Source organism: Melospiza melodia, chromosome 10 (genome assembly GCF_035770615.1).
Source record: "Melospiza melodia melodia isolate bMelMel2 chromosome 10, bMelMel2.pri, whole genome shotgun sequence".
Taxonomy (NCBI): Eukaryota; Metazoa; Chordata; class Aves; order Passeriformes; family Passerellidae; genus Melospiza; species Melospiza melodia.
The window spans coordinates 24,857,430-25,000,270 of record NC_086203.1 but is presented as its reverse complement, the minus strand read 5'-3'; the positions used below and the strand labels follow the sequence as shown (position 1 = coordinate 25,000,270).

Below are 142,841 nucleotides of genomic sequence, written 5' to 3'. Positions count from 1 at the left end.
ACATCCAGGTCTCCTCTGCAAGTCCACTGAAGGTCCTGGCACATCCCACATATTCTCCTGGGGCAAGTGGCTTCAGCAGCCACTCAAGAAGCCCCTCTGAGGAATATGAAACGTGTCTCTTCAGGCCTCTCTGTTTCTGCCTCCTCAAGAATGACACATGGCATTTACATTTTGGACAAGCCCCTTTTTCTCTCATGCTGCCTCCAAATGTAACTGAAGATTAAAAGTCCTTCTTTTGTGCTCCAACACACAAGGAACAATTTTTATCCACAGTGTGATGGTACAATACATCTCAGATATTAGCCAGCCCAAAAGATTATGTCTTAATGGTGGAGACCTGCAAAAAATATGCACAAGTTTCAGGTCATTTTCAAAGGAAAAAATATTAGAGATATGATTTATGTTTTTAAAGAAAACTGTACGTCTGTTCCCTGGCAAAAGAAGAATCTGATCAGAAAGGAAATGGGAAGTGACTCCCAGGGTTCACACAGGACCAAACCCAAAATTGCCTATGCAACCCAGCAGAGACTTCACCTTTCTCCTGAACTCCATTTAAATCAGAGTATGGATGTTCTCTTTGAACCTCCCAAGTTTCTCTCAGCCCAGGAAAGGGTGATATATTTGAGACACAGTTTATTCAGAGAAGCCCTAGAGATTGTGAGCCTTGGAAACAGCACAGCAGAAAAAGGACCAGACCTTTGGAGACAGCCAAGTGTGGAATAACCCCATGGAACAGCACTGCCAGGCACCAGGGAGTCTGACAGGGAAGAAAGAGTTTGGCAAGGGGCAAAAGTAGGCGAGTAATGAATATACAGGTCTGGTAGGAAGGAAAGGAGCAGATTGAACTGAGAGGGTTCAGTGTATAGTGGGTAAAAGGAGAGCTTTGGGGAGAGCTCAACACATTTGGAAGGATTGCCAGAGTGAGTGACCCCGTAAAGCAGCTGGCATCCTTGGTAGGATCCAGTGGTGATGCTGTTTGAAAAGCAAGGAGCAGTGGCCAAGTTTCAGAGGCGTGGGTTCACAGAGTGCCTGCACCTGCAGCCTGCTATATTACACACTCTGCACACACCCTGCAAGCACATCAGCACATTAAATGCAGACCTTAGGTGGACTCTTGGCTCGTGCACTTGCAGGGAAATGCTCGGCACTACTTTAAAGACATTGCAATGTGTTGTAAGTACACAGCCTTGCTTTCATCATGCCTTCAGCCACATCTTTTTCATAAAGAGCTCATTTCATTACTTGACTGACATCTAACACAATCCTTGTGGCAGAAGGGGTGCAGGTTGTAAATGACTGTACTGACCATAATGACCTTGCTCCATTACCCCTCATTTGCACAGCCCTTCCTCTCACAGCTGTGATATTACCAGGCTGGGACTTCACAATCTCAATTTTCGCTCTGAGCATGCCAAGATGGTTTTTCAATCCTGTGCTTTAATCAGGTTACGTCCTTTAACATGAGTGGAACTATGGCTTTAAAATCCTGGCCCAGTACACTTTAGAATTAAAGGACCACCTTACCACTATTTCTCTAAAATAGGTTCACTCTGAACTGGGACAGATGTTGGAGATCTCACTTCTAGAAAGCACATCTGAGCATCTGTGTTCTTCTACCAGATACTGTTAGTCCTTTGTATCCTTGCTTACTTTGTTTGCTCTTTCCAGCATGCATTCCCTACTGCATTAAAGCTGTGATGCTGGTTACAATTGCTTCATCATTTGTCTATTAAATTAAAAGATCATCAAGGCATTAAAGTGTTACTTAGTAGCTGCTGTTTACACAGATTGGTCATTAAAGATTCCAAGCCCCATTTAGCTCAGAGCTTACAAAGCAACTCATTAAGCTAAGATTGCAAGGCCCCCATTCAGCAAAACAGCTACCATGTGCTCGCCTACAATGAAATTCAGTGAGTTTTAGGCTCATCATTTTGACTTTTGCCATTCTGTTCATTGGACATTGCAACTGCTCCTAGTGATTATCTGAAATTATACCTTTTCCAATGCCACAAAAAATCCTTTAAATATCATCAGAGTGTTGAAGGCTATTTTAGAAACCAAAGTCCCTCCAGCTGTACCGTGAAAATTTGGTTATGTTATTTGTATGTACAAGCTTTATACTTGAGAGTGGAGCTCAGAGCAAGGTCTGTTGCTGTTGGAGAGGAGGCAGCCAAGAGACAATGACTGGGAGACACCTTGACCAAGGTGACTCAAGTGTTAACTTTCTGCAAGGCTGAAAAAATTAAACCCAGTCCCAGAACACCTGCATCACTCATTTATTATGTTATTCAATGGAGCTTTTTGTGTCGGCCTCTTTGTTTCCCTGTCTCCATTGATGCTATCATAGATTAATTGGCACCACTGCAAATGTTCACAGCTGTCCACAAGATGTTGGTGAGTGCATCGTGTCAGTCAAGCATGCTATCACCAAGGAGATGATTTCAGTCTTCAGGAAGACAGTTCTGTAATGTGACCTAATAAAATGAAATCTTTCAGCAAGAGTTAGGAGAGTATCTATCAGTCTTCAAGTTAAACCAAAAAAGCTAAGCTTGTGCTGATGCTTTATCGTTTTAACGGTTAGGCATTGAAATTTTAATAAAGTGGTCAGGAGACAAATCATGTTAGATGATATAAGCAAGATTCCAATTTAACTTGAGATGTACAACTCATGTCTCCAATCTGGCCAGAAAGGAGATGAGTTTGCCTGTTTTATCTATGTGTGCACACACAGAGGTGTGATTCCTAAGGATTATAAAGTTGCATTTTGGCTTGCTGGTGAGGTGATGATTATTCACTTAAAAATTTCAGCCCAAGTGACACCATGTAGTGCTTGAGTTCACTGCTGTGCTTTTGTACCTTGTACAGACTGAAGCTGTTGCCTACAGTCACTCAAGATTCAGACCTTTAGTGTATTTATATTTATTTACTGACTCAGTAAAATTACAACTCAAACTAGGGCTGCCCCTACTCATAGGCAAGTGCTGGGAGGGGCAGCAGACAATGCCACCCACCTGTAGCCCCTCAGTGCCCTTTGCTAACCAACTCTAGAAAGCAAGACTGAAAGCAGATAAAGGTGCTCTCAATCTGTGATTAACATGAATTATTTCCTCTGGGAGGAGAGATTTAGGGAAGGAGCTGATGGGTGTGGTGGCTCTTTTTGGTTGGAAGGTGCCCTGTGGCACACTAAGTGGGAGTGAAGGAGGTTCTCCTACATTCCCAGGAGAAAGTTCACCCTAGGCTGCCTCACATCCATTTTTGCATGAAGACAGAAGATTCTGCATGGGCCTCTTCACCCAAGGTAATGAATTTGTATGTATATTGTAACCTAAAATGTTGGTGGAATTGGAATACTCAGCTTTATTTTGTTTTTTTAATGAGTGTTTGCAGAAAGTCTTGGTCTGTGCTTTCTGAAAAATTGTGTTTCTGTCTTTTTGCTATTGGTCTTTTATAACAAAGGCAGTATAATGCATCCTGTCTAATGTTATATTGACTTACCATGCCAGACTGACTGCTAAGTGCAGCTAGAATGGAGTCATTACACCCTCTGTTTAAGTAGTAACCTTCACTTAGGTCTACAGAGACTTGTTTTTCAGGTGACAGAATAATTCACCTAAGAACACTAACCAGATTTATTTTGATTTAGTTCTACTATCAGAAAGAACTTATTTACCCAGAGCAAACTTATTTACCACCTATGAGATTTTTACTTTTTGAAGTCCAGCCTAAAATGCTTTTAAAGCATTTGTTCTGTGAGACCCCTGCTTAAAAGTGTATTACAGGGTGATTGTTGTAGTATTTCTCTTGAATGATGAGCATTATTTGAAATGGCAGTGCACCTATGTCTAGTGCTGGTATGCTCTCAGCATTTCTAATTTTTAGGGAAATAAAGTAATAGAAAACCTAGCAGTATGTGTATATTGGGGATGTATGAAAGGGGAAAAGGAAATTGGTTCATCAAAACCATTTTGCATTACAAGTCTGAAGAATGACTCCTTCAAAACAGTGGTTTCCTGAGGGCCATAAATCTTTCTGCTTTGGCAGCCTGTCTTAATTGTTCCTAGCTCTGAGCTGTTCATTCAAAATATGTGCTCTTAATGACATTCAGTTGTGATTTTTAGCCCTCAAAAGAGAGAGGTGTGCACTTGTGTCAGCAGCCTGTGCTCAGCAGAGATGGCCACAGGTGTTCCTTTGGTGGCACCACAATTGACAAGCCAGGGCTGTGTGACTGCCCACCCGAGCAAGCTGTGCTCAGGCACGGTGATACCAGAAGCTGGGTGTGTGCTGGGGTTAGAGGTTTGTGGGACAGCTTGCAGAGGTGGTCTTCAAAAGAAATTAGATGATCTGGAAGTATGCCCTTCCCATTAGAACTGTGACTGTGGCAAAAGCAATTGAATCCCAATAACTCGTGTAGATGTTTCTGTGCTTTGCAGGGAGATGTTTTGATGGCTCAACTAGAGAAGCAGCAGAACTTGTGCTACAGAAGGCCCTTGGGAGCAGGACTGCAGGGCTATGTTTGTACCACAGCAGGCAGCACAGTTGTCCCAAAAATGTGTGAAAGTATTTCAGGAATTGCACAATTTCTCGGTTGTAAGGAAAAAGTTATCCCTGCCTGCTTGGGCTCTCCTCTCCGGCAGTTATGGTGCCAATGGTGCGTGTGGAGGGGTAGCCCTTTGCTTCTCTTTTAAAGTGATTGTTTTGCCCTGTGGGTAGGGAAGCAGCTGAACATCTCACCAAGGCTGGGGACACACAGGTCCCATCCCTTGGGTGATGTTCTTCCCTGTGCTGTTCTTCTGCTCCTGCAGCTGCCTGCTCTGCCCAGGCAGAAGGTCTGGAAGGGCCACTTGGATCATGTCAACTTCCCTTTGTTCATGCATTTCCATCCTTTTAGGCTCTTTTGAGAGAGAGCAATCTGCTGTCCTATTTTTCAATGTGTGAGAAATGCTGAAATCGGGTATAGGTTCTGTAATTCACAATTCGAGTCAGGAGTTTGTTATGGTGTAACAGTTAAGGCAATGGGCTTGGCAGGAGTTAAAGGAAAATTAAAATGAACAGAACCAAATAAAGATATTTCACTATTCCAGCTTTAGGCTGCAAACTACATATAGTTTACAAATACAAATATATGAGGTGAGAGAAGAATGCTCCTCAGCACAGCTGGTGAATAATTATCAGTTGGGAGTGTTTTAATTTCCACAGTAATACCAGGGACACTGGTTCACTAGAGTGGACATAAATCTCCTGGCAGAACAATGGTTTTGTGTCTTGTCTTCTGCAGTAGAAATGAAATAGAACAAATGGCTTAATACACACTGAACAAGCATATTTCAAGTTCAGGCATTTGTACAGCTATCACATGTAATTATTGCTTGTGTTATTGACTTTTTTTGAAGGTCTTTTAGTGAGAGTTAACAGTCCTCTAGTATTGACCTACTTAAAAATCTTTGGTGTAGATTCTGCTGCCATGCAGCAGCTGGTGTGCCATCTGAAATTCTACCTGCTTTCTTCACAGACCCTATAGACTAATAGCAGAAAGGTCCCTAATTCTCAATTACATTGGCACTGCTTCTCGTGGCTTAAAGAGAAAGGGGTGAGGAAGGCAGGGTATTTGGTGTTCTGAGCCTGTCTTCCTTTATCATTGAAAGCAGGGGAGTTTGAGTCCCCACCCCCTTGGGACTTCATTAATACTTCTCCCAGGTGAACTTAGCCCCACACAAAAGGGTTCTTTGTATTTTGTCTAACCAGCTCTTTGTTCGGGCAGATATCCAGGGCAGTAGGGAAAAAGTCAATATTCTCTATTGAATCAGTGGCTTTTTCCTGCTATGTTTCAAAAGAGCATTTCAGGGACAAATTGGTTATAATTGGCCATAGAAATAAATTCATGGATGCATGTGTGTGTATTTATATATGTATCTAACAACAAGGAAAAAATACACCATTTACATTGAAAAATTTTCCTTGAAGAGGAAAACTAGACATTAAGGTCATTGTTTCATTTTTAAAAGATACAACAAAAACCTCTCAAAGCACACCAAAAAAGCCTCAAGGGCTTTGCTGAGATGGATATAGGCCTTGCACAGCTGAGCAGTTGCAATTCTTATTTACAGTACATGGTAAGATGAAAATAGCCAGAAGTTGCCCTCGTGCCCCCTGACCTGACACCAGCATTTTTGCTACGTGCGTGTAGCTATGGATGAAGGGAGAAGTGCAGAACTCTCCTAATCCAGGCTCATTTTCCAGAGGATAGACATTAATGGTGTGTTTGGGAACATCTGTACCTGTGAAGGGCTGCTGTCAGAATTCAGTGCTTGCTCTGCAGGATGCCTGGGACTGCCCACAGCAGCTCTGTGTGCAGCAGGAGCTTTCCTGCTCCCCACAACCACTGTGGGGAGGCTATGTTTAAAGCCTCAAGTGGCTGAATTCTGTCCCTCCTTCTTCTTGCTGATAATTAATGTCCTGAAGAGCCTTGTACTGGTAGTAACTTCTGGAGAGAGACTGAAAACAGGCAACTTTAAATGAGCTTCTCTTAAGGCTTGGAGGCACAGGTACTCTGCCACACAAAGTTGTCGGATGCCATTGTGTCTCCTGTCACCATGAGATCTGAGCACTGTGGGTTCAGTAGAGTTGTTCTCCCAATACAGAAAGTACAGAAATGCCCCTGCCCTCATTCTAAAAGTGTGGCATTCAAGTGTGGGAGATGCATCCAGTTTCATCAAAATATTTCAATGCCTAATTATGGGCAGAAAAATAATATGGTTTGGGCTGGAAGGGATTTTAAAGATTGTCTTAAAGATTATTAAAGGGATCTAAGATTATCTTATCAGTTTCAACTCCCTTACACTGGACAGGGACATCTTCCACTGGAGCAGGTCTCTCAAAATCCTGTACGGCTTGGCCTTGGGCACTTCCAGGGATGGGATCCACAGCTTCTGGGGCAACCTGAATGTCATTGTATGTCAACCAGGCTGTCATTGTCTGCAGGGCAATCTGTAGGACTGTGAATGCAGCAGTTTAATTATGAGACTAGCATCCTAACTGCCAGACCAGATTTCTTTCCCTAAACCAATTTATAAGTGATTGTTTCACCATATGAGTGTTGCAGTGAGGTTCTTCTTCCTCAATGCAGAATCATTTCTAAATAAATTTCTTTTCCCGTGGTAAACTTGTCATCTGAAGTCATGAAAGTGGAAGGAAGAAAAAAGTGGAATTGCTAGGCTAATTTTAATTTCTGAGTCTGAATAGACTGAGCTCGTCTATAGTTGAGGATGGGAAACTTTAAAAATATTTTTTCCTTCCCCCCCATGGAGAGAACGTGCAACAACCTTTGTAGACAACCATCACACTTTCCTGTGCTAATCCAGCACTGAACTGAGACTCATTGGTGGCATGTCCTTTTCTAAAGATAGAAGAGGAGGAAAAACAAATTTTAAAAAGACCCAAACAAATTGCTTTTACATCATCTCACCAGAATGTAAACTAAAGTGGATCTTTGATGTTACATGCACAGATGTTGTAGCTGACATGTCTCATGGCAGGCACCAAGCAAGAAGTGACAGAACGGCAGGAAGCTGAGGAGACCACAAACATCCAACGCTACAGGGATGGCCTGGAGCAGCAACCTACACAAACACAACAGTCTCACTTCATTGTTAATTAAAGCAGTGCTTCCCAGGGTACAACAGAAAGTTGGTGCTGTACTTGAGATTCTGATTTACTGTGTGTACTGATTTCAGCTGTGGTTGTTGACACTAAAGAAAGATTTGGGAACAGAAATCAATGTGTGGGCACCTGCCAAAAGAGAGATTCATTCATTGTAGACTGTCTGCATGCATAAGTTGTGATATCTGGATGCTTGTTAAAGAGTTAACATATGGCAGCTGTTTGCCCATGGATTAAACCATATTTTATCAGCTAGACAGATACTCCTATTTCATAAATTATTATGCTTCCGTTCTTGGAGTATCAGTGAGCAGGGAGGACGTCCTCCTCTTGTCACACAAATAAACTTGTGCAAAAATTATTTTAAAGGATATTTAAACTTAGTCACAGACTTCTGACTCCACGTATTTTTTGCTCATGGGGTTTAAATCAGTTTAGTTATTTCTCATCAGTTGCATTCATATTTCAGGTCTGGGACTTGAAAGTGTTATAGAATCAACTGCATTGTAAAGAGGTCACAGTAGGAAACTACACAGAAATGTAAAGGGTGGTGTTGCGTGAGAAATAAACTGAGAATGTCTGTATTGAGTAAAATGCACCAAAAAGAGCTAACAAACCAACAATACCCAACACCATTCCTATATGGGCTAGTAGAGCTTGGATTTTCTCTTGCTGCCACATGACTGCATGTGTTTGCACAGTCATCCCATGAAAATATGTTTCACCTTCACGTTGTTAATTTAATTCCCCTTTTGAATCCTGAGTGGCTTTGGGAGCAGCAATTTGTACCATGTTAGCAGCAGTGATCCATCCTCTGAGTGGCTTCTGGGGGCAATGCTTGAGCTCACCATCTTAAAATTCCCTATTGCACTCACTGATGCAGCAAACACCAGTTGAAAAGCCTAGCTGGAGCAAATTAATTCAAAATGCAATAATAATGCTCACAGGCAATTTTTATTATTTTCCTGTTCTCTCCATTGCCTCTTTGCTTCCCTGTGTACTGCTGTGATGAGATGCATAAAGAAAATCCAGTGTTGGAACCGTGCAAGGAGAAGTTGTTCTATTTGATGTATGTAGTAGGGTTCTGTTGAGAGCATCCATAACACTCCTGTCATTGTCCTGATTCTGCTCCCTTAGCTTTTGATGGGTTTGGTGTTGAAAATGGATTGTTGTGATTTCTCTGGACATTTTATTTAAAGTTCAAGATGGTAGGAGAAAGCCCAATGTATTTGGATCTAAATATTATGAAAATGTGCATAAAAAGATCTGTGCAATCTGTCACGAAATGTAGCACAATAGCTGTTAAATGTTACCAGTTTATCACCAATATTAGTATCCCTGTGTGAGAGAATATGTTTTATATCTGTACTGCTGGGAGTTTTCCCAGTGGGGAGTTGGAAGGGACGTGCTTGGGACAATGCACTGTTTCTAATCAGCTATGCAAGTGTTGGTGAATGGCAGCAGATTTATCATCTGAAATTATTCTCTTCAAGTAGTTTTTATGGTAATACCAGGAAACTAGTCTCCTTTTTTTAAGTGATTTATTGAAATCATCTGGCTATACTCTACCTAATAAAACGTACTCTACGGCTGCTGAACTTCCTGCAGGAAAGAAGAATTAATCAGATATGCACAGATGCTATAAAGAGGAATGGAAGTGCTATCAGTTGCTGTAGCATAATGGAAAATATGTAGGATCCAGGCTCAGTGGGTGTAAGAGGGTTAATCGCAGGGCAGGTCACCGGAGCCATATCCATTTTCCCCAGCTGAAGATGGTGTGTTAGTGTTGCAGTTTCTCCTGTGCTCAGGAAAACCAAACAGGAGCACTGGTGAAAATATTTTGGGAGTTATTTTACTTCCCTTTCAGTCAGCAAAAGCAATCTCTGAGAGCTGTTCTGGGTGGAAACAATTCCACGTGAGACCTGAACACAAACAGCCCATTCTCTGCTGTTTGCACAGGGCCTCCTGCAAATAAAAACTTGGTCATCAGTGGGCTCATCAGCCATGTGCAGGTTGGGCCATCTGTGATGGTGGTGAGAGCTCTCTTTCTAGAGCCACTCAAATAATTTAGGTCTTTATTAGGAGAAAACCTTGCTTCTTGTTTGCCCTGCATATGCTGTTGCAGTTGTCTCATGCTGTAATATTTAACAGCTCACTAATCATGCACTAAGTGACGTGGCTAATACAGACCCTGTGTGCTTATCCAAGGGCAAATCTTTACTGTTTTGATTTTAGAGAGGGTTTTTTTTCTCTGAAATTTTCCTCTGCCTCTTGCACAAAAGAGATCTGGTTAAAAATGCCTTAATTTTCCCTAAGAGAACTTATTTTAAATTAGTAAGTAGGAAAGTCAGTAAAATAAATTTGTAAATGTTTTTATGCAGATTATTTTTATTTACCCCCTGAAGAGAGATGGGAACCAACTATTTGTTTTTCCAAGAGCCAGCAAGTTAATTTTAAAGAAATGTGGGCTTGGTCAATCTGAACATTCTCCTCTCCCTGTTACCTGGTGGATCAAGTGAAAATTCTTGCAAGAAGGAAAGAAATCAACAATAAGACCAAAATGATGAAGACTGTGAGGCCATGAGGAGACCAGGCTGCAAGGCAGACTGATAGGGGAAAATGTAGTGTCTGGCAGCAAGATAACAGGACTTGTGGTGTCTGTGGCTAGATTGATTTTGATGAATGGCCAGCTTAGTTTTCTTGCCTCTGTGACTCACTTCTTAGTTATCTGAGAAGCCTGAGGTCCCAGGTAAACTGAGCTTGCTTTTATACACTCAACAGTTTTCTCTCTCCCACTGTGAATTCATGGCTGGAAAGAGCTTAAATTATCTCTGTCCAAGCTAAAGCTTTGGTTTGTAAGACTTGTTTTATATCAAAAATATGTTTTTCTTGTTTGAAAGAAAATAATTTCCAGAAGTCTTTTGGAGAAAAAAGAAACGTTTCTCACCATGCATTGTTTGAAATATGATTGATATACTGTGTCCTAATTCTACACTAGAATCTTTATGTCAGTCCTTTTATCATGGATTGAGAACACATGAATTCTGGAGACATCCTTGTAGATCTCATGATGCAGTTGACTCTTGTAGCAGGTAGGATTATACAGGATTTGAGCTGTTAAGTGCCTGATCTGGGAAGTGGCATTGGCAGAAGAGGAAAGCTGATCCCTCAGGCAGGAAAGATATCCTTTCATATCTCTATTTATTGAAGGTGGGTCTGACTTTAAACATGAAGAAATCTAGTGAGCCCTCAGGATGAGGATGTGAAATTACTTGTAGCTGAGCCTTTTCTTTCCCCAGTTTTTGTTCATTAGTTCCAGTTTTTGCCTGAAAAGCTCCTGTTATACTACTGCAGAGTTCAGTGTGGGTGGCTTCAGAAAGCAATGGTCCCAAGTCAGACAGGGATGTGGGGAAGCAGCAGTAGTAAATCTGAGATCCTAGGTATAACTGCTGTCCTTGGTATTATTTTAAGGGTTGTTGAATAACATAAACCCAACAAAAATGTGTCATGCAACCAAGGAATATCCTGCAACATGCTTTCAAGCATTGAATCCAACACTTGAAAACTGTTGGTGTCTCCTTGTTTCTCTTGGGAATTTACAACAAAGTGTTCTCCACTGGAATACCTCAAATAAGTTGGTGAATGGAATTGCTCTGAGGAGGCAGCCACCATCCTTGGGGTGAGCTGCCCTGCAGAGTGCTGGAGCTGCTGCCTGGGGCACAGTGACCAGAAGGTGCCTTCATGGGCTGGTCCCCATGCAGCTGGATCTGCTCCAGTCCCCTCCTCTCCTCCAAGGGAAAGGACTTTCAGAGGATGCCATGTACGTGGCAAGATCTGCTGGCAGTGAGCAAATCCCATCCCCCTGCTGCCCTGGGAGCCTGTGTGACACCAAGGTGGTGAAGAATCACCTTTGCTTCCTTTCCCCTTTTCCTTTTCACCACCCTGACCTTCACCTCTGCCCCAGCTTTACCTCATGAGCTTGTTTTGTTCTCCTTGACATTTTCCCAAGTACATTTTAATTGATTCTGCGCCTTCTCTTCTTCAGTCTCCTGGCTACTGTTCATCTATTCTTCATGTACAAACAGAAATAAACAGTGGAAAAGTGGTACAACTCCAGGTCAGTGCTCACTTAATGCCTTCACTTCATCTTCAAAGGCTTCAGCTGTCTGGACAAGGAGCTGCTAGTCATGCTTACCTTGAGATGCCTTTGGCACCAAGGCAAGCATTTTTGTCCACTGGCCAGAATATTCTAGGTTTTCACCCTTGGGTTCAAAGGCAGAGATGTCACCTCCAGAGCCACTCACCATTTGGAAGTTATTTAAAGTGAATAATTTTCCCTCTGTGCAAGATCTTTGTTGCTAGAATGAAATAATCAGCTTTGTCTGGGTTTCTTGTGTTTTCCAAGAAGAGGGTAGTTGTCTGGGTGTTGTACGCACATTTGGTGGGAGGCCATCCTCTTTGTTGTTTCAAAGGGGTAATTGCAATCATAGCTTATAAATCATTGGGGAGGTATAGGACTGTCCCCTCCTAATGCAGCATTTTTCATATGAGTGATGATTATTTGCTGATGATGGTGCAGTTGTATCTGGTCTGAACTTCCCATGTGGATTTCATATTGCTCTGATCCTGGATTTGCCTCTCTGAGGCTGCCAGGGAAGCATGTGTGAGCTGACCCCTAGCAGAGGCCCTGCAATTGTTGTTTCTTACTCCTTAATCCCATTCCCAAACTGTGGTGTTGTTAAGGCAAAGTTTACCACCTGAACTACCTCAGCAGGACAGAGGACAGCTGTGCTGGAGTGAAATTTATCCTGGGGAAGGATATTTCAGTCCATTTGTTTAAGTGACAGTGACATTGTGAGGGGAGTCACGAGGTTGTAGACAAAATACAGTGGCTTAGGAGCTGTATTAATAGACCCATAATTTCTAATGATACTTTAGAATTAGACACGCTATCACTCAAGTATGAACTTGAGATGTGGGAGCAAGCTGGCAGAGGTTGGTTCTTGTTGTGCAGTATCTGCAACTGTTAGAGTACCACAAAAGGGGTTGACTGCAAAGCTAAGTGATGGTTGCTTACACAAAGGAGGTAGCAGCAAGGGAAAAGCTGAAGTTTTGTTTGCAATGCTTCCTCCCTTTACAAACAGAGGAAGCAGTGGCTTTGGAGTTAAAAAGCTCAGCGCAACAACAATGCTACCTACACTTTTGGCTGGGAAAATAATTAATTTATTGCTCCCTGTGAAATCTGCAGAGAAGAAACCTTGAGCCAGGTCTTGTTAAACTCACCAGCTCCAGGACTGGGGAAGTTCTCCCTCTGGCTCTGGGCTCCCACTGAGTAGTTCCCACCTCTGCCCATTAGCCCCATGTTCCCATCCCATGTTCCTAATCTATTTGGCTGTGAAGGTCTCTGGCTAAAATTATTCTGAATTTCACTGAATAATTTTTTTTAAAAGGATGAAAGAAATCCTGGAGTATATTGGTTAGAATACCCACCTGGAAGTGGTGATACTGGGATTCAGGCCAGTAGAAATTACATGGTATTGTTTAAAAGCAGAATAAATATGTAGTTTAGGCTGTAGGTTAGATCCTATTTTGATATCAAGGTAACCAAATACTTTGGTACATTTATGTATCTAAATAGATGTTTATCTATCTAAATCTGGTATGGTCCTAGTGAGATCCTTCCAAAGGATACAGGACGCTTGAAACACCAGCTGTATATGGGCATTCTTAGATGTTTTCCTTACCTTTGCACATCTGTATTTTTCTTAAAGTTATGTATAATTCGGGAAGGAAACATTTCAATGGGGAAAGCATTTCAACCTTACCTATATTAAACAAAAAACTACAACAAAAAAAAAAACCTGCTACAGTGCAGAACATTTTTGCATGTTTCCAGATGTCAGGAAGAGAGGAAGGGAGTATACACCCTAAAAAACACCTGCATTTGTTAGCAAGAATGCAATGTTCAAACAATTCTGGTCGTTTTGTTGCACACCCAACTATCCTGACTCTTCAGAAATTGCTGCAAATTTAAGTGAGCTGGTAATTGTCCTCCAAGCATCCCTCAGAGCTCCAAGGAGCACTGGACAGGCCTTGCTGCTCATACACAGCCCGTGCCTCTCACCATGATGCCCTGAGCTTTGCTGCTGTTGTGGTGCATCTGAACAGTCAGCAAGTACTGGAAACAGATAAATCTCTCCTTAAAATACATACCAAGTATGAGAGAAATGGAGCTGGGCAAGCAATTTGTCATCTGTTGTTGTAGCTTTTCATATTCACTGAGTTAGAGGACAGAAAAAAGGAAAGGTGTGTTGGGATACATCAAGATCATGGTTATGTTGTAACCATAGCTCATTAACTAATTCTCATCTATCAAGTAATGTTGTTCTTCACAAAATCACACTCTTTTTACCCTTTTTCTGTCTCCAATTTTGCCCCTTTACCAAGGGGGATCCTTGCTTTTGTGCCCTGCACACCTCCTGCCAGTGCCCAGCTCTGTTATCTCAGTTTTCTGGTTTGGGGTGAGGGTTTCTCTAAAGATGGGCTCCCACAGTCAGACATGGGTACCTCATCTCCTACTCCCCTGCCTTGGGGTGATATTCTTGTGGCTGGATTAGAAAATTCACAGTGTACCTAATGATGCCTAAAAGAGAGCTTTTGGGACACACTGCATCTTTCAAATTTGGTTTATTTTCACACGTGACTGGAAGGGAACCAAGTTCCTCTCAAAAAACTAGAGCAAACAAAATCCCACTTAACTTCCTAGGAAAGATTTAGCTCCTTGACTTTAAGCAGAAAAAAAGGAAAGTTTTATATAAATACATCCTGAACTTCACTCAAATTTGTTTACCATTAAAACTTATCTCTAAGCTTGCAATTGCAGAATTTGATGTTGTAAGCATGGTAGAGCCACAGAGCACATACTTAAAAGCAATTTACAGTACTGAGAATCTAATAAAGGTAGCTGACAAGATAATTGCCAAATTATAGGAATGCACTGCCACCACTCGCACACAAACGCTCTTTAATTATTTTTTGGCATCCAAGGAAAGAAAGAGGAATGCTGAGTTAACAGGCAACATGTAATCCATCTGTGTTTGTTTTGGTGCATCCTGGATTTATGGAAGACCCCAAAATGAGATGTTGTCTGGGGTACAATGACCTTTGTGTGCAGGAGAAAAATTGCCACTTGTTAGACCAACAGTGTAAAACAAGAGAGTTGCTTGTCTTTGGATTATGACCTGGTCACCAAAAGCATGTGGGAAAAATGTGTTCAGATAAAGGCTACAAAATTGTTAACACTTTGAATTTCGTTTAGATTACAGAGCTTTATACAACCAGCAGTCTCTGTGTTATTGAAAACCTTATCAGCTGCCATTCAGTGAATGCACTCACTAATAAAGTGCTTCGTGGAATTTGTGCATGTGTTTGTGCCTGGTGTTTGTCCAGCCACATCTTGGGGATTTCCTTCTCAGGCATCCATCTGATCCTAATCCCAGCCAACAATGGCCATTTTATTCCATTATAGTCTATCACACAGTAATTAAAGAAATTATTTCCATGCTATTGTTGCTATTGTATGTGTGTACATCACAGATGAAAATAGGAAAAATATTTCTTGTTAAGACAGTCATCTGTGGCATTATTCAGCCACTTGTCTATTATGATTTCTTGATCCATTTAGAAAATTACATCAAATTACAATGATATGGAACTCTCTAATAGCATCATTGTCTGATTTCATTCTTTCAGTTTTCTTTTAATTAAGTCAGGAGTCTATTCTATGAGGGGTAAATGATCTTCATTTATAATACCCCATTCAAAGCCTGCTGCTTCAGATAGTAGAAACAAAAGGCCTAATGAAAACTGACATAAACTAGAATAGGAAATCTTGGTCAGGCATTTCTTATGGATAAGAGAGATAAACAGATAATTCTTGTGAAATACAGCTCACTGGCAGCACAGAATACCAGGATTATGTGAGCATGCACCTCTTGTTGATTGCATTCAGCATCCCCAAATAACTCTGGAAGTAAATGATTTGGAGGTTTGGCTCTGCAGAAGCCCTGGATGGGCTGGGGGTCAGTGTCAGGGTTCAGCAGTGTCACTCTGCTGTGCTGGGGAAGGAAATGCAGCAGCAGCAGTGGGGAGGTGTGGAGAGGAGCCTGGGGCAGAGGGAGTTAATGTTGTGGCTGTGCCATGGCCTCACCCAGAGCACGTTCTCCTTATCTGTGAGCAAAGGCTGAGAGCCTGAGCACATGGGGCTGGAGATGCCTGGCACAGCCTTGCTGGATGTTTTCTCACACCAGACACAACCAACTTCTCTGGGAGAATATGAGAGGGAATCCTCTCCAATAGGTGCACAGAGCAGGGAAGTGATGACAGGAAATAGATATCAGCTCACCGAGAGCTGGTTGGAAATCCTTTCCTTTCAGAATCCAAAAGCTTGGACTGTTTCACAGCCTGAATCTATTAGTCTAGATTTCCAAACGGAATCTTCCAAGAAAAATAAAGGCTTGTCCTGAGGTGTCTTGGGAAGCCCTGATTTTGTCTTGTAGGGATGGAAACATGCTTGGAAAAAAATTTGGGTGGGGATTATTGCTCAATACCAGTCAAAAGGCTGCACCTCTTCTTTTTTTTTTTTTTTTTTTTTTTTTTTTTTTTTTTTTTTCCACCTTCAGGGTTTTTTGTTTGGTTTTTGGGGTTTTTTTTCCCCTCTTCAGAACTTCTTGTTTTTTCCAGCAGCAAAAAGAAATCGCTCCTTTAGTCACCAGGGTGATGCTCTTTAGACACATGAAGAATTTGAGATGGACAAAAAGAATGGCAGGATTTCATGTAGTTGCAATGCCTGGAAGAAAATTAAAACCTGATCAGAGGATTTGTGTTCACCACCCCAGCAGTTGGGAACTCCTGGAGCCAGCATAGCCTTGAATCAGGTCTGCTACCAACCTGCTCTGCCTGGGACAAGCTCCCAGCAGCTGCCCTCACTGGGCATGCAGATCCAGGGCTTTTGGCCACCTGAGTGCAGGTATTCCTACCCCACAGAAATTGTCTGACTTGGTGTGGGTGCAGCAGCACTGCAGTGAAACAACAGGATCAGCTCGGAGTGCTCAGGGGACAAGGTGCACCCCAGCCTTGTCCCAGGTGAGGTTAGCACAACCAAGAGACCCCATACAAGGAAGCTCTCAATGACAATGTAATTGTTTTGGCTAGAAATATTTCTTTTTGGAGCTTTGGATCTTCCAGGCAGGTCTTGTATTTGTTGTGTGAGTAAGGGCTGTGGTTACAGCTGTGGACATCACATCTGTTCTCCTCAGTTTCTCATGCTCAGCTGTGTCTCTGATCTGACCTCCCTGGTTCAAGCACATGGTGCAATTCCAAGTTCATTGGCTACCAGCTTGCCGTTCCTGGACAGGAATTTTGAGACTAGCTTCCTACTTGCTTCTGCTATTTCCTACTCAAATCCAATTTTCACTGCCAGTGTTGGCATGAACGGGAAATTTTCCTCCGCGTGTTTGTCAAAATCAGAGCAAAGCCTACAGCTCTCAAAGCAGCACACATCTTTTGGAGGGATGGTAAAGGGATATTTTTAAAAATCTAAAAAAAAAATCTAATTTTCAAAAACCAAAAATCTCCAGCACAGAATAGCGCATCCTTACTTTAACTTTTGGTGATCAAAAGTGCATGTCTGAGGTGTATAAGCTGGTTTTCCAACAGTATTGATCCTTTATGGTACTTAAACATGTGCATTCCACAGGCACCAACACATAATGAATAATAAAACTGCAGAAGCTCAGAAGCTTTACCAGAACATGGGTGCTGAAGTGGTCTTGTCTTCTGTGATCAATCTTTCAGAAGATTGACCTGTATGCGGTTGACAAGGAAAGCTAAAAGCATGTTATCACCCTTATAAAGAACTCAGTCCTATTCATTTTCTTTATTTCTCTGCATTTTTAGTCAAAAACTGGGGAAGACAAACATCCTCAGCTTCAGAAATCTCTGAGGGATGGGAAAATACAAAAAATACTTCATTTACTTTAAGAATCTCTTATTTCTCCCCACACAAGATTTCTACTTTCAGATATCCTCCAAGTATATTTTCATTCATGCTTTGAATAATCTATACTTGTAGCCAAATTTTGTTTGAATATTTCTTTCTATTTTTAAATAAGAAATAGGGTAAAGTCAACAGTATATTTGCACTCAGGAATTTTGTCTATTGCTAGTTTTAAACAACTTTCCAATTATAAATTATTCCTCATTATGTTTTTCTTATCTAATGGCATCTCTAAATTAGGATTCACCTCTGTGCAGTTAAAAATGTAAAAACAGTTTAATAAGACCTAAACAGGTGCTTAAAACTAAGGGTGTAAGCAAAGGTTTCTCTCAGATGTAAACAGCTGGAAGTTCAGGCTGCTGTTGTTTTCTGAAGGGCCTTGTCTGAGTCACTTTATTCCAGCACTGCAGTGGTCCTGTAAAGTCCCTTGTGCACGTAAAGCTAACCTTGGATAAGTGGTTGTGGCATCTGGGCTTGGGTTTGGAGAATACATTTTGTAAATGTAAATATTGTCTCTCATTAGTATGCTCCAATATTTGCTTACGTTGTTGTTTGTGTGAATTTCCTAGCAGAGAGATTTGCTAACAAATTGTCGCTGGAGATCAGCAAAACTGAAGCCAACTCATTTGCAGAATAGGAAAATAAAAGTACACAGGGTACTACAGACAGCAGCCAGTCAGTTTTTAGTGACAGCATTTGCATTTCAGCACATTTGTGATTAAAAACCCATCACAGGGGCACAGTAAGAGCTGGGCAAGGGTCTCTCCTTGTCTTCAAGAAAAGAGCAAGTATGAAGATTTCCTTACTCTCAACATTCCTTTTTCTATCTACCATTCATGATACTTTCAGTAGTTGCACTGCTAGCAGGTAGTGTAGTAACTGATAAAAGCTGTTTCTTAACTGTTTCTAGTTTGCCGTAACTAATTGACATAAATATTTATGCTGTAGTTATCAGTAAAATATATTTTTCTGTAAGCACCAAGAACAAACCAATCCTTTAATTATGATCTAGAACAGCTGGTGGCATTCACAGAAACATTTCCTTTTTACAGATAACTCAGGGAACAGGGAACACTGCTATTTTCACTTGGACCCTTTCAAAGAAACAGGAAAATAGGAAGGGAGTTTTAATATTGTATTCTACATGAACATTAACTCCCACGTTGTTTTCTGTCCAAGATTATAAACAATGTTCATTTGAGAGGCTGTAGATTTATTCCTATTTTAAATACTGTAGGGAGTGATTAAAGATACTGAGCATTAATCTTGTGAGGATACATCAGAGGCACTTCCAGCTTGTGCCCTGCAAGCTAAACCCTGTCTGTAACCTTTCTGCTGCTCCCAGATCATCTGCTAAAATTTTCATCAAATACTCAGCCCCGTTTGATGTCTGCCTATGTGGTACCTGTCAAGAGCTGGAGAGACAGATTGGTGCTGGATAACTACTGTTTGGACCCAAAAGGCATTTAATATCTGTTACAATCCCTAGAAACTGCTCAGGGATTCTTTACCAGCACTTAATGAATGTGCTTTAGTGATGAAAACAAAATAAAGCCAGAGTGAGCTCAGCTCTTCCTAATGGTTTGTAAATCCTTAACACAAGATGGATTCTGCTCTTAACTTCATCCAGCAGTTCATAAGTTGATATGAGAATGAGGATGATGGGAAGATATGGCTGAAGGTCAGCTGTTGTCTCATGGTTTTTGAGAGCAGCAGACTCAAATTCAAAGCATCTGTTGCAAAACTAAATGAATTCTAGTTGAAATTTATTTCTACAAAAGTTGTCCGTTGGGACATTCCTACAGTAAGTTGAATATTTATTTCTGCTGTGAGACATAATTGAATCTGCTGTGTGTTTTTGATTTCTGAACGTCTGGGGGCAAAATCTCAGTTGCTCTAAATGGGTAAAGCTGTTCTCCCTGCTTTTGTTATGGAAAATTCCGCTTGAGATAGCGAGCTGTGGGAAAGTTGTTTTGTTTTGGATTTTTTAGTAAGAAGATGCCTTTGGATAGGTTCATTTTTGGGTGGGTTTTGGGTCTTTTGGAGATAGATAGGGTCAAACTACCAGTAGAATACTTGCAGAAATGTTGTTCTCCCGTGTCTGGTAAAAAGCCTAAGTTAAATAGTTTCCTAAATTAAAAAAAAAATGGACCATTCTAGTAAAAGTTTTTGTTTTGCTCAAGTTTTTATTTCCTATGAGCACAATCATATATCATTAACAACCTAAATATTTTCATTCAAAATGGTGCCTAGTTGGGAGTATGGTTCTCATAGTTGGGAGTATGAAACTTCATCCTTTCATCCCTCACTGTGGGCCAGGTTCCAAGGCTGATCTGACATCTGTTATGGGGAGGAACATAAACTCTTCCTCTGGCTGTTTTCCAATGACAGAGATTTGGGGCTTGGGAGGTCTTTTGAGGGTTTTTTGGAGTTTTGTGTTCTTGGATTTGTGGGTTTGTTGGTTGGTTGATTTTTTTAGTGAGAAAATATTTTATTTTTAACATCTCTAGCTTTGATGTGTTTTTAAACGGATTCCACAGCAAGGATTTTTTGCTCAGTAATCATTTTGCCCTTGTGAGAGATTTATATATGATCTCCCAAACCATCTCCCCAAAGCTTCTCCAGAGTCATTTATTGCATGTTGAAGAAGGTTTTTCTGGAAAGAGGGGCATGCAGGCAGAGTAGGCACACATCCCTTTATATACCCCATTGCTGATGTCCCATGCTCTGTGGATCTCAACATGAGAATTGAGATACCTTTATAATGTTATCATTTTAGTACAGATGTTTGAGAGGTTTTTTTCAGTGTTTTCAGCTGTTGTTTCTTAGCTCTTTGTCTAGCTACTTTGTGCATGAAATAATTCATGTGGTTTGGACATCTATACAGGAGAAAGCTCTAAGTTCAACTTTTAAACTGTTTAGTTTGTGTATGAGAAATTTTTTCCCACTAGCTTTACTTTGGACTATTAGCCATAGCTGTATCTGGGCCAAGATTTTTCATGAAGCATCAAGAATTTACTGAGTACATATGTTCATTCTGTTTTTTCCCCTTGAGACTACCTTTCTCCTGCAATCCAGCCTGGAAAAGAAACTTACCACTGAAAGAGCCTTGACACTCTGCAAAGCACTTCCTCTCCTTCATGAACTCCTCCTCTTTAGGTTTTTCAGGGAACCGCTGGGGCAGTGTACAAAACTGCAAATAAAATGCAAGTTTACAGTTCTACCACTCATGGATAAAAATCACAATTTAAATAAGTGTAAATATTGGACATGTGGCAGAAGACAGAACAGATTAGCACTTAGCTGATATGCAGAATTCTTTCCTGCATTGTTAGAGTTGATATCATGTGCTGGTCTGTGGTTTAGGAGCTTGAAAAGAAATTTCTAATCACAGAGGGTCAAAACTGGTAACAGGGTGCTCAAACCTCTTGCTTTGAGCTGTGGACCTGTTTCATGTTGATTTTAATTTTTTTTTAATGAGACAGAATCAACAAGTTTCAACTTCCAGCAAAAGATGGGTGACCCAGGAGGAGTAGTCCTCAGCTCCCTGATTTTTATGACTTCATCCTCCAAAATCTTGTCCTTTCCCACTAAGTTTCCCAGGAAATGCAGACCCAGTTTTATTATTTACACTATTTAAGATTGCCCAGCTTGAAGCAGATTTTCCAGTAAGGGTGAAGGGCTCCAGCTGCTTGGGTCTTTTAAGCAGCCTTAAACTTGACAACCAAAAATCATGTAAGCAATTTACCTATCACACCTGAAACTCTGGGCTGTTGTTCAGTTATATTCAATAACTAAAGATCCTCACCAGATCCTTGTTTCTGTTGAAGCTGTGCATGCCTTCAGCAGAGGGACAGAAACTCTGCTAATAATCCTGCATTGCAATTTTTCTGGGTGCTCACACTGTGGGGTTTGCACAGCTCTTGGTTGTCATCTCCTCTCTCTTTCCTAAGTAAAAACTGTGCAAGTTTCTCTGCCTGTTTTATGTTAGTGATAGCAGAAAGGATGTTGCTGGAGAATGTGGACGTGAAGAAAAAGTTTCCATGTGTTTGGATTTTATCTTAGTTGGCTAGAGTGAACTAGAGCTGGTAGAAGTGAACTTTACCTTTAGAATATCACTTTTTCTGTAGCTGTCTGTTTTCTCTTTGCTCTGAATCTGCAGGGGCTCTTGTGTTTTGGTTCCCAGTCTCTGAGTGTGACTGACCAAGGACTGAGAAAAGAATCACCAGAGTAGTTTTACCTTCTCCTCTGTCTGATTGCCAGGCAGGACACAGGTGTTTTCAGGTTCTCCTACTTGTTGATCTCAGGACATCAGTTTGTAGTTTATAGCCTGAGGCAAATTCTCCTCATGTGCATGATTGCAAATGCTACATAAGCATTATGTGTGATAGAATGTAAAATGTGATGGATGAAGTTGAATAAGTAACTGCACTTTGCAGAGTTCATATTCGGTATTCAGCTTGCAGCAAGAATATGAAATTGAATTGTTTAGCCCACTATTTTTTGAGGACTATCACTAACAGTGATAAAAATGACAAGATGACAAGACCACATGTGCACTTAAGCCAGAAAAAAATAAAAGCATGGAATAATTCAATCTGTAGATTTAATTTTCATGCTCTCGCAGTCTCTAAGGACGTGCATGACTGACAACTTTAATAACAAAAATCTGGATTTGAGGGTCTTCCTCCAGTGACCCAGCAAACCTTTGCCAAGTCATGCTGGCTGCCTGATGCACAGCCTGAATGTCAGCTGGAGAAAGAGAAACACCTGGGATTCACGAGCTGAAAAATACACTCAGAAAGGAAATGCAAGATGAAGTGGAAGAAGGTCATGGGCAAAGAGCAAAGACTGGAGTAGCTAAAACTGATGGTATGGACATTGCTGGGGATGAGACTGCTCCTGCTTCATGGATCATAGGGATGTCCAGCCTTGGTTTTGTCACTGGCAGCACTATGCTGCTGTGATATCACTAGTTTGAGAGTGGAACTTTAAACACCCATCATGGGGCAATGCTCTGGGCAATGGGCAGTTCTCTTCCTCTGAAAAGAGCATCAGCTACACCTGGGTGTAAGAGAGGTGAAGGATGCACCAGGGAGCAGTGGGCTGCAAGGGAGGGCTCTGCTGCCAACTGGGAATGCCACAGAGCTCATGTGCAGATGTGTGCTCCCATTTAATGTGATTTCCAGCAAATCTTTAATCGAGCTCATGACCAGCCTTCTTATGTCACTTTTATCTGGATCTCTCTTGTCTCACCCCATAAAAAGTGGCTTTTATGAAGATGTGGAGTAGCCTACTGCACAAATGACACATCACCTCCTGAAATCTAATAGAGCTGTCATCCTTGTGCTGCTGTTGTATCTGTTAGAGCCATCAGCTGAACATCTGTCCCTCTGTATTTTATACATTACAAACCACTTTGCCAACTGCCTCCACCCAGCTAGGTTGCCGGAAATGCTGCATTTTAAATGCTTTTAGAGTGGGAGGAAAGAGGGAGTGTTTTTTTCATTTTTCAGTCAGCTGCATCTGATAAAAGAACACTTTGTAGTGCTGGGTAACCCCAAACATTTAAAAGCTGGTTTGCAAGCCATGCTGCAGTGTTATAAAAAGGACTGGAGCTCTTCAAAACTCATTCGATTGGAATCACCCTGGACCCAAATTTGGCAAGAAAACCAGCTAATTTCAGTGCTGAAATCTGTAACAAACTGGAAGTAATTCTCCATTAGCATGGAGTTCATATAAATCAAGGCTTCTGCTTCCAAAACTGAATTACCCACAACAGCATAAGCTATTGTTGCTTTTAGGAGCAGACATCCAAACCCCAGCATGTCCAGTTCCAGGTGTTCAATGCTGTAATGGGGGCCAAGATTTTTTGAGATATTTGAATAAGTTAAACAACATGTTGAGCTTTCCTGAAAAAAACTGGTCTCCTTTTGGAAGGGATTTCAACCCTTTCAAAAAAAAATCTGTTTTTTTCTGATTCTGAATATTTTTAGAAATAGTCTCGATTTCTATAGAAATATTCTAATCTTCTGGCAGGATCTTTGTATTTGGCTTGATGATGCCTACGGGGAAGAGCTGCAAAGAGCTCATGAGCCTGGACCAGCAGCAGAAGGCTGCAGAAAGCAGTGATGAAATGGAGGGAGCAGGAGCAGACTGCAGGGCATGGCCAGAGGAGCTTCCTTGGCAAGTCCCTCTTCCCACACACAGTTGGGTAACACAATTTCATCACATGCACCTCAAACAGAATTTGATCTCCTTGTAAAGAGTGAGGAGCTGAGCAGATTGCTATTAAAATCAACCAGATTTCATGGAATTAACTGTAGGGTGGCAAACATGAAATAGCCAACTGCTATTTCTTTTTTACTCTTGCTTTAATGCTTTTTTGCCTAAACAGCAGCAGGTGTTCTGAGCTGCCCTGTCAGCGTTTCCATATGGGTCAGAAACTAAATCAGCTAACAAATATGGATGCAGAGTAATTAATTACTCCTCTTCAGTACTTTTCTCTTCGCTGATATTGCGTTTATTTTCATTTTGGGCTGTGTGGCAGTTCCCAAGGCAGTGTCTGACTTTGTTTGCAACTTGATGTAGTAAAAAGAACATAATTTGCTATCCCCAATTCTAAATATTGCTATTGTGCTATGGGGTTTTTTTTTTACCTGACACTCTTTTGCTTAGCCAATACTGAAGAGTCAAACCATACATAAAGATGATGTAGGTTTAATGCATTGTGATTGGGATTGATATGGAATATGGTGTTTTTGAGAGTTCATCTTGAGGGAAAAGTCACAGTACAGCCAATGTATTAGCTGTGATGTTTCTTAATATCTTGAGAAGCTCACCCTGTTGCACCTGCCAAGACAGGCTGTCTCCTGGAAGAGCTCAGGCAGTTTATCTCAATAGATACTTGGATACAGCATAAAAGACACTTGCTGGCTGTGTACCTGCATTTAAAATGGGTTAAGACTAAACTGTGTGTGTCTGCAGCCTGAGTATGTGCTGCTGATAAACTCATAATCAAAGAAGTGAAACCCTTTTGAAGATCAAAGGCACTGTTGTTATGTGTATCTGATTACAAGCAATGCTCTACGGTGTCTTGTAGCAGCAAATACAATCAGTGGCACAAACAGGACTGGTTGGGATGGAGACATGGGGATTTAGGACTCTTCTGTGGTCTTGGGCACTCTGACCCAGTGTTAGGAGCAAAATACACATAATTGCTGCCACATACTTCCAGTTTCTCCTACAAACTGAGTTTTCAGTCAGCTGAAGGGACTTGGGAGGAGCAGAGAAACTGTCAGATGTATTTTGCCATGGAAAGATATCCTGGCTTTTAGACACAAAGGAAAGCTGTACTTTCTCCCCTGTTTCTCTTTTTCCATATCAGACATGTCCAAGAATGAGAGGGAAAAAAATCACACTTAACTATGGCATGTCTCATCCTTGTATTTTCCGGTGTTATGAATTCGTGTTGCATGGTTTAGGCTTTGTTCTAGCCCTAACATACTTTCTAGTGTGGTAATAATAATATAACCATAGCCTTGTCTGTCTCCTGAGGTTTGAGGGGAATTTCTGTAGACTCAGGCCACACAGCTCAAGAAGTCCCTGAGACTAAAGTAGCCACGTGCCAAGATCAGTGCTGATGGGGTGTGGAGGAGTTTGATTAATATGCTGAAATTCAAGCTGTATCTGCCAGAGGCTGGTACTGAAATACCAAAAAAAAAAAAAAAAAAAAAAAAAGAAAATCTAACAAGATAGATGTTTGAGAAATGCTGTAGATGCCTCACGTTGTCAGGGGCACAGGGAGAAGAAACTTTGCCTTGTTGTACTTTTGCACAGGCCAGATATTATTTTGTTAGTAGATATCAAGGAGCATGTGAGAAAGGATAAATGGAATATGTGCAGACAGGGATTTCCACCAAAGGCACCTCAGTGGCAGCCCCAGAGCAGGTTTTCCAGTCTGAAGCAGATCACACGCACTGTCACTAATCCTTCCCTCCCATCCTCCATTCTAGCCAAAATTTCTGTGCCTGGCAGCACTTGCAGGAGTTGTGGTGTGAAGGGGTCTGTGCAGTGATTCTGTCTCATCTAGGGTACAAAGTGATCGTGTTCTCTTCCTCTCACCTCCTCTCCCTTCCATACATCCCAGCAATGCATTTCCCAGAGCACTTCTGTCCCATAGATAAGGCATGGTGTCACTCTTGTTTGTCTGTTTGTCACTCTTGTTTCTGCCTGAAAATCTGAAGAGGAAGGAAAGGAATATTTCATTATAAGTGATTTCTAAATGAAGAATTTTAGAACAAGAAAGTCAAAAGTGTATCTTGAGGAGGAGGGAGGTTCAGTAAGGCACTGTATGTTGGAAATCCCTGCTGCTGTTAATAAGAAATGCTGCATAGATTCATAGCACAGCCGAGGTTAAAAGGAATCTTGAAAGATCATCTGGTCCAACCTTGTCATGAAGAAAAAATGTGATTAAGAAAATGTCGTGGTCTTGCTATTTTCAGGCATGTTGGATTGTGCCTTGCTTTTGCCAAGGTCAGATGGCGTCACTCTGATAAAGCAGAGTGGGAAATGAGGCTGGTAGGCCATTTCTATTAGTTTTCACATGCTCTATGTAACCAAAAACTGAAGCACAATCCGTTGGCACAAGATTGTCTGTGTATCCTTAGTTCAGTCAAAGAACTTTTATGAATACTTGATATTTAGTCTCAACCATGGTTCACATCTGAAGTAATTTGAAGGTTTATTTTGATTAGAATCTGAATAGTCATTTTTGATTAGCAGTCTGCATAGATCAGAAATGATACTGCAAATCTGGAGCCCTGCTGATTGCCAAAGGTAACACATTCTCTGTGCTTACTCAGGTTTTCGGTGCTGAACTTTTTTGAAGTTGAGCTGAACCATGGAATATTTGTTTGCTTTGCAACTGTTGTCTAGCCATCTGCTTTAGGTTTTGCTTGATTTCAAGAAGGCTTGGATTGTTTTGGCTTTTTGTTTTTTATTAAAGATGTTGGATACATTAATCCTCTGAAAAATCAAAACACCCTCAAGATTAATTACAGATATGGGTCAGCTATTTGTTGCAGTCTACCCATATGAAACAGGTGTTTGGGTTGGCAAGTCATCCAGGGGCAAGGAAAGGACTTCATAGAAGGTTTTTTTTTTCCTTTGAGTTTATGGTGAAACTGAGCTTTACACATTCTCCAGGAGTCAATTACTTCAAACGTCATGTTCTGCAAACAATCCTTACTGGAACAGTTTCATAGAATCAGAGAAAAACTGAGGTTGGATAGAAAATGTACAGGTCATTTAGACCAATCCCTACTCAAAGCAAGGCCATCTGCCTTTGTCTTTATCATAGCCATCCATGAGGTAACTGGAGAAAGCAATTAGATGCACCTATCCTCAGCTTGTTCCTTGAATGCTGAAAAAATGCCATTCTTGTTCTGTCCTGTGCTCCAGTCCTTGCCTGACTTGGTTACAGCATTTTCATGTCTTTCTTGTCTGAAATACTTCCTATGGGAACACAGGGCAATCTCTTCCCCTTACTGGTGTCTGCACACGTAGCCTGAAAGGTTGGGCTGGGTTAGGGAGCAGTGCAGGCAAGGCTGGGGAGATGGAATGGGCAGGCAGAAAATTCCCAGCTGACACAGGCACCTGTGGCTGGCAGCTTTCAGGAGGAGCTGCTGAGCTCGCGGTGTTTTCCTGGGGGGAATTCTCCAGCAGCATATTTTGGTGTTGGAACCCAGGTTTGTTTTTTCCTTAGGTTTATTTGGCAAACGAATAGTGCTTCCAGCAGCCAACAGCACTTCAAATTTGATCCAGCAGGGAGCCCTCTCATCAGGTAGAAGGGATTCAGACTGCAGAGGTTAAACTCAAATGCTGGAGTCCCAGCTCAGCACCCCACTCGTAAGAGCTTGCTCACCATATGCTGACAGATGACTGTCTTTTCCTCAACAACTAAACTCTTGTTTAGCTTTATTTCAGATGTTTACTTTTTTGCTGGGATTTCAATAAAAGCCCCTTGTCCTGCAGCAGCAGCAAGTCATCCAGGACAAGAATGGGGTCTGTAAAACTGTCCTGGTTTTGTGCTTGTAAAGCCCTTTGAGAGAGACTACACTACCCATCCTGTGTTTTGCTTTTGGAAGGAAGTTAAACATACATTATTTAAGTTATTTGTGTTATTGTTAGATCATGGGGACAAAGGGGCTGACTGGTAACAAGCATAAAATAGTTGAAATGTATGCCCCTAAGATTCTTTTTCTAAAAAACTAAACAAAACAAACTTCCAAAACAGGAAAGGAAGAGGTGGGGGGAAGTGAGGATCAGTTATGTTTTGAGTTGCTTTGGTTTATGTGTTGCATTTTTTCTTTTTGAGCTCCTGTTAGCCTACTGCATCTTAGGCTATCTCTGGTCCCCAGAAATAAGGCCACTTATTCAGTTTCTTTAACAGAATAGTTGCCTTTGAAAATTAAATTCTAGATCACTGGTGTGTTGGTCCACTGAGGAGAAGTGTTTCCAGCACAGTACTGTGCACTTGCCTCTGTTTCCTGGTGGCTTTTCCCTCTGTTACTGCACAGTGATCAACCCCTTATCACAGAACAAATGCTACAGCAGCTCTGGATAGGAGCAGAAAGTGTATTTTTAATTTCTCTTTGCCTTTTCTGTTTCCAGCTTTAAATGGTGCTGAGTAGAGGAAAAAAATCAAGCCTTAAGGTTAGAGGAACAGCAGCTCTTGAGCCTGCAGTTCCTTTGGTGTGCTCAGTGTTGATTGTGCAGCTCCCACAGCATCCAGCCCCAGTGCTGTGCTGGATTCAGCCCTCCTCCCAGCTTCTGGAGAGGAGGGAGCCAAACCTGCCAGTCCTTCTCTCCTACTGGTGTTGACTAAATCATGTGAGAGGGATTAAGGAGAGCAGCGAAGCATTTTAACCCTGCTCTCTCTGCAAGAGCCCTGGGGAACCGGAGCGTTCTCTAACAACTGGGCATGTGCATCAAAGGGCATGAGAGGGGGAGAGAGGTGGAGTCTGACAAAGAGCCCCTAATCCAGTTAGCTCTTGATGCTGCTGATGGGGCCACAACATGGAACTAAGGAGTGTTTCCTAGAGGATTTCCTCCCTTTGGATTCTGAGCACTAAGGATCTTTTGGGTTCCAGGAAGGCAGCAGTGCCATAGCAGATTTGTGTGGTGCTTCCACAGGCGTTCCCACTCCTCCCTGGAGCTTTCTGAAATCACTCTGCCTTTTGATAGTGGCCCTGCTCCCCAGTTCAGTGCCTCCTCTTTGTGCAGGCACCATGGAGTCCAGGCTGGAGGGAGATAATACTTCCTGAAGTGCTCATTTATCCCAGCGGGAGAGAGGCGGCTCACAGCATCCACACGGGTTATTAAGCTGCGCTGAAAAGAAAGAGCAAACTGCAGAGTTGTATTAGTTTGTGTATTATCAGCATTTGTAAGGTACCTGTTGCCCTAGTAACGAGCAACAATGTATATAAGTTCAACCAGGCAAAATCACCCTCTGGTGCGGGAAATAAAAAATTCATGGCCTTTCCTCTGGAGCCACTCCTCCAGCGCCTGGGGAGGAGGGCTTAGGAGAGAAGAAACTGAGCTGGTTGTTATGATCATACAATCCCAGTTTCTGTTCATTCACTGCTCCTGGGAACCCTGCAGAGCTGCTAACAAGCTGTGTGTGTATTGAGAGCAACGCAGGGATATGCTGGAGGCAGGGGGACAGAGGGGTGGGCAGGTTCACATCATTTGGAGCCTGCTCAGTGCCTGCCAGAGCAGTGGGCTTGGGGATATCTGGAGCTGCCCTTTCCGTGTCCCTCCTGCTCTCATCTCCACAGGACTGGCTGGGGATCTCACCATGGGGCTTCTCCTGACCCCATTCACCCTGGGACTAGTTTGTCTTGGCATGAGAGGAGTGACAGACTGCTGTTTGTGTGACAAGTGCATGTGCTGCCCTGTCCTCACTTCTCAAGGCTTAGTATTTAATCATTTAATGGGAATCACAGCATTGCCAAACCTGAAAAGCTGCCACAGGTCTCACAGCAGCAGTTACTCTTCTGTGAGGGCTGGATGAGTGAATGAACATTTGCTGTTGCTGTTTGTGTCACAGGATTGTCTGAAGACCGTCGTGCTGGGCACTGGGAGCTCACCATGGCACCGTGTCCCACTCGTTGCCCCATCTCTGGAGCAAGGACCCCAGCTGAGCACATGGTCCTCTGGACTTTCAGATGCTTGACACTTGATATTTTCCTTATAGAAAAATAGGTTGTTCTGTATACACAGTGTAACAAGGTAAACATTGTGCTCAGTTCGACAACCAAGGAAAATACTGCAAGGATACCTTAAAGGCTGAGATGGGTTCAGAAGACAATGCTGACTTTGTGTCAATGTCAGGGGGAGAGTCATTGCGCAGGTCCTGGCAGTTGTAGGAGATAAAACAGCACTTTCTATTCCATGTGGGTCAGCTAGTATGGACTTGTTCCTAGCATTGATTCTGTATGCTGGCTAATGACAATACAGTTATTGTTCTTACACCTGTTTGCAAAGGGAAATGAATTGATGACAGAATTTTAGTGTCTCTCCATGAGGCAAATGGGTCAGGTTTCTTTATTTTTGTCATTTAGTGCAGTACATCCAGTCTTTCAAATCTGAGCTGCAACCCAAGATATATATATAGGCAATTCAGCCCCTTGTTTTATCATCATCTAAAAGACAATAAAGCAAGCCATTAAAATCTCCACCAGAGTGAAATAAGAGGTGAGATTCTGATAGCTGTAAACTAGGCAGCCAGCTAAGGGGAATCCAATTATTTTTGGCACTGCAGGGTTTTGCTGCAGGATCACATCACAACTGGTAGCCAGCAGCACAAAACTTACTTCACTTTGGCTTGATGCTTGTCACAATTGCTACACAAACAGTAAAACTTCATCATCTGTTACTGTTCCGTGTTCCTATCAATCTCTCTTTGTTGCATCAGAAGACATTTGTCTGCACTCTCTATCAGCCACCACAGTGATTGCCTCACTGTGACTTTGACTGTAATTTTAATTGTCTATAGATCCTGCGCTGATCTTTCTGACACCGAAAGATTTAAGAGTAGAATAAAGCTCCAGAATCGATGTTAACAAGTCTTTACTTGAGACCCTTATTTAATAAACTCTCATAGCCTCTAGGGGTGGTACACAAAACTGACCTTCACTGACTGTCTGTAAAACAGAAAATCAGTAAATACATTTCTTCAGGAAGTAATGGATGCTTCCTTATTGGGAATCACCGTGGCACCTGAGCCATGGCCACAGCTTTACCTGCCCCAAAGCATTACTGCTCTAACTCTTGAGCAGATGATTTATTGCCCTGCAAAGGGTGTAATAAATCCAAACTTCTTGCTCAACACACATTAAGATGTTTAGCAGAGGTAAAAGTAGCTGATTACTTGCAGTGCAGAGCCTCTTTCCATGTCTAGCAGAACTGACAGTGTCATTTTAAATGGTCCGAGTTATAGGAGTCTGAACCAAATGTTGTAAAAATACGGTATGGAGCAGCCAGGCTTTGATGAAGACATGGCTGGATAACCTAACAGGCATTCCTTGGTTTAACAACCCTGCAACAAAGTGGGGTTGTTGAGTTGCGTGAGTTGTGTGGCTTTGAGTTCAATATGAAGGTTTCTGCTTTAAAAATTAAAGGGAGACAAAAGTAATTGAGTTGGGATTCTGTTCTGGCAGACAACGTGCAGCAGGGACCGTGCCCCCAGTGAAAATGCCACGGAGACAAAGTGTCTGCTCCTACCCATCACATTGCTTTCCATGCCAGTGCCTGGCTCCAATCCATACACAAAACCCAGCCTGCTGGCTGCAGTGGTATTTGCAAAGGTGAAATCATGCAACTGTCACTGATAGGAAAAGTCGATAAACATTTTACAGATGATGGGTTTGGGCAGCAATTCTAAAGCGACTCTGCTCTGCCTCCTTTTGCCCTCTGGTTTGACTGCTGGGGATGCTGTGTGTACTTCATAGCAAATGGGTATTAAAGGTTTATTAAGCAATACAAGTCTGTTAAGAGGTGCAATCCACAAATCAGTATAAAATATTCCAGGCTATTGTAAGGCCTGGAAATTGAAGGATTTTGCATCAGTTGATTAACCAGTTAGGAAGCTGTGCCTCTCATTAAACTTTCATATGACATATTAAATGTACAGTTGTAAATGAAAGGTGACTAGGCCATTTATTGCAAAACAAATGGATTGATATGATTAAAAGGGGGCTGTGCTTTTGTGTGGGGATACTGTCAAGAGGAATAGGAAGAGCACTCGCAAAAATGAGAATGCCATGATGTGCTTTTACTTCAAAACAGAGTCCTGAATCTGCCCTGTTAGAAAAATCTATCACTGAGACTTGAGTGAAGTATTATCTAACCATCTGAGACACAGCCCTATAATTCATGGGTCATTGACACAGTAGAGAAGATCAGTTCTGGCTATTGTAGCAGCAGAGGGACTCTTAATCCATGGATTATTAACGTGGAAAATTGAAGGGGCTGTTACAGGCTTGTGGTTTATTAGACTATTGTGGATTTAGGGAGCTTTAATTTGAAGATTATGGACACAATGGAGTGCAACAGATCCCTTGACAATGTCAGTGGCAAGGCTTTTGTACAGGAGAAAGCTTCTGCTTGAATTCTGTCCTTCCCCATCCCACAGGATACTGCTTAGGAAAACACTTATGGGGCTGCAGTCACCTTTGAAGCTCATTTGATCAAAGTAACTCAGAAACACACTTCTCTGAAGATAATGTTCCCTCAGCTCTCCAATCTGGAAATTATTTGTTCTAGCAAGGCTTTTCTCACCAGCACTTGATTTACACCCCCTATTCCTGTTTTGTCTTGCAGAAATCTGATGCTACACTGTGTTTGTATAACATCATTAGGTCTGTGGGATGCTTTGCAGGACAAGTGAGCTGAATGTGTTACATTTTGGAGAAGGACTAAAGAATGAAACCTTGGACCTTCACTAGCAACAGCTTTGTGAAATCCCCTCCTGCCTCTGATCACCATCTCAAAAGCCTGGGTGAGCTTTTCTCTGCTCCCCATCCACCTTGAAGGACCAATGGGGATGTGAGGAGTTTGTGGGTATGGAGAGGCACAATGAGGCTTGAACACAACCATAGTTCCAAATACAACCAGCCTGCTCTGAAAGCACGCCAGGGAGGGTTTCTTCCCTGCCCGAGAATGTTGTATGTCTTCCTTTTACCTTTCTCTGTCCCAGAAAAAGGGCAGGAAAATGGAAAATGTTACAGAAAACTCTGTGGAAGGGTTGGGGGTGAGGGAGACTCAGAGCTGGCATTGGGGTAAGCTCTGTAAGTGCAGTGGTTCCACTACACAGCGTGGAACTGGAAACCTTCCTTCTCCATGCTCTGATTTATGTTTGGAGTACAAGAGGAGGAGCTGTGAGCAGGCCAGCACAGAGTGGCTGCTTGGATCCAGGCTCTGTGCCCCTGCTCAGCTCGAGGTGTCTGTGCCTCACAGGCTGCTTTGCATCCCTTCCATGGCTGTCTGCAGCTGGGGAGGGGATGAGGAGAGCAGGGAGGAAAGCCAAAACGCCCTCTGTGTGGGCAATGTTGGTTTGTTGTGCTCTTGTCCAGGTAAAGCACAATTTGTTCGTGGAGCTTGCTGCTGCTGGAAGCTGAGGAAAGCCAAAGCACGAATGGGATCAGAAGGAGCTGCACAAGCCCATGGTTGGTGGCTCACGAATGGCTTTTGAATGATGTCTCAGACACACAACATTGACACCAAGATTTCCAGCAGTAGGGAGGGACAACAGGAAGAACACCCATGCTTGCCCTCTTGTCCAGGTAATCTTCCAAAGTTCCTACTTCTTCTATTAGATTTCATTTTAAGGCCAGACAAAATCTTAAAAGCTTTCCCAGGAAGGAAGGAAGGCAGCTGCACAAAATAAACTACAGTGTGTGTGAACTGGGGAATGGGAAGCAAAAAGGAGGCAGGGAGCTCTGTCAGACCAAGACAGGTGAAATGAATGCTCCAGTTTCCTGGCCCAAAATCAGTAAGATAAAAAGCCTGTGCAGGACTTCAGAAGGCAACCCAAGAATTTCTAGGAACAGCCCTGGGCACGGGGACAGTCCTCACCCTCTGATGCTCCAGTGTGTACCCAAAGGCTTGGTATATACACAAAATCTCAGCAGTCATGCAGAGATTTGATTAAATTGTAAAATTGGTTGAGTGATTATTTTAATTGAAAAAAATATATATTTACTTGAAATAAACTCCTGTTTCTCAACTATGCTTATGTTACACAGATAGTTTAGTTTATATTTAATAAAAACTGTTTAGAATAGAAAATGTTAAATATTCCGCCTGGGAATAGTTATTTAGCACAAATAACTATTTCTTCAATATTAATTTCCACTTCAAGTATTTACATTTTCTTGCTTTCCCTTCTTGCCCTCTTCCATTCCTCTCCCCATCAAAATTTACTTACATTTCCCAGGGAATATATGTGGTTTAGAGTAATGCAAAACAAATGATGGATTGAGTGTATTTGCAATGCCCTTTGAAAACTGTCCCAGTGTTCAAATACTGCTCAATTTTATTCTTAAGTGTTCTGCAGCTTACTGCTGCAACATGTCATCTACACAGCCAGGAAGTTGTACAAGATACACAAGATTCAAGCCAACAGGAAAAAATCCAAGTGATCTTTTAGCTAGCTTTTGAAATGAGAAGAATTTTGTGACCCAGAAGTCCAGAAATTAATATTATCTGAGCAGTCAAACACAGATGGTCCACATGAAGTTTTCTGTGTAACTTTTAATTTGACATGTGAAACATTTTATATAATTTTTAAAAATATACTGTGATTTTGAGCCTTATGCTATTTAATAGAACACATATTGTTGCAAAGGAACAAAGACTTGAGAAGTGTTTGGTTCAAGAACATGGCAGGTTTATGCAACTTTTAGAATTTGTTAGGCAAAGATGCCTGATTTTTGACAAGCATTCCATGAAATGGGAGCAAACCTTTTAATGCTGATGTGCTGGACACCTGCAAGGAGCTCTGAAATGTTCAGTTACTCTGGCACACTAAACTCTCAAATAGTGGGAAATTTTCCTTTGATTTCAGCAGATGTCTCCCACAAGTACACAAGAAAATGTTTGTCCTTATATTATCAGCAGTTTTTATATTACAAAATAGCCAAAGGTCAGAATTTCATTTTCTCTCAGGCATGGTGCTGAATGAACAATAGCTGAATAACTGTGTTTGGATTCAGTCACTGATTGCACTCCCTCAAGATATTCTCACAATCACTTATTCTTCCATTTCTGCCCAATAAAGTGGCTGGAGTTTGGTAAACAGCTGGAGTCAAAGGGGTGTGGGAGGTAAAAATACAACTGAGGTAGGTGAGAGGTTCTGCTGGTGAGAACATGAAGGGAGGAAAGACACTGAGTTCCTGGAGCTCTGGGCATCACACTCCCTGTGAGAGCATTGGGAAACAATGCATATTTTGGTCATTTGGTTGCTAATGTTCAGAGCAGAACTGCATCCTAATTTCAAGTGTTTTGCTAGCAGATGAAGCTTTTCTACTGAAGCCTAGGAAACAGAATGGTTGTGTTTGTCATGTTCACAGGATACCTAGGGCTGCTGTGAAACTCCATGCTGTATGTGGTGGATAGGAGCTCCCATTGCCATGTGGAACACTGTGATTTTCCCCCAAGGGTGCAGGGGTATAACGCTGTCTGGGCAGCAACATGGAATTGCTCCTACTCAGGTTACTGCTCTCTTCTGTCTCGTGGCCTTCCTGTACAGCAAAGTCACACGGGGAGCCATCAGGAGGCTGCAGACACTGACTCAGAGCAAGCCTGGCCACTTCTCCTCCTCAGCTTTGCCAAGATAACCATCTCTGCTGGGAAGAGCCAAGGTGGGGATCTCTTTCTTTACTTGATCAAAGCAAACCAATTACCTCCTTTTAGAGCTTTATATATTAGGCTCACATAACATCTCTTTTCACTTAACTAGTTCGGCCATTCATTATCCATTCAAATGGAACCTGGCAGAGCTTCTTCTGTTCAAGTTTTTTGGATCAGTAGTTATATCTGTTATTGGTCCAGAAAACATCAGCTTTCATCTGACCTCTCCCTCTCATGGAGCTTTTCCTTCCAAACCAATTTTTTTGTTTAAATATTTAAACATTTATTTATTTAAGTAGCAAACCCATGCATCCTCTACTCTTATCAAATTTCACTAGACTGCATTTCTCTGGCTTTGCTTGTTGTCTTATGGCTCAGCAGATGATGTATTAATGACCTGTACAAAGCCCCAGCAGGATATATCCTAGGGAGAAAATGGACAATGTCTGAGTTTCTCAGTAGTCCTTCATTCGGAAATGTTACTCAGAAAGATGTTACAACTCTGATGAAACAAAACTCAGCTGCTTCTTTGCAGATACTACATCCACAGGGAAAGATCTTCCATCTTCATTTGCCTTGATTCAAAAGCTGCTGGTGTTTCCTATAGGAAGACTAAGCTCTGTGTTTATTAGTCCAATAAATGGCTGTCACTGAATGCTCCAACCAATCCTCCCAGCAATTACCATCAGCAGGGTTCCCATGCTGTGCATCAGTGACGGTTCGTGAACTTGCTTCAGTAACTTCCCATGAGTTAACACAGCTGAAGCAGACAAGTAAACTACAATCACTTGGTTTTGCTGGGGGATTTGGAAGCCTGGCTTCCTAAAGAGATTTCCAACATCACACTGTAAGTCTTTACACCTGAATATGTTGTTAAGTTCTGTCCAGATTTGACAGACAGCTAGGTACGTCAGCAACAGCAAGATAAGCCGCTGAGGAGAGATTAAATCCATGGCACTCAATCAGGAACAAAAGTTGACCTGTAATCTCAAGTAAATCTCAAAATCCCTCAGACTACTCATAGTAAAAGTATTCCTGCTATAGGAGGTGTTCTGACTTGGGTTTTGTGAGTTACTACCCAGAAACTAGCCCAGCCCTGAACCAGGGAGCCAAAGGCAACAAGGCTTTGCAGCTTCTGTTGCTCACAGTTTGGCTTCTTGTGAAACTCCTTCCTAATTTCACTGTCAGAGATGCGTGTCAACCTTTGGGCTTTTGTTTTAATTACTAAAGGTGGTTTCTTTCCATTAAATATTGTGCAACTGTGCTGAGAGGTGCATTTCCAGTACTTACTTTAGTAATAATTCTTGAGCATGGATGGGAAACTGAACCTGAGGGCAGGGAGCACAGGAAGCTTTATTGCATCAGAGAACATGAGAACATCTCCATGTGTGACCACAGTTTGTAGAAAATAAGAATATAAATGTGCCAAATGTATATAATGTGTGGAATGACTCCACAATCCCAGAACTCTGCCTGGGACATTTACATTTGTATCATAGTGGTCCTGTGATGAATGCAGACAGAACAGTGAGTTCCTGACAGGTCTCAGGTCTGTTGAGTGGTGGGGGCTGGTTTTCAGCTCTCTGTGTTTAGTAGACCCTCATGACCAACTGCACACCCTGTCACTGCTGAGGAAAGGTGCTGGAGCTGAGCCCTGCTTTCATGTGTGAAGCATTGCTCTCCTCCAAATCTGCAGCAGCATCTCCTGCTCAGTGGAAAAGGAGAGCAGTGATGCTGTCTAGGCTCTGGGTAGCGTCACCCATGTGAGGACAGTGGTTCTGATGATAAATATTTCATATGTCATTCATGTCTGATAAAGGTGAGCAGCAATACATTAAACCTTTCATATTCCTTCAGCTATCTCCTTTTTCAACGACTTGTTTGCTGGAGTGCCTCACTCTCCTGATCCTTCTTGGTGAGGAAGGAAATCACTTGTTTTGACGTTTTCTAAATAGGAAGAGCCAAGACACAGAAAACTTCATCTGTTGAAGCAAATTAGGTAGAAAGAGGAACACAGAGCAATTCTCAATTCCCCTGAGCATCAGGTATTAAAGAAATTTCTGTAAGTTTTCTATTTACATCTTTGCTAACCTAAATCCCTCTGAGTGTCTGGTACTAACTCATCTACCCATGGTTGCAGAAGGAATTTGATGTATACAGGAAACTAATCCTTTCCCAAAAACAAAACCAGTGTTTAGCTGCTGTCTTTTCCATCTCACTTGCTGCATTCTGGAGAGCTTGCCAGCTTGAACTGGACACTTTATTTAGGGAGGGAAACTCTCAAACTGCTTTGCATCAGGAACAATTTATCTATAGAAGTGTATATGTATAAATATACGTAGTGTGTATGTACAAAATACATTTACAGTACTAATAAAATAAGAAATGAGAGGTTCTGAGATTCCAAATTCTCATCCAAGGGAGAATTACACCTGTTGCCAGTGTCTTTAGAAAACTTTGTGAAAAGTGTGAGTGCTACATTGCACTGTATTCCCCACAAAATTTAAGGATGGTGAATGAACTCTAGTAAATTCTGAGTAGCTTTTTTCTTTTTTAACTTAATTTTCTCAGTAAACTCCCTCCTACCAGAAGCTCAGCTGGGACTGCTTACTTAAATTTATTTTGCTTAAAACAGGAACTGAGATTTAAAACCATTATTAATAAACAGTTTATTTTTTACTGGCATCCAACATAACTCATAAATTATTGTCCACTTAATTAAAGACACTCACCTTTCCAGCTGTTCCTCAAATTAGCTCAATCTAAAGCAAATAAATTCAGTGCTTTGCCAGTTCTGTCAGGGACTTTGGTGCAGGCACAAAAAGTGTCAGGGTTCCTTTCCTCACCACTCCAGGTGTTACTGGGCCCTGTTGGAGCTGATTTTCAGAGGCCCAGAGACATCCTTGAACTTCTGGGAACTCTGACTCTTCATCAGCAGATTGTCTAAGATGTGAACTTACATGCCTGGCCAACAGAGTGAGCTCACCTCTTGTCTTTATTTTTTTCTTATTTTCCTTGAATCCAAGAGTGGACCTATGAGAAATTAAAGTAACTTTATTTATGGCCACAGCGATCCTGGAAGAGCAAGTCTGCCATTGATGGAGCCAGCAACTTGCTCAATGACCCTTCAAGCTAACCCACATCCAAGATCATTTTCTATGAAATGGAGAGGGATGTTTCAGGCAGCTGGTTGGAGAGAGGAGTATGTCTGTGACTACTATCCATAGCAAAAAAAAATTTCTCATTTTCAGTCTTTTCTACAGCTGACTCTTTGTAAACCTCCTGAGCTCAAGAGTAACCAGATGAGTCCGTGGAAAACAATTCTACTGAGAGCTATGAAATACAAATAGAAAGATATCACCCTGACCCCAGAAATCACCCATGAAGTTTGTTAGAGAGGCTTCAGGAGAAATGAGATGGGAAACAGAAGATACATACAGGTAGCTGGAAATGTCTGGGTTGGTGAAATTCACCCCACTTTTGGAGTAACCTGCAAAAGAGGGGACAGTGTGTTAACCTTTGTTAATAGAGAGGTGTCAAGGGTGTGCATTCCTCTTCCCTGCATCTCACCCTTAACTGACTTTTGTTCCCAGTCCTGGTATGCTCCAGTGGCCTCTGATGTGATTCATAGAGGGGTGAGAGAGGGCCTGGGATGTCTGCAGATAGGAGACACCAAAATATAGCAATAATTACAGGTATTATTCTGAAATCACACAGAATTTCACCAGCCAACTCTCTCTGCCATCTACTCTGTCAGGCCCCAGAAAACTGCCTTGATCCTCAGTGTTTGTGTGGGAGGGCAGACAGCAAAGAGATCAAATGCTCCTTTTGCAATGTCTTTTCAAGCATCAAAGCCATCTCTGCTGACCAAGTAAGTGCACTTTAGTGACTATATCATCTGCCCAGTGACATTACCACTGGTTTGCAGTTAGATAACACTTCTCAGAAAGGGAAATTTAATCTATTTTTCTGAGTAACTGGAGCAAAACATACAAACAGGGAAATTTTGCAAGGCCAGAGTTTGTTTTTACTTATGACATCCTTTAAAACAAAGGTTAACCTTCTGTTCAGATAATTCCTTGTAGGGCTAAGGTTCAAAACTGAAAGTAGCAGCCCAGCAGAAATGTGTAGCAGGAGATGTGACTGGGAATTGTGTAGCAAGTTGCGGGCTATGATAAATCTGAATTCTTAAGAGAACACATGAGGACTGGCGTGCTGCTATTTTGGGTAAGTTTCTCACTTCATTAATTTTTTATATTACTTACTATTGCAGTTGAATGGTTTGTAGTTTATTCTTTGTTTAAAAAAAAAAAAAAAAGTTTTTTTTTTTTTTAGGTTGGAGAGAGATAGAAGAGAATGATGAATGCAGCCTGGGAGGCTGTACCAAACTCCTCCCTTCTCAGAGGTAGATGTCCTCTGAGCCACTTAAGCTGGTTTGGGATTTTTCCCCTTAGCAGCTCTGCCCAGGGTCTGTTCCCATGAAGCAGAACCACGAACTAAAGCCTGAGAATGTTGGAGCAGAGGCATTCTCTGCAGAATGGCCCCTTCATACACTGCAGCAAAACTGGAGCTGGTGCCCCTTGAGTGCTTTGGGTCCTGTGTTTGCGGATTTAACTTCATTTTCTGCTGCAGGCCTCCTGGTATGTAAGAGAGCAAATTCAAGCTTGTCGCTGTGTTCAGTGAGGCAGCAAACTTGTGGGGGGAAATTCCCCTCCTGTAGTTCATGGTGTTCTTCTAAACTATTTATAAATAGGTCTGCTGCAGCCAGTGTTTGCATTTGGAGAGCCTCACTGTTCTCATTTTCAAGGCTTCTCTCAGATCTGAAAGTAAAGGTCAGGTTGACTCCCCTTATTTGAAATAGAGAGGAAGAAAGTTAACCCTGTAAGCAGGTGGCTCTAATGCAGTAGTTCTCAGGAAAATGAGTACATCTTCCCCTCCCTTTGGCTCCATTTTAATTTCTCTGCCCTCTTCATTAGCTGATGATAATTCTAACTTCCTGCATCCTTTTAAAGAGATCCTCCTGCAAATTATCATGTGGGATTCATGATTTGCAGAGATCTGGTAAGCAGCACAAATCACACGCTTCTGGCCACACTTGCCAGAAGCCCTGGATAAGTTTTCAGCTGAGTTTATGCTTCACCTCCCTCCACTCTACAGAACAATAACACATGGGCCCATTTTCCCCAAAAAAACTTGTACCAAAACGCAAATATCCACTTCATGGAGGATTATTTTATGCAGATTGAGAGGTGTTTGGAGATGACAGGCATCTAATCTCATCTTAAGCCTTAAATTGCTGTAAATCCTGTATTGGTTTACTTTTAACTTCAACCAAATAAGATATTATCCTGCCTCAGAGTTAACACTTTCCAAGCTTGCCTCAGCTGAGTGTTGCACACCAAAGGCATTATTATCTGCCACCACTGGACAAGGCACAGCACAGAGCCACCAATTCATGAGTGACACAGCTAAAACACTAAACAGGATTATGTGGCTCATAAGGCAGGAACCACATGCATGTAACAACCATTTTGCTTCTGCATGGGGCCCTTGAAGGGCAGGTAAAATACTGAAACAGCCTGAGATGTGCTGTGTTTTGTGCATGGGCAAAGGATGTGAGGTCTCATCAGCTTCCAGATGTGGCTATCCGAAGGCTGCACTAAGAAGGGTGTCAGTGGATATTTACTTCAGTGAGGACCTCAGTGGAGGTCACAGCCAATGTCTGAATGATAAAAACAAGAATGAGGGTGTGAAAAAATTTACTTCTGAAATGCAAAACATTTATTGTTATTTCTTTTATGTTAGTGTTCAAGAGCACCTTACCCTCCTTTATCCCAGGAGCTGTCTTAGCAGTCTCCTTCAGAATAGATTATCTTTGACTCAAGTGGTACATTTATTTTGGGATGAATTGCTAATAAATAGAGTTTTCTAGGTGTTCTGACTGCAGGGAATGTAATTGGTAGGCAGGTACATTATGAACCTAACCAAAGAAGACTTACAAGACTAAATATTGTTTTATTGCCTATTTAAGACTTTGAAATGAAATGTTTGTATAAAAGAAGGTGCATTATCCCAAGACAGTGGTTTTATTTGTGCTATTATTTAACAGAGTGTTACAAACACCCAAGAGGCCTCTGTAAACTTTCTGACTGAGCTGTGAATTGAGGCCAAGGTGAATGTCATGGTTTGACCCTGGCCAAATGCCAGGCACTCACGAGAGTCCTTCCCTTACCTCCTTCTGCTAGTTGGGCAGAGGAGAGGGGGGAAAAAAAAGAAATGAAGGGTCAAGATGAGGACTGGGAGAAAAAACACTCTAGGAGAAAAGCAGGTTTAAATTGAAAGGTATATAGTAAATTTATTATTAACAGAGTCAGAGGAGGATAATGAGAAGTGAAATAAGTCCTTAAACCACCTTTTTTTCCCTCCAGCCCTTCCCTCCTTCCCAGCAACAGCACAGGAAGACAGAGCATGGGAGTTTTGGTCAGTTTGTCACTCAATATCTTTTTCTCTTCATTCAAGGAGAGTTTTTTTTTTTTCTGCCATGTCATGAGTCCCTCCCACGGGCAAACAGCCTTCCCAAAGCTGCTCTGGTGTGGGTCACTCATCCCTGGGGTGCAGTCCTTGAAGGGTAGACTGCTCTGGTTTGGAAGCAAGGACCCTCTCTCTGTCTCTGGCAGCAGGGGCCCTCTGTCTATTCAGGTCTCACACTGGATCACAAATTTCTCTGGCATCCACCCACTGTGGTGTGAGCAACTTGCCCATGGGCTGTGAGTGGATCTCTGCATCCCCCATGCGCTCCATGAATTCCAAGGGGCAGTTTGTTTAACCATGCCCCTCACCATGGCTTGCAGGGGCAGCCAGGCAGGCAGAGCTCACTGTGAGCTGCACTGAGATGGGTTTGGCCTTGGCATTGCATTGCCATGCTCCGTGCCAGGGATGGCCCTGGCAGTGGTGCTTCACCACTCCTGGAAAAAAAACTGCCCATGTGATGTTTTGATTTTCTTCTTAAATGTCATCACAGAGGCATTACCAACCTCTCTAACTGGGCCAGCAGCATGTCCATCTTCAGAGCCATCAGAGATGGGTTCTGTTGGACATGGTGGAAGCTTCCAGCAGCTTCTCACAGAATCTACCATCTAACCTGTGGCCCTCTCCCACTACCAAAAAATCAGGCAGTGCCAAATCAATGCAGTGAATTTCTCCCAGTGAGACACAGTCACTGGGTAAAGATGTTCCTCTTAAGGAGGTAACCTGGTCAAAATGGCTAGAAGTTATTCTGATCCATAACAGAGCTGCTCTTTATGCATTTTTGTGGATGTGTGAGGTTTTTACCCACTAGTAACATGTACAGGTGTAATTTATTTTAGCACAAAAGCACTAAATAATTAATTAATTACCACATTCTCCTTGGATGTGTTCAGCTGCTGCTTGTTGTGAACATCCCATAGACTCTGAGGGATTGTTTCTGTGCAGGCAGTGGCTGTTACCCTGGCAAGCAAGTGTTCACCTGCTGTTTAGAAATCTCGTTTTCTCTGCTGGTATGTGAAAAATTGCATGGCATTCTGGTCACAAAATTCCTTTTCTAGTTTTCCTGTGCTTTGCGCTTTCACAATTCTCTTTGGCACAGCAATTATTATTGTACCAGCTGCAATGCTTGCAAAAGGTAATCATAATGAAACCTTGCAGGCATCTTGTGAAATGCCAACACTGGTGAGTATGGGCCCCACCAGAGCTTTTATTATAGATTTTGCTAATTCATTTGGGCATGCACGTGAAGGCTTTGATGTTATTTACCTCACATGCTATATCTAAGTGAACTGCCATAATTATTTACCTATGAACTATATTTTTTTTATCTAGAAAAGTGTAGTTTGTGGCTGGTGCTTTGGGATGAACTTCTGCTCAGTGTGTTCTTTGAATGGCTTGACACCCCAGTTGAATGACACAGGTTTTAGTTTTGTACATCACAGAAAGAAAGCAAACTTATAAAACTCAGTTAATGAAAACTAGCTCTGCATTTCAACAACTGTTTTAATTATTACCAAATTATTTGTTTTACTATATTTGATTTCAAATTTAATTTTTTGTAACTCTGTTTCAAGTATAGAGACTGGTTATATTTATCTTTATATATTTTATAATTTATATTTTTATGTTTATATTTATATTATAGGTTTATATATATTTTTATTCACAGACACCTTAAAAATTGAATTTGCTTTTGTATTTCTTCCATTTATACTGATAAAATATCATACACTAAGTAATTCCTATACCCATTACATATGATTTGTCATCCTTACTTCCTCAGTCTATTTTCAACTTTAGGCCACTGCTAATCCATGACCTTAGTGTTTTTGTCTCCAGGTTTGAATTATATAAGTATTATGGAACAAGGATTGAAATTAACTACTCTTGACTGTATTGTACAATAACAGTCAGCTGATTAGCTTTTCTATTTCCACTAACTTGAATAATAGAGCAAATTTAATTACTTTAATTTTTTTTTAATTAATAATTATTTAATTTTTTTCCAATGTGGGAAGGCCTTTTATGAAATATTTCTAAAAGGAAAGTGGAAATTAAAGAAAATAGCGATGGTCTGTGTTTCTGGGTATCCAGAATTGCTGCCAAGCACACAGAAAGACAACTGAAGCAGGAATGTACCCTGCATTCTGCAGTGCCCACTGCAATGGCAATTGAATAAAATCTGCTGAGACAAAAAAGGAAAAACAAAAAGCACTTTGGTCACAGAGCTGAAATTGCAAAGCAGCAACTGTTAAAAGGAACCTTTTGTAGTGTGTCTCCTCAAACTCTGTCTCCTTCCACGAGACTCAAAAGCAGAACACCTGCAGAATGTCAGGTTTCCTTTAGGATGCAGGAGAGCAGCATCACAAGGCATGGCCATGTCTCCAACAGGCTGCGCAGTTTGCTGCTGCTCCTGTTCCAGCCAAGCTGGTTGATTCTCACTTGAAATGCTATCTCTAAGCTGCTTTTGTTCAATTGCTTACTCTCCTGAAAGGTTATAATCAAATGGCCATACTTCAGGAATAATTTGGCTCCCTTGTATGGTACTGGTTTCCAAGTGGCATGTAAATAAGGAGTCACATTTTCCAAAGAGAGAGCTGCCCCACCATCAGTGCTGTGAGAAATCTGCTTCGCAGCTCCATGGCTGAATTTAGGGGGAAGCATTGCTGACAGGCTGAGTCAGTGGCCCAAATTCTTCTCCCTTTATCCATATAACCACATGAAAATTGTTTCTCCTATCCACAGAATGTGCATGAATAATTTGCTTGGCATGGAACTGGAGCTAACTAGCACAATAAATGCTTTTGTAAGCTCCATATGTCCCTTGCCTTGGAGCTTTTCAGATGACACAAAACCCTGGTACTGTGACTAAAATGAGAAAAGCCTGGGCAATGACTTCAGAAGCAATTGGGAGTGACCTAAAGCTCATAACGGATTTTTGGCTTCAATGGTATTGACTCGGGTCCATCAGACTTACAAGTTACATCCAGACCTTATTGGGGTCCTGGAATGACCCCTGCAGTCTGCAGAGATGGGTTTTTGAACCCTGCAAGGGGGTCCAAATTTCCAAACTTCAGAAACACCAGACTCTTTAACTGTACTTTTTGAAATAAGTTCAAGAAATGAGTGCACACATGTTGCCTATCCCTCTCCTTCTCTTTGCACTCAACATTTTTGGTGTAGGAGAGTTCAGTAACGGAAGTGTAAACCTTCTGTTTACATCTCTAAACAAGATAAGGTACAAATTGCTGCAATACAAACTTCCTTGCTCTGGCCCTCCGCTGACCTCAGCTATAAATGACAAGGACCCCTCTTTCTCACAGTTGCAGGAGTCTCCAGTCTCTGGGGCAAAGTTTAAACCAGCAAATGTGCTTACAGAATCTTCTGTGTGAATTTTTCTGACTGCTGTGCTAGTCACACGCTGCTCAGGGCCAGGGGCTCATGCCTGTGACAGGAGGGACAGACACAGCTGGAACTACATTTGGAGGGTGCCCCAGACACCTCCAGCTGCTGGGTGAGCCTGGGTGCATTTGCACACATTTCCTGAAGTCAAGGAGCAAGCTACAAGCACTTTTGCTGAAGGGCTTGGATAGAGAAAGCCACATTGTACCACATCTTAGACCTACAGAAAACACCCGTGTCACTGTATCTCACGCTTCAAGACTTCTCCTGGAGGCTGAGTCAAATAAATTGGTTGCAAAATATCCAAGATTTTGCCAAGTAAACACAAGAATAATTAGATTTAAAAGCTACTCATGCATTGTCTTATTTTTGTAGATTTCAATGGGTGCAGAAAGAAGAGCTGCCAGTAACACAAAAGCTGTTCCAGGCACGGGAACCAAATTCCTCGGTGACCAGGACAGATGACACATGGCCTGAGGGAACGACACAACAAGAGGGATGGGGCATGAGAAAAATCTTATGGAGTGGGGCAGAAAAGGGAATTTCTTCACCTGACAGCTGTAACTATATTTCCATACCCTGAGAGATGTCACAGCCACTGGCAGTCACACACACACATCATTGAGACTATGGTGAGTATTCCTAATTGGAATTGTTAATTTGGGATTTCCACAGCCATGTCTGTCTGGGTGGTGGAAGTGGAAACTAAACCATCATGTGTGGTACCGACATCAGACTGTAGAGCAGTGCAAGGCTGGGCATTTGCACAAGGGTGAGAGTTACATTGATATTTGTGCGTCCCCTGGCAGGACTTGTGTCCCTCTCCTCCTGGAGCAGCTCAGCAGAGGAGCACAAGGACATCACCTCTGGCATGGGTCACCCAGCTGCAGATCCCTGGAAGATGGACTGGTGCTCAGGCAAGGCCCTGCAAGCTTTCCTTGTTCCTGCCCTGTCACCAGTGAACGCCCACCATTGGTGTGCCCTGGAGAGAGTGGAAAATGACTCAAAGAGGGTCAGGTCAGTAGTTCTTGTGTGTTTAAGCAATGCAGAAACTTCTCTTTTCCTTGTGCTGTGCAGTGGATTGCAGGAGAGTGACTCAGGGATATCTGCAAGAGGGAAGGGCCACGGGGATGGTTCTTGGTCACTGTTGTTAATGATGCTGCAGAGACGTGGTGACAATGGATCCCTCACAATGCTTTCAGCAGAAGCATGTCAGCTTCTGAAAAGTGCCAGCTCCTGGCCCAGAGGCCTGTTTTCTATACATAATGGTATCCAAAAAAAATTAATGCAATTAGATACTGCTGCCCTAAACCACATGGTTTTATATATGTACAACCAGGGCTGCAAAGTTCCATTCTCACTGCTCAGAGGAGTTAACTTATGCACAGAATCAAAAAGGATGATGTGTCTGTTTTAATGCACCCACTTCTACTTGTGTTTGGGGGAAGTTGCTCTTTTGGCTCTCCACGTGTTTCACAAGCTATGAGAGGTCTAGAAGTCTCAGCCATGGGGGAGCATCTCTCTGTCCTGCTGTAGAAGGAACACAAAATTTGTTGGTAGATGAAATGGCTCAGATTTGGACAATTCTCTGTTTTGGCTATGGGCTTTGTGCTGCAAAGAACCATATGCTGGAACCTCCTATGAAAACAGCAGGGAGAAAGAATGCTGCTGGTGTGTATGAGATTTCTCCTCCCTTCAACAAATGCTATTCTTAGCTGGCTGGCTGGTGTGGAGTAACGCATTAACTGAGTGTGATAAGGCAGGGGAATGCCGATTCTGGCCCCATTTTCAGCCCTGTGTTTGCTCTGCCATTAGACAATGGGGTCTTGGTCCCCTGGGAGGCCCTGACATGTCAAAACAATGTCAGTTAAGTCAACAAATATCCTTATGTTACAGTCATTTCCAAATCATGCTTTATCCTTTTAAAAATTCTGAATGGAAAGGTTAGGGATATTTAAGAATTAAGATAAAATATGGGGAGACAACATGGAAACAGCTGGCTTACAAGCATAAGCCTGATTCCCATCACCAGCATTTGTTAATGTTATTTATGTTGCAATGCATATAAGAAAGTTGAAAGGTCTGAAAAACACAACATGTATATCTCAGCATCCATGTGTAGGGTAGGAAATTACCCCCTTAGCAGAGCTGCCACACCTCCAGACATACAAGGTGTGCTGCCCACATGCACATCTCCTCAGGTCTGCCATGCACCTGCAGGTGATGAGGAGCTCCAGCAGGGCCACAGTTCCCAGGAAGGTCCAAATCCTTTAGATAATTTTTGGTAATATTTCTGCATGGGAAAGAAATGTCATGGCCTCACACTGGGTATATGGGAGCTCAATTCGTGGTGTCATTGAATTCAGATATTATGGGTAATAGTGCTATAATCCTTACTGCCAAATGATCACACCTGGATTTAGAAGCAAGTTGCATGTATTAAAGCAACATAAAGATTACTGACAGGCTGTTTATTCCTACTGGCATCCTTATGGCTCCTGTCCCAGCTTATCCCTCCTTGCATGCAAAAGACATACAAAAGGCTCAGTTGAAAAGTTTTGGGAATTTTGAGGGCTGCTCTTGTGTGCTTAGAGGTGACAAAATTAGCTGCTTAATTCATTGGCTGAAAACAGATTAAAAGTAACACCTACTTGTGCTATGAATAATTCATCAGTGAAAGAAAGTGCTGCAGGATAGTATTTGGGATGAAAACTGCACAACAGTAGTCTCACAAGTCAATTTGCTACCCATAAAGGAAGGGATTTCTGTTGGCTGTCCTCTCTTCAGGAAAAAAGTCTACTCCTCTTAACATTGTCTGCGTTTGGAAACAGCCTACATTTTAGGTAATTAAAACTGATGTTCCTGACAAACATTCGCCTCCAAAGAAATGGTCTATTGTAAACGTAAACTCTCAAGATCCTTCCAGGCATACCAGCAGACTGTCTCCTAAAAATTCTTCCCAAGCCATCTGGTGCCTTATCTTTGTAGCCAAGCCATACAATAACTTTAAAAGAGGATTGCTGCTCGCAGGGTTTAGTCTTAGGACTACAGATTCTCTTGGAAGTATCCCAGTTCACTCTGAACCCCTTAGACAGGCAGCCTTGGTTGTGTGAATTCTCCACTACTTTTAATCAAAACCCAAAATGTGCAGCTGTGGTTCTCTGGGGAGATCCCCTTTTCCTGTGGTTTGCAAAGGGAATGAAGGAGTTACAGAGAGAAGCTGGAGATTTCCAAACAGGGATTTACACTCCATTAATTCTCTCTCCAGCATCCCAGCCAGAGTGGCATGATATGAATGTGGTTAAGGCTGCAGCCAATTCACATCATTCTTGTAGCTCTCCTCGCACCTGTGAGGGGAAAGGATGGATTCCAGGTTTGCTCCTAGACAACCTTTGCCATCAAAAAAAAAAAAAAAAGGTATTTTGTGAGTAAGAAGGCATGAAGGCATAGAGCAGAGGTGGCTGTTGCAAACAGCTGGGAAGAAAAAGACAATTTTGTTTCAGCTTTGCAGATCACCCAAAGTTTGCTCTCCCTGTGTCCTGCTACTTTTGTGCCTGCTTTTTAACATCTCACTTAAACTCCATCTTCTAAGAAACTGAATTCTTAGCATTAAGTCCTCTATTTTGGTTGCAAAAGCAGAGCTGACAGTGAAGTTAAGCAGCAAAGCCAAGGCTGCAGGTATCTGACAACAAAGCAGTAGCTCAGGCACAAACCAGTGAGGGATCCTGTATTAGGTGTGCCCAGCTGCTCAGGCAGCGACAGCCATCGTGAGAAACAGCACAGGGTGTGCAGCTGAAAATAGAATTTGTTCACCACTCCTTCATCCAGGGCAAACACAGCATAGTTGGGGAGTGACCAAATGCCTTTTTGGATTTTTGTGCTGCGTTTATATGCTGAATCTTCCACACTAAGCATTTCTGGTCTCCTTCTTATCAATGCTGCTTTCAGAGGAGAGGAGGAAACTGGGTGCAAGGGTATAGGAACACCTTTAAGAAGAGAGCTGTTTCCTCAACGTATCCTGCAAGCTGGGGTCAATGGCTGTGGTCTGTTGCACATTCTGGCTGTGGTAATGATGTGGTACCAGCAGTGCTACAAAGTGATGGGCTGCCATTAGATTATCTTCCCTCTCCCTGTGCCCATCTGTTCTGGAAACCCTCAGCTATCTGAGAAGAATTTTAAAACATCCCAGTTTTGGTACTGCAACTAAGCAAGCACGGACATTTTTCTAAGTTAAAAACAAAATGGGTTTTTCAAGCTGTTGCATCTTGGTAAAGAAATAGTGGATGTTATATATGCTTGTCAGGTGGATATTAATGAGCAAGATGTGATGCTGTAAAATAGCTCCTGGAAATGACAGAGATTCATTCTGCACTTCTCTAAGTCAGTGGAAGTTTTGATGATGAGTTTTGACAGGCACTGGATTAGGCCTAAAACATTCCCAGCTTTTTGGCCATTGACAATTTTTTGACAGTTTTACAACCAGTAGAGACTTCCTACTACAATACAAATGCAACAACACTGTAAAGACTTCCCCCAGGGAGACGTCTTTGCTTTTAGCTGGGTACCTCGTTACACCCCAAGGGAAATCAAACAGTGTAGGGAAAAAGAACTTGATATCTGTAATGTTGCTTAGCTTTTTCCCTGCTCTACTGGATATTTGTATTTTGTTATCTCTGGAGACAATCTACTATTTGGGAAAAGAATGAAAACAACCCTCCTAAAATAGAATTTTACAGTTTAATGATCCCTGCACTGAAATATTGCATTATACACTTAGACTGCATACATGATGGAGAGGGAGGGTGGAACTAGCATGAGGTCAGAGCTCCATGACCCCATGTTCTTGGCCAAATCAATCATCTCAGTCTTCTTTTCATAAGGTGACGGTGACACCTCACAGAGCTGTTACGATAATTTGTTTATATAACAAAAGTACATGGCTTGAGGGATAAAGCTTTTTGTACCTGTATAATTTCCAACATTCCCAGGTTGCCTTTTGGTGTGGGATTACAGAACATCTGCTCTATTTAGTCCTCCTAGTATTACTGTTAATGTTTTGGCAAAGGCACCTGAAACATAGCATAGATGCATAAGTACATAATATCAAAAGTCATGCAGAGTGTATTCAAAAGATAAACAAATATAATGTTTAGCTTTATGTGGCTTAATTTGCACAAAAATGGAAAGATTCAGAATTGAGTGTTTCTTAGCTACTTTAGGACTTCTCCCAGGTTTATCTGTAGTAAAAAGGGAGATGGGATCTATAACTACTTGTTAGGCCAAAGAAACTGCCGAGCTGCAGCGAGACGCAGAAGCTGGGCTGTCCTGAGCACTTTCCACGTGGCAGATAAGAGGTGTAAGGAAAAGGAGCAGTGTGTGAACAGTCAGCAGCAATGCTGGGAGCAGGGGAGGGGCGAGCTGGAACCAGCAGTTTCAAGTGGAGAGCCTCAAGGGATCATTATGTCCATCCGCGCTGACCTGAAGATGAAAATCCCACACGTTTGCAGTGTCTATGTGGGCTGTGCTGTTCCTCCCACCCAGCCCCTAGCTCCTACTCATGTATCTGTTTTCCAGGGTCAGAGCTGTTTCTGAAGGCAAGCTGAAGGCCAGTTTCCCTGCATGAGTGGAGCAGTGGAACAGGCTTGTTTGTGCTCCCTCCTTCACCTTCTGTTCCCAAATGGTGATTCCCCATCAGGCAAAGAGCAGGGATGGTATCTGCAAGGACAAGGTAACACTGCATTTCCACTGTGCCCACCTTGCACCTGTGTGCAGAGATGGATGGCTCCCACAGAACACAGCTCCTGCTGCAATGCACTGGCTGGGAAGATGTTTGAGTTGCACAGTTTGACCCAGGACCAAGATGAAGGGTGTTTGGGTATTATTGCCCTGAGTAACCTTGAATTAGTCACCTCAATGTGCACATCTCAGTGTTCAGGGAAGTGGGATGGCACTGATGGCTCTGCAGCATCCTGGCACATCGTGTCACATCTCCCTCAGCCAATGGCCCTAAAATGGGGACCAGGATATGGGCCCACAGAGGGCAAGTTGTGACAGCAGTGCTGTGCTGGTATTGCTGGGAATGGCAGGAAGCACTTCCCAGCCTCCTGTGGTCAGAGGAGCAAACTCCTGAACAACCCAGTGATTCAGACCTTGATGGCAGCAGCAACCTACATGGGGTAAGAAGAGAACTCCAGGGAGGAAGCAGAAGCTTAAAGGACTACAGTCAATGAGTGTATTTAAATCCTTTTAACGAGGACCAAAAAGAGTTGGCTTGGCACAGATAAGTTTGACAATTAGGTATACCCAAGGACTTGCAAGTTTCGATCCCTCCAAACAAATGTGAAAGGCTTACAAAACCTAAAAATCCAGCTTTGACACAACTGCTGAAAATGTCTTTTAAAGAGAAGCCTCTATGAGAGTTTCCAAAACAAAAAGAAAGGCAGCCCAGAGTGGTATCCTTGTTACCAGCATCAGCAGATGAATGAGAGAGCAGGAGAGGGTGGTTAGCTGTTTGAAGGGAATGAAATCTTTCGCTTTCTGACCACACAGATTAGACAGAAGGAGAAGAGTTGGCTGTTTTCAGTTATCTTGTAGCATTGAGGAGCAACCATCAAAGGGAAACTGCCTTGTGGGATAATCGTTGGGCAAGCAAGAGGATGCAGCAGATAAAGGAAGATGATGCTTACCCAGAGAGGCTGAGCCACAAAGAACAAAGATTAGTACAGCCTCACCTATAGTGAAAATGAAATGGTAGCGAGGGAGAAAAGCAGTGCAAAAACCTCAGGAAATCTGGGTTCTTCTGCAAGTGTATTCTTGCAGCAGTGTGCACTGCCTTAATTTCTTACTGAAATTTTGCTGTTGTGATCAAGTTCTGATTTTGTGGTTTATAGAAGAGGCATTTGCAGCTCAAGTTCTGCAATATTTACACAGGCAAAATTCCCAGTGTTTTAAGGGGTAGGTATGGGCTCTTAAGTCTTACTTTTGATTGGGTGAGGACTTGGAGTCTGCACAATTACCATACCGTAAGTATTAATAGATCCTTCCTAATAGGAAAGTTATTTGAATTTAAGATTGCAGCTTAGTTTCTCTAAGCTCCACATAATCTATTTACTTAGAGTACAGCTTTCATTCTGCACTTACTAATCTCCAGCTGTAAAGATTCAAAATGCCACACAACATACAACTTGTGCATGTTGATGGAAATGGCTCCGGAAGTCATGGCATGCTGCATGGAATGCATAAATGTACGTTTAGTGACATTGCAAAGAGCCAGGATTTGGTCCTGAGAGGCTTCAGACCTCTCCCAACTCTGCCCCATAATGGAGTCGCATGAGTTGGATCCCCTTTTCTGAATGATAAATTTGTGTTTCTTGCCTTCCTTCAGGTTGGTGGTTTCAGATCAGTGGGTTGGGCTGTGAGGATGCTCGACAAAACAACTTTGCTCCATTCAGCTCAGAGCCAAAAAGAGTCCTACCTAACCAAGTCACAGATATGTGCTGTCACTTCTCAGCCATTACCAGCTCCTGAGCTCCATCAAACCTCACCCCAGAGCCAAATTAGTTTTCTACTGGTCACCTTGTAGAAAAGTAAGGAGAAAAACTCCAAAGCTCTGATAGGTCTTCCTGTGACAGTGAGCTGAACAGAAACAAGGCAGCTCTCACCGGTGCCTGATGGGACACAGGGGATGCTGAGGCTGAGAGTGGTGGGATGTGAGATGTTTGTGAAATGGGGATGCCCCGGGGCTCTCTGCAGCCCAGATAAACCAGACCTGTTTCCCAACACCATGCTGATCAGAGGCCTGAAGGCTGCACCCCTCTCTCCCAGACACAGGCAGGACAAGCTCCACGTATGCCTCCTCCCCTCCCCTCTGACTCAGCCCTAATGCTATGCTCAGCTTTTCACCTCCCCTTCCTCAGGCAACTCGGTTCACTTCTCCTCACTCCCTTTTTGCTGATCAGCTGCTCAGTATTGCTCCACATGCCCAAAAAGCAGAACAGGATGCCCCTGGCACTTCTGGGAAATGTGTCCACACCCACCTGAGTTTGGGATACAGCCTACCCTTCCTTCTCCCACAACTTCTGGAGCATTATCCCAAGCTCAAGCACCCTGTGTGTATCTCTCTCTGTGAAGACTGAAAGCTTTGGGGTACATGCGGACATTGTAGGAAGGTGGTCAGGGCTCAGGGTGCTCTGCAAGCACTGCAGCTCAGGGAGATATGGGTGAGTTATCTCTTGGTAAGTATCTGAAATTTTAATTAAGTCTGGTTTGTAAGAGTGGGTACAATGCCATGCAGGGAGGTTTTGTGCCATGACACCTTGCCCTAAGGATGTGCTGACTTGGTCTCCACAATACTGGAGATTTCTTCACTGTCGAGGCTCTGCCTCCCAGCCCTGCAACCCTGGCCAGCCAGTAGCAGGGTTGAAGATGCACGGCTTTGCAGGTGATGCTTTATTTACTCTGACTTTTACATTCATCATACAAAATTAATAATTGACTCCTAATAGTTGAGGTTTGTAGCACTTCACCAGTTGAAGACTCAGGAGGTACCATTTTACCCAGAAGTGGATTCTGAATTCATTTTTATTTTAAAGCTTTCCCTTTCTGTAGCAAATACCAACATTTCTGTGCCTTGTCCCAAAGTTGAGCGAAGAATGTAAAGAACTTTGACATTTTCCATGGAAGTGCAACTGAACTTCCAAACTTCTCATTTGCCTTGCTTATGTGTTTTAAAGGTTTAAAAACCTTTTAAACCAAGGCTGGGGTTTTGATTTGAGGAAGGGGTAGAAGACAACATTTAATTATATGCAGCTCTAAAGCATGTCTTAAATTTTTAGAGACCTTTCAAACTGTAAAACAAAACAAAATAAACTCAGTTTTGGATATAATCTTCCTTTTCCCTCAGGGTGCCTGAAAAGTGCACAACACAAATCTCATCCTGAACAAAAGTTGCTTGAATTGCCTCTTATCTGAGAAATGCCTAAGAAAACAACTGCTATAAGAAGTGCCGCACAGGGGATTCTTCAACTGCTGGTCCACTTCTTCAAGCTGCCTTGGGAAAAAAAAAAAAAGGGAAAACATTAATTACGTAAAAAAACCCATCTCTCCTCCCAGTGAGTGACAAAGGGACTCATCCCCCCCAGGTCCTGGCAGTGCAGGCAGCTCCGGTGCCGCCCTGCCTGGGCTACTTTGGGATTTTAAAGCTTTTTGGACGGAGCCGGCGGGGAGCGGGCGCCGATCCCGGGTGTACGAAGCCGTGGCTCGGACTCCCCCCGCCCGCTCCAGCGATGGTTTCCTTGACCAAAACCTGCGACTTCGGCTCTCGCCGGCAATGAAAAAAGAAAGTGTCATTGGAAGGTGGGGAGCAGAGGAGGGCGGGCTTGATCCATGGAGCCCGCCCCTTTTTAAACAGAGAGTCCCGGCAGCTCTCGTCCACCAGCCCGACGGGGGGAGAGGCGGAAAGCGAGGGAGAGCAGGCGGGCGGGCGGGCGGCTCCCCCGTCCTGTCCCGGCCCGTCGGTCCCGACCCCGGCCCGTCCGCCCCCGCGCACCATGCGCGGCCCCCGGCGCCCCGCGCGCCGCCGGCCCGCCCGCCCCTAACGCCGCCCGGCTCCTGCGCCTTCCCGCGGCAGCGCTCCGGGGGCCGGGAGGGGGCCGCGAGAAAGGAGAAGAGAGGGGGGAAAAAAATTAAAAGAGGAAAAGGGAGGAAAAAAGAGGAGAAGGAGCGGAGGCGGGGAAAGCTGCTCCTCCGAGGACACCGCGCAGCACCATGCAGCTGGCGCCGTTGGCGCTGGCACTCACCACGCTCTTCATCGACGGCTGGAGGACGGCAGCGAGGAGGCAGAAGCTGCACCCCAGGCAAGGTAAGGGGGTGCTCGGGGAGGGGCAAGGGGAGTGCTGCCGCCCCCCGGGGCCGCGGGGCTCGGCCACTTCACTCAGCGTCTGTCCCCTCGCAGCCCAGCTGCTGGAGAAGCTCAGCGAGTACGAGATCGTGACTCCTACCCGAGTGAATGAGTTCGGTGAGCCCTTCCCCACCGATGTCCACTTCAGGCGGCGCCGGCGGAGCACCAGTGCTGCCCCCGACGCCTGGACGGCGGCCGCCGCCGGCTCCCCGAAGGCACACTACAGGCTGTCCGCCTTCGGGCAGCAGTTCCTCTTCAACCTGACGGCCAGCTCGGCCTTCATCGCCCCGCTCTTCACCGTCAGCCTCCTGGGAGAGCCCGCCGCAGACCAACGGCGCCTCTACGCCGAGGCGGCCGACGCCGATGTGAAGCACTGCTTCTACCGGGGGCACGTCAACGCCCGCCCTCGGCTCACCGCCGTTATCAGCCTCTGCTCCGGGATGGTGAGACCCCCGCCCCGCTGAGGGCCAGGGGCGGAAGCGCGGAGGAGGAGGAGAAGGAGGAGCGGGGCGACGGAGGGTGGGCGGGCAGAGCGATGGCGCCCGCCCCTTCCCCTGACGGCGGAGGGCGGCTCCGGCCCACCCCGGCCGGGGCTTGCTCCCACGCCGCTCCTCATCCCTCGGGTTCGGGGTGCGCCGCTCCTGCTCTGCGGATTTTTTGGGGGAAAATGCCACCCATCGACACCTGGAGGGGCGGTCTGTGGGCCAGACCCGGGCACGGACCCTGCCTGCCCCCGAGGATGCCGTGTGAGGGACGGCTGCGGGCTTACCACCAGCGCTGGCCCCCGAGCCACCCAGCACCCGAGACCAGGGCATGTCCCGGTCCCTGGTACCCCAGCTGGGTGCCCTTCGGTGCAGGGATGTTGGCACCGGGATGTGCAGAAGCTCCTAAAAGGGGAGCTCTTCTGTCTGTCCTGGTACCTTTCAGTCCCACGGGATGCCAATTTCAGGGGCTCCCCGGAGGTTTCTGCTGGCTTCATTCAGTCCCGGGGTTCCTCTGGGTGCATGTGTTCACCTATGCTTGGGCACATGTGTATGTGGCTTCCCTCCCGTGGATACCAGTATGGGATGACTGCAGAATATTTTGTCTTGGGTATTTTTTAATTTACCCGCCAAATATGTGCATTCATAGTTGTATGCAACTAGGAGAGCATTGGTGTCTCCTTGTAAGGAGGGATTTCACTAGCTGGACACCTTCTTCTGGTCCTTATATGTGGGTTAAAAGCCTGTCTCAGGGAAATGTGCTGTGTGCATGTGAAGCCAGCACATGATGGGGCCTCCAGCACACAGCAGCACCATCACCCTTTGGGCAGGACTGGCTTGATGAACATCACTGGCATAAGGACAGGGTCTGGCAGACATGCCTCTCTCATGCTCCCTGCCTGTGGGTTGGTAATTATCCCTTTGTAAGCACCAGTGGGATGGCTGTGCAGCCCAGGGTGGGTGCAAGCAGTGTGACCAAAGCTGGAACTCCAGCCACTGCCCTCAGGAGTTACCACAGAACTAGGCACACCTCCCTCATTAGCTGCTTGCTTTGTGGGGTAGTGCTGCTAGGTGGCTTGTCATCGCACACAGCTGACCTCCTGTTCCTCTCTCTGGACCCTCTCAGCTAGGCACATTCAAGTCTGATGATGGGGACTATTTTGTAGAGCCACTCCTATCGCTTGAGGAGCAGGAGTATGAAGAAGAGCACAATAAACCACATCTTGTCTACCGACACCGGACACCTCCAACCAACTCTTCAGGGGACTGGCAGACTTGCAATACTCCAGGTACTCATTTTCTTACTGCCTTGGATGACTCGATGCTTGGAAGTCCTGTTTGCAGTTAAAAGGCAGTAGGTTTAGGGGGGAAAAAAGAGATGTGGAGTTGAGAGACCCCTCTAGAAATGGTGCTGTGAGTGCTGGGACTGGGCTCGTGGTGGTAGCGCTGTCCTGGAGAGATGTGGTGCCCCCGTGCTTTCTAGGAATTGGTTATGAGGAAGTTGCGGTCAGAAAAAAGTTTCCCTTTGATTCCTGAGGTAAAGCTGGCAAGAGAGCTTTTCATCTGTCTTGCCTTAAGTATCCTGTGAGCCCTTAAACTCGTTTTCTGTTCTATCCTACATGTAATTCCCAACCATCCTAATCTGATATACTCTCTGTCCGATACTCTGTCCTTTAAATGACATCTGTCTTAGTCTTGCTGTGCTCCTGGTCTTCTTTCCCCAAATCTGGCTGTGAGTTGTCACGTCTTACCTCTTTCTAGTGGAAATGAGGAGGTCCTAACACCAACCCTGACAGTTTTCAGTAATCACTTTTCCATGGTTCATTTTCAAAGGCTTTTTTTTCCTCATGGCTCTTCCTCCACCAGCACCATCTCCCTGACCTCCTCACTCTCTCTTTCTAGTCCTTGCACATATGAAAGAGCACAGACCTTTTTCTCTCGCCCTTCATGTGCCTTGATGAGCAATAACCTTGCTCCTACTGTCCCTATTATGTACAGTGGCCTCCTGCTGCTCTCTGCTTCCTTGACTTCCTGATGTTCACAACTAATCCTCCCCTTTGGCAGCAAATACCTCAGTTTTCTCTGATGAAGCTTATTCCTTCAGTCTCCTGTTTCACCTGCTATTTTGCCCTTGTCCTTTGGCCTGCAGCTCGATCTACGGGAACTTTAGAACCTAAACAGAGTAGACCTTGACTGAGTTCCCTTGTGGGCTGCAAGCTGCTCATATGCTGCAAAGTAGGTGGAGTTGCTCAGGAAGTAAAGGTACCACTGGAGGAGAAGTATGGTGCCCAAGTTAGGCTGCAGTTAGCACACGTTACTTGTTTGGCACCCATGACTGTGATCATGGCTGTGCTGTTGAGCTGTCAGTCTGTTCAGCTTGCACTGGTCATGCTGAGTCCAAAGATGCTCTGATACTCTGTGACCAGCCAGAGCAACATGTGCTTCTTCTGGAAGACGTGTGAATCCACTTCCACATGCAAACCTATGTGCCAGGGGTACAGTGGCACCTCTCACAAGGCTGTCATTGTTTGTTCTTCCAAGGGTTGCTGCTGGAATATGCCATTCTGGTTTCTCTCTTCCAGCTGTTTCTGCTCCCTTCTTTGAGATCAGATGCAGGAGACTCAGAACAGTTGGAAAGAAACACGGAATCTGGCACATTGCATCAGTAACCCTTGGAGGAACGGAGCAGCAGATCACAAGACTCATTGAATCAAAGGTAGCTGGGAGGGCTCTGAATTTTGCTTGTGAACTTGTCTCTGTGCTGCTGTAACTGACTGGTGTATTTCACCCCACTGTATCATAGTTCTCATTTAGAATATTATTCTTCTGTATTGTAGTTCACAAAAATAATACTCCATCTGTGATTTTGCTGTATCTCTTCCTCCTTTGTTCCACTATGCTTTGCTTCTTGCTTGTCTTTGTTTTCTTGCTCTTCTCAGTTGCTTCATGTAGTGGAGGGAGGAGTTCTCACCTCTCAAACACAAGCTTAAGTGTTCCAGATAGGCATGAGAGTCTTGTCTCCCTGTCCTTTTTCCCTCCATCTCTCCCTCTTTACCATCTCTTCTTTTTGTCATCATCCAAGCTTTTGAAAGGGAATGATGCTATGGCCATATGTGTTTGGTGAACAAGTCTTGGTTATTTCATTTAAGGAGCAAGTTCAGAGCAGCTTGGGCAATGATGAACCTTGGCATCCAACCTGAGGTTACATCTGGTGAGAGAAGGTGTCTCATGTATTTGCATCAGAGGTGAATGTGCAAAATCTAGCAGCACTCACTGTTTTAGACAAGGTGTATCTCTCACTCCTGCCAGAGAAGAATGGTTTTGTGAGAGTTTGGGAGTTAGTCATAATTGTAGGGTGTTGTGTAAATCCAATCTTTTGTCAGAAGAATGTGTGAAATGGCGCATTTGCTTTGCAGGCTTCTGGCAGGGGTGGAAATTTGCTTGAAGAGGAAATTCATGGGAGGGAAATCTAAGGTACCCCCCTGAGGTGAGCAAGGGACCCTGTGTTGCCAGGCAGTGGTGCTATTAAGAATGACTTTCTGATAGTCATCTTCCTGGAAATGATTAATAGTCAACATGCTGGTGTGCCCTTGCCATAATGCTGTAATTTTAAACTTCTTGAGGTATTCAGGAAAGTTTCCCTTGTGAATTGACTAACAGATTGAGTAAAAGCTTTCATTTGCAGCAGTCTCCCTGGTCGTACTTTTAGTTTTCAGTGTCCTGAGGTCAGCTTAGAAAACCAGGCATTTGCTTTTGTGAAGTTTTAATTAGCAGTTTCTGATAACAGTTTTAGGTTCTCTGATATAAAAGATACTCTACAGGTGTTCTGGAAAAAGATCTTTTTCCTCTGAATGCTGATGGATATCAAATGGAAACTGTGCTCTGCAGATGAACTTTCACAGCACAGCACTGGGGTCTCTGGCAATGCATTTGAGCCATCTGGCATACAGCTCAACTGCTGCAAGAAAAGCTTTGGACAGAGTTTTCCTTGGGGTAACAGGTTAATGTAGTTGCAGTCATAGGAAAAGGTGCATTTTCCTGTCCTTCTTTTCTTGTAGTCGGTGCCGTGAATCAGTTTGTCATCTGGCCGGGGATCTGGCAGGATAATCAGTTGTGTTTTACTGAATAGCCCTGACGGGATGAGGGCTTGGCCAGGCAGACAGCATGATGTCACTGAGGTGCAGCACCACTACCACCCATCGCTTCAGGATAGCAAACTCTTCCGATCCAATAATTAAATATCCGCTTTTAGAGGTGGAGGAGGAAGAGAAAAGAAATTGCAGTCCTAAAAAAAGAAAAGAGGAAGGGCTCATTGTAAGGTTGGAGAGCGCCGCTTTCCTGCACCCCATGGAGGAACAATCTGACTCCAGTGATAAAGGCACGGAGCTGCATCCTGCATCCACCTTCATGAGGCAGGCAGCACCTCCCCAAGCCCCCATCCAGTGGGACCTTCTGGCAGGAGCAGACCAGTGAGCCCTTTCCATGTGAAACTGTCAAGGTTTGGTCTTGCAGAGAGATGTCCAGGTCCAGATGCCAACAAGACACTGCCTTTGGTCATCACTTAAGTAAACTACTTGAGGCACCTCTTATTCTGGGTCTTACATCCATTTCTGCTGCTTCTCTTTTCTATCATATTTCCCATGGTTTTTGTCAGTGATGTATGCATATATGTATTTCTATGTATATTTCAGTTGTTGAGTTCTCTGGAGCTCTTCTCTTCCAGTTTTGTTGGGGTCTGTGAGAGCTTTAGCCTCCTGCTGAACCTTAGCAATCATTTTGCCTGTTGGCCACCCCTTATTCTGAGACAGATGTGGCCTCCACCTGCTTGGTTGCACTGAGCCAAAATTCCCCTATGTCCATGAGTATAATTGCAAGTATTGTGCCCTTTCATCACCCTGCTTCTGTTGACTGTTTGGCTCTTGCTCCAAACTTTGCAAATTCTGTGCAGCTTTTATTGTGACCCTGATGCAGGACTCTCAACTAAACTTTTTGGGGCAGCTCCTTCTTTGTACCCATGATGCCTTTAAGTTTTAGCTTTCGTAATTTATGTATAGTGAGTGTGAGCTGCTCCCTCCCTTGCTGCTGGTCAGCTGTGCCCATCCTGAGGCTGGCATTGGACCTGGGCTCTGGGGCTGCATGTGAGGATCTTGCTCAAAGTCCTCTCTCCTTAATGAGAGTATTTAAAGCAGGAACATCCACCACGGGCAAAACTTGTCATGCAGAAGCAGCAATAACACTGTGATGGTGCCAAACTAGTAGGAAGATGATTAGAGCTGTTCCTGTTTCTGGAGGGGAGCCAGGGGGCTGTAGCCAGCAAAGAGGCCTTCCAGCAGTTCGTGCTGAGGTGGTGAGGTTTTGGAAACAGCCTCAGATGAGTGCAGGACAGAGCAGGTCTTACCTGTGACGTGCTGACTGTGCCCCCACCCACTGCTGGCAGGGGTGGGAAAGCCCAGTGACTCACCTGCTGAGGCTGCTTTCCAAAATCCACCAAGTATTATCAGCACAGATGGCTGTGGGACACAACCTGCAGACTTAGCATATCCCACTACCTGCCAGAAATGAATGCAAAAGGGTCTCAAATTTGCTGGTATTTTGTTGGGTGTTACAGCAGTTTGACTGCTGGAGAGTACATGTGTGGCCAGGCACAGCAGCTCCACAAAGGGAAGCCCCATGTGGTCCAGGTGAGGAGAAGAGAAGGTCTGTGTGTAAGTTGTGCTGAGAAGGGTCCTACAAAAAGCAGAGGAGGAACCAGCAGCATGAAGCAAGTCTTGCTGCTGAGCCAGCATGGCACAGGCATACTCAGTAATGTGTCACTGATTTTTGAGTTGCATTAACGAGTAATTTGTAATAGATTACCCTTTCACAGTAACTGTAACAACCTTTCCCACTGAACCTGACACTGGGGAACCACCAGGGCAGAGAAGGGCTGCCCTGTGTCTTGAGCAAGCAGATGCCTGATGCTGCCAGCTCAATGATTGTGATCTTATTTCTGCATGATAATTAGCATCAGCCTGCTCTCCTAATGCCAGCCAGCTGCATGGGAAGTCACTGGTGAACCAGTGGCACAAGCAGGAGATGGTTCTGTCACCATGTTCCCATGTGCTTGGAAGGGCTGGTCAGGTTGAGGTTGCCAGAATGGGGGTTTGTTAGTGTGTTATCAGTGCCATGATCAGGGAGGAGGCCTGGGGAAGGATGTGTTTGCTATCTGGTACTGTGGCTAAAGCCTGACTTTGTAGTGTGGTCTTTCATTGGTGCAGGAAGGGGATGAGCTGTTGTTCCTGCTCCAGCTGTGGTTCCAGGTGTGTTTGCTGTGTTAAAATTGGCAATAGAGTGGAATGAGGCCAGTGGTGGAAAATTTCCTGCTCGTTCTCCAGACCCTTTGTATGTGTTATGTTGTTACTTTATAGCAGTTTCAAGGCAGAAACTTCGAATTTCTTTTCCTCAGGGCTCAATGTTTGTACTCCTGTGAGTGGTCTGTGGTGAAATCCCAGATCCTTTGCACTTGGATTGTTGGTCTGTAGCCCTTTAGTATTTTTGCTGTTTCTTTTGGACTCTGTCTTGCTTCCAACTGTGTCCCCTCTTTTTTGTTTTCAACTCATTCATCCAGCAGAATTCTGCATTCTAGGTGTCTGGTTTCCAGGCAGGTCTTCAGGCAAATTCTGTACTGCTGAGTGTCACGTAAACTCAGACTTGCAGAAGATCTGCAGGGAGGCTTTCTTAAGCCTTTACTTCCAGGTTGAGCAATCCTTGAGCTCTTTCAAGAGTCTGTTTAAGCTGTCAGCTTTGCTCTTGGCCTCAGGGTAAAACACTGAGTTTGTTCTTTTCCTCAGAAACGTTTCTTATCTTAAAGAAGTGGATTGTAATTTTTAGTCAGATAGTAATTAATTCACATTTCCTTCCCTCCCAGAATAAAGAAGAGAATTGCATCACAACTCCCATATGCTAATGTAATTAATTCTATTTCTGCCTCCCTGTTGAGGTAACAGCACAGTAAGAGCCAACTGGTATTTGGTCAGCTGGGCCTGGGAGGTCAAGCTCAAGCTTTTGCCATGCTGAGCTGGGGAAGGGATCAGTCTGTAATGTTTGAGGTGTCTTGTGATATTGACAAGTGAAATAAGGTAATAGACTGACTTCAGTTAAAAAACATTGATCACAGTCAGTGATACAGATCCCATAATTAGTTTTGGCTTAAGATTCCTCAATGTGAGTTATAAGTGCATGCATTTTGTTGTTACTCTTAGCCTTGAAAATGTATCAAGCATCCATCTGGTGCCCTAAAGGTGTAAGATTTAAGATTATGATTAAACAAATTGTTGTTGATTGGTTATTGTTCTGCTATTTAAGCATGGTAAGTGGACAGAGTTAAATTATTCTCCTGGAATCAAAATGGACATACTTTTGCCTCATCTGTGTGGACATCCACTGAAGAAGGACAGGTGGGAGAAGCAGAGGGGAATCACTTGGGTGCTTTCTGTCTGTTCCCTATGGCATATATTACTGAAAATAAACAGTCTGACTGTTCTGTGACTGCTTCTCCCATATGCCTGTAATGTCATTATCAACATCCCTGTGGCCAATTGCTGAACAATTTCTTTTTTTCTTTTTGTCTAATGGGATATTTTGTCTTATCTTTTACTGACTGTCAGTACAAAGTTGTGGTGGCCTCAGTGTTGTTCTTGTTGGCATGGTGCCTCACAGGTGTCACTAGACACTAGTGTGGGACACAGGTTGTGTACTTGTGGCTGTTGTGCATTGGAAGTTGCCTGAAGAGCATGTGTGGGAGTTCTGTAAGATGATCTTGAATCATTTTCTGCCACATGTTCAGCTCATGTTTTAGTATGTCCTTTCTTAAAGAGAAAATTTATTGTTTTGTTCATTAATCTACTTTCTGTCTACTGTGCAAAATTGATAGCTTTCACTTGCAACATTTTACCTTAGGCATAAAAATAATCTTTTAGGCTGGAATGCATTCTGATATTCATCACCTGGAAAGAAAACATTTAGAGTATGTGTGGTCTTTAGTGTTAGCATGGTATAAACCAGAGAATGTTTTATTACTAAGGGAAGCTGACTGCTGCTCACTGCAAGTCCGTGGTTCTCAGCATTCTGGTTCAAGCAGTGAGAAGAAAGGCAGGGTCACCCTGACAGACATCAGGGTTCAGCATCACCTTGAGCTTTGGCACCTCCAGGTCTCTATAGTCACAGACACAGGAGGCAGTGAGTGAATTGGGGTGGAACTGTTGGTTTGTGCATCAGTGATGCTTCATGCCAGTCTGAACTGCTCATGGCTTTATAGCTTTGCTTTCTGGCATTAATATTTTCACATATTGCAAACACAAATTCTGGGCTCTGGGCTTGACACGTGGGACTGACTTCAGCAGGAGGAGCTCCTGGACATGGACCTGGCTATAGCAGCAGCTCTGGTTCACTCAAGGAGCTATCCAGAGGGAAGGCAGGATTAATCCTGCTCATAGGGCTGATCATCTCAATGTGGTACAGGGCAAGGCAGTGGCTGGTCCCCAATTTGTTTCAATCCCTGGCCATTGTCCAAGCAGGGTGTGAAGCTCCTGGCAGAGAAGGTATGTTCAGCTCTGGGTTATGCTGACCACATCAGCACCCCACAGTTACAGAGGTGAGAATTTGGCCTCATGCAAATCCATCTGAGATACATTTGTAGGTGTACAGAAAGACAGAGATATAAAACATCTTGATATAGAATTAGGACAGACCCAAGGCTAGAAAAGTTCTTTGGTCTGGCTTCTTACCTGTTTGTGTCCTAAAGAGGAGCCAGTTTCCATTCCGTTTCTTGGCAAGAAGAGCCTAAAAATGTGGTTCAGTTTCAGCCAGTCTGATCTCTGCATGAAGGCAAATCCATTTTCCTCTCTCTGTTTCCCAGGTGATGGCAGTCCCTGGGGCAGCTGCCTTTGTAGCAGCTATAGGCAGCAAATCCAGCCAGGCAGCTGGAGCTGGGGCTTGGACTGAATCTTTTGGCCAGGGTTTGCTCCTGTGGAGTTGAGGGAGACAGGTCACACACTGACTGACTGCATGAGGGGAACTCAGCTGAATTTTGGTCTGTTTTATGGAGGTGTGCAATAATTTATTATCTGTGCAACTGGATCAGAGCAGGGCTAGAAGTGGTGTGGGTCAACCGCTGAGTGGCAAATTTTATTAAAAATCCTAGGTCACACATTCAGAAAACTTGTGATAATTAGTCAGTTTGAAAGGATCATACTTTTTTTCTAGCAGGGAGATGTTGTTAGCTCAAGAAAGAGAATTTTTCTTGCCTCCTTCTCTTGCTCTCTCTCTCTCTGTTACATTTTTTTTCGCTGCTATGTGCAGCTCTTATGAACTTGGACCTGAACTGGAATTGCTTGAATTGTTACATGTCTTACTTAATTGTGCAAATTGCTTTCTGTTCCAAGGACTAGTTAATGTAGAAATGGAAAGGATTAGGACTGTTGGGATAAGTGATCATTCCATCTTTTAATGTTTGGTTTAGTATAACAGTAGTTACTATGTCAAAAGCAGATCCTGACTCTGCCCTGTCACTCTTTCATGCAGGCAAAGTACTCACCCAGGGCCCGAGTCTTCCCTGCCCTCTTTCTTGTGATAGATCCAAAGTACATTAGCCAGCAGGAAACATCCATAAATCAGCTGAATGGGTTCTGGGCTGACGCTTCTTGCCTGGGCAAAAATAAATGGCGTTAGTGAAAAGATGCCATCAGGAAGTGATATCCTTGCACAGGATTTGGTCTCCTTTTAAGTCCCACATTACAAAGAAGAAACCAAACAGAAAAAAAATTAAGATAAACTACCAGGTCTGTATAAAGACAGTGAAAACAGTATAGATTGCCTTAGTAAAGTAGGCAGTAAAATGGACATTATTCTAGCCTTTACCTGCCTCTCAAATGAATATGAACTGTTGAGTCAGTGCATGGGCTTGCCTCATACTGGAATTATTGAACTATAGTTTACATGATTTTAAAGGTAGTAAGTAAAAAGAAAAGTAAAAAAGTAAAAGAAAAGTTTTCTTTTACTTTTACAAAGTAAAAGAAAAATGTTTTGCTTCTTAAACTGATCCAGTTACTACCATGTGTAAGTAGATGTGTTTCAGGTCATTGCAAAGACTGGGGGCTTGCCAAGAAAACCATTTTTCTTGCTGATTTCTGTTACTATGTTAACACAATAGGGAAAATAAAGTGGGGAAATATCACACCCTTTTCTGATGTTATGTGTGGCAGTAGGAAGCTGGTGCTGCAGAATCACAGTTTTGTGTAATGTGAGATTTTCCCTTCTGCCTGATGGAGCAGGAGCACGTTGCGCCATTCAATGAGAGCACTGCTGTTGTGGCCATTGTAATGGAGCAGGATATCAGCAGAATCAGGCACACAGAGTTCCTGGCAGTGCCTGTGTGCTGCTCCCATTAACGTGGTCAGGATTTTACAGATGGGTTGAGAGCAGTGCACAGCCATTAGCATTTAATTTTTTACAGGTGAGTGCACACTATCTACATGCAACAAAGATGGGTGAAGATAACAGTTCACTACTACCAAAGTCCAGGAGGGGTTTTCCATGCAGGGCATCCCCATCACTGGTGCTTGGTTTTCCAGTAACCAGGCTGACAGGCACCCAATATGTGACCTGTCCAAATGGCACAGTGCAAGTGTTGGAGTGACTTTGTGAGTGGAAATAATTCAGTTGTTTTGGAAGTGATGATGTGTCTGCCTTCATTTGTGTGCTGAATGGGGAAAGAGCACTGATACTGTACCAACACTTGGCAGGATTAGATTAATGATTGCACTTGATGATCTTTAGTATCTTTTCCAACCTAAATGATTCTGTGACTCTATGCCAGATCTCTGCACAAAAAGGAAAGTTATTTTTCCTCTGTGCTGAGCATACCTGGCTTTGTTGGGCTCTGATTCCCCTGCATGATCAGGGGCAGGTCAGGGCTCTCAGAACAAGATGTGGAATTTCATGTGGTACTCTCTGGGTGGTTTGTGAGGTTTTTTTTTAGTGTGTGACACCAGCTGCAGGATTTCAATGCAAGCCCAATGAATATCAACTTCTTTTATAGACCTGTGTGATAGGTGTCTTCAAAGATAGATGTCTTTGCAATTCCCTCTTTTTTTGCCATCTGACATCCCTCTGACTGGATGGTTGGAGGAGAAGGTACCCGAGCCTCATGGCCCCACCTGGGGCCCTGTAGAGCTCTGCCTTCACTCTGCAGCTTTGTCTTCAGCCTCACTCAAGCCCTGTTGAGCATCTCACCATCCTTAACACATTTTTCCTTGGGCACCTGCTCCTTTTGGAAGTTATTTAAAAGGGGAATTTGAGTGGTGGTCTGAGGGTGCAGAGAGGAAAGGAGAGGAGCTGGCTCAAGGGCTGGGGTTAGCACTTTCTCCTCAGTCTGGTCCTCTCCTCACCTTTAAGTTATTTGTATGCATAGTTGGCTCCCCAAGCTGATTGGCACTGAATGAGTCGGGATAATGTCACGGTTGCCCACGAAGCAGTGCCAGCATGAGAGCATAACCTTGCCAACACAAGGGCATTGATTAGAGCAGAGGAACTAGGGCAATCCAATTATAACCACAAATGACATTGGCTTTCTCAAATTCTTACTCAAATAACTGCAGACTCTCTGCTGTATTAAGGTGGTCTGGGCTATATCAAGAAAGGGGAATTTAGAGGACTTAGGTAGTACAGAGTAGGCAGGATTTAATTCTTAACTGCTGTATTGCCTATTTACACATAGGGCAGAAGGATAGTATTTTTCACATAGGTAGAAGCTGATCCCCTTTCCCTGCCATGATACTGCAGAACATATTTCTTTATTTGGAAATTATTACAAATATTTCTAAAAGGAAACTATACAAGAAAAAAAAAATAAGAAGTTTCCTATCATTTCAATGTTGTTTGAGCATTGAATATTCCCTTGTTCCGTAATATTATGCTTCCTCTAACCTACTCAATGGGTCAGATAAGGAAATGTGATATTTTTCACCACCATGACGAAATTAAACTAAAGCTACAAAGAGCATGAGGATTGTAGCCTGGAGTCGTAGATGAGTAGTTCAGATCTGGCTTTATATTAAATGCAGAAGTGAACAGTCTTTCGTGGATGAATCACATTCAATTAGCTACTTCCTATGATGAACTGATTAAAAATTAAGTGGCATCAAATAAGCCTGATTTTGCTCTTACATTTAAATAATGCTATAATTACATACTAATCAGATGGTAAATCTTAATTGTACACGTTCCATATGTTTTATATGCCTGTTCTCCCTCTTCACTTTGTCGTCTTTGTATCAGCATGGAGTATATTTTCAGGCTGCTTTTATGTTTGGCCTAATTGAATATCAAAAGCAGTATATGTGAAACTTCCTGAATTCTATTCTTTTGCCAGTGGCAGCTGTGCTATTAGATGACCTTTACCATTCCTGTAGCACAGAATAATAAAGGGAGGGGGGGAGCTGAAGCCCAGCCGTGTTATTGTTAGAGACAGAAATAAATCATATATAATTGCTTTGCTGTGAAGGCCAAATCCTGCCGTCCTTCATGCCTGAGTTAGAAATACAGGATTTGGACCTTTGTTTCCTGGCCACCTTGGACGTGCCCAGAATCCTCACACTGCTGCTGCAGTGGCTAATTACCATTGCAGGGCTCCATCCCTCCTGCACAGACCAGGAGCTGGCTCTGCTGCAGGGAATGTCCACCTCTAAGTGCTGCTGGCTTCCCCAAGATGGCTTTAAAAATGAAGCCTTAGATGTTGGATTACATGGTGGGCTTCCACAGAGTGCTTCTGTTTCAGTTCCCTGCTTGCTTGGAGCAAGCCTACACAACTTTGTTGAGGCAATAGGTATTTTGACTTAGCATACACATGGCATTAATTTTATTCACTCCAGAATGTACTGTATGTGTTTTCTGCCTTTTAACCATAGATCATGACCACAGTCACAAAAAGAGCAAACGGAAACACTGGAGAAGGCAGTGGACAGAGAGCAGCATATTGTCTGATGTGGAGATGTTGAAACACAGCCTGGAAGTGAATTCTTTTTCTGGGGACAGCAACAAGACGGGGACCATTGGTGAAAAGAAGAGCCACAAGCGAACGAAGCGGTTCTTGTCCTACCCACGTTTTGTGGAGGTGATGGTGGTGGCTGACAGCAGGATGGTCGCCTACCATGGAGCCAACCTTCAGCACTATGTCTTAACCCTGATGTCAATAGTGAGTGTTCAACCAGGGCAAGTAGATTCACCCACAAATCGTTTTCTAGTGGTCACAGAGCCCCTCTCTGCTGCGTTCATATGCAACACCATCAGTTTGCCTTCCTGGGCATGGAGATAATGCTGGGGTTACATCAAAAATGGTAAAACATGGCTGGAAAATGCTGGTTGGAGTCTTCTTTCCCAGATCCATCACACTTCCTGATCCTTCTCACACCTCTCTCTTCCAGCTTTCTGAACATCAGATACCATGAGCAATAACACTGGTTGTTTAGTCCACATGCTGTACTTTTGTTTTTATTTAAGCCCACATGAAATAACAGCTGAATTTAAAAGGTGCTTTGGGCACTGTGCCTTCCAGGGGCCTGAGGCTGGTAGGTTAGGCAGTTGCCTGACTTTCCTTGCTGTTGCAAGGAGAAGGAGCCTGTTGTTACCTTGATCCTTAGCATAGTTCTCAAGTTGGCTTTTCAGGCTGAGAGCAAGCACCTTAGGAGCTGCAGGTACTAGGATGCAGTAGTGCAGTTTCCAGACAGGCAGTTCTGTAGATTCAGAGTGACTGGCAGGGAGTACCCAACACATTTGTGTCTCTGGAGGGATGTTCATCCTGTCTGAGGGTAGAAGTGCACTGAATGCATGGTCTGAAACTGCCCATGTCAAAATCAGGTGCTTGGAAGAGTAAGTTGCTTTTGACAGTCTTGTTTAGTGGTCTTTGTGTCTCAGAGCAGAATGATCCTTTAATTTGGTGAAATGTGTGCTAAAGCAAAAGGAAATGTCGGGTTTCTCTGATATCAGCAGGTTTTTTTCATTCTCAAAATGTGCTTCTGCCAGGAGGTCTCTCCAAGTAGCATCAGAGCACTGAGCAGGGCAGAAGAGCCGCCCAGGAGAAAAACAGTTGCAAAATGGAAAATATGTGTGTTGTCTTAATTGTTTGTTTCCTTGAATGTTAAGAATAATTCCAAATATTGCTTTTTTGAAACAGGTGGCTTCTATCTACAAAGACCCAAGCATTGGAAATTTAATTAATATTGTTATTGTGAAATTGGTCGTGATACATAATGAGCAGGTAATGGAAATTATTTTCTTCACCTTCTGCTTGACAATGGCATTTGTAGTGAGAATTGTCATGGATAATAAAATACCTGCTTTCTGTGTGTTGCTTATCAGGATGGCCCTGCAATATCTTACAATGCCCAGACAACATTAAAAAACTTCTGCCAATGGCAGCAGTCCCAAAACCACCCAGAGGGAAGTCACCTTCGCCATGATACAGCTGTGCTTGTTACCAGGTGTGGTGAATATTCTCATGAAAACTGTTGCCACTTGTGTTTCAGGGGCTGTGAGCATGTAATGTATGGGCAATGTTGAGGTTTTGATGTGAGTGTAATGATATTTGCAGTTGTGAGAGCATATGTCCACCATAACAAGAGATGATTTTGAGATGTTCAAAGCTGTCTAAGGTCTGCCCATGGGTTTAGCATAAGATGAAAAACACTGACTGTGGTGGGGAGTTAGTTTGGATGATGTGGCAAACCAGCATGAGAAGGTCCATTGAAGGACCAAGAGTTGTTTCTGCTGTTGTTACTGTGCTTGTACCTTAACTCACTGCTGCATTGAGAATTAATGTGTCAGGTCTGTTCTGCTTTCAGACAAGATATTTGTAGAGCGCACGACAAATGCGATACTCTGGGTAAGGAAAACCTTTTCTTTGTCACTTTTTTTGTAGTGACAATATTAGTTGCCTGTTCTGAACTGTGAGTGACATTTCTTTTTCTATCATAAACCTCTGTGTTCTCTCCTAGGTCTGGCAGAGCTGGGCACAGTGTGTGACCCATACAGGAGCTGTTCAATTAGTGAAGATAACGGACTGAGCACTGCTTTCACAATAGCACATGAACTTGGCCATGTGTATGTTCTATGTAAATACATTTACATTTAAATAGCCCAATATTTATGCTAACTAGGGCTTGCCAGCCAGGCTGGGAACTGGTACTGCTGAGCCTAATTATTTGAGGGGAGATCAGTATATTTGGCTAGAAGATGCACCACTGAGGTAGATGAAACTGAGGTGCTCTGGAGCCTATCTGAGAGCAGCCAAACCAGCAGGGCCATGTTTTGGGGAGGATAAATGACAGAGAACAACAAGCAGCACCTAAGAAATGACATCTTGACCAAGCTATTGGAACTAGCCAGGGTTTTGGGCAGAGGTCCTTGAGGAGGACCAGGACGTAGAATGCTGACACATCTGAACTATCTTGTGGGACTGAAGTCCTCTGAGAGCAGATCCTCAGCCTGCCACAGCTTGTCCCACAGCTCTGTGTGGTGCTGGTGAAGGCAGTGCAGCAGCTGTATGTGAAAGAGGAACTTACCCAGGGCATCTGGGAGGTGATGAGGTGTATAAGTGAGCTTCACTCAGCTCTTGAACTGTTTCATCATGGAAAATCCTCTGCTGCTGGACATCCCCAGAAGAGACGCTGCCATTCACCTCCTCCAGCAGAAGTTTCTTTCAAACAATTTTTGCTTTTTTTTCTCACTTCTGAGACTTTTTCTCACTACTAAGCAGTCATGAGAAAAATCACCTTAGATCACATAGTCCTTTACCTCTGGCTACAAACTTTGGCAGCTGATTCAGTCCCAAACCATCACACGCCTGCTTTGCAGTGGAGGTCTGTAGGTGTGGAATGGATGAGTACTTGGGAACAGATCTCCCATTGTTCTAAACTCTTGTTTTTCTTCATGGAGAGCTGGCTGAGACAGTCTATTTTTAACCACAGTAGTATTTGTTTAAATAAGACTTCCTGACAGAAAGTCCCCAAAGTTTTGGTGTTCCCCACACCTAACCTGTGCCTAATTCCTTTGCTAATGCTGCCTCAGAGCTGCTGGGGGGATTAGCAGTGCTCCCAAGCAGGATATGCCTCTGTGCTCTGTTTTTCAGAGAACAGAGTGAAAAGATGGTTTGTTGGAGGTAATCTTAATGGAATACAAACTCCCCAGCCTTGGAACACAGGATCACACCAGGTCACTTCCCCTTCCCCACTTCAAACAGCGCAGCGCTTTAAGCCGCTCTGTCTCCATTAGTGAATTTACCACATTCTTCAAGGTGTCATGTGCTGCAAACTTCGTGTTGGTTTCTGCTGATACCAATGCTTGCTGGCATTTTGTAAACCTGCCACATAAAGTATAGGAGCCAAGTCTATTCCTGGTGCAACTCTCCTTAAGCAGCAGTGTGGCCCAGGGTATTCAACCGCATTAGAAAGTATTTTGCATCCAACAAGGTGTTGCCTGTGTGCATGAGGGTCTGCAGTCAGTGGGCTTATATCGTCTCCTTCAGAATTCCCTGAGATCAGCTCTTGGATCTGTGGTCAGTTCCAGATTATTTCCCATTTTTATGAAGGAGGGGCCAGACTCCAGCCTGTCTGCAGGGTAGCAACTGTCAGCTGAAAAGGAAACTGCAGCTGGGTTTGCATCTCACTCCAGGCTCCCTGGAGAACTTGTCTGGCTAAATATATGCAGTCATGGAGTGGAGAGCTTAGCAGGGTGCTGCACAGCTTTTCCCAGATGAGTGCTAGAAACCCTGTTCATTAACACTTTTAAATTTATTATGAATATATGTGTATTAATGCTTTTATTCTGTAATATCTGTCAGCAGCATATTTAGGGAAAATTCTTGAGTTTGCTTGCATTTAGTTCACACTGTTGCCCTTGCTATGCTAAATACTTGATGTTTGCCTCTTAACTGACTCTACTTTTTGCTCTTTTCCTCTTAGATTTAACATGCCACATGATGACAATCACAAGTGCAAGGAAGATGGAGGTAAAAACCAACAGCATGTCATGGCACCAACACTGAACTTCTACACCAATCCCTGGATGTGGTCAAAGTGCAGTAGGAAATACATCACTGAATTTCTGGAGTAAGACCTTGCATATGCATGTGTTGGCTGTTTTCACATGTCCATGTGTCCCATGGAGTTCTTCAGTTAATTTGGAGCCCTAGTGTGCAGCGTTTGGAGGAAATCAGAGGGATTTGTGTGTGCACGCATCCTTTACCTAGAGCAGGAATGCACCTCTGGCATCCAGTCCCTGCCAGTTCAGCCTCATGATAAGCTGGCAAGGACCAGCCTCTCAATGGGGAAGAATAAGTCTTCCCCCATGGATATTGCTTTTAAGGAATGTGTGTTCTCAAACCTGAAGAATGACTTTCCCGAGCTTTGTGGCCCAGATACGGAGCTGTGTTTTAGAAGGCAGATTGAATCTGCCTTTCTGCTCCACAGGTCAAGATAAAGCCCTGGCACTAATCCGTGTGGGAACACCGTTCCAGGAGCCCACGGGTCAGTTTGATGCACAGTGATTCGCCCATTTTGCTGTCGTGCCTTCCCGTGTGTTGTGGTGTGGAACAGAATGAGAGCCATGATGGTGTTCTGGCAAATCCAGGAGCTCAGTCCCTTGGGCAGTTCTGCTAATCAGTGATTTTTTTTTTCTCTGAATTCTTTATAAAAGTGCGCCAGTGCTTGCTCAGCAACTAAATGCACACTCAGAAATGCTTTTGCCACGGTAGCTGACTGTGGTGTGGTGGATGGTTGCTGTCACAGCACAAGGGTGGTGGTGTATGGGTAACACACCCTCCTGTGCTTGAGTTTGAAATAGATCTTGTAGTGCTTGTTAAATATGGCAAACATGGTGTGCAACTGCCCTATGGCTAATTCAGGCAAACACAAGGGAATTCTGATCTCCCACCCCTGTTTAACACCATTATTCTGATTTGTGTTGTAGCACTGGTTATGGGGAGTGTTTGCTTGATGAACCTTCATCAAGAACTTACACATTGCCTCAGCAGCTCCCAGGGCTGATTTATGACGTCAACAAACAATGTGAGTTAATTTTTGGACCCGGATCCCAAGTGTGCCCCTATATGGTAAGTGAAATTTCACACCTTATTTTTCCTGGTTTTGCCAGAGCAAAATAAGGTCTCCTGGGGTTGGATGAATGGCAGACTCACAATCCATCAACTTACTGTCAAGCTTGTGAGTTAATGATAAATCCTGGGGGGAATAATTTCATAAAGGATCATCTGTCTGGCAAGGCATGTGGTGCATGTTTAATGTTTTGATCTCTGCAATCACTTGAGCAGATGCAGTGTCGGCGACTTTGGTGTATCAACGTCGATGGTGCTCACAAGGGATGTCGAACCCAACACACACCTTGGGCTGATGGGACAGAATGTGAGCCTGGAAAGGTCTGTAATTTGTGCCTCATGGCTCTATTTCCTTGGGCTGAGGATGAGCATATCAGTCAGAATCATCCTTCCCTAATGCCAGTTGTGTGGGGCACAGCTCTGACTGCAGTGCTGGAAGCCCAAAGCAGCTCACTGTGTTTTCAGCCTGGTGGTGCCTGGGACATCTCCAGCCCAGATACATGATTAAAGTCAACTGCTTGGTGTAACACTGCTTAAAGCAGGTTCCTGGAGTGCTTATCTTCCTGAATTAATGCCCTTGAATGAACTTTTGAGCAAAACTCTTGCAAAGCTTCCCTAAGCTTTTCTTAGAAATTGCCTGTGTGATGTGAGCAATTAGTAATTCTGTGTAACATAAACTTGTCAGCTGGCTTTTCATCTTGACAGCTTCAGAGTAAAATATAGAATTGGTTGACATTTTATGTATGGAACATTTTTGGCAGTAATTAATAGAAACTTCCCATTTCCATGTGCAATGACTATGACTTGAGACCTTGTGCCCTCAATTTCTCTGTTGGTGAGCTTGAGATCTGCTCACTGCTGAAAGATCAGCAATAACTTTGAAATTTTCTTGAAATTCCGAAAATCTGGGCTGCAGCAAACCTGCACTCACTCTTGGATATGACCAGAGTGATGTGCAAACAGCAGCAGCTGAGCAGATCAGCACCCCCTCAGAGCCACCCTGTGTCATGCAGTGTCCAGCTGCATGGCTCTTAATAAAGACTGTGTGAGCAAAAATATGTCAGGCCACAAATTTAGACAATCTGACAAGTTCAGACCAACTAGGTAAGTGTGATCTGAATGTCTCAGCTGAGAGCAGATGGGCTCTTAAGAAAAGTTAATGCAGCCCACTCATGTTCAGGTATTTAAATGTGTTCTCACAAAAGGGCTTTATGGAGTAATTTTGCTGTCTGTGTGTTCATCTGATTCAAGCTTAAAGTTTGGATCAACATAAACTCTGTCCTGCTTGCTATTTACTTGGGCTTGTGAAGTGCTGAGGTGCGAGTCAGAAGTGCTTTTCCTTGGAATAAATTGCTATTTTGGTACTCTGCTGTGGCCAGGAGCCCTATCAAACTGCTACTTGCTGACTAATGCCTCAAGTCTGCATGTTTAAAGCCCATGCTGTATGGGTTGGCAGATGGAGAAAATACCATACCATTTTTTATGGAGATATCTTTGGAAATAAGAGAGCCTGAATAGCTAAAAAAAAGATCTAGCTAAAATTACTGGGATGTAGATTTAACTGGGCTCTAAATTTACTCTTAAATCAAGGGCAGTAAAAAACATGGGAGTATTAACTTACACATATTTTGCATGTGAGAACACTGAATCTGATACCATTAAATCAAGCCGTAAGCCAAGCCCAGAGTCTGGCTTTGCTGGGTGATGGTTTTACCAGGTTCCACAGAACCAGCTCATTGTTGGGTGGAGATAAATCTCTGAAGGAAGATGAAGGGGGTTGCAAATTTGGGCCACTCTCTGTTGTGCTTTTCAGGGCTGTTTAAAGAATGGTAACAGAGGAGCAGATGAGCAGTAATGATTTGTGTCTGCTGCCCTGTGGCAGCAGGTAGTGTGTCTGTTACGCATGCATGGAGCTGCACAGCCCCTTCTGCCCCCTGCTACTCCATTCAGCCAGCCCAAGGATGGCAGCTGGATTTGGGGAATTATCTGGAGCTCTGGTGGTAAGACAAAGGAAAGGAAAGTCTGCTGTAATGTCTTCCATCCCTGCCAGGGCTCTCCAGCTCCACTGTGTGTCTAAGATATTTTGAATTTGCTCCAGACAATCTGCCTTTTATTCTCTTCATTCTGTGAGCTGTTAGCTTATAGGAAAGAGAACCCTGGCAGGCTTTTTAGTCTTTCTGCCGTATCTCAACATAGAAATTATTTTTAAAATATGAAAGGCATAAAGGTTGCACAGCCAGACTGTTCACAGTGTGGTTCCAAGAAGCACTATTGTGTTTTCATAAGATAATCTTGCTGTTTATTTAAAACAGCTGCTCTTTTCCTCTGCTTCGCTTTACCATCAACTCCAACCTCCAAATTTTTAATAAAATCAATGGATGTAGATGACTTCCTGGTTAATACTCAACCATGAGATGGGAGACATATAGGTCATGTCACGGTCTGTGAGCTCTGTTCATTCACTAGTTAGCTATTCAGTCATCTTCCCTGGGTCAGTGGTGCCAGGCATGACTCTGGTTAGATATTTAGCTGTGAGCATCAACATTGCTGCAAGAAGTTCTCCACTGGGACAGCACTGTTGGGTTGGTGTCATGTATTTCTGTTGTTTAATGATAGCTGTCAGACCTCTTTGGACCTGTATAGGGACCCCAACCTTCAGGTTTTCAACCTCTAAATGCCAGGAAGAGTTGTGCATTGTAATTTGTCCTGCAGCAAAGAAACAGGCATTTCAGCTGATTTTATTGCTGTTCTTTACTGTAGCAGATGGGTTTTAGTCAGTTTTATCTGGGAGTCAGATCTTCAGATGAAAGCAAATCTGGGGCATTTTGCAGCCTAGAGACCATGCTTGTCTCTGAGCAAACACCACATGCAGGACTCAAATTATGAGTCCTGCTGTCCTGCAAACCATGTTCATGGGCAAATGCACCTGAGATCAGCTTTCTTCATCAGCAAAGCTATGTAAAAGTCAGCCTTCATGGGAAAAAGTGTCCCATGTGCTGCAGAGCTGGTGTCCTGTGGGATACACAGCCCCATGACAGCTTGATCCTGCTCTGTTTTCCTAGATGGCTTTATCCAAGGTGGTTCATAAAGGTGTCTAAAAAAGCAGGATGAGCTTGTGGTGTATCTTGACATACCCTTGTTGTGCTATTAGTGGAAGGGCTGGAAAAACACCGTGCATTAGCAAATTTGACCCTGTTGCCATAAAGATCATCAGATCTGAACAGCACCTGGTGCACAGAAACACTGCAAGGGAATATTTTAGTGATACTCTCTACCTGCATTCTATAGTCTGTAGCCTCTTCTAATCTGTGAGCAATCAGCAATGTTTGGGCTTCCCATAATTACAAAGATTTAGGCATCTGCATGTCTCTGGGTTTAAAGCAACTGTAGCAAGCACTGTTCACTGAGAGGGGACATTTTTCCATCTATTCTGGTGAGGCCAGAAGGTGACTCTTTCGCTTCTGCAGAAGTCTGTGTAGTCCATGTGGTAAACATACCCCAAAGGATACAATTTATACCATGAAAATAGGGATAGGGGCTTGCCAAGGTAACTTAATCCAGTTTTCCAAACAAAAGAAAACGAGTCATAGCTGGAAAACAGAAGTGTAGACCAAGTCTTGGCAAGTCCCATGTTATGTCTGAGTGTAAAAAAAAAAACTACTTGGGCTTGAGGAATTAATTTTTCTCTTTTATTTGCCTTTTGGATTTGGAAGTTTTCTGCTTTGGGTAACTGTGGGGAGGTTTGAGTTTTCCCTGGTGTTTCTCCTCATTGCCTGTCTCCTCCCCTGACAGGGCTCTCCATGCAGAGTTTCTGCAGCTCTGCAGGAAATCAGATAGAGCAGCTTTTTGAAAAGCCAGTGCTGCGAGCTTGCTGTGCTGCTTAGCACCAATAAACAGGGAATATTTAGTGGTTGCTGTTGTCTTTAGTCTTCATCCCATAACTCATTCCATGGACTCAGCACCTTGCCTTCACTTTGCCATTTAAGGGTATGGAGAAAGAAAAATATGGGGGTGACAGACAAAAGTAAAAGCGGTTCAGTTTTATTTGATTGCAAAATCATTGTGTGTGGCTGAGAAATAAGCGAGGCTGAGTCTCATTGCCCGGGCTGGTCACTGTGGGCCGCTCATAATGCAAAGCAGCACAATCCCACCTTTGCCCTGTCTCCTTCACGTGCAGCACTGCAGGTTTGGGATGTGTGTGCCCAAGGAGCGGGAGGCGCCGGTGACAGATGGAGCCTGGGGCACCTGGAGCCCCTTCGGGACCTGCTCGAGGACCTGCGGCGGCGGCATAAAGACGGCGATCCGAGAGTGCAACAGGCCCGAGTGAGTGCACAGGGGGAGATGGGGAAACGCACTTTGGGCTGCCCACATGGGCTGGAATCAACTTGGGCTGCCCTCAGTCCTTGGGAGTGCCAAGGACAGGTGGCTCTGCACTGGGCATGGGTGGCTTTGCCCAGCATGGGTGAGGCAGGATCTGGTCATTGGTGTGTGGGTGAAGTGCTCTAAAAAAGGGATCCATCCATTCAACAATGAGGGATAAAAAGCTGATACCTCCATGTGTTTATTACCTTCTGTTTTCCTGTGGAGGCACAGCTGGGGTCCCACTTCGAGAGGTGTTTTTCTTTCTCCAAAGCTGTCAGAAAGGAAGGAGGCTTCCTTTTTCACCATTTTATCCCTGCTTTGGTTGCTTTTGCAGCTGTTCCTAGAGGCCTTTATAATAAGGTTTTCTACCGTTTTATTCCTGCTTTGTCTGGTTTTGCAGCTTTTGGCTGCTTTTGCAGCTGATCCTTTATACAGTTACATTTCAGCTGGTGCAGACTAGCCAAACCTCAGCAGAAATCTGTGCCCCATTAAAAAGTGGTACTCGAGAATGTTTGCTATCAGCCTGGAATGCAAAATCCTGCACCATTTGAAATGGCAGGGAATTTTGCTGTGGCCTTCAAGGAGACAAATATGTAGCTGGTGCAATAGTAACGGCTTGAGCAACTGGTATGAAAACAGCCTGTTTACGTAAATTGTGAATTGTGCTGGTTTCTGTTTAAATGCCTTCTTGCAGAAGGGAGGCTCTCTGGGCTTTTATTTGGGACTGAGATACAGGGAGGAGAGGGTCTGCGGGGCTGGTTGCACTGAGGGGTCTTAAAAAGATTCCTATTTCTCATCACTGGTGTTGGATGGTTTATTGCCAAGAAAATAGCCCCTAGAGATGTGCCAGTGATAATTTCATCACTGTTAATGGGAGAAGGGAGAGCTTATGCCCATGACACTCGTGCTGTGGTAACAGGAGAGGCTGCTCAGCACAGCTGGGCAAGTGTCAAAAGTTGAGGCTGAGAGAGTAGGACACCAGCACATTAATTAAAACAATGCTAAGAAAAACACAAGTGCAGAGAGCTCTCCTCTGGCTGTGCTGAGTCAGCACACTCCATATGGTCTTCTGTAGCCATGGAAAGACAAAAGCAAAGCATCTTTGCAGCTCTGCTGCTGAAACTTTGGATGCTGTTGGCGAGATGTATTCCTGTCTTCTGAGACGCATCTATTCAGACTGATAGCTTTTTGTGATAGAAAATCTCCTTTATCCTAAAGGCTAGCCAAGGGATTTGAAATTCCATCTTCCCTGATTGCTTGTGGTTTGTATCCTGGTGCTTCAGTAGGTGTATTGCTGTGGCTGGGATTTGCAAAAGCACCTAAACACACTCTGCTCCAAGCTGCCTGAGAAATCCTTGTGACTGATAGTGGTATTTTCCTTTCCTGAGCCTTGTGCTGGCACTGGCCTCTCTTCTCCAGCCCCTCACAAGGTCTTTGTGAGGAGTAGCCTGTCCTGGCACCATCCATAGAGCTTCCCACTGATTGTCGTTGGTTTGTGCCTGTAATTTGACACCACAGTGTGAGCTCCCACCTCCTGTGTCCCCATTATCATGGGGCTGCTAAAACGATGCAAATGGATGAGAGCCCACTGGATATTCTCTTGCCTTTTCCCCTTCTCAAAGTACTTAAAAAGGAGACAGTCTCTCCTCTGTTGTAGAAGGCAGCAAACCTAACCCAGATACCTCGAGTAAGGTCTGAAATAATGCTCAATAAATCTTTTGTATTCAAAGTTGGTTTAGCTTTTTAAAGTTTTTTTCTGTGCATGAGAATCTGGGGTGGGATCTTGCATCCGGTAAAAACTTGTGTTAAATCTGGCATTGAAAATTACATCCATTCCCTCCATGCTGCAGAAAGTAAAGCTGCAGCTCCTGCCTCTCTACAATTTGTAGAGTGCTCTGACACCTACATGATGAGTGTCCTGCAGGGATGCAGGGAGAGCTGTAGGCCTCTGGAATTGCAGCAGCCTCTTTTGACATACCCTGAAGGAATGTGTTTGCTAACCAGACCAGACCCTTCCCACTGAGATTGCCCACATGGGAATTTGAGCCTGGCTGGTGGACAAAGCCCATGGCTGTGGTGCATCATCAGAGGGGCTGTGGTGCAAGCCCTGGTTTTCAGATAAAGACATGCTGCAGAATTATGGGAAAGGGCATATTTGATAACATGTCAATACCAGAAGCCCTGTTTACAGGAATGGTTTTTTGGATGGGGGAGTCTAATCTCTGGATGTGAGTCAGATCACATTTGCATTTTAGTCCATCACAGAGGTATCCACCTGTGCTTAACAGTCTGAGCCTGACATGTAAACAAATGTATAGATAACTGTGCTAGCCACCAACCAATTCCCAGTCCTAGGGCTTCCTGGAATGTGGGGAAGGATATCTCAAACTGATCTGTGCACGCTGGAGCTTCACAGATTTTTGTGCACATCCTCAAAATGCTCAAGGTGATGGCTTGAGCATCATGTATTTCAGACCTGTTGGGGTGGGAATGGGGATGAGACCACATCATTCCCTGGGCATGAGAGTTTCTGGGCTGCTGGGAGGAGGGCAGTGGGTCTGGGGTGTGTGCAGGAGCCTGGGGGAATGGTACTGGATTGAAAGTGGGTACGTGCCAGCTGTTAATTGGTCAAGTAGGTGACTCCAAGAGAAGGGAAATGGAAGGAAAACAAGGAGGTTTCTGTGCATGTACTGCTTTCCTTTCTGACTCTGTGGTACATTGTTGATGATCCATAAAAATATTACACAGAGCAAAGTATGCTGTATTTCTTCATAACTCTGAAAATTGATGTTATATGAGGGTGGCTTCTTTTTCAGGGTCAGCTCTTTCTGTCCCTCAGATTCTGTGAGAAGCAGAGCTGGTTAAAAACACTCTGAACTGTCAGGGCAGTTTGGAGCTGTTTTTGAGTGTCCGAAGTGTGAGTGTGCTTCGGCCCCCCAGCGTTGTCTGCAAGGAGATTTCCTGCCAGGGTTACAAAGCTGACAGTTTGCAACAAGGTGGCAAGCTTTAGCATCCCTCAGTTTGTGGTGTGTCTTGTGTCGATGTTATCTCAGTCTCAGGGGTCATGTCTAGTGAAGAAAAAACTAAATAGTAGCTTGGGATTTTTGGATTTTATCAGACATACTTTAAAAAAAGAAAAAGCTCCTACGTGTTCATGTTCCCCTTAACTAAATAGTTGAGAGTTTCATTTTAGTTAATTGATTTATATTGGAAGCAATATGTGGTTGCCATAAAAATGTTGTAATTACAATTTTTTTTAAAAAGAAATGCCCTCTTAAAGGTTTGTATAACTCAGATGTTTTGTCAAACTGCAGCAATCCTGCAGAGGTCCAAATGCTTTTGAAGTGAAAATGATGAATCCTGTGAATTCCCCCATGAATGACTCAGACTCAGCCAGGTCTGGAGTGTGCTGTTGCCATGATAAAGAAGTTTCCCAGTATGCTGTGTGGTTGAGATGTCCCTTTGTAGCTAGAGGTGGCTCATGTGCCTGCATGGGAATAGTCCATGGGATGGGCCCTGGTGTTGGGAAACCCCCAGCAATTGCCATTGTGCCTGCAAGGCAAGGAGGAGTTTGGGCTTCTTTGAAGTTGTTTGTCACAAGGTGGACAACAGATTAAATCAGTTAAAAACCAGGTTTAGACTTACTCCTCCACTAGGAACTGTAAAGGTGTAAAATCAGTCTGTAATCAGGAATCTGCAATGGCCACTGTGTAGTTGCTTGGGCTTTTTATCACTGGTACTTGCTTAATTGCAAACACCAGAAACCTTTGTAAATGACATGCATTTCACTTCCAGATGGCATGTGAGAACTGCCCTCAGAGCAGGTAGAGCTGGTGTTGTGAGCTATTGCTCAGGGCTGTGCCTGAGGACAAATCATACCCTGAGGTATTTAGGGTAGGACTAGAAGGGTCTGCACCAGAGCAGTGAGAATCTCAGTGACTGGAGGATGCTGGCAGGAAAAATCCCATGTTTGTAACTGGTGGTGCCCAGCATCTCATCTGCAGCTGCTCAAGGACACAACTCCTTCTGCCAAAACTGTGAGCATCCCTAGTGTGGTGCTGAGGGGGTGGTGGGAAGTCTGCCTGCCTTTCCTGGTTTTGCCGGCAATCTTTTGGCAAGGGCAAGCTGTTCTGTGCTTCTGTCTCTCATTTGTTTCACAGGAACTTTGCTACTTGAGTCATAAAGAGATCTCAAATGAAAGAGTGAAGAATTGTTATTTGTGGGATAAAAGGCACTGCTGGGCTTCCTGAGGTGCAGAGATGCTCAAAAATCCTGTTCAGCTGCAGGAACTTGTTGACTCACTGTGTGTAGGGACCATTGTGCAGGTGCAGGGGAGTACTGTCTTTTTTGTTAGAGGTGCTGGCTGCACGCAACTTGGAGATCTCATGGTGAGCACCTCTATTCTGAGGACAGGGGTGGCTCCCATTTATCACTCATTCATCTGCATCTTGAAGGGTTCTCCAAGTGTGCAAACTTTGTGTGTGTTCCTTCCCAACTGAGCTCCAAGGGAAGGAGCATTCTGCCAGCATCCCTGGGGCACTGATGGGCGCCTGGTTCCCAGGCAAGGCAGAGCTGATCCTGAAGAACAGCCCTGGAGGGCACGAGGTGTGGGTGCATGGTTGTTGGAGCCTGGCAAGTCACTCTTCTGATTGCACTCCTTGCTACTGCAGGCACCCATTTTTCAGGGTGTAGATAGAAGATGTAGGTTTGGTGGTTATTTTGATGTGCAGCTCATTCTTGCACCACTGCTGGCAGCAGATGGAATAGGAGAGGCTCTTTCAGTCCCCAGAGTGATGTTCTTTGGCAAAGGCTTCATCTGCATATGAGAAAAATAGTTTTATGACTACAGCTCTGAATCTGTGAGTCAGGAAATTTAAAATGAAAGCTTCTAGGCTTTACCACTGGGTTTTATGTGGCTTGGATGGGATTTTTCTTCCCAGTTTATACCAGTGTCATCCTGCTATAAAATGGGGGTAAGTTATTTATTGGCTGTCTTTGATGCTTTCTGGAATATATGGAGGTAAAGTTGTTTCAAAGTGCTCAGCATTACCATTTTTAACATTTGGGGCTAGAAATCCTGAAGGACTAAGTGCTGCCTGACCTTTCAGCCTCTGCAGGGAAGGAAGCCTTTTCTCCTGTAATGTTTAGTTATTTGCAACCTACTAGATCAAAGGCAAATTGTCAGCCACAAAATCCATAGGACTGATGGGGTTGTAAGGAAACATGGGCCTGAGTGGGATCCCTCAATGTGAAAATAAATCCTCAGGTGGGGAAGAAGATGTTGTGCTTCCTTTCTGGTTTCTCTCACAACCATGGCATCCATCAGAAAGCAAATATTCTCTTTTTCATCCCTTTTTATTGCATATGTGGGATTTTTTTTGTTAGACACCAGCATAACATTTCCTGCTTGTCAATCTGGGATATTAATTAAAGATATACAGAAAGACAGAGCCCACAAAGTGCTGCTGCAAATCCTGACTGTACCGACCCAGTTGCAGAATTGGAGTTCCACCTCATTTCCAGCCTGATGTTGTCTCTGCAGACCCAAAAACGGTGGGAAATACTGCGTGGGTCGTCGTATGAAGTTTAAATCCTGCAACACAGAACCGTGCTCGAAGCTGAAGAAGGATTTCCGGGACGAGCAGTGTGCTGACTTTGATGGGAAACACTTCAACATCAACGGGCTGCCCACAAACGTGCGCTGGGTTCCCAAGTACAGCGGCAGTAAGTGGCTGGGGGGATGCAGGTCCTGCCTCCTGGATTGCTGCCTGGGGTGAGGGTGTTCGGATAACGTGCTCCTGGTGTCCCTCCTCCCCCTGCAGTCCTGATGAAGGATCGGTGCAAGCTCTTCTGCCGGGTGGCGGGGAACACGGCCTACTACCAGCTGCGGGACCGCGTCATCGACGGGACGCCCTGCGGCCCCGACACCAACGACATCTGCGTGCAGGGCCTCTGTCGGGTAATCATTGTCCCTTCCTCACCAAAAGGGCATGGCAGTTTGGTAGGGCAGGCTGGTGCTTCTGCACCATGCTCCAGGCAGGTGGTGGCATGTCCTCTGCACTCAGAGGATGCCTGTTACCAGCTGTGGGACCGCGTCATCGACGGGACGCCCTGCGGCCCCGACACCAACGACATCTGTGTGCAGGGCCTCTGCCGGGTGATCATTGTCCCTCCTCTTCACCAAAGGGAGATGGCAGTTTGGTAGGGCAGGCTGTTGCTTCTGCACCATGCTCCAGGCAGGTGGTGGCATGTCCTCTTCACTCAGAGGATGCCTGTTACCAGCTGCAGGCTCTGTAAGCCCCAAATGGTCTGAAACTTGTGCCAGCCTCCAGATTTGCCCAAGAGCCACATGTGGAATCATAGGATTATTTAGATGGAGACCTTTGAGATCAAGTCCCACCATTAACCCAGCAGTGCCAAGTTCACCACTAAACCATGTCCCCAAGTGCCATATCTACATGTCTTCTAATACTAACAGGGAGGGTGACTCCCAACATTGCCCTGAGCAGCCTGTTCCAGTGTTTGACAAACTTTTTGGTGAAGAATTATTTCCTAGTATCAAATCTAAGCCTCCTCTGTTGTACATGAGGCTGTTTTCTCTTGTTCTGTTGGTCGTTACCTGTGAAAAGAGCCTGACCCTCACCTGGCTACAACTTCCTTTCAGATAGTTGTAGAGAGTGAGAAAGTCTCTCCTGAGCCTCTTTTTCTCCAGGCTGAGCTCCGCAGCCACTCCTCATCTTAGTCTAGACCATTCACCAGGGGACACACTTAAGTGGAACATGTTTGCACGTCTGCCCTAGGTTACTGAGGGCTGTGGAATCTCAGCCTAAATCCCAGTGTTGCTTCCTTCTGTGTTTTGCCCCAGTTCCTCCTGATCAGGCCCCAGAGCCCTACATTTCCATTCACAATTGTTCTTCACACTTTTCTCTACAGGAACAATTGATGCAAGAATTTTTTTTCTAGTGAAAGCATTACCTGGTGCAAATAGTTGTTCTGATTCTTGCTTTGTAAAAAAGCCTTTTGTTGTAAAACCTTGTAGGATGGCCGCACTGTAAATCAGTGGAAAAATGTGGGGAAGCAAACCAGTTTATCTCACAGCAGCCTTTTCCATACACAGCTTTTGTGTGCCTTAATTAGGAGATTTGTCAATGCTGTTCTAGTCTGTATTTGCTCAATATGTTTTTTTCAATTTTTCTCTTAAAGCAAGCTGGATGTGATCATGTGCTGAATTCAAAAGCAAGAAGAGATAAATGTGGTGTTTGTGGTGGGGATAATTCTTCATGCAAAACTGTTGCAGGCACATTTAACACAGTGCATTATGGTAAGAATCTGTTGCTAAAAATTTTATGGTGAAAAAATGTGGGTCTATAAAAGCCATTACAACACTTAATCTACAAAAACGCCGATGTAAAACACAAAATCCTTCTAGCTATAGTATATTCCTTTTTATAACTATTTATGCTATCCCTAAATGAAAAGTATCAGCTTGTGTAATGTGAAGTAACTTAGCTCATTTCCCTTCCCTTGCAGAAAACAAATCAAGTGCCTGTGTAATAGCCTTGACTTCCTGTTCCATCTTTCCTAGGTTATAACGTTGTGGTTCGCATCCCAGCTGGTGCCACTAATATTGATGTGCGTCAGCACAGTTACTCAGGGAAACCAGAGGATGACAACTACCTGGGTGAGTTGTGTTCCTTATGTCACTCCAGAAATCTGCCTTGTTGTCTGGCTGTGGTGATGTATCTACTGGCAGCTCTCTGCTAGGGAGGTTGAAGAATTAATTTGAGGGAGATGTTTTCTTGGTGAGAATTTTTCTGTGTCTGCCAAACATTCAACCTTATCATCTTTTTTTTTTTTTTTTTTTTTTTCTTCATGTCATCCTAGTTGCCTAGTTGCAAGGTCTGGGAGGTTCTCCAATTATAAGAAATATTCCCTTAGGGTGTGTCTAGGGCTGTGAAGGACTGTTGAGCCTGGGTGGTAGCTGAGGGACAAAGCTGGGAACCAAACAGCATTCTGAGCTCTGCTGGAGTCTCCTCACTGCAACTTTATCTCTGCTGTCACCATGCTTTGTTGGTGCCATGTCCTGAAAGATGTTTGTAAACACATACAAAGAGAAATTATTTTCTTCTGAGAATAATAATTCTGATTTCAGATAGTGAGGCCTTCTTGTCCCTGCCTGATAGTGACATGTAACTGTAAAGAAATACTCTGCACCAAAGATATTGGTTTGATTTGAACCTAACAGTAACTTGGCCTTTAGAGGCAGATGAAAATGCTTGTGGTGCTGTGTTAGACCACTGTCCTACATGCACATATATGCTGCTAGCATGGCCATGAGTGTCTTTTCCACCATGATCACTCACCCCACAGATAGTTCTGTTTGGCTTCAATAACAGAGATAATACAAATGAGCCTCACTACTGATGTTACACTTCCCAGTTGAAGGCTGATTTTGCCATTAAGTCCTGTCAGTCTCTAGTCCTCCTGTTTTGCACACCCTGTGCCTTGCACCCCCAGCTGTGTTCCAGTAGCACAGGGTCCTGTACTTAAATCTTTGAACGGGGCCCTTCATCTTGTTCTGTCACCAAGTTCCTGTAACTAGGTGTGTTAATAAGGGGAGTTGGTTGGTGGCCCCTAGCCCATCAAAGGTATAGGGAGTCATTTGAGAAACAAGTGCCAGAGACCACCATGCACCAAAGGGAGGCAATGACAGCCTTGCTGTTGCTCTGAAATGCCATCCATGTGCTGGACCCTTCACTGAGGCAAAAAGTTGAGATGGTGCAGCATGAATGCACATCAGCACCAAAAAATGGTCTCAGAGTTTTCTGTCTTGGAGGAGGGAGCCAAATTTTATTTTTCATCTTCCCTGGGAAAAGCAATCCTCCCTATGTTATGCTTTTTCAAACTGGTTCACCCCAGAAGGAGCCCCAAAGTTCTCAGCTCTTCTTGGAGGGCCTTTAATCTTCTTGGGAAACAATGAAGTCAAATCTTCTTTAATGTTGCTTTAATATTGCTGGGAAAGCATCTCTTCACATTAGGCCTGACTGGAAGTAAATGAGAAGTGTGCATGTGTCCACTTACTTTGCAGCTCACTGAGTGTGAAATCTTGGGCCCTCAGTTACTGTGAACCTTGTAGTTGCTTAACAATTTAGGAGGAATTTGATGTTGTCATCAAGTCCAAGATGTACCTACTGTTATAGGAGATATAGTAAAAGAGAAGTAATCCCTTAATGAGTTTTACTACTGCCTAATAACATTAAAACCTCCAAAGTGTGAAACTTGGTTGAGAGTAGCCTCTGCTTTGTGAGGTTTTCTCCATCTATGTCTTTTTGCTACTAAGCAGTGTTTTGCTTCATTATGTCTCCTCATTCGAAGGAAAAACTTTCCCTTTGGTGTTTTGGTGTTTAGATTTTTCAGTACAGGGGCTTTTTAGTAACATAGCTGTGATGGGTGAAATGGTGGGGAAACTAACTTAGGAAATTAGCTACATAATCGCATTAGTGTGAAGTTGTGCAGCAGACTGCTGTTTTCAGGAAACTGTTCCTTTTATAAAGCATTTAGGCTTTAAGCCTCCAGTGCTCTCACATACCTTAAGATTTGGAATAATAAAAAGTATGGGGGGAGGAGGGAGAGGGCAACCAATGGGAAAATACTGACCAAGCTCTTTGTAATTATATACTAGAAATTATGTTTAGGTAATTAGGGTGCATACATTTACCCTAAGAACACACCTGGAAACACCAGGGAAGACACCCTATCCACACAGCTCATGAAAAGTTTTGGGCAGGATTATTTCTGTGGTACATGTGGGGATACAGCCTATGTGTACTCCTTGCAGCAGCCAGCCCAGAATGCCTTTTGGATACCTCTGTTTTGGGTTATGGATGAACTGTTTAGCAACAACTTCAGGAATTCAGCCTTCATTTTTAGGAGGCTTTCCAGTGGAAAAAGGAGAAGGCAGAATGTCTGCAAGAGCTCTGCTGCTCACTTTACATCCTTTCTGTTTGAGAATGCCAGTGGGTTCCCCCCCCCCCAGAGAAAGGAGCACTGAGAGCACGACCCACGTTGTTATGTATGTATGAGTTAATTCTGCCTCTTTAGTTATTGTTTTTTGCACCTATGCAGCCTTATCTAACAGTCAAGGAGACTTTATATTAAATGGAGACTTTGTCGTCAGTATGTTTAAAAGGGAAATCAAAGTTGGGAATGCTGTGATCGAATACAGTGGCTCCGATAATACTGTTGAAAGGATTAATTCTACAGATCGGATTGAGCAAGAAATAACACTTCAGGTGAAGTATATGTTGTGTGTATGGACAAGTCTGCCCAGCTTTGTTGGACTGAAAACAGTGGGCAGTGATATCTGTTGATTTACTCTGCTTCATTTTTCTTCCTCTCAGGTTTTATCAGTGGGCAATTTGTACAATCCTGACGTTCGTTACACATTCAATATCCCTATTGAGGACAAACCTCAGCAGTTTTACTGGAATGAGCATGGCCCATGGCAGCCCTGCAGTAAGCTCTGCCAAGGTGGGTGCTTGGGAAGGGTAGTTTTGTCCTGGATTCATTTGGGGTCTGGGCAGTTCATCAAACAGATCCCTCTCTGTCAAGAGATTCTCACCCTGTGAGTATTGTTGTTTCCCTGGTCTGCAGGAAGGATAACATCCTATAAGGGGCTTCTGGGTTTCAGAGCAGGGCACCTTACAGCCCCTCACAGCTAGGTGAGCCTCACAACCTGGTTTGCAGGTGAGGAAGCTGAAGCACAGAAAATGAGGCATTTCCTAAGGGTGGCCACCCTGCTAAATACTCAGAGCCCATCCTTGTGGAGGTACTGAGCTCTCTGCCTGTGTCCATCCCATCTACAATAAACCCTTTCTGCCTCGCTTAGTCTTAAACCCCCTCCCTGTTTCTGACAGAGGTAGAAAAGCACACCTAAGCATGTCTTAAATATTACTATAAAAGGTGTAGGAGAAATAGCTGAATTGATCACTTACTGCTTGACTCAAACCAAGTGCTGGTTTTCTCTGCAGGAGAACGCAAAAGGAAGCCTGTGTGTAAGAGAGAGTCAGATCAGCTCACGGTGTCAGATCAGCGATGCGATCGACTTCCCCAGCCTGAGCCCAGCACCGAGCCTTGTAACACAGAGTGTGAATTAAGGTGCACTGTGCTCAGCCATGTATATAAATAACATTGTGTACTTATTATTTACTCCTCTTGCCTTTCGCTTCTCACCCTAATTCCCTTTCTCACCAGCCTGTATTAGATTTTAAAAAAGAAAAGGATTGGTAGTTGCCTCTTTGTCAACCAAGAGAGATTGTCATCCACCAGTGATGTTTTGAAAGGCACTTCTCAATGTTTTTACATTTCTCTTGCTGGATTCAATTAGAGCTAACTATAACAAAAATTCTCTAATGTTGAAAAATCTCCCTGTGCAATACAAGGCCTGAAATTTGCATGTGCCTGGATCAGAAATGCTCAGTGCCATTCTACATACAGCCTGCAGAGAGGGGAAAACATACACTCATACACTTAAAGCAAAAACGTAGCTAAGACTTGGATTTATCACTGTTTATTTAAAGCAAAGAATAGGCTTAAGTGTAGAATGGGTTTGGGGCTGTCCCCAGACAATTCTTGGCAAGCTGGAATTGATGGAGCACAGTCTAAATCATCACAACCCATTTTCCTTTAAAAAGCAATCTGTTTTCCTTCCTGGGGCTTAAATGTGGTGGCATTAAGCCTCTGCTGGTGAAGCAATTCAGAAGGCTGAGTTTCCCGAGGGGTTTCTGCAGCCCTGTTAAACCGGGGCTGTGCAGGGGCTGTGCGGGGCCGGGTTGTCGCGGTAACAGCTGTTGCCATTGCAACAGGTTGGAAACTTGAGAAGGGCAAAACAGGAGTTTGAAAAGCATGCAGGGATGTGAGGCTCCCACCAGTCAGGAGCTATTGATTCCAAATCCCCTTGATCTTATTCTTCTCTGGGCTGTGATAGAATTTGCTCTCTTGGGTTGGGAGCAGGGCTCTATGCTCCCTGTACAGGCACAGGCAGCAGCCCGAGGGTCTCCAGGACCCCTAGAGGATGTCACTGCCTCCTCCCCCAGAAGCCACCCCTGCCAGGTGTGAGGGGCAATGGACCCTGTTGGCTTCAGGGTCTCCAGCACCTCCCTGGATCAGGCCTCATGTCCAGCATCTCTTTCCAGAGCTGGACTGATGTGAAGCAGGGATGTATCCCCAGGTGGGTGCTTGGGGGCCTCCAGCACCATCCTTGTTGTCCATCTTACAGAGGAGGCAACAGGATGGAAATCTGTCAAGAGAGAGCACCTCTAATCCCTGCTGACACAGCTAGGGCTTGAGTATCTTGTAGCAAGTCATTTGCTTATTCTTTGGAGAGTTGAAACTGCTTTGTGGGTGTCCTTTATTGTGGAACACCTCTCCAGCCTGTGCAGATCATTTTCTGATGCTGTATTTTCCAGTTTTTAGATGCTGAGGTGGTGAGTGCAGGAGAACACGGGGTGGAAAGTTTTCAGAAGCTTTCAGAGCACTGTTCCTTGCTTGCTCATGAACTCTCCTTGCCACCTTGGCTGGTCCCACAGGATTACAGTGTGCCTTTGCTATCTTTCTTTTGCTTAAGAAAGACCTTTCTGCCAGTTCCTTCCCTTCAAGCAGCAATGCCAGGCTAATTGTAAGTCCCAAAACACTGGGAAGTGTGACACAGCGCCAAAACTTCCTGTTCAAGAGCATATATTCCTTATTTCTGTCCCACACCCTTGAGCATGTTCCCTGCAGAGCCTGGGGCTGATGTTTGCTGTCCCTGGCACAGGTGGCACATCGCGAGGAAGAGCGAGTGCACGGCACAGTGCGGGCTGGGCTACCGCACGCTGGAGATCTACTGCTCCAAGTACAGCCGGCTGGAGGGCAAGATAGAGAAGGTGGATGATCGCTTCTGCAACAGCCAGACCAAGCCCAGCACGAGGGAGAAGTGCACTGGAGACTGCAACGTGGGAGGATGGCGCTATTCGGCCTGGACTGAGGTAAGGGATGCTCTGTGGCACGGAGAATCCGCTCCGTGCGCAGCAGTACATTGGGCTGTTTAGGTTGCTAACAGAATATATGTAAAATATGGCCACAGTGCTTCTGCTTTCATTGCTTCCTATGGAGGACGCTCTAGTCTGAATCAGCCTGGTACTCCTTACCTACCACTGCAATTAATTGTCTCATCTTCATTACATGAAGCTCTGCTAGCTGCCATCAAAGCTGTTACTGCTGCCAGGAGCTGGGAAGGACATGTTGCCATCATCAGAGAGCTTCTGAAATTTGTTTCCTTTACACATCTTTTTGCATTAACAAGAATATTCCTGAATGCAGGCGCCAAGAGATTGATGAGCCTCAGGTTTTCCAGGGAGGGTGCAGTGAAGGGGGGCTGGCTGGTCAGAGAAAGTTAATCTCTCTTAAAATGAGAACAAACAGCAGCCATTTAGGAGAACTGAAAGGCAACACTTGTAAAAGTAATAATGGGGTTATATTCTGAAATGAATTTGAGAAACACATCGCCACGACATTTTATTAAGCTTAGCAAGATTAGCTTTTTAAAGGAATACATAAAGTAAAAGCCTGTTACTTGAAGTATAAGCTGTTGCTCTGGAGGTTTCCTGCAGTCACTCCACAGTGAGGGAGGAGGCAATAGCAGTAGAGTGGCAGGAAATGTTAACTCTTTGTGTCCCTCCAGTGCTCCAAGAGCTGTGGCGGGGGCACGCGGCGGCGGCGAGCCATGTGTGTGAACACCTACAATGATGTGCTGGACGACAGCAAGTGCAGCCAGCAGGAGAAGCTGACGGTGCAGAGGTGCAGTGACTTCTCGTGCCCACAGTGGAAAACTGGCGACTGGTCTGAGGTGGGTGCTGAGCACCAGGCTGGGCTCACCCTGCTGGTCCTCCACCCTGAGGGGCTGCTGTCTGCAAACAAGTGTCTCTGTCTCCATCCCTGATTGTCTTGTTTGTGCCTCCTGCAGAAGGTGGCAAGCCTGTGCACAGGGGGGCTTCAGACAGGCAGTGAAGTCATTGGCCTTGTGGTCAAGTGGCCACTTTCCCCCCTGCAAAGCCACCGGGGGTTAATGTCTCTGCAATCCTGCAGTAATTTCTCCACAGTTTTTCTGTACTTCTGCCGTGTATTTGAGAAGAAAAATACCTTCTGCCCTCATTTTCCCTTGAGATTGTCCTCAAGAGCCCTGGCAGCTCTGGCTGTCACTGGAGGGCAGGATTGCACCCTGCTGATGTTTTGCTCAGCCTCTCTCTGCTGTTTATTACTGCTTCCACTGCTGCTGGTGTTTTTTGCAATGCAACAAAATGATCTTGCTAGGTTTGTCTCTGCAGCAGGACTGGGGGTCCTGGAGAACAATCTTCAAAGGGTGCTCATCTTCATTGTAGCCAAATTTCTCTTGTTTCTGTGAATCATGTTCTTTTAGGGCATAATGAAAGCAATTAAATGGGAACAGGGATTGTTTTCTACCAAACGTGTCTTCTGATTCGAGTTGGTGGCAGTCCAAGCCATGCCAGGGCAGTGGGAGAAGTGCTCACAGCCTGCAGAAGCCAAGACCCTTAAAATGCACACTCAGAAAGAACAAGTGTTTTAGAAACACCCTGTTGTGCACAGCTAAAACCCCACAGGGCAGTGCTGTGTCTTTGCCCTGTGTCTCAGAGCTACTGGAATTCGAGAGACTTTGTGGTCTCACTTTGCCCATGCTGAAGGATTCTAGCCCAACAGTGCTCTCCATGATCCAGCCCCTGCTCTAGACCAGCTCCTGAGAGCAATCTTCTTCTTGACAAGACACTCCCCTGTCTTTCATGTTGATGTTAGCTAAAGAGCTGCACTTCAGCACCAGGATATTTTTTAACCAGTGATTGCAGTAGATCTCCAGGTTTATTTTCCAGTGCCAGAGCAGGTGCTGAGCTGGCAGTGCATCCCCAGCACCACCTGAGCTTGCACTTTTCTCCTCACAGTGCTTGGTCACCTGTGGAAAAGGGCACAAGCACCGCCAGACGTGGTGCCAGTTTGGAGAAGATCGATTAAACGACAGGTTTTGCGACCCCAAGACGAAGCCAGAGTCGGTGCAGATGTGCCAGCAGCAGGAGTGTGCCTCGTGGCAAGTGGGGCCCTGGGGACAGGTACCACACAGCCCCACAGGGCTCCTGCCTGGGGGGACCTGGATGAGGGTGGCTCTGGGGCTGGGCGCTGCCCTTTCATCCAGATTCAGCAGCATAACTGTGTTAATTGATTTGCACACCAAAGCAGCCCTCTGTTTGCTCGGGTTCAGCGGATAGGCAGCAATAACAGTACCTGCCCTTTGTGCTAAATTTAATCTCTGTCATACTGAATTGGCCATGATTTTCAAAAAAAGAGGTTTCCAAGGTTACGCTCCTAAATCCATATTTAGGCACATAAATACATGCCCTAATTTTCACAGAAAAGCTGCTCGCGTTGAATAACTTTTGTTGCTTTCAATGTTTTCCAGTTTCTGGGTTAGTGAGGAGTTTTTTTTCTGTTAAAATACAAGTTACTCATTCCTCCCAGAGTGTTCTGGCATCTGCTTTTTCACAAAGCTGTTAGCTCTTGACTTAAAAAACAGGAGTAAACCCAGACCAGTTGTCCCAGTCAGACATATTTCCCATCAGTAAAATTATTCATTAGCTGCTCGTGCTACCATGGGGCTGAACAACCAGTTTTAAAGAAGGATATCATACAGGTTCTACCAGACTCTGCTTCTAATGTGTGCAGCAAAGTAAATCATTTCAGTGTTCCACCTTCCTTCCCAAAGAAGCAAGTGAAGCGTGCAAGGCACTGGTGGCTGCAGCGAGTTAAAACTTTGACCTAATTTAAAGCTGAAATGCATGAAGTGGAGAGAAACCAGAAGGGAAACTGTCTTTAATTTTTGCTGCTTTTGCTATGTGCCTAAACAAAGACTGGGTAATTAATACTTTCTAACCAAAGCACCTACTCAGACCCAGTGCTCTTTTCTCCCATCTGTCTTCTCCCAGTGCACTGTGACTTGTGGCCAAGGCTACCAGATGAGAGCAGTGAAGTGTGTTGTGGGCACCTACGTGTCAGTGGTGGATGATAATGAGTGTAATGCTGCAACCAGGCCCACAGATACCCAGGTAAATCCTGCTCTCTTGTCTCCATCTCTTCCCAGTGTGTGTATAGAGGCTTCCAGTCTACAGGTTCAGGGGACATCTTGCTGCAGCAAAGCTTTGCCCTGAATGCCAGCCATGAAGAGCAGTACTTTGGGCTGCTCATGGTTGTTGGAAAGATGCAGCACAGCACCCTGCTTTTGTAGAAATGGGATAGATAAACAGGGAGTTCCCATCCAGATCCTCTCTATGTGGTTCACCTTACACTCTGAAGCACCAGATTGCCAGAAAGGCAACAGACAACCTATGGAGGGTATCAGGGCTTTTTGGATGAAAATTAATTACCTTTGCTTATGGTTTATATCCATGGAGCTCTAGCAATGAGTTGTGAGGGTGTATTCAGATGCAGCACTATTGCTGGAGTCTTAAGAGCTCATGAGCTAAAGAATCTGCAGTGGATTAATCTGGAATAGCAACAAGAGACCTCAAGGTTGAGACATATTTACTGGCCTCAGAGGTTCAGGTTTTGACACAGCAGACACCTCCTTTGGCTTGCATGGAGTCAAGGATGCCTGGCTGCAGGACTGTTGCTGTTGCCCCTCACCACAAATGATGGTGAGAGGCCATTTCTTGTCTGCTGCATGTGACAGTGTAATGTTTGTGACAGCTACAGTTCCAGACACGTCCTCCCTGGCCAGATAAATTGAGAAATCTTGCACACCTTTTGCAAATTTGCTGAAGAGGCTTTCCATGCTGTGTACTTGGAAGCAAACATGTAAATTCCCATTTCAAACAGAGGATATGTCCAAGGTGTCTGGAGGAGCTGGATAAAACAGAACATAACCATCTATCTGTCATCTAGGAGAATTGTAGTGTTCATGCCCTGTGCAACTTCAGTCTTGCATAAACTCAGAGTTTAACCAAGGCCACAACATTTGGGAAAGAGCTGTTTTTCTCATGTATGGACACCAGTTGCACTGCAGTCAAGAGGTAACAAACCCACCTGTCATCAGCCATCATATGGCATGCATGCCTCCAGCATAAGGGAAATCACAGCAAAACAGAAATTGGGTTTGCCATTTGTCAGAAGCTGCTCTCCCCCTCACAGGGACCATCACTCTTAATTTCCTTTTTGGCAAAGACTAGTCAATGGAGTAAAGTCATGGATGTTCATAGTTTCTGACACCAGACCTCCTGGGAGGTCCAGACAGGACCAGAGCCCTGCTGTGAGGCATTGTACAAAGACTGAGCAGAATGACATGTCTGTCCCCAAAACCTCACATTGCTTGATGTGTGGTGGAAATCAGCACATGGATATAGGTGGTCTGGTGGGCTGCAGGGAATCAAAGGGCTGCAATCAGCAGCATAACCTTTATTGTGTGGGCTGCAGGTCTCACACTGAAGGAAGGGAGCTTTGAAAGGAGATAAAGTTGCTGTTTTGCAGATGTGTGTTCATGCCAGAACGTTTAATGAACTTTCATCTTTTGCCTCAAAAACATCTGGTTTTAATGCATGGAGATGGCACATGGTTATAGGGATCCCTATTGCAGAGTTCCTAATAAGTCAAAAGTCCACATTGGGTATTCCATATGAAGGCCTCAGGAAAGGATGCTGAGTTTTGCTGATTCACCAAGGGGATGCAGGGAGGAAGCTGCCTGCACAATGCATGCAGGTCACAGAGTTTCAAGATGTTGCCTATTCTCCATAATTACGTTGAAGAGGAGGTGGTTTATTCAAAACATCTGCAAATTCTTTATTTCCTATTTTTCCCCCATGTATTTCCTGTACAGGACTGTGAGATAGCTGTATGTCCTCCCCATCCAAATAGTCCTGAAGCCAAGAGAGCCATATCAGGTGTTCACAGGACACAGTGGAGATTTGGATCCTGGACACCGGTAAGCACACATCACAATACTTTCAGGATTATTTTACAGTAGACAATGTGATATTTTAAAGTGCATATGCCCAACTTCATTACAAAGTCCTTGCAATGTATGTCAAGCAGCTTCCTAGTGAAGTGCTCTTTGCTCTTCCCTAGTGCTCTGCAACATGTGGGAAGGGCACCCGAATGAGATACGTCAGCTGCCGGGATGACCAGGGCTCCGTGGCTGATGAGTCAGCTTGTTTCCACCTTCCAAAGCCATCAGCCACAGAAACGTGCACCGTGACACCATGTGGGCAGTGGAAGGCCTTGGAGTGGAGCTCTGTAAGCATCATGCTGTCTCTTGCAAGAGACCTCATTGCTGCAAATGTGCTTCATTAATCTGTCGCACTTGCCCTTTTATAAGTGAGGCTATTTGGGTTTTCTGCTGTTCATTATTAGCAAGAGCTAGTTTTCAAGACTGGAAATGTGACCGTGTCTCCTTTTCCCACTGTAACGCAGTGCTCAGTGACCTGTGGTCAAGGTAAGGCAACGCGACAAGTGATCTGCGTCAATTACAGTGACCAGCTGGTGGACAGGAGCGAGTGTGACCCAGATGACCTCCCTGCCACCGAGCAAGAGTGCTCCATGTCTCCTTGTCATCCAAACAGCCATGACTACGGCAGGCCCATCCCCCCTTTCCTCTATCCGGACCATCGCCTCAAGCCGCACCCTGGGGGCAGCCCCAACCGAAACCGTGCACAAATACCAGGAGGCAACCAGTGGAGGATTGGCCCCTGGGGTGCTGTAAGTGCCCTGATTCTCTTATTCCTGGGTTTTGTTGGGTTTTGGTTCTTTCCCAAGCTAATCTGTATTTTCTTAAAGTCAGCACAAAGGGAAATGAGAGAGGGACCTTTCTCCCCACTGACTGCTCTCTGCTCACACAAGCAGGTGTTGCAGAAGGGCTCAAGCATCACTTGTCAGCCTCTCATACCTTGTATCTCCAAGGCAGTCTAGGCAGAAAGCTGACAGCATCATTTTCCATGAGGCAAAGGCTGGCCTCTGCTTCTTGGCTGTCTCCTGGGGCTTTTACAGCTGTGCAGGGTTGTTGCCAAAGCACAGCAGAGCCTCCATGCCAGCTCCTCTCACTGCAAACAGTATGCAATGCTTTATCATGGAAATCTCTAAAGGGAATTGAGCACAAATGGGATGTCAGACACTGCAACAGGGATTACTCACCTGCTTAAAACTAGGCTGGTGTTTACTTTCTTTGCTTAGTCAGCACCTAAGTCATTGCACTGCTATTAGCCATAGCTGGGTTTTGAAGTTTAATAACGCCTGTTAGATGAATTAAACTTCTAGCAGTGCATTCCCACGGTGCAAGGCACTGGGAAGGAGCTGAGAATGCTAGCCTATTCCTGGAGTAAATGCAGCTCTGGGCAATTGTGTCTTCCAGTGCTCTAGCACATGTGCAGGGGGGTTCCAGCGGCGGGTCGTGGTGTGCCAGGATGAAAATGGATACACTGCAAATAACTGCGATGAGAAAAGCAAACCCATGGAGCAGAGATCCTGCGAGTCTGGCCCCTGCCCTCAGTGGGCCTATGGCAACTGGGGAGAGGTGAGTGCACTTGCATCTGGGCTCCCTGCCCAGGGCAAGACTTTCATTAGCAGGTGGCTGAAAAATGGGAGAAGAGAGGGCTATTGTGGTGACATTTATTAGAAGGCTTGGAACTTGAAGGGCAGCCTCTGATAAATGAGTGAACTCAAGCAATTGTTGGGTGGTATTTTCATTTGTCATGGGAAAACTTTCTTCCCAAGCAAGAGTAAGTTTTACAAAAATGAAGATTTTTTTTTAAGAGAAGCCTAGTTTAACTAAAGGCCTTTTTTTTTTTTTTAACAAAAGCACTGCTTCCTTTTGAAAATTAATCTGAGATAAGCAATTGGAGATATAAACCTCCATTATCACATGGAGTTGGGCAATATCGTGGTGGAGCAGCATGAACAGCTTTAGGAGGAGAGAAGCTGAGGCAGCTGAAGGTCCATCTGAGGCTCACGAGAGGGATTTGACTGGAGGGGGTTTGGAACAGAAGCTACCATTGGTTTTTTGAGGTGCTAGTGCTTTGGGCAGCAGGTGAACAGTGTTTTTGCTGTCCCAACGGTGATTGCTCTGTCCTCTGCTGACTTGCAGTGCACAAAGCCATGTGGAGGAGGGACAAGGACACGGCTGGTGGTGTGCCAGCGCCCAAATGGAGAAAGGTTTACGGATCTGAGCTGTGAAATCCTTGACAAGCCACCAGACAGAGAGCAGTGCAATGTGCAGGACTGTCCTAGAGATGCTGCCTGGAATGCTGGTCCTTGGAGCTCGGTACGACCATAAACTCTTTCTCTTTATGAAGTATTTTGTAGATATCCCCTAACAACAATTAATTTGCTTCAAACCAAGGTGCTAATGCTTCATGTCTTAAAACTGCACTTACAGAGGATTATTTACTATATATTCAGAATAACACCTGTTCAGGAAGGGCTTACATTAGGGGAGCTCTGGTCCTTTAATTTAAAAGGCACTTTCTGCTAAGTAGCAACCTTTGTCCATTTTATTACACTTTGCAAGTGCTGTGCATTATGAATCTTGGTTCTGGCGAAGTTTTTGCATATGGATTTAAACCTGGAATTTAAGCAGTACATTTCCATTGAAGTTAAATCGTTCTGCTCTTTAATGGTAGTACTGCACTGGGCACCTACTGGTTTAGCAGTGATTGTTCTCTGCCAAAGGCAAGAGAAGTGGGGACAATGTGCTAAATGGCATCAATTCCCAGGCATGTATAAGTGTGTATAGATGTGTGTGCATGTGGGCACATGCCCACACACAGACCTACATAGAAACACGTGTGCATTCACCCCTGTGCTCTGTTTCTGTTCCTGTGTATATAATAAGACTGTGATGTACAGTGCAAAGGCACCTGTAAGCTATTCTCATGCATCTCTCTGGTTCTGGAGAGTGATTGTCTAGCTTGATCTCCGGCTGCTGCTTTATCACTAATCCAGCAAATGATCAGCCAGGTGTTGGAAGGCTTAAAACCCTGGCAGTTTCCCAATAGCAAAATAGTATTTGGAGCAGAGGTGTCTTACTTTGCTCCTTTGCTGCTGGAGGAGTCTGCTACAGAGGTGCACTTGTGAGGGCAGAGCAGCCCTGAACCGCAGGGTTGGGGTGCTGTTTTGGGTGCCACACCTTTGCAACTGTCCCTGCCCAGAGCAGCAACCTTTTCTGTGAACCTGCACCAAAGCAAGTGCCACCTGAGGTGCTTCTGGAGCCCTGGAAAACCACAGACCTGTCCATTTTGGAGTGGCCTTCAAACAGATGTAAACCTTTATTGTGTATTTTGTTATAAAAGCATTTGAAGACAATTTTTAAAAAAATCTGATTCAAAAGCACTTTATAGGAAAAGAAAAAAGAGGCCTGTTTTTTAATGTACTGGACTTCCTCAATTGTCATAGTTTGGAAAGTCATCTTGCCAAAACCTGCTCTCCTTCTGTGGGTGCTTTCAGTAACACAGATGCCTTCAGTAACACTCTTCAATATTTTTATCATACCTCAGTGAGCTCTGCAATAGCCATAAACCTTCTGAACTGGTGTGTATCCGGTGCTTCACCAGTACAAGAGACAGTGCTATGAAATATTTCATTTGAGGTGCTAATGTACCCCTTGTCCATCAACCTGACTGGTGCTAAGGAAGAGCAAGGTGCGGTAAGCAGAGGTAGTGATGCGTGTGCTGGCTACCCCACAGGATTTGCCAGCTGGGAGGTGCCTCCAACTTTGTTTTACCTGTGCTGGACCATTTTCAAGAGCCAAAGGTGTGGACAGAGTTGTGTTTCATTCTTCGTGGCTGTTGAGGAGCAGGCTCCAGGGCTGCACCTTCTTCTCAGTGTTGGAAACACAGGGTGCAGTCCTCTAGTCTGGTGGTTTTCTTTTCACCCAGGAAAAGTTCCCTTGGCTCCACTCTGATGTATTAGTCTCAGTGGGTTGTCCTTGCTCTCCTGGGAGCAAGTGGGACATCTGGCAGACAGGTTGGAGGGCAGGGACACCCTGTCCTGCCTGCAGTGTCTCCTCCCAGCTGGCGCAGGGCCAGAGCCCTGGGGAAGTGGCTGCAGGACTGAGGCCCCGTCATTGCCATGAACTGACTTGGTTTTTCAGTCACATTTACCGAGGTGTCCTTGGGCTCTGACACAGGGGACCCAGAGCTGTTTGAAGACTGAGAAGTATCTGTGGGGTCCCCAGGGCTTCGTGTCCCTCCAGCAGAACACTCCACGTGTATTTCTACCTCGTGCTACTACTGTAGGTAGTAACGGCCAAATTTTCCTCTTTACTGTGGTGTCACCTGAACTTGCTTTAGCTCTGCCATCGGTTGCAAACATCATTCTGTAGCTGTACATACTTCATCTGTTGGGATGGAGTGTCACTACCATATTTTTTTGGTCACTTTTGAAACAAGAGTATAGTATTAGCTGAAACTCTTCAGCAGTATGGATTTATGTATTTATGTAAAAGTGTATTTATTTTTCCAATACTGTTATTTAATTTTATATAAATATTGCATACATTTACAATGTTTAATGTTAATGTTGAACAGTGAAAATTAAAGACAAGTAGAATGTAATCATAAATGAATTTGTATAATGATTTCTTGAGTCTTTTGCTAAATTCAGATCATATACTTAGTTTTGGTAACTTCTGCTAAATTTTCTGAAACGGTTCTGCAATGTTCCATCTTTTATCTTGCTTTGTTCTCCAACAGAAATTGTCATTCTCAATGATTAAACAAACACAGTTAAAGGTGTATGAATTACAAAGTTTAGATAACTAATTTCTTGCAATCATCTGACTGGCTTAGCATTACTCAAGTTTCAGAGAAATTAGTACTATAAAATACTTACAAATTAAAGCAGAGAGTCTGAAGCACCCAACCCGCAGTCCTCGGGCAAAATTCCACTGGGATTTTATACAGTAAACAAGTGATCTTTATCTGGCTGGTTAAATCCAGGTTTGGAAGAGATAATTAAATGGAAACACAGATTGTATGTGTAAATGATAATTTTACAACAAGAAACTGGTGAGATGTCTTGTCATTTTAATGTATGTTCAAAGAGGACTAAGAGGAGGTGACACTTTTATTCCCTTGCTTATTTAAGAAGATGTATTTCCCCATTGCAGAATTGTACACCATGTGATAGACCTGACCTTTTTATTAAAACCATGCTTTAGAAAACGTGCTGACTGACTGTCACCAGAATACAGAGAGTGTTTTTTCTCCTCTGAATGCTTTGTGGTATGAATGCAGATCTCCATACACACTCTCGAATCCTGAGAGGAAATCTTGCCATGTTCTCCAGGATGAGGGAGATGTTCACGATGAGAATTATCCATCGCTTCACTTAAAACCCAAGGTTTGGTTTTAATAAATATACCCATATTTATAGCACATATATAAAATATATGCATAACCTCCCTTAAAGAACCTGTTTCGGAGCAGATTTGCTCCATGCAATAATTTCTGATATTTTGAGTTTGCCTTAATATCCAACTGTATCCTGATACAATTTAGGAACAATGCTGAATTAACTTGTTGTGGGCTTCTCATTCTTTCTGAGTTAGGAAATGGTCACTGATAAGGTAAAACAATTCTATCTTATAGCACCCTGCTTCAGTTGGGTGAGTCATTTGGGCTTCACTGCACAGGGCAGTGATCATTTGACTTTAAACTCTGGAAAATGGGTGGGTGAGGCTTAGATTTATTTGGGGTTTGGGTTTTTCTCCAAAAAAGTATTATAATTTTAAAAGTAGTCTGGCTTGTCAGGTACTTGTCAGTCTTGGGTTTCTGAAGTTCAAGCTGCTGGTGTAGTGGTTGTGCAGCTCTCAGTGCTTCCCAGCTCCGTATCCTGTAGGCAGAGGTGCTGGAATCAGAGTCTTTGAGGGCCTTTTGCTCTAATAAAAAATCATAAGCTTACTGTCAAGTAATTAGAACATTAACCAGCTAAATTCCAAACTCTCTTATTGTGGATGTGAGTTCAGGTTTGGGCTAGGGCATCACTGGTTTCCCTTGGTGGGAAGCTGGTGCCATTGATGGCTTTGCAGGGCTCTTTGCCTGCACACAGGGATAGAGCAGCAAAGGAGCTCTGAACTGGGAAGTGGAAGAACTGCCTGGCCAACATCTGTGTCAGGCAGCTGGCACTCTGGAATTTTAATCTTAAAGTTGATGTCAGTGCAAACTTTGGGTGATTTGTATTTAATTCTGTCAAAGCCCAACATGTTGTTTGCAAAATGTCTTCCCCGTGCAGCTGGCTGGAAATAGGCTGCTCAACAGCAATATTCTCTGTGTCATTGTTCTGATAATGTTCATAGCAGGCAGGATGTCAGGTCTTGCTAAGGCAGAAGTGATAGCCAGGGACAGATTTGGTTGCAAGTGTATATAACTCTGCTGTTCCCTTCTTGTCCTCTGCAGAAAATGAATTTGCTGTGACAGCAGCATTGCTGAACTGCTCTTGGGGTTTTGTTTGAAGAGTCTCAGCCTGTTGCTCCTCTGAGGCAGTGGTGATGGATGCTCATGCATCTCTCTCCTCACCTCAGTGCTCACTGAGCTGGTGGCTCCAAGGCAATCACAGGTGGGCAAAGCCAGTGGTACCCAGCTGCCCAGTAGAGTCACATCATTTTTTAATCTCTTTTTACCCTAAAATCTCCTCATTTTGTTTTCCTTTCCATTTTTATTTTTTGCCTATTATCACTATCTTTCATTGTTCTGTTTCTACTTAAAAAAGGAGAGAACTGTATAGGTATACTTTTGTAATCAGTTCTCTGTCTCCTCTTTGCTGGTGTTGATGCTCCATCAGCAGGAGAACAACCATGGAAGCCCATCAGTACACCCTGCAGGTGAGGGACCACCCTGGGGCACTGTGTGCTTAACACTGAGCCAGCACCTTAGTGATTCCTGGATCAGCTCCTCACAGGGCTGATTTCCTGCAACTTAAATCTCAGCTGTTGCAATCCACTCTCCCCCTTTCGAGCCACCATTGGTCTTTACACCCCTCATGACCTTTTAGTGTGATGGAGAAGTAAAAGGACTGGTCAGCAATGTCCCTTCTGACCTCCTTAATCCAGTGAATAAATGCAGGGGAAGGACCAGGGAAAGGAGCTGCAGAGGGTCTCATCTGCTGTCCTTTAACAACCTCTCCTGTTGCCACTGCCAGCACAGACAGGAGCTGGGCCAGTGGTTAGGCTCACAAAGGTTATTTTCAGGTATCTTTAAACCTTCTCATCCCTTTGCCCCCAGACAGTGCATCTTTCCCCCAAGTTCCTCAGGGCACTTTCCCACTCAGAGCAGTCTCTTTCCTGCCATAGTGCAGTGGCTGTTTGGCTGCATTTGGCATGCCTCTGTGGTTGCCTTTTTACACCTCCTCCCTTACACGTTTTCTCAATGAAATAGTCATTTTCTAGGCCTAAACTCAACCAAGAAGTGGTGAGGCTGCTGTTCACCAATGGCTGGCTTCAGGCCTTGTGTTATGGGTGGCCCATCCCTGGCTGCAGATCTCCTGCACATCTGCACAGGCCCTCACAGGAGAAATAAAGCAATAAATAAAAGGGCAATTGCTGGGAATATTTGTCTCCCAAAGCACTGGCTCAGAGCACAGGAATTCATTGGGCTGCAAGGGACGCATTGAAGCAGTAACACACTTCCAGGGATGAGCTGTGAAATGCAGCATCTCCAGGCATATCCCTGAGCTGGGTTTTGGGAGTCTGCCTGCAGTTTTGCCCATTTTCCAGAGTCACACTCTAAACTCCACAGTGCAATCATTGCTGTTCCTCAGATCCTAGGGATTTAGAAACAAGGATGTATAACAATGAGGGACATTAGGCACAAAGAGATTTACTGTGCTTCTAACTTTCCCAGTGACTGATTTCTGCAGTTATTAAGAAAAAAATGGTGTAATCACTCCTGTTCCAAAGACACTTAAAGCTCTATTCATATTTTAATTTTACTAGCTCACAGGGGAGGTGAATGAGCCAGCAGCATGGATGAAAATCTGTCTGATGCCCCAGACCATGTACAGGTTAGCAATATTTATCCCTAGTGCATTAAGGATAAATAAAATGGGGGAGCAAGCAGCAGCCCAGTGCTCCTACAACCCCCCAGTGTGATGCACACCTGTGAAACAGGGCTGACATTTTTTGGAGAGCTCTTTACTTTGTGTTTTACTGCATCCAACACAGAAAAATCCTATTCTGGAACAGAATATCTAAATGGCATTGTAGTACCACTGTTCCCTAGAAATATGAAGTGTCAGTTAGCTGAGGCACCTTGCTGCTTCAATTGGTACTCTCCTAGAAGTGCCACAGCATGGAAAATGGGTTTCATCAGCACCTTCCACATCCCACTGTATTGGTGTCCTTAGGTAGCTCACACATCTCCTCCCAGTTTGAGGAAATGCCATCAGACCTGCAGTGGCTCTGTGGGGCTTTAGTTTGTTGTTCAAGGTAAATAGTGTGGAGCAGGACAGGGACACAGCTTTTAGGAGAGCTTTGTGTGCCCACAGCCCTGCTAATTTCTGTGCCTGGTGAAGTCTTTTGTGGTGTAACAGGGCAGGGAAAAGAGAGGGAGAAGGTGCTGCTTACTGGGTGGATGCTGCAGAAGAGGAGATGCATGGCTTCTCCTGCTGCAGTTACCTCTTTCTGTCATATATCTTGTGAGGTTTCCCAGCTTGGGGAAATTATTGTATTGACTTTGGCACTCAGGCCTTAAATCTTGCAGGAGTTAAAGAACCCAAGAGCATCCTTTCCTCTGGGCAATTTGTGCTGGAGCAATGGGCTCCAGACACACCAGCTCTTTCTTCCCTTGCAGCAACACATCAAATTGGACCGTTTTCTTGATAAATTTTCTTCTTTTTTTTTTTTGGGGGGGTTTTTTTGGTTTGTTTGTTATTTTTAATGTGTTATAAGACATCATCTGAGGCCACTCACCAGTCCCTGCAGCTGAGTTTGGTGGTGGGAAGGTGAAGATTTAGTGATTTTTTTTTTTTTTTAGATTTCTTCCTTTTGCAGTAATGACTTGGGAAGCTCTGTGCCTCTGCTCCAAGCCAAGACCAGAGCCTCTGGAGGATGGAGACCCTGTGGGCACTGCAGAGACAGGAAAGGCCAGCAGGGAAGTTCCCTCTTGCCCATGCCCAGGGCAATGAGGGCTCCTTGGGAATACCAGGGCAAAGCCTGCTCCTGTTCAGACTAGGGGCTGTGCTCCAGCTCTAGGAGGGCTCCTCAGAACACTTCCACAGGGGCTCTGCACAGTGCTCACAAACACATTCAGACTATACATTCCAAAATCCCTAATGGTTGTGCCTTGTTTTTCAATCACCCCATTTCTCTGAGGAATCAATTTGGATGAAACATTTCTAAAACCTCTTTCAGAACTGCAGTGCAGTGCTTTGGTATGTTTTTTTCAGGTCTCTGGTCCATTTGCCCTCCCTTAAATGTAGAGATCCCTCTTCTTTTTAAATGTACAAGAAGCACAGGTACTCTTTGGCCATGCACCAGCTAAAATCACCATGACCATACACACTCAGCACCCATGTGTCTTTAGTCATGGCTCCTTAGTTTGTGAGGAAAGGAAGGCCAAGCTGGGTGACTCCTGTCCTGCTTGTATCCCCACCCAACTTTAGGGATTTCTCACCATGCCAAGGCAGATGGGTACAAAACCTTGATAAAACACACTGATGGGAGAAACAAGGCTTCAGAGCAGCAATAAACATTTCCTAAACATCTCCTAAAGTGCTGCAGCCTTGCTTTCAGCCTGTCCCACTGAAGCCAAGGGAATTACCTGCTGAAACACCTTGCTGTTGTGAAGCTGGTTTGGTTTGGAAGCCACAGACCCCCTGTTGCTGAACAGCTCACAAAGGTTCCAGCATTTTAAGATTCCTGGTGAAGGTTCAGCTGGTGAGGAAGGATCCAGGCTTTCCTTGGTCATGTCTGTTGATGTCCTTTGTGCTCAGGGACTTCAGAGGTACAGAAGTCACTGGGATATGTTTTCAGTATCTGACAGCAGCAGTGTTAGTGGTGGTAAAAGGTGACACAGACTAAGAGGCTGCTGACAGGTAGCTGTGAGGGTACATTGCTGGGTTTGCTTGTAGTTGGAGAAGTTTGCTGGCATCCGGGAGCACAGCCCTCTTGGAAAATGGGTGTAAAGCATTGGAGGGCTCTGTTGCTTTTCTGCTTTATTTCATCCAACACGTTTTGTCTCAGATTGTTGGAAAGGATGAACCAGGGCTTACTTACAGCTGCTGACTTTCCATAAAATCCTTAATGTGGGGCAGTCTAAATCTACAAGGATTGATTTTAATTTCCTCCAAAAAGTTGCTCCTGGCAGAATCTGATAAAGCCATTTTCAGTCTAATCCTTCCCAGCCCTGCCTTGCTGAGCTATCATTCCTATCTTTGGGAATTCACTGGGTGATCAGCACAGCTTGCATTCATTGTCTTAAATACCTCCCAAATCGCTGTCGGCTGTGCACAGTGGGTCTGAAAAGTGGTCTGACAGCATTTTCTGCAGCTTTTCACTTCTGGGGGAGAGTTTTCCCAGGTTCTTGCTTGGGATGTGCCCTTCTGCCCTTTGTGGAGCTGCCCCTTCAGTGCACAAAGTTTTCAAGGAGCAGTCATTCCATTTCTTCTTGACGGCTCTGTGGTGCCTTTTTCTTGCTGAGATCTGTTCATTTGTGCCCAGGGCTCTTGAGTCCTCTTGGTGCTGGACTGACTCCACTCCCAGAAATTCACCAGATTTTGTACAGATTTTTAAGCGATTTTGAACGTATTCTGGTTTTTTTGGGTTTTTTTGTTGTTTTTTTTTTTTTTTTGCCCGCTGCCAGCCCTGTGCATCAAGTAGCAGCCTATCTATTTTAGACAGGTCTTAATGAACAAGAGGTACCCTCATCTCCCAAACAATGAGATCAGGAAATACAGGAAGGGTTATTTTAAAGCAATTTGCACACACTTGGTCAAACAGAATGATCATCTCCTAAACTCTGAAACAGAAAATAATTTTTCTGTGGAAACAAAAACATGAGCAGAGCAAGGCATGGCAGATGTTTAGCATCGTGTTCTGACCTTTATGGAAACAGTTGATATGGAAATATTTCTGCTGTATTTATTTAAACCTTTTTCCTTGAATTTATTTAAACTAGGCAGTATATTTATTTGAAAATATCAGCAGCATGCCAATCTCCAGTTCTTGGCAGGTTAACACTAATCATGCAATAAACATAAAGCCCTTAAATCTGTGCTAAGGGCTTTGATCCTAATGCTCTTAGGAAAGTTCTTTTGTTATTGTTCTCCGTGTAAAGTGCCAGGTGCAACTCTGGTGGGTTTAAGAGATAATAAAGATAATAACAAGGGGAAGGTTTGCTAGAGTTTTAGAGTGATGGCTATAGCTGATTTTTCAAAATACTGTTTCTCTATTACTTTATGCACCACGAACTTTTTGGTGTTTTTTTTTACAGAAACATAACAATTTGTTATGTTCTGTTAAAAACCAGAAACATGCCTGGCTGTCCTCCCAGTTTCATCCAGGGGTGCTGTTTGCTGTTGTGCCTCAATCACAGGCTGTAAACTGCCTTTCAGGGCAGCGTTTTCCCACACCCAAGTGGAGGCGGAGGCAATGTGACCACAGACATGCCCAAGTGCATGTGATCCTGGAGTTCAGGAAGCTGATTAGTGAAAAAATTCCATACATTACCTAGCTACACCTTCAGGGCTGGCCCAGAGGTGCTTAAAACCAGCAGAGGCTTTTCTGTTGACTCAGAAAACCTTGGATAAGGTGAGGCTGTGATTCCAGAGAGCCACCATCTGCCCCCAGTACTTGGAAGCACTTTTTATGGGAGGTGTGTGAAAAGAGCTCAAGAAGAAAGAGGAATGTGAAGGCAGTGATTTTCCCAAATGTTTTGAGGAAGGCAAGGTCAAAGCTTACCTCATTGTATTGGTGGGTACCATAAGCAGGCAGCATTTGCAGCCACGAAAAATCCTGTTAATGGAATGCAAAGTTTATCCAGGGTCCAAAATAAATGATGAGGCTGGTGGTGGTAGTTGGGTGTAGAACTTCCTGGACTCACATGGTGTTGAGATGCAGCCCACTATTAAATTATGCTTTGCATGTGGCTCACATATGCTTAAAATCTATGTGCCAGATAAAAGTTGAATACCTGAGATGAATTAGATGGCAGTTATTAAGTAGACTCTTTGCAAAGGAATTTTCAGTCTGTGATACTTGGTTAAATTAGATTATTCAACCTTTCTTTTCTGTCAGTGCAAATGAGATCATAACTCAAATGTGCATGAAAGCAAACGGGTGGTTTAGATCTGAAAATGCACAGCTGCCTAAATTTGATTTATATTAAAGGCAGACATAGAAATGATTCATTCCAGCATCTTGGGAATTACATTTAAGTATTAAAAAAATTAAGCAAATTATGCCTCAACCTCTGAGTGCACCGAGTGCACCGAGGTTTGCACGCAGACTTGTTTGATCATGGGATCATGAGATAAATGTCAGAACCAGGCTCCACGCCAAAGTTCAGCATTTTGTAGGGGAGTAATAACTTTGGAAATAGCTAGGACCAAATTGTTTGTGAGATCAAGTATTTATCAACCAGCTTCGGGTCCCCAGAAAGGTGCTTGCATTGTTGCACAGTGTGGTTAGTCTTACTTTAGGATAAGTAGTGGCATCCCATGTGTTTTGTAAATTAAGGATACTCTGGGCTGTTTCAGCTCAGGATGTGGGACATGAGAGAGTCCTGATCAATGCTGTAAATTTACTCTTTAGCTTTGGCTGTCACAGTAAAGTGGCATAACCTGCATGAAGCCTGTTTTCCAAGGAGCACTTGAATTTTTGTTTAAGCATCAGTGTTGGTGTTTAGTCCACAGACAGTAAGTGGATGAAAATACTAGAAGTTTAAAAATGGGTTTTGTAGGATGTGACATTTCTGTCTTGCTGCTGACTTTCATTGCCTGAGGAGAGAAGTACAGAAAATGAAAAAATTAACTTCTGATGAAATTTGAAGGCTTATAAAAATAGTGATAACATTAGCTTGATATTTCTTCTCTTGATGCTAAAGAAAAGAAGTTTATGGGTCTGGGTAACTCATGGCAGTTTTATTTTATTGCAAGGGACAACATTTCTTCTGTTTTTCAGTGCAAGGTTGGATGTTGGGGTTTTTGGGCTATCTTTTTCCTGGGCTCAGGAAAACTCAGAGGCAGCTATGCCTGCTCAGCCTCTGGGAGGAGCATCATTAATGGCTCTTAAAGCTGTTGATCAACAGGACCTCAGTGATCTTTTGTCAATCTGTAACACTCCTGCAGCAGGAAAACAACCTTTTTCAGGGCATCGTTTATACAAGCTTTTAAGCATCAATATCTGGTTTTTAGAGCTACATCCATTTCTCTCCACATTGGTCTGAATTTTTCCATTTAGAAACTGCTGTCTTGCTGATTCTTTGTGAGCTGAATGAGCTGTAAGTAGGGCTGTAATATAAAATATTCACAGGTGTCAATGTATATGCCAATTTCTATTCTAGTGGATCTTCCAGAGCTGCTATATATATAAATTTTTTAGGGTTCAAATGTATTTATAGGCTGGGAAGAGCTTAAGCTGTAATATTTTTCTTGGGAAATATACTGATGGAGTGACTCCAAAATGAAGGTTGAAGCCTCATTTCTGCATGTTTTCTCCATTCTGAAAAGAAAGCAGAACATTTTATATGGAGGGATGGTTAGAACAGTGTGTTTGCCCTCAAGGATTAAACCAGTATGCTCATGGTGTAGCATGTAATGAAGAAATGGAAGCTGAGTCTCTGGGTGCATCATGCTGAGTAAGAGGCTTGTTCTACATGAAACTGTCATATTAAATTCGTGTCGTGATTCCAGACCCCTTTGATTCCTAAATCTTTGGAGGAGACTAATCTGAAATCAAAGTGAAGTTGCTTGGGGTTTGCATGCCAGAAGTGGTCACATTTGAAAAAGTTCAGTGAACCTGCAGAGGGAGGTTGAAATTAGTTGCTTCACTACAAAGCTTGCAGCTAACATACCTGCTGGTTTGCTTTTTGCTTTGATTCTCCAGGCTCTGCCTTCTTGCCACCTTCTGAGTTGTTTTCAAAATGCATAAATCTTAAGGATGAACATGTCCTGGTTTCAGTCTGTTTAGTGAAGGAAAAAAGAAAAGTCAGACTACACTGATAAAACAAACACGAGCTTTTGTACCAAGGACAAGGAAATGCTGCACTTTTCTGCCTTGTCCTTTGTGCAGTTATTTCCCTCTGTGAAGGTGCAGCGCACACTTTACCCTCCTGATTTACCAATATTTGACATCCCTTTGTACCAAGGTAAATGGAAATGGTTCCTTTCAAGTTGTTCTAAGTAGATACTGAGGGCTCCTGCCTTGATCCCTGTAAGATGACTCTGCTCCTTTGAAAGGACTGGAGCAATGCCAGGAATCCAGGCTGTTATCCCTGCTGAATGTCAGCTGTTTTCTCTATTTTGATACTGGCATTTTTTGGAGCTTTGACCAAGAATATCACACACTGCACTCCCTCCCTGCACTCCCAATGCCTGCACTCCCCTCAAGCTTTGTGTAGCCTGCTGGGGACCTGGCGAGGTGCCTTTTGGTCCAGCTAAAAGAAAATGCCCTGGGTAGCCATGGCCCCTGTATGAGTGTGCAAGCTGATCTGTTATTACTTTATATTTACAGTGTTCTGTCTCCTGTGGAAGGGGCCAAAAGCACCGCAGTGTGTACTGTTTGTCAAAGGAAGGGAGGCATGTAGAAGAAGAGAATTGTAAACACCTTGCTAAGCCCAACGTGCAAAAGAAATGCAGAGGGGGCAGATGTCCGAAGTGGAAAGCAGGAGATTGGGGCCAGGTGAGACATCTTGTGTACCCTTTTGCACCTTTTGGTATTCCTCCTCCATCAAATTGGTTGGAGCCTGGTTTTCCAGTCACTTCTGTCCTCATGAATTATTCAGGGTGAAGGTTTGGGGCCAGATCCTGGTGTAAAACAGTGCAGCTTCATGGACAGCAGTGGAGCAGCACAGATTTGTACCAGCTGAAAACTAGGCAGCTTGCTTTTAGTATCTATCTGAAAGCAAATTCCTTGTTTTCAAATTCCAAAATTTTAGGTTTTTGCTAGAAACATCATTAGTATATAATATTAAAGAGAATCTACTATTTATTCATGTTTTAAATATAATTTAAATATCATATCTCTAGTAAAATCTTCCTTAGTTTTGAGCAATAAACTCATTGCTTGATTTTCCCTTGTTAAAAAGTCAGACAGTCATGCATAGATCAGAGGCTGCTGGAAATAAAAAAGTATTTTGAGTTATTAAACTTCTTGCTTGCTGAAAGTATACCTTGAATCTTTTTTTCCTGAAAATAATGTTTTTGTCATCACCTTGAATCTGCTGCATCACATTTTTAACTCTGAACTTTGCTTTTCCCTCTACCTCATTAGCATGCTAATCAGAGGAATTATTGAAAATCCCAGACTAAATGAACTGTTAACTTGTAAGGCATCGTGTTCCCTTGCATTCTGTCTTCCAAATTTAGGTACAAAACACCCATTCTTGAGGTATTTCAGTTTCCTGAAAGACAAACCATTCACATTGCCACAGGCACACATGCAAATGTTAGGAGTAGGACACCATGCTGTTGATTAATGTCCACTAATAAAAAGGACAGTAAACCCATTAATGATCTGTGATTGTTTTCAGACTTGTATTAGGTTTTTTTTTTAATCCTTACCTTTGGATTCACAGGATAGGAGTGTTTACCATTATATGGGTAAAGGACTCGGTGCTTGTTCACCATGGAGGTTCAGTTCAGACCAAAGTCTGGGCTCTTTACCTGAGGATAGGAGCATCCAGCCTGTGAAATCCAGAATACTGCTCCCATACTGGAAATTAAGTCAATATTATTAGCTTTATTACCTTCAGGATTGAAACCTCAGTTTTATACAGGAGCCAGACTAAAATAAAATGCAAGGCCATTACACAGTCTTGTGGTATCCAATTTGCACCTTATTTAAGTGGCTACTCCTGAAAGCAGTTTTGACTAATAATTGTAAACATAATAATGTAATGGTCTGTCAATTGCATTAAAATACACTAATACTAATTGGTAAAAGTAAGTGGTTTAAAATTCTCAGCTTTCCACTGCATCATGGATATTAATTTTATGCAACTAGAGAAAGAAACCCAAGTTAATAGGAGGATGAGGTGATTTATGGTCTAAGGTCATCTCTCGTGACTGGGCAATTAAGGAATATTTGTATGCTAATGATAAGGCTAAGAACAGGCTTTTCCAGGAGCAGCTCCTCAGCCCAGGTTCCTGATGCAGGATGTGCTCAGCCAGCCAGCATCTTGCTTGGGGACAAAGTAAAGTGGTAGAAAAATTTGTGCTACAATGTCAAATTGGGCTTTTTAAAGCCCTGTCAGATGCTGTGGCATGGATCTCTGAGCCTCATTGGTGCTGGCAGCATATTTTTTTTTTGCCTGTGACGATGAAGAGTTGGGGCTGTCACAGGTTGGAAGTGCTGGTTCTGGGTCCCTTGTAAGGGTGTTCAGGGCTTTGCCAGAGATTTAATGCTGTGGAGCCAAATTTAGGTGCTGAACTTCTCCTTAAGAGCATGAAACAGACACGAGTTTGGTGCTCTGAATACACAGTAGATCAGGGTATGAACTGGGCATGAAAACTTCATGTGACTTTCCCTATCTCCAGTGCCACTGTTGCCAATAGGAGCCATGATCAGTTTCCACTAAGATATTATCTAAAAACACCTAACTTTCTAAAGGTGTAATTTTCTCAGAATGTTAATCCCAAAGCTGAGCTGCTGTGCTTTTTCTCCTGAATAAACCAAAAAGTCTGCATGAGAAGTAAGGCAAGGTTCTCCCATAAAAGTGCATCCTTGTGTCACTATATATGCACAGAACCTGTTGCACATACCTTTAGGTAGATGTTGGGGGGTTTTGCCTTCTGGAAAAGGAATTACTGAGAAAATTAAGCTCAAAAAATACAGGAATGGTTAAAAACCAGTCTCAGCTGAACACTGGCTGTGCTGGTGCTCCAATCCTAGGTTTTTTTTTTCTCTTTGGATGTTTTGTATTCAGAACATGGTTAGTTCTTTTCTAGATTGTTAAGAACCCACTTCCCTGGGGCAAAGCATTTTTGATAAATCTCTAAAAAGGCTTTTTCTCCAAGTTTTAACTGTGTTTATGTCTGCACTGAAATATCAGATTTAATGTGTTTGTTTCTCTTAAGTGGATTATGACCATTTACCTTTCCTTTAACAAAAATACCAATATTTATGCTGCTGTCTGGTACTTGCATACTTCAGCTACAGGCTGAAATCCAGCCCTGTATAAAAACACAGGCAGAGCATCAGGTGGAGTTTCTGGCACAGTCCAGGGACCATCCTCTCCCCAAACCCAGGTGTCACACACACACACACACACAGTGCAGCCCCCCATGAAAAAGCCACAGTGTCACCTGTGCTCTTTTATCCACACCTGGGCTTTTTATGTTGGTGATAAATGCAACTCAAAAGATACCTTAGAGCATGGTAGGCATCCTGGTGTGTATGTTTCTCCAAGTTTGTGCCTTTATTCAGTTTGAGAGTCCCCTATGGAATGTGTAGGACAAAGAGCACTGTTAATCCCAGGGAAGCAGCAGCATATGGGAAGCATTTGCATCACTAGTGACAGAAATCCCACTGCTGCTTTCAAAAGCTACACAAAAATACTCCCACCCTCCTATGAATGTCTGAAGCCAGACAAATAGTCACAGTCAGCTTTTCTCTGGTTTTCTTGGCTTTATGGGGTATTTGGACAGTAAAGCAAAGAGCATTATGGAGGAATACAGAAAAGGGAATTGCTTCCCCATCAGGTACCACTCAATTCCCTGCCTTAAGAAGGCTCATTTTAGTGGGCATTGCAATTGAAGTTATTTTCTTAGTACCTGATATATTAATAAGTAATATTAGTTATAAATAATATTAGTTGTTAATTCAGCTGTGGTTTTAATACATACCTTTATTTTTTATGCACTTTCTTCTAAAAATGCAAATTCTCTTTACTCCAAATCTGTATAGTATACTTTAAGGTCTAGCCAGGAGGAATCTGTTCCAGGGGAATATTAAGTACTGCTAAACATGTTAGTGTGCAGTCACAACACTAAGAAATGTTGCGTGAAAGAAAAAATAAGCTGTTAATAATATTGCAGTATAGATAATAATTTAAAGATGTCTGAGAAACAGAAAAATGCAGGCATTTGTTGCTGTGTCTTGAAGTTGGGAAAAATGTGCCCACAGTGTAATGAAGGAAATGTGAAATGCAGTTAATTTCAAAAAGACATTTGCTTTCAAAACCTAACTGTATTCCCTGCCTCGGTGCATGTGCATGTCTAGATGCATGAAAGAAATCCCAGCTGTATCACACCTTTCCCTCTCTACAGCTACACACTTTCTTCTATAGAATCCAAGTTTGCTTTTCATTAAAGCCCACTCTGTTTGTGGCATTTGATGTATTTTGAACTATTACTTTTTTGAAACAGTGCCTGAGAAGCAATACTCAGAGCAAATCTCAGAGCCTGGCCGCCTCTGGCATGTCAGGGTGGTTTTGCAGCACCACTATTTTGCAATAAAAACAGATTTTTCAATAAAAATCCTGTCCAGGAAGTCCTGACCCCACTGAAGCCAACAGCAAATGTTCACACCGGCTTCAGATTCCCAGTTTTCCCTTGCACAATGAAAAGCCTCACTTGGAAGTTTGATAGAGCATTGCTACCTTGTTTTCAAATTCCAAAATTTTAGGTTTTTGCTAGAAACATCATTAGTATATATTATTAAAGAGAATCCTTAATCATTGCTAACGATGCCGTGGAGCCCAGAGCAGAGCCCAGACCCCCTGAACTCACCGTGGTGTCTGTGATGGGAGCTGCACTCACCTTGTGTCCCTCCCTGCAGTGCTCGGTGTCCTGCGGCCGGGGCGTCCAGCGCCGCTCCGTGCAGTGCCACAGCAGCAGCAGCAGCCCCAAGGAGGCCGAGTGTGACCCGGCCAGCCAGCCCCCTCCTCAGCGGGACTGTCACCTCCCCCCGTGCCCCACGCACCGCTGGGCAGCCGGGGAATGGCAGGCGGTAAGAACCAACCTTCCTCCCTTTCCTCCCTTTCCTTCCTTCCTTCTTTACTTTCCTCCCTTCCTCTCCTCCCTTTCCCCTTTCCTTTCCTTTCCTTTCCTTTCCTTTCCTTTCCTTTCCTTTCCTTTCCTTTCCTTTCCTTTCCTTTCCTTTCCTTTCCTTTCCTTTCCTTTCCTTTCCTTTCCTTTCCTTTCCTTTCCTTTCCTTTCCTTTCCTTTCCTTTCCTTTCCTTTCCTTTCCTTTCCTTTCCTTTCCTTTCCTTTCCCCTTTCCTCTTTCCTCTTTCCTCTTTCCTCTTTCCTCTTTCCTCTTTCCTCTCCTCTCCTCTCCTCTCCTCTCCTCTCCTCTCCTCTCCTCTCCTCTCCTCTCCTCTCCTCTCCTCTCCTCTCCTCTCCTTTCCTTTCTTTCCTCTCCTCCCTTTCCTTCCTTCCCTCCTTCTTTCCTCCCTTCCTTCCCCCAGCTCACAGCTCTGTGCTCTCAGGCGTTCCATGATGCTGGGAGTGCTGCTGGAGGGTCAGGGTGTTTGGGTTGCAACCTGGGGTTGCAAAAAGAAAAAAGAGTTCATGTGGAGCAGAGAAATGCCTCTGTAGGGTTAATTTATTGCTTGTGCTGCCCTGGGTTTGGCTGGGTCCTATGAAAATGCTGAGCAGGTTTTGGGTAGGATGGATTTGGGTCTCTTCCAGGAGGCAGAGCCCTGCTGTGCTGCTCCAGCCTGAGCCCAGTGTCTGGAGGAGTTAGGGAGCAGTGGTAATTGCCTCTTTCCTGCCCCATTACCCCAGCACCATCTGACATCCCTATCCTTTCACTGAGCTCTGGGTCTTTGCTGTTTTATCAAACCATGAGCAGGGCTGAGATCAAGTCTTCAGTAGGAGATGATGCTTTTCTGTGTGACCAAGATCAGTTCCCATCAAAAACAGCTCCTGAGACTGAAACTGGGGATAAAGCTGCTGCTCCAGTGGTTTAGAGAGTGACTCCAACTCTCCTGCAGTGTGGGCATGAGTGGCCTCAAGGCTGGTGGGTGGTAGGAGTATGAGGGGATTCTGAGCAGGAGGAGCCCCACCATGCACTGCCAAGAAGGTGCTGTGTCAGCCTTCAAATGCCCAGAAGTTTTTGGCAGAGGCAGCTCAGACCAGACACCAAAATGATTCTTTTCATTCTGTTTTTTTCTGTTTTTAACCCGTGCATGTGGTGCCTCAGCCTGACGGGAACAGGACACACAAGTTTATCTTCATTTCCCCAGCCTCAGCAGTGCTGGGAAGTTGGGTTTATAATCCTGTGAAACCCAGCCACGAGTGCAGGAGGCCAGAGAGGCTGTGTCCTCTCCCAGCTGCTTCCCAGGACACAGGGAAGAGTGATGGGAAACAGCAGGAGGAAAAGCCAGGCTGGTCACACAGTGGTAGCAGATGGAAACATCCCAGCCAGAAAAGGAAATGCAGGAACAGCTGAGGGGGCTCCAGCAGCTTCCTTGCGGTTTTAGTTTTAGTTTTACAGAGCCCATTGACTTCTTCAGTGAATAAATTTAAAGGCAGCAAAGAGGTCACCAAACAGCAGGTAGTGCCAGTCCTTACCTGGTGCTGTAATCAGCCCTGGAAAGAAACAGCTCCTGCCCCATCCTTTTGTAGAATCTTAGAATCATTAGTTGGAAAGGTCCTCCAAAATCATCAAGTCCAACTTGCAACTAAGTTTTGCCCTCTCTCCCTTATCTTTGCAACTTCTCAAAGCAGTTTGGAGAGGCGCCTGCCCTCACCCTTCTGAGCCCTTGATGGGATACAAATACTGATGTTTTCTGAAACTTTCCAGGACTCCCCATTGCACTGGGCAAATTTTGAACAAAGTGTGGAGATTTGATTTTTCCCCAAGGGAGCTTTACTAAGAGGGACTGGAGGTTTCCTCACCCTCATAAGTACTCACGAGTAACCATGAACAGGAAAATGCAGGAGCTGCCCAATGTGAGCTTGCCCCTCTGGCTGATTCCAAGCATTTCTTCCAAGCACTTCTTATTTTGTTCTGGTGTACACAGTGAAAAAACAGAATAGCACCTCCCTCCAGCCATAGGCAGTGTCCATGAGGAGGCACAGATTGCATTGGTATTCTCTGAGCAGGGAGCAGCAATGAACCCTAATTGACATGGAAGGCAGGATATAAATAACATCTCAGTACTGTCTTGTTCTTGATTCCTTATCTTTAAAGGGAATCTCTCAAGAGGGTTTGGGGTTTTTTAATTGTTCCTTTTTGTTGTTGTACTTGTGTTGTTTCGAAAAACAAGTGTTGGTCTTGACAATGAGAAGGAATATGAAATTTACTGGAAACCATTTACTGCTCTGTTGGTGTATCACATTAATCACCTGTTCTCAGTGCCCTCACCAAGGAGAAGAAAGTCAATAGAAAGAGCCTTGCTAATGTCAAAAAAGAACTCAGACTAGAGTCACAAAGAAAAAGGAAAAATTGGGAGAAAGTTTTTCTTTTTATATGAGCCTCTGTGGAAGGACAGTGCACGCTCTGGAAGCTGCCATCCAACTCCTGAATCTTTGACATTTGTCTTTTTGGGGGGAAATTGTGCCATCCTTGCCTGATTTGAATTGCAGAGTTACCCAAGGCATGTTTCAAGCATTCATGGCACGGGGGGTACATTTCATCTCTGTGTTAGATTGTTATCTAAAAAAAAAGAAAAAAAAAATCAATGCTTTTGCAAAGCAATGCCTTTGGGGTTGTTTTAATTATTATTATTGCTCTTCTAAAGCAGTTTCAGAAGTGCCTGAAATGATCCTTAATTTGATCTGCCAGGAAAATAGTTCAGAATTTGGGAAATGAGGCAAAAGAGACAAATATTGTCAAATGCCTGACCTGTTTTCAGATTTTGCTATCAATAGCTGTTATAGCCTGGCCCCACTGTTTTGCGTGAGATTTAAATCAATCTTGAACATGAGAATTCATGCAAAATCTGTCACTGCATTAAAAGGAAAAATAGCCTTTCCATGCTAGCTGAACTGTCTGCTTTCTACATGAATAATGTTTTATAACTTTGGCTTTGGCTGATTGGAACCTCTGCAGTGTTTCTCTTTGACTTATTTTATGATGGTCTCACTGTCTTTGAGCCTCATTTAATATTTCAGTGGGATTATTTTAATTACCAGTTACCCTTAAAAATACAAATAACCAAACTTTCAATTTCTGATGATGACAAAATGCACAGAGCTGGCTCAGGTTTATTTGGCCACACAACTGTTATTTGCAGACAAACCCAAATCAGGCTGGCATGTGCTTGGGAGTGCCAGTCTTTCATCAGCAAGTAATGATTTTAAACAAGGATGGGCTTTTGATGTGATAGCTCTTCACTGCCACTGTTAGAAGATGCCTTGATGGCATAGACATGGTTTACCCTCTGAAAGTGAAGCATAAGCCAATGTACTTTACAAATTTAGTCTGAAATATACATTAAGGAGATGAGACAAAATCAGGCTTGGTTCTTCCCTCTCCTTTCAAGGTGCCTCCTTTGGCTGTGAGGAACCATGGAATGATTCACCCTGTATTGCTGACCCCTCGCCGGGCTGGAAATGCCAAAGCAGAGAGGAGGGAAGCTTTGAGCATCCTGTGACCCCACTCCCAGTGAGCAGGAAGGTTGGGGTTCAGGCTGCCCCAGAAGGTGCCTGGAGAGCTGTCAGGGGAGCTCCCTGATGATCGAGCTGCAGTGGTGCCATATTCACACACAATGACCCCCTTTCGCTTTTTACTTATGTAATAGGGAGATAATCAGAGATGGGCAAATATAGCTCACTTTGTTTGCTTTCTGGGGAAATCACACTCCAGCAAATTCCCCCAACCCCTGTAGGATTGCCATGTTTCAGCACAGACCTAGAAGGAGCTTCCACTCCAAGGACTCAAAGCAAGAGAGTAAATAAGGTTGAAAGCACACAAAGCCCTTGGGGTCTTCTGGCAGACTGCAGATTTTGCAATGTTGACTGTTGCCTAAGAGCTCCTAAGTTATTCCTTTGGAATAAATGCTGCTTTGTGGAGCTGCCTCTCCTTCCCCATCCCTTTCCACTTTGCCCCAGTTTTAAATATTTACACCCCACATGATGTTGTGCTCACTGCTGCTCTCCTGGTTTGCTGCTGCTGCCACACACTGATCTGAATTTTCAATATTCTCAAATAATTTACAATCCTGGTTCTGACAGCCAATTACAGTAACAAGGCCATGACAGTGCCTGCATTTTGCAATTAACTGAACCTACTAATATCTTCCTAACTGTTGGCCAGCCAGGAGAACAGGATTTGCTTCAGGGAGGCTGGAAATGATGTTTGGAGGGTAAGACTCCAACTAGATTAAACTGGCACAGTGTTCCAAGCCTAGGTAACTTCAAGCAGTGTTTCTGTACAGATAGAGATGGTCTGATTGGATGTTTTATCCTTTTCCTTAAGGGGAAGACATTCCCTACATGTTCTATAAATTATTATTTTCATGCATTTTTCTCCTCGTTAATCCAGTTAGTTGAAAGTGTTAGAAGTCCATTACAGGCAATAACTAAAAGAAAATGGGGTTTTATCTAGGCAGCTGCTCTTACACTGATTTATTTTGTTTTATGTGTTTTTCTAAGATGCCCTCCAAGGACAGCCTCACTCCCAGGAACACAGCCTCACAGTCAGGCTCGTTTTTCTGTGACAAGGAGAGAAAGAACTGAGTCCTTGAAATCTCCAGAAGGACCTGGGGAGCACTTGTACTTGTCTGGCATGGGTTGATCTTAATATCAGGCAGGGCAGTGTTTAAAAGAGAATAAACCTGCAGGGCTGCCTGCGCTGCAGTGCTTGTAGAGCTGTGTTTGAGGCCAGGCTGGGTGAAACTCTGAGCAACCTGCTCTAGTGGAAGGTGTCCCTGCCCATGGCAGGGCGTTGGAATGAGATGGTCTCAAAGGTTGTTTTCACCCAAACTATTCTATGATGATTCTATGATTATGTGTGCCCCATGCCAAAGCAGAGAGCTGGGGAAGGAGCTCCCCCCACACCAGCCACAGTCAGAGGTTGCAGCAGTGTGAATTTTGCACGGGGGATGGTCGAGTTGTCGTTCTCCAAACAGCTGTATTCACTGGGGGCTGAAATAATGGGGGTTGGCCCTATCTCCTGGCCCAGCATGCCCAACCCTGCATGTTTTGATCCTACCACAGCTGGGCCCCACACCTGCCTCATCCCAATACCTGCTGCCTTGGTTCCTGCTCTCTCCTGGGGATGTGGGTCAGTACTCCGGAGGTCAGCAGCAGTTTGTCACAGGCAGCAGCACGGGGCACAGCAGGTCCTGGTGGGAAATCCTCCCCCAGGGGACACCAGTGGCAGCTTACAGGGATTGCTGGGGCGTGGGTTCGTCCCCTGGAGCCCCGCAGGGCTGCCTGAGCTGTTGTTTGTCGCACACAGTGCACCAAGACGTGCGGGGAGGCGTCGCGGTTCCGCGAGGTGCTGTGCGTGGACGAGGAGGAGCAGCCGCAGAGCAGCGGCCGCTGCGAGCCCAGCGAGCGCCCGGCCGAGGTGCAGAGCTGCGCGCTGCCCCCCTGCGAGTACATCTGGATCACCGGAGAGTGGTCAGAGGTGAGGCCCCGTCCCGCCCCTGCATCCTTGACCTCCTCTCAACGCTGCCCCTGCTGAGGTATTGCAGCCCAAATCAATCAGCACTGGCAAGGCAGAGCCGTGGGTTTGAAATCTTATTTTTTGGTTTATTTCGGTGTGCAGTCTCCCTGCTGGATAGAAAGGAGCTGGGCTGTGAGTGACAACCAGGTTATTAAAGAGTAAAAGCAGCGTGCTCAGGGTCCTAGCTAATAATATCTGGATGCAATTTTCTTCCAAAGCACAGTGCATTCAACAGGCACCCTCTTTGGTTTTCTGCTGGTTTAGTTCATTTATTTAATTAATTGGTTTTATTCCCATCCACTCCCTGGGGGCTCTGGGGCCCTGTGAGTTGTACAAGGCTCCAGATGTGCATCATGGGGGAGAGGCAAGCCTGGAGGTGACCATGGGGGCATATCCTTCCTCAGTGCTGTCTTTGCAGGGGCAAGGACCCAGAGTGAGGGAAGGCAGGGCATTCACCCTCCCAGCTGGGAGGCAGGGAAAATAGATGAGTTTTCCTTGCAGCGGGCGCCGCGTGCGGGAGGACGCAGGCTAATCTCAGCCTGTTTCCTTCTGCAGCCAGTGAAGGATTACTTTCCAGTTGGAGAAACAGCAGAGGGAAATGACAAGGCAGCTGCTGACACAGCACTGATTAAAGAGAAAGAACGAGAGAAGGGAAAAAGGAAAACATGGCAGGACTGAGGGGAAGGAGAGCCCAGCCACCTGAGATAGTGCAAGGAGGGAGAAATGTGGAGACATGAGAAAATCTCAGAGCAGCCTGGTCTGCTGAGTGGTTTCTTAAGAGAAATATCGAGGTGCTTGTCAGGCTGGAGCTCTGGCTGCTCCTTGCCCAGGCACCCTCTACCCACCCCCAGTGCCTGGGAGACCACCTGGGAGCACTCAGGCCCATGAAGACAGAGAGGTAAAGAGATCTTACAGAGCCAGAGTTTGGCTCTCCCAGGTCCCACTCAGTCCTTTGATGAGGAAGGCAGAAGTGCTGTTTATCCTCTAATTACGATGAAAAATTTCTCATTCTTCTGGTTGTTGATTCTTCTGGTTCTCCTAGTTGCTGACAAGTACCTGCAATTCAGAGTCAACCTTGACCACTTTCTATCTCTCTGTATGTATGGCAAAAAAAACCCCACCCAAACAAAACAACTGATAGAGGCATTTCCAAATTCCCATGGATCTTCTGCTCCTTTCTTTGTGGTTGGGAAGAAATAACACATGGCCAGGAGCCAGCCTGGAGCAGGGAGTCCTGGAGCAGCTGTAGATCCAGCCCAGAGAGGAACTGGGTGCCCAAAGACAATGTCAGGCACCAGCCCACTCGTAGTAGCCACTTACAATATTCATGACTGGCTTAAATGGAACCCAGTGATCCCTTGAATCAGTTTCCTGTGTTGAAAGCTGTCAGGCCTGGTTTCCTCCCCTCCCATTTTGGGCAGCCCTGCTGAAGCACGTGGTGCTCACCACTCCTTGCTGTGCCCGCAGTGCTCCGTCACGTGCGGGAAGGGCTACAGGCAGCGCCTCGTGTCCTGCAGTGAGATCTACACCGGGAAGGATCACTATGAGTATGGCTACCAGAACATGGTCAACTGTCCTGGCACACAGCCCCCCAACATCCAGCCCTGCTACCTCGGAGAGTGCCCCATCTCGGCCTCCTGGCGCGTCGGCAACTGGGGAAGCGTAAGTCGGGCAAACTTCTTTTTTGGCCAAAAAGAATGGAACAACCTGGGGTTTGTTTAGACACAGACCAAAGGTTTGGCTGGGGAATGTTTTAGAGATGCTTAAATTAATGCATGGAATACTCTGGTGCAGCAGCAGGCCTGGTGTGTGTAGGGCTCCATACTTCAGACTGAACCCCTTCGTATGGGGGAGTCCCAGCAGCTACAAGTAGGGTCATTCATGAAAACCGGGATGTAGCCAACCTTTGTGGCCATGTTGATGGCCATGCTGCATGCTTAGTCATTGCAGAAAACAAGGGTTTGAAAGCCTTGTGCTAGAAGCATTGGTGAGTCACTGGCAACTGCAGTTGATCCCACTTGGCCACATGTATAAGAAAGACTTGGGAGCCAGCATTAGGCTGAAACACTGGTCATTTGAACCTTAAAACAATTTTTTTCTGGTTTTTTCCTCCCCCTCCTTCTCACAAATGCTGGGACAGGTCAGGGAAAAGAACCTGGCCTTTCTGCTAAAGTTATTTGTTTTGAGCCTCTTCTGGGACCTGAACTACAAGATCAAATTTTAGTTAAGGTGATAACAATTCACTTCTTAGGGCTTCTGACATTCTTTGAAATGTGATGTTTCTCCCATAAACTTGATTTATTAACCCAGCTCAGGCATTTGTAGGAATTTGTCAAACCTTTACAAGGCGATGAGTGTCAGGCCAAGTAAAATGTAGTAGAAGTTGTCACGGTAACTGGCAAAGCCATTTGAAACCTAAGTTCCTCCTGCCCCGTAGGAAGCTTCAGATCCTCCCTGTGAGTCAGCATGTAGGAGTTATAGCAAATACCTCAGCATCAATTAATTGGTATTTTCCCTCAGAATTTAAGTGCAAAATACCCAACTCATTAATCCAACTTCACTGCAAAGAGCACTCATTTCAGAGGGCAACACCTTTCTCCTCACTTTGAGCTGCTGAATGTCCCAATGACCACCAAGTGCCATGACCCTTGTCAGCTGTGATTTTGAAAGGGATTTAAAGTAGAATGCCATCACCTTTGATGGACAGAGAGAGTCCTACTCAGCCCTTCAGCTAAATTTTATGGAACTGGACTTGATAAAGAGTAAATGCCCAAGTTGTGAATACCATGAGCTGTTGAAGACCATCTTCTTCATGGTGTATTCCTTTAGAATAATAATTTCTAAATGGATAAGCAACTTCATTTTCTTTATAGCCTAGCCTGGTAGCTGTAGAAAGAGCTGAACTTCATTTCTCAAGTACTTGAAAGAACAAGTTGTGGATGGAGGAGCAAGGTGCTCCCACCTCCCACAGCCCACACTCAGCAGTTGGATGCTCTGCTGCTTGGTACCTCCTGCAATTTGTGCAATTTCAGCCTTAGGATTGCCCTTAGACTGGATGGTTTGAGGATGACCCAGTGTTTGCACAGATGTACCCATTTTCCCAGCAGGTGAGGGGAGAGAAGATTTTGAGACTCCTTTTTTCTTTTTGTGGAATTCGCATGGAAAACAGCAATCTTCCTAATATGAAAAATAAGCAATTTCACTTGAGCGCATGGTTCCCTTTAACCAACTGCCTCATCCAGCAAAGTGTGGAAACACTGAGCAAAGTATGGTAGTCTTGAAGTAATCAATGATAATAAGCAAGGGATTAATTACCGAAGGGACTACTCATTTGATTAAAATTAAGCCTGTGTTTGAACACTTCACAGGATTGAAGTCTTTGCTGCTGTCTCTTGATAGAAGGGAAACCATCTGTCTCTGTTATTTCTGGAGCCCATAAACCCTTGAGATAAAGCAGGAATCTCTGTCTTCTGTCCCGCAGTGCTCTGTCACCTGTGGAGTTGGGGTCATGCACCGCTCAGTGCAGTGTTTGACCAACGACGACCAGCTCAGCAGCTTGTGCCACGTGGACCTGAAACCTGAAGAGAGGAGGACATGTCACAATGTCCATGACTGTAAGTCTGCAGATTTACACCTTCTTTTGCCTTTCTCATGGTTTCAGCATCTTTTCCCCTCAAACTCCTAGAGATCTGCAGTATTTCCAAGCATTGGGAGCCATCCAAGTAAGCACTAAGACACTTCAGGGAAAGCTGTTAAAAATAAAAAAAGATGTTTTGATGTTTTGGAAGCCTCAGAGTGTTTCAAAATAAATTTTGATGTATAGTTGTTCAGTGACTACAAGTATTTCTGTTTTGTTTCAGGTGACTTACCAAGGAGTTGCAAAGATGTTAAAAATCTTGAAGGTATCACTGAAGATGGTGAATATTTCCTGCAAGTCAAAGGAAAGACATTAAAGGTGCATTTCAGCAACAGAATGATACTTCATGGGTTTTCTGAAGGTTCAAGAGGACCCTGCCTGTGGTCTTGACTTTCACTCTTGGATTTTCTGCCTTTGGTTGTCTCAGTGATGCCTTTGCACATGACACAATCCTGGCTTCTCTTTCTCTCTCAGGTGTATTGCTCTGGGATGCAGACTGACAGCCCAAAGGAGTATGTGACCCTTGTAAACGGGGATGCAGAGAATTTTTCAGAGGTGTATGGATACAGGTAAGAAATCCTATAATCATGAACCTCACAGTGTTTTTGTTTTCCATGGCAGTATTTCCTGGTCATGAGTAGAAAGGGTTTTCTTTTGATTCAGATTGCATAACCCGACCGAGTGTCCGTATAATGGGAGCAGACGAGAAGACTGCCAGTGTAGGAAAGATTACACAGCAGCTGGGTTTTCCTCCTTCAGCAAAGTAAGGCTGGACCTGAACACTATGCAAATAATAAGTGAGTAAAAACAGGGCCTTGCCATTAAAAAAAATGTTTATTTTACACAAATATAGCTGTAACTACAAGCGAGCAGTAGTACTCTAGTGAGCAATATTCTTGAGAATTCCTGCTTTTAGACTTGGTCACCTGTTTGCTGCTTTACACTGGGAGACTGAGTACATCAGAGATGCTCATGTTATTTCTCTGTAAAACAGGAAAATACTAAGGCAATTCCTGTTGTATCTGCTCTGCACAATGAGTATTTGCATACTCCCAGCAGCCCAGTGCATTTTGTGAAGGATTTTATTTTATTTTATTTCATTTGGTCCCCTATTTTCAGAATGGACTCAGACACAAAGCCTGACCAGGGAGGAGCTGCCCCACTCCTGTAGCCCCCTCCATTTTACTCAGAGAGATCCCAGTGCAGGGGTCTCCACTGGGGTGGGGATGCTATTCCCAGTGGCCAGGGCAGAGAAGTCTCTCAGCAGAGCCAGACCACAGGAAAATAACTTTTGTTGAGGGCTGGGAACATAGATTTGCAATGGAGAAAGAGAATCTAGCTGTGCAATAAGAGTAACACACTGTCCCTTTTGTCATTCCTATGAGCTGGGAGCCCATCCCACCACCAGAGACCCTGTAGCATTCCATGGGGTTATGGTTTCAGTCCCCTGACTTCTCTGCTATCAGTTTTCAGCAAGTGTTTTAAAAATACAACATATTGTTGGGAGTTCATTCAGTAAATAGCTAAGTGGTCTTTCAGCGAATCAAAATCCTTCCCTGTAAAACGACTCCTCATCTGATAAGTGGGTTTTATCACTTAATTTTCAAGACCTCCCAGTCTATCAATCTGTAAAAAGCAACTAATAATCTGTAAAAGCTTCTAGGTAAAGATCTCAAAGGAACCACCCTCTGGGAATTTGATACCAGCTCCCTTTGAATTGCAAAAGGAGCTGGGCACCTACCTCTGTCAGGCAGGAGCTATCTCACATCCCCATCTAAATGAGTCTCAGTTACTTCAGATCCCTCCAGAGCAAAATACTCCAGTTCCCTTTGAAAACCCGACCCCTGGGCTGGGGCAGCCAGGAGAGCAGAGATGTTGTTTGCTTTTGTTTAAAAGAAAGACTTGGAAGGTGCTGGAGCCTTTTTGAATGTGGGGAATTTTTTGAAAGCGAAATAAACCCCAAGTTAAGGGTTTGAGTTTTGTTGTTATTTATACCTTGTTCCTAAATCACCAACAGATTTAAACTGAGCTGTAAATACTGAGTGTGTCCTGTTAAATTCAGTGCTCATGTGCTGGGAATCAAATGTGGGATGAATCAGAATATTTAATATTAAAAAATATAGTAATATTGATAGCACAAAAATATAGAAGTCTTGACTTCCTACATTAATGTAGGAAGCCAGCTTTGGTGAATTTAAACATTAGCAAAGAGCATGTTTACATTTATTTTGTCTCTCTCCCTGCATCTTCCTTTCCATGTTATTCACCAACTCTTCTCCACAGCAACTGATTTACAGTTTGCACAGACACATGATGGACGACCTGTTCCTTATGCCACTGCTGGGGACTGCTACAGCGCTGCCAAATGCCCGCAGGTATTTGACAAGAGCATTTAACAGGAATTGGTGCCATTTGTTATGTTCGGGCCCTCTATTAATTACTGCTGATCGCAGCAGCCCAACTTCAGTGAGTGGCACATTCTTATCTCAGGGATCTGAAACTTTTCCCTTTGTGAAGAGGGAGAAAGTGATGGAGAAAGTTCCCTTTGTGAAAAGGGAAGAAAGTAGTTTCCATTTTCCATGATATCAGGCCAGTGGCTGCCTAAGAGACATTCCCTAAGGCCCCAGTAAATGAGAAAAGGAAGAAGAAAGAGGCTGTGGGGAGAGAACTAGGCTGAAGTCAGGGGGATCAGTCCATGACAGGACTTGGTAGAAATGCTGGGCAGAGAGAGCAGCAGGAAGTAGATGATTTCAAAAGTCTGTAGGAGACAAAGAACACTGTGTTAGGGATGACTTGCTGCATGTTCCCAGCACACCTATTTTTGTGGGGCTGGGGATGGTAAGTGATCTGTTTGGACAGTCCAAGGTATTGGGTGGGCATTACTGGCAAAGGGCATTAACAGGGAGTCAGAGCAGCAGCAGAGGGCAAACCTTTCCATCTCCTTCCCTCCCTGCTTCCAGAGCTGACACTTTGCTGCACAGCTCAGCAGCTTAGGGATTGACTGCTTACCTCAGGAATGCTCATAAATGTTAATATCCATCCACCTGACCCAGCCCGTTTGCTCCTCACAGAAAATCAGCATTCCCAAGGCAGCAAGTGCAAGGAGCAAAGCTAACACCATCTGGTACTGCAGGGCCCTGGTGGGCTGTGGGTCAGCCTGGGATGTGTCCAAAGGATCCCTCCATGGGTCCAGAAATTGGCAGGACTGGAGTCTGCCATGGGGGTGAGGGGAGGGCTGGGGGGCTGAGTGTTGGATGCTGGCATAGTCCTTAATTTTCCATCCATCTTTGTCATTTTGAGAAAATGTGGAATTAAGTGCTTTAAAGAGATGGAAGAGTTTTTATTTCACTAGTCTGGAAAAAAAAAAAAAAAAAAAGCCAGTGGAAAAGAAGGCCAAGTGTGCCCTCTCCAGTTGAGGAGGGAGCAGTGAGAGCAGCTGCAGCACATCCCTGAAATTCCTTCCCATCAGCTGCTGGAGCACGTCAGGCTCTGCAGTTTGCCATGGGAAAGCCAACAATGCCCTCAGCCGGCAGAGAAGAAGCAGTGCAAAACCAGGGTGAAGCAGTGAAAACCTGGGGGAAAAGGCAATCTGAAAGGTTCAAAAGCAATCTGAAACTCCTCCTTCTCTGCAGCCACCAGGGAGAATAAATTCCTAATGTGAGCCGTGCTGTGATTTGTACAATGACCATGGTCAGAGCAATGGAAAACGAGGAAAACGCTGCTGTCAAATGCTGCTAGAAAAGTGACACCGTGGCATGCTGGGAGTCTGGAGCATGGCATTTTGGGATAACCAGGCTCTTGTTGTTTTTTAGGGTCGATTCAGCATAGACCTGTATGGGACAGGCCTGTCCCTGGTGGGAACAGCCAAGTGGCTCTCACAAGGGAATTACGCCGTGTCGGAAATTCAGAAATCCCCAGTAAGTTGTAACTTTATTATGGCTATACCTGCTCCTCACTACATTGTCATTCATGGCAACATCTTCCAATAGAGACTAACAAAAAATGAACATCTGATATTAAAGTGTTGTAGGTAATTGCAGAGGGGCGAGGCCCTTGTGGGTTTAACTTGATCTGAGTTATTGCAATTAATTAGTGAGCCTGATTAACTGTGAGGCTGAAAGTGCTGAGTGCTGTGGGGCAGACAGATCCTTAATCAGTTGCCTGAGATGTCCAGCATGGAGTGTGCATCACAAGGCAGGGCAGCAGGACAGGGTCAGGGCTTCAGAGTTGGACCTGCAGGTAGGGTCTGGTGCCAGGCAAGTGCCCTGAGCAGGAATTGTTCCCAACACATGGCTGATAAAGCGTGGAGGATGTGGACCTTCCTGCTGGTCTGGTCTAGGTTTATCTCCTTGGGAAAGTCTCAAGTCACTGGAGTGTTGCAGAGGCACCATCCCCTGTCACTGCCTGGGGCTCTGCAGGCTGGAACCTCAGGGTAAGCCAGGCAGCCCTTCACAATCACAGCCAAATTTGTACTTGTACTGCTTAATTTGCCTGTTAACACCTCCTGCAGTCACTGTGTGTCTTCACTCTGTTGCTTCTGTGTCATATTCTGAAATGGTAGAAACCCAGGATTGCTTTTTTGGCTATTATTTCGTGTGAGTCATCCCAATTGCCCCTGTTAAAACTCTCCAAAGGAGGTCACCATCATTTAACAGACAGCAATTGGCAAAATATCCTCTCCTGTACTGCTTTCAGTCTCCCCCTGGCTCTGGGGAGCATGAGTCTCCTCTGTGCTGGTCTCTTAGAGGAGAATTAATGCTACAGATCTGACCACACTAGAGGTGGAAGAGGACCAGCCCCGTATGTCAGTTCCAGCAGGTGCTTTTCTATCCTCTCCTTCTAAAGGGAGAGAAGTCAACTTTGGGGTTGCAGAAAACATCGTGGCTGGCAGAATTAAAACAACTTTAAGGAATAGAGGTGCTCAGAAATCCTCCATCACCTGGTGGCATCTGTCAAGTGCTGCTCCAAGGGCGTAATTGCCTGCAGGAGCAGAAGAAAGAACGGTGCAGTGAGAAGAGATGATAGCAGCCTGCTGCAGTCACAGATCAATAATGTCAAGGGCAGGGTGGAGCTCGTTTAAAAATAAGTGCTTTGTGCAAGATTGTTGTGTGCTTAAGTCCAATTTTCTGGTAATTGAGGGTTGAATTCCCCTCAAGGACTGTCTGTCCATTCTAATGACCAAAAGAGGAGAAAGACTCTGCAGAGGTGAGGTAAGGAGGGCCACATGGAGGTATTAATCTCCTGACTCAAGCCCAGAGTTGCACCCTGCTTGCTGGGCTCACCTGGAGACCAGGTCAACCTCAGGACCACTCCATACCTACCCCTACTGGCTGTGGGAAGGGGAGGAGGGTTGGCACCTCAGCAAGTGACATCACCTCACCCTGTCACTTTCCCTCCTCTCTTGTCTCTGGAGCCACTCCAGGACTTTCCCTTCCAAGTGGATGTTTCCTGGTGTTGCCTGCAAATACCCTTTCCATGCCCTTCCCATGCTCAGGCAGAGCTGTGCAGTTGTTACTGGCCCAGGGTTCTGGTTTTGTTCTTGCATGAGCCAAGATTTCTACTCATTCCTGTTATTCACTGTGGGGCAAACTGGAGAAAGCAGATATCCTTGAGATACCCTCCAAATGACCTTCTCCTTGGGCAGCTTGCAATTTATTAAATCAAAACTACCCTTTCCTATATGTGTCCACCATCTGACCTGCTAGCACTAAAGAGAATTACCTTTGTGTATATTTAAATACAGCAGTGATTTCATAGACTGATTTTGGCATCATTTGTTTTCTTATACACCCTAAAAACCATGGCTTGAGTAACCCAGATCTGGCCCTTCTACAGCATGGAATTCCTGAGCTCTGACTGAGCTGTTATTTCTGATTTTGCCTGCAGGATGGTACCAAAGTCGTAGGAAGATGTGGTGGTTACTGTGGGAAGTGCACTCCATCATCAGGAACAGGCCTGGACATTCAGGTGTTATAGCAGTGGTGAGTTCTCAGCTGCTTCTGCATGAGGAGAATCTCCCCCAAAATGCCCTGAAGGAGCAGATCAGGCCATGCTTGCAAAAAGACATGGAGTGCATTGGTGACAGCCACCCACCCCACACAGCATCCCAGTGGGGTCCCCTGCTCCCCCAGGAACCCTTGTGGATCCAGCACTGTCACCTGGAGACACCTCCCCACATTACTGGCACCTCCTTTCCTCTGTTTTTTGCCACTTTCTCTGGTGACATGTTCCAGAGGCCAGGATCACTCTAAATGTGCTTTTCTGTGTTTTCCAGGTTCTCTGGGAGCAGCCAATGGAGATGAGAGATGGATGAAGGATAGTGATGCAATACCTCTGCCTTCCACTTTTATATCTGTGTATATGTGTATATAGATTGCATATTCCTAATGTACAGTATAATATTTATGTTTGGGATTATTTATTTTGATTTAATATTTTTGTACGTAAAATCATTATATTAAGGCTGCTTTTACTATTTTTATTTTTTATTGTTAAATCCTGCAGTCAAACCACTGCATTTTGCATACTCTACATTATATGTAGCATTATGACAAGTGATACTTAATTGTCACTGTATTCAGTTGTTTACTTACAGTCAGTAATTTTCCTTCAGTTATGGGCTGCTTTGGCCCTCCACGGTGCTACACAATCTGCATAGGGGTATTTTTGGCATTTCAATCTGTCTTTATGCAAGGAAATTAGACAAGATGTGCTTAAATTTTTATTTTTAGGGATTAGGCTGACAGCACTCAAGGAAAACATGACAATGAATACTGTGCTAGTTGCATTAGCAATCTTTATCTTTTAGGTATGTTTTGAATTTCACATGACCTCTGTGGCCAGTGCTGAAAGCACTGGTTTGGTGCTAACATGATATTTATTAATGCTCTGTAGTTTTAGTTAATCCAGTGCCTTTATCATTGAAGAAGGGGATAAAGCAGAAAAATTGTCAGGCAATTCAAATCAATCAAGATCTACCCTAGGTTTAGCAAAATTGCTGCAGATGGATCTTCAGATCTTCAGCTCAAGCCCCCTTTTTTTTTAGGGTTCTGAAGTGAACTCACTTTTTTAAAAAAATGTATCTTTGTCTCCTAATTGCATGTGCCACTGTGCTTCCTGACTCCATCTGGAAGCGGGGTATTAACTCATCCCAGACAGGCTGATCAGGCCATATGTTTCCCTGGGCTGTGTTCTCACAAGAGATGTAGTTTCTTACAGACTTTGTTACAAAATCCTAGCGTGAGGACAAAAGCATCCCTGTGGTGTTCCCTCCCCCTGGGGCTGGTGAGCACTGTGGGGACAGCACGCCCAGGGATGGGGACAGCACACCCAGCCAAGCCACCCCTTCTCTTGGCCAGGGTGCTCCCCTGCAGGCGCTTGCAGCATTTCCCCAGCTTCCTACTCACTCCCAGACCATCTGCAGAGGGAGGCTTCGCTGCCTCCTTTCAGCAAGATCACTCTGTACCTACAGATGATTCTGCCCCCCCTTCTAAAGCAAGCTGCTTTACGCCTACTCCTGAGATGCTTCGGATCTTCCTGGTAAGGCATCTGTGCTCCTTGCCTCTCCTCATTCCCATGTACAGCCAGACATTTGCTGTTGGCTTTTTTTTAATCAAACTGAGGAGCCATGTCCCTTAGGTGTGGTGGCTCCTGCCTGTACATAGCCCTCAGGCCACGCTTTCACAGAGCTCTGCAGCACATAACGGGGGTGATGTGACCAGGTTACTGTTGTAGTCTATGACTATGTCCCTTATCTCTTTCTCCACAACTTTACTTAGTGATAGCAAGGTGCTGCCCTTCCACCTTTTATGTCAAGGCAGCCAGGAGCACAAAGTACAAGGAAAAGAAGCTTTTCAGCACAAAATTACCAGCAGTTTGGAAAACCAAAGAGGCTTATCTGCTACTCCAGATAACTCTTTCCATTTTCGATGCAAGCAGTTACCAAACACAACCTCAGGATCTTGTGTGAGTCTTTTACAGAGCTCCCCAAAGGATGTGTAATCAGTGTGTTACAAAAGGGTTGGATCAATGGTGATAAATGATCCCTGGATTCATAACCTGTGTGTACTGGGCTGTGCTCAGCCTTTGGAGTGAAACCTGTCAGCCTGACAATCAGGGATTGACACATTCCTGTCAGCTGGGAGACACCTCACAGGAGAGCGGGGCTGTGCTACAGCCCAGAGCTGGAGAATTGGTGAAGGAAAGAGGAAAAAGGGAAAGAGAAAGGGAAAAAAGGGAAAGGGGAAAGGAGTAATAATGGAATAGTGATTTTCTAATGATATTGCTTTTGTGTAAATTCTGTAGGGGAAAAGGGAAAATTGCACTATGAAGTTCAGAAAGAAATTGTGGTGCTTTACCACTGTAAGTGAAGTGAAATGAATTGAGTGGCTATTTATAAAAAGAAATACTATTTTGACCTGTACAAATTCATTTCTACCATATAGTTTCAAGGCAGCTATTAACAGAGCTATCAGAACCTAAAAAATACAAAGTAAACTAAAAGGGAAAAAAATGACAGAGCACTGATCCTGATATTCCTTAATGGTCATCATTAAACAGAGCAGATTTTGAGGATCAGAGACATTTCTTGTTCAGGAAAGAACTCTGGGTTTTGTATATCAATGCCATTATTTTTCTACAAACTGGGGTATTTTTTTGCAAGCACTTTCCTGTACAATGTTTCCTTTCTTTCTGCTTACACTCAAAAGGAAATGACAATACCTGTATGACATGTCTGTATGGTCTTGCTGCATTTGCCATCGTATTTCAGTACCTGTCCTACAATAGAGGCAAAATACTTTGTACACAAGGGAATAATACATTTAATGGTAAACATTTTTTTTCTGTGCTGGTGTTTATTTCCAAGGTGTGGGTTTGATTGTCCCATGCAAAAGGAATGAGGGATGTTGTTTATATGGAACCCTGCCCCAAACCTGTGCTGGAGTCTGTGGACCAGGGACCACCTTGGAGAATGGCCATGACCACCCATGTCCTGATGGCTGGAGAGGCTGGTGCTCCCAAATTTCTGTCCAGAGAAGACTGCTCCTAGGTGCATGATATACATAAGCACATCTCAGAGATGTCCCATGCATTGTTCAGACGTGTCTGGTGACTGGCTGGTGCTGCCTTCAATGACCAGGGACATCCTTCGACATGGCATGTAAGGGAGACAAGCAGTTCATTTTGCAAATGTTTTTGAATTATGAGCTGGGATAATGGCCTGGTCCACACCACTTCTAGTGTTATGGAAAGAAATGTGAAAAAAAAAATCAACTTTTCTAAATTGGAAAAGATAGTATCAAATATACAAGAAAATTCAGGCAGGAGAAATTTAGTTTAAAAGGAAGCAAATGTAGGGACTGCCTCCCAGGATGACAAGCAAGTGTTGAAGTGCAACCAGTGTTACATCACCACTGCCCCAGATACTGCAGGTAAGAGTGAAGTTGCAATTTCTGTCTTCCCTTATATGTTCCTTATGCTTTGTCTCAGAAAATGCTGCAGATCTCTTAGTGCTGGCAGGTCCAGCCTTTTCCAGCTTCTATTTTTTTCAAAGGAGAGAGGATTCCCCCCTTGGTGCTGTCTGAAACACTGTCAGATGCAGAAAACAGAACATGCAGTATTTCAAAACCTCAATTCTTATTTTAAATGACCAATCTCGTAAAAATGGCTTTTCTATAATTTATCCTTAATAAATTATTACACAGACTTTAAATGTGAGCTGCTGTGGAATTAATACACAGACCCTGAATCATATTTAACTTTCCAGCCCTGTATAATGAAAGGGCATTTTAACACTTTCAGTGCTTAGGTTCTGTGTGCTTAGTGCTGAGATTCTGTGACAATTCTTCAGTCTCTTTGTGCAGCTTCAGAGACAGAGGTGATGCTTGATCACTCTGGCCTTCTGCCCCAATGATGGCATTTTTCTTCTACAGAAAAATAAAACGCATTTTGTTGAAGGCTGTTGGAAAGGCGTGTCTCAAGGAATTAGTCCCAAATCAGGACATTTGATTCCTTTCCTTCCTTTCCTCATAGCCACACTTTGAAAATTGAAGAGTGGCAGAGAAGCCTGTTCTGTTGAGTCTTTCCAACACAACTCCTCAAACAGATGATTGAGGGCTGACTCAGAAGAAAGCGTTCTGTCAGGGGAAGAGCACTGAGGTGAGACACCTCCCATCACCAGGCAAAGGCACAGGAATTCAACCCAACCCAGGCGTCATTAACAGCTTAAGTGGCTCAGCCCATGCCCTAAGTTCTCCCATCACTCGAACTCTTCAAATGGAGAACCCTTTCACCCAGGTCGTTGTAAGAGAAGTGTTTCAGTTCATCCAGCAGTCACAGCCCTTTGTGGTGTTGGTCATGTTGTGGGAGGGGATGAGTCCCTCTGCAGAACAGATTCCTGGAGGCAGCTCCGGCTTGTATCGAGCAGGAGGAGGAAGCTGATGACCGAAAGTGGTGCCTGTCAGTCTCACTCCAACATTTTCCAAGTATTTTCGCCTGTGAAGTGATCCAGGCAATTGGAATTGTAGCTTTCCAGAAGCAGATTTAGCTGACAAGTTTCTGACCTCTCTTTGCAATAGCGAGATGAAGAATGCTAAGAAGTTATTTTCAGCCTTCAGAGAAGAGTCTGAGTTTCCACTTCAAAGTTGGCTTAATTTTCCAGCTATTTAACATTTGAAAATACAAGGCACGGATTTCAGAAGAAAAAAAAAAAAAAAGCATAATATTTTGACCTAACCCAAATGCCTTTTATACTATATTTCCTGGGGAGGTTTCTTTTGTTTGTTCCAATTGAAAAAAAAAACCAAAACAACCTCTGAAATTTTCCATAAAATTACTTCTGTGTCTCTCTAGTTATAAATATTGGTTTTGAAGTGTTTGGAGCTGTGATCTGTTGACTGTAAGTACAAGATCTGATGTAGGTACCGTTTAAGTAAGGGGAGGTAGAAATTCATTTCTCCCTTGTGACACTGATCCAGGTCCTTCAAGGCCGGATATGAAATGCAGAGGCTGAGGCCGTGCCCATCAATCCATTTCCACCAGGAAAACCTCAGTTCTGCTGGGAGCAGAATGGTTTCCACATTACATCTCCTCACAGGTTTTGGCACATGCCTGGCTCTAATGATCAGTCTGAGCCGCCAGCAACAAGATCAAGCTGCAGCTAATTAAACATGTGTTGGTAGTCAGTGTCTCCATTTCTGAAGAGACAGTATGAGGAGAAGAGCCAGAAGTCTGGAGTAATCTCTGAATACAAAACCCTTTGTATGTGGGGCAGAGGGTGCAGGGGGAGGCAGGGCTCTGATATTCTCTCTGAAAATCATTACTTGGCTCCATTCATATGCTTATAATTTCTTCATCCTTCTTTAGTCTGCGCCTACATTTCAGATGAGCAATTAAATTAATCAGGTCTTTTCTGCATTGTCCTTTTCTAATCCATCCTCTGACCTTGCTCTTTGAAGCTATTCACAGCTCGCTGCCTGCCTTGCTCAGCCCCGCACAGAAAGGAGCATTGACTGTGAAACGCTCTCATTGCTCCTGCTGCCGGCTGCAAACTCCCTGGCAAGAACAGACACGTCCAGGTTATTTGCTGTTACTGGCAAATACAAGGAGCAGTAAATACAGGTGGTGCCTCCAAGCCCCCCGCAGCAGAGCATGCCAGCAGGTACCAGATGCTGCCAGAGGCTGGAGCTGTGGCCTCATGCATGGCTTGGACTTCCCCAGACGAAGTTTCTCAGCTTGGTCCCAGGTGTGAGAAGCCCTTTGGAGCAGGATGCACGTGTGTAGTGGTGGGAGCATGCAGCTCTGCACTTCCACTGAGGATGATGCCTTGCCTGAGCTTAGAACAAGCAGGTACACACTGGTGGCAGCTTTTCCCTGCTTCAGAAAACACAGCACAGCTGAACTGGCAAACAACTGAGACCTAGAATTTCAAACCATGAGCTGCTGAAAGGAGATGTAGGGCAGCAGTGGCCATGGAGGTTTGTTTCCTGGCAGCACAGTGAGTCTGAGCCTTGTCTGTGGGAGCAGGAGGCAATGGCCTTTCTTCTTACCTGTGCTGGGGCTCAGCTGCTGAAACATTTGCTGTCTCTCCTTCATTGTTCTCATCCCTGAGCATGCCATGTCTCCTCAAATCCACATGTCTGAGGGGGACAGTAAACCCAGATTAGTGGCATAGGAAACCCCAGCAGATCACTCTGCTGACTCTCACCTGAGCTGCTGCTCCATTCAGGTAGGACAAATGGAGAGCTGATACCCTTCAGATCCACTTTTTAGAGATATTTCTAAATTCTGCTGACTGAATTGCTTGAAGTGGGGTGTTCTCAAGACATTTCAACAGCTCTTGTCAACACCGACAGCTTCATCCTGCTCTGTGTGGAAAAATGCAGTGGGTGTGCCCTGTGCTGGGGCAGAGCTCACCTGGAATAACCCCTGAGAGCTGCCTGCCTGCCCCAGAGAGGCTCTTGCCCAAGATAACCTGGCTGTGCCCTCCTCTTCAGCTTTGCTCCACATTGTGCAAGTGGCATGTGAGGCTTTCCAGGTACGACTGGCATTCAGATTTCACTGATGGCATTCTCCCATCTGATCATTCCCAATGGCTTGGGGCTTTCAAGAACTCAAATGTATGGCAGCATTTAACTTGGGAGAACCAGAAGCTTTTGACAGCAGGTTTGTCCTGGGCTGTTTGCCTTGGCTAAAGAACTGGTGGCTCCAGCAGACCAAAACAGCACCAATATAAAATCTGAAAGAAACAATTTCTGGCCTCACAGCCACCTAATCTCTCATGATCTGAGCCACCACCAGCAGCCTGGTTTTGCTAGGCATTTCTCTACCCTATTTATAAGCAGGCTTCAACCCTGTAAAATGGTAAGTAAAAGACTCTTCTCTTTTTCTCCCAATCAAAAGAGACTATAGACAGCTTTAAAAACATGAGTCAAAGGACCTTTCCACCTGCAGGGTGGCAAATGAATGATTAATGTGAGGGATTGCAGGACATCTGTGACACTTCCAGTGCTGTGGCAAGGGAAGGGCAGGAAGGTTTCACTCCTGCCAGCTCACCTCCTGCCGAGCCTGCTGACACCTGCCTCTCTGCCAGTTACCCTAAATCGGTTTGTTTTCCCTTATCTTCATAAATGGTCCTGAAAAGTCAAAGTAGCATGACAGAAGTGTGAATTTACAGCATAAAGCAAATAATTCTGCTGCGCCAAAGAGAGCTCCAGGGAGTGAGGGGGGATAGTAGAAAGTTACTTGTTGCTATAGCGCTAGGATGTTGTGTGCAAATTGGCAGAGTCCCACCTGATGGCTTTGTTTAGCCTCAAATTGAAAGGCATTAAGTAATCACATGAACTGGGGCCATCTCCCACCCCTTTGTCAGAGAGGCTGGGGGAGCTGAGCTGAGGGGTTCCTGAGCCTGACAGCAGAGAAATACAGACCTAAGAAAAGCTGAAGCACTGGCATTTCATTTCAGAGAGCAACAGCCTGAAGGATGAGGAGTTGGAAAGGAGCAGGAGGGAGGGAAGGGAGCCTGTGACACCCTGCCATGCTGGCATCAGAGGCCAGGGTCCCTCCAGCACCTCAGCAATGCCCAATCTGAGAGGGGCAGGTCCCTTTTTGAGAGGGTAAGTTTTATGTATCCACTTGGCTCTGCATTTCATAGCAGGTGCTCTTCTCCACAGAGTGGGACTGGGCTCCAAGTTTTTATTGGTGTGGACTCCAACTCCCAAATGCTATTTACAGGGAAATTGAAGACCGCCTTCACAATTAACAATAGATGGCTATAAATCTTACTCAGTTACTTAGCAACTAACACAATAAAATCCTAAGGTTAAAAGGAGAAGGGTTATTTGGAGATACCTTGGGGAACACATAATGGCCATTTGCATTCCTGGGTGGGAGGACACAAAAAAAATTCCTGGGATATTTACAAATGAGTGTACTGATGAAAGAAAAAAGGTGCAATTACTCAGTACTGTTTTAATCAAAATACCTCAGGACAGAGAATTCTAACAAAAAAACTAGTAGTCAAATGACTGTGATAAAGAGCACTGAGAAAATGTATAATCTACAGAACTTGTAGAAGGGTTTGTTAAGTTGCTAAGCCCACTTTGTTGCCATTTGTGACATTTGAAGTGTGTGTACTGCAAAGTATCCGTGTAAGAAACGTTCAGAGTGAATCTGACCATTACATGCCTGATGGAATATGCCCCAGAAAATCCTACGCAGCGTAAAAAAAATTTAAAACCAAAGTAACACAGCATGATTCATCCCGGCCTGGGTTCCTGTTATGCACAGCACAGATTGAAATTCCATTTCCCCACCTCAAACTGGGGTTTGTGCACAGCCTTTTCTGCCTGCAGTAATTGCAAATCTTGGAGCTGGAATGAGCAGAAACACTGAGAACTCCTAAAAGACCCTCATGGGGGCACATTTACCCAGGAAGAAGGAGGCTTGGTGGAGGAAAGATGCAGCAAATTAAATGTGTAGTCTCCATCAAACTCCTTCAGCAGCTGTGGCACTTAGAGGTAGTTTTAAGCCCTCCTTTTGCTGTTTGAAAGGCTTCAGACAATAACTTCCTAATAACAGTCAGACATTTATAACCTTCAGGGTACTAGATGGAGACAGGGCTCATGTTGAGCTGTAATTCACCTGCACAGGCTGCTGGCAGGAGGAACCACGAGGGGACTGACTCTGTGTGTAACAGCCAAATTCACCCTGACATCACAGAGGGGAGAAATGGATGGGTCCAGCATGAAAATGAGAGCTGCTTTCTGCCTTACTCCACTGCTTTCTCTTGGTGCTGATGGTCAGGGCTGGACTGTAAGAGGCACAGGGGTGTCAGAGCTGATGGAGGGATGCTGAGAGCTTCCTGCATGTGAGTATTCTGGAGGTGATTTCCTGACATGAGGCACAGTTTGCAGGATAGAAAAGCCAGGGGCACTTGCCTGGAAAGACTAGGAAATTTTCCTGGCTTCACACACAAAACTGTTTTGTCTGCCAGCTAATTCCCATCCAGAATTGCTGGAGCAGAGTTGAAGGCAGACTTTCCATGGTCTTTGGTGGCACAAGTTGTCCCCGTATTTCCTATCCCCTGGTTGCAGCTACTGCTGTGGGCCTGCAGCTCCTCTTCCCAGCTGGCAAGGACTGCCCCTGGGCTGGGACACAATCACTGCTGCTACTGCACATGCTGGTGTCCCACATGGGATGGAGGCCACCAGGAGAACAGAGCCCTAATGACAGCCCTGCCCTGCATCCCGGGCTGCTCTTCTGCACAGATCTATCCCATGGCAGTCCCTGTTCCACCTACCTTGTGACCAAAAGCTAACACAGGAACTGTATTATACCTTTCCCTGAGTTCTTTGATTTTCATCATAATTATTTCTGTATTATCAGGTACAACAGGGAGCAAGAAGCAAAAAGCATCCCTGTCATTTCCCTCCTCTTGGCCATCCACAGCTTCAAAGGGAAGGAAAATGGGTCCAACTCAGTGCATGAATGGAGCAAACTGGGTTTTAAACTGGTTTAGTCATTAGAAGGGCTGGAAGGAGAGTCAGCCCTAGGCAGGTTTGATTGAAACAGAAATGGGAGGGGAAGATCACGTATGGAACAATTGAAGTGACAGCAGAAACAATAATTTGTCAGCCAAACTGTCTAGCATGTATTATACATGTGTGTCTGTTTCTGAGCCTATTTGACAGCAGTATCTGACACCCCCCACCTCCAAGCTGAGTCTGCCTCCACTCAAGAGGAAGATCTCCATGTCTATAAAAATAATAATGCAAAATACCCTTTTGAAAGTAGCTCTTGTGGCAGCACAGGTAGGGCTGGAGCTGTGTTGCTGTCCCCTGCCTACCCAGCCATGCCAGGATGGTGCATCATCCCCTTTGCACATGGTGAGAACAAGGGAGTGGGAGTTTATTTCCTGAGAGATCTTTACTCTTGGCAGCTTTTCTGGGGGAGGAAAGAGAAGAGGAGCATTCAGGCCAATGAGATAATGTATCCCCTCCCTTTCCCAAATGCATCCAGAGATGATGTTCTGGCCTGGCTGTTTCCTTACAGAGAGGGAGCCTCTGAGCATCCCTAAAAGGGGATGGGGTCCTCCAAAATAGCCCTTCATTTACCCTGGATGTCTCAGACCAGAGAGGAATTGTTGTTCCTGTGAGATATTCAGGTGAGCAGGAGTCCCTAAGGACCTGACTTCACTGGGATCTGTGCTACCTGAGTATTTTCATGGCTCTGAATGATTTCTCCAGATCCTTCTGCAGGCACAGCAGAACAGAACCCCTCACCCCTCTTGTCTGCATCTTCTGCACTCCCAGGCTGAGTCCTCATCTTCCCTCTTCTGAACACACTGATGCAAGCCTTGATGCTCAGAGCCTCCCCTGCCTTTTCCTTGTGTCACCCCCTGTGCCTGCAGGACACAAGCATGCAGGGTGACAGGGAAGTTTGGTAGCTTCATGGACAGCTTGGGAGGGGACCAGCCAGCCTTGTTTTAAGTTTGAAGTAGCCAGCCTTGTTTTAAGTAGCAATTTAGGACTTGCATCTTCATCAGAAGACTGGAGCTGTGATTCAGTACAGCCACACCTCCAAGGAATTTATCCTCCAACTTTGACTTACATTTGCTGTTTTAAACTCATAGCAGATGTCCTCGCCAGCCCTGTTATTGAGGGCGCACAGCATCTCTTGCAACAGCAGAGCAATTAAAGAGGATTTGCAGGTCACCTTTAAAGCATTTCCCACAGCACGTTGAATCTTGTTATAAGTCCTGTATCCAATACTGTTTTTATTTCAGCAGTTTTAATTGGAGTTTTAAATATTCTGAACCTTATGCAAGACACCCAAAGTGCTGGAGATTTTTCAGGCCCTCTCTTGCATGACACCCACTCCCTGAAATCCCATTGTCCTTCTGTAGAACTAACAGTAACCCTGATAATGTATTGGACACTGGATACAGGCTGGAGGCTGAGATGTTTCAATATGAGGTCAAACCCCAGCCTGCAACCAGTTGCTCACTGTGTGATGAAATGTATACTTGGAGAGATCGCCTCTTCCCTTGAGAGTTTATAATATATTCATGCACCACTGTATGAGTTGGAAACTGGGAGAGAAACCAAGAAGGAAAATGATGAGGAAATTTAGCAGAAGGGAGCAATAGAGGGAAGCTTGGAGGGTTTTGGAAAGGTAAAAATAGCAACCACAGAAAAACAGAGCAGGGAGCATTCAATATTTTCTCAGTGCCATGAAGAAAGCCTATGGAAAAGGAAATTTTCTCCATTATAAAATTCTGTGAGTGGAGGGTTTTTTATTTTCCTTAGACTGGGTTTGTTTGTTTTATTTGGGTTTTTGTTTGTTTATTTGTTGGGTTATTTTTTGGATTTGGGTGTGGGTGGTGTTTTTTTTGTTTTTTGGTTGTTTTTTGTATTTTTTTTTTTTTTAAGAAAGCACAGTATTTATGGCATGAAAGAATTAAAATCTCCCCGAAACTTTTTGTCTGAGACTCTTCAAAAGGCCACCTCAGCTACACAGCTCCCAGCCTCATTTCAGCCTCCCGGGGAAGAAGATACAAGAGAAGAATTGACAAAAATGAGAACCGATTAAATGGAAAAAAGAAATTATCAAAGGGTTACCATTTTAACCAGCTGTGAGGCAGCAAGGCGAGGGAACAAAGAGGCAAGGAAGGAGGGGAAGGAGCTGACAGCATCTGCAAACAACCACAACCCTGGGTGAAGCTGTGAAATGCTAATGGCGAAGCTGCTCCAGCCCCACTGGGGAAGATTTTCCGAGGAGCCCTGTGCTCTGTGAAGCGTTTGCTGCTCCTCCTCTCCCCACGGTTCACTTTGCTCTGCCTTGTGCCAGATGCGCTGTTTGATTGCAAACCCCAGGGGCACGGGGTGGGCATTGCTTTATTGCACCGTATGTATGACAAGAGGGGGCTGATGCATGGGCAACCCTACGGCTCCCAGCCCCACGAATCC

At 44.3% G+C, this 142,841-nt stretch overlaps 1 protein-coding gene and 2 long non-coding RNA genes across 9 annotated transcripts; 1 reads left to right on the top strand and 2 right to left on the bottom strand.

The window, feature by feature from the left end:
- Positions 1-53,992: 53,992 nt before the first annotated feature.
- On the bottom strand, positions 53,993-55,496 carry LOC134422651 (uncharacterized). Its single transcript, XR_010028862.1, has 2 exons — positions 55,357-55,496; positions 53,993-54,608 (listed from the first exon to the last, which is right to left on the bottom strand). It is a non-coding gene; the product is annotated as an uncharacterized LOC134422651 (long non-coding RNA).
- Positions 55,182-133,710, top strand: ADAMTS9 (ADAM metallopeptidase with thrombospondin type 1 motif 9). 7 transcript variants are annotated; one of them, XM_063164941.1, is made up of 40 exons: positions 55,184-55,418; positions 55,512-55,900; positions 57,066-57,228; positions 68,884-69,170; positions 70,149-70,232; positions 70,334-70,455; positions 70,816-70,856; positions 70,969-71,074; positions 72,934-73,080; positions 73,940-74,081; positions 74,298-74,402; positions 78,259-78,404; positions 83,986-84,167; positions 84,266-84,402; positions 85,647-85,764; positions 86,029-86,124; positions 88,569-88,735; positions 88,844-88,973; positions 89,474-89,600; positions 91,258-91,468; positions 92,164-92,328; positions 93,434-93,598; positions 94,469-94,588; positions 96,352-96,456; positions 96,600-96,767; positions 96,945-97,229; positions 97,879-98,040; positions 98,611-98,787; positions 111,190-111,357; positions 115,456-115,626; positions 121,029-121,199; positions 122,706-122,900; positions 124,720-124,852; positions 125,099-125,193; positions 125,350-125,444; positions 125,539-125,672; positions 127,159-127,250; positions 128,688-128,792; positions 130,762-130,856; positions 131,150-133,710. In XM_063164941.1, the coding sequence occupies exons 1-39, from the start codon at positions 55,325-55,327 to the stop codon at positions 130,849-130,851; spliced, it is 5,790 nt and encodes a 1,929-aa protein (XP_063021011.1). In that variant the 5' UTR covers positions 55,184-55,324; the 3' UTR covers positions 130,852-130,856; positions 131,150-133,710. The 7 variants fall into 7 exon arrangements, 6 of the variants coding, with proteins under 6 accessions (XP_063021015.1, XP_063021014.1, XP_063021010.1 ...); XM_063164940.1 differs by having other exon boundaries at positions 55,183-55,900; XR_010028861.1 differs by lacking the exon at positions 131,150-133,710 and having other exon boundaries at positions 55,182-55,900; positions 125,539-125,638.
- LOC134422652 (uncharacterized) lies at positions 111,363-114,077 on the bottom strand. Its single transcript, XR_010028863.1, has 3 exons — positions 114,044-114,077; positions 112,239-112,340; positions 111,363-111,482 (listed from the first exon to the last, which is right to left on the bottom strand). It is a non-coding gene; the product is annotated as an uncharacterized LOC134422652 (long non-coding RNA).
- Positions 133,711-142,841: the final 9,131 nt, after the last annotated feature.

What these genes read in the sequence shown, in the direction of transcription:
- ADAMTS9 (XM_063164940.1), top strand. Translation starts at nt 55,325, where the DNA reads ATGCAGCTGGCGCCGTTGGCGCTGGCACTCACCACGCTCTTCATCGAC. An exon ending in ACAGCTGTGCTTGTTACCAG is followed by an intron (nt 70,456 to 70,815) that starts GTGTGGTGAATA and finishes TTCTGCTTTCAG; the next exon opens with ACAAGATATTTGTAGAGCGC. An exon ending in TCAGAGGTGTATGGATACAG is followed by an intron (nt 125,445 to 125,538) that starts GTAAGAAATCCT and finishes CTTTTGATTCAG; the next exon opens with ATTGCATAACCCGACCGAGT.